Raw genomic sequence first — 132,901 nt, forward strand, 5'->3', positions numbered from 1 at the left:
CCCGCGGGCTTGGTTTTCAGCCCAGAGCAGAGAGGCTCAGGCTTTGGCGTCAGCCAACAAGTTTAACATCGGTTCTGGGTCATCTAAGGCATATGATTCCCTGGCTCTGGGAAGGCCCAACTGCTTTAGACTCCCTCTGCAGAGTCTCTCTGTGTCAGCCAGTCTCCTTAGACAGCCTCTGACAAGTGAGCCCCCCCCCATGCACCTCCTTTCCCCCGGAGCAGCAGTAGTGGACTTTTGATCTCCAGGCTCCTCACGTTGGCAGAACAAAGCTGGAAACAGGATTCTCAAAGCCGGCAGCCTGCCCCTCTGGCCTTTCAAGGAGGTGCTGGCTGGGTGGAGCGGGCTGGGGAGACACACTCAAAGCGCAGGGCCAAGATGTAGGCTGGGATGGAGATGGGCAGAGCCTTGCAGAGGAGGACAAGAGATGTAAACTGGATTGGGTGGGGAAGGGGAGCCCACAGAAGGATGTGGGGGATGGGGAGAGGCACAGTCAGAGCTTTGGCTGAGTACAATAATATTAGCAGCTACATTTTGGACAAATGGGAGGGGCAATGGGGGCTCAAGAGGACTGGAGAGGAGGCCACTGCAGTAACAGACAGAAGATGATCAGGGTCCAGAAGAACTTAGTCAAGGTGTTACTAGCAACAGCCCTTGTTATCTGGGACTCCCACAAAGCTCTGCTAAAGCATTTCCGTCCTAATCTGCAGCCCAGCCCTGCCCCAGCAGTCCCAGTCCTGGGCTCCCACACAGCTCTGATAGTGCCCCTCAGCCCTGATTTGCAGCACCCCCTGCTTTTCCAGTCCTGGGCCCTTACTCAGCTCTGCACCCTCAAGCTTTCTGCCACATCCCATGCCCACCAACGAAGGGGTGAATTACCAAATGTCGGTGCTGTTGCTGCTGTAGTCTCTTTGGGTGCTGTTAACTGTACCAAGGGTTGACCAGAAACACTGCTGAACAAGCTCTTCCCATTAAAATAGAAAACCCACTTGTGTGTGGCTTTCGGCTCGAAGCAGACCTTGGCCAGACAAGCCTTCCTGTTGGCTATCCGGAGCGTAGGTGTGTGGCAGCAGGCACGTAGGGTTGATGGCCAGTAAGAAGTGACGCATTTTCCTCTAAAACTGTTCAATCACTTCACATTCCAGGTATTTCATGTCGTAATAAAAGTCCCTGTGTCCTGGATGCCAGTAAGGCCTGGGGGGCGGGGGAAGGTGAATTAAATGAGCCTTTTACAAGCATAGAGAAGCACTTACTCCTCTTCAAGCCATTTAAGGCAAATGTTGCTAGTCTTCTACCCATCCTGGTGTCCTGCTCAGCCCTGTATGCATTGTCCTTTGCAAACACCGTGGAGTCCCAGAAGCGGGGCTGGTGCACATCGTTGGCAGAAAAGTTGAAACAGAGAAGGAAAATGGCTATTTGTTTTAGAAATTGAGCAGAGGTGATTAGCGTGTTTGTGTGAAATGAATAAGGGCTTGTGTCTCTCCTCCCCTCCCACATTCTGCCAGCACTATCAGAGTCAGGTGGGAGTGGACAGCACTCAGGAGCTGCATGCACCTGGTTTCTGGGATGCAAATGCTGACAAAGGGCTTTTTTTTTTTAGGTTTGATCTCAAAGGAGAAAAAAATCAAAGAGCTTGGAAGCTCCTGGACCATGTTCACTCTGCTGCCTAATAAAATCAGCTGTAAGGCAGCTGCAGCGCTTCTAGGGTGACCAGATGACAAGCACAAAATATCGGGACATGTGGGGGGGCAGCCACAGGCTCACCCCCTACCAGGGCCGGCTCTAGGTTTTTTGCCACCCCAAGCGAAAAAAAACCCAAAAAATACTAGAGTGCCGCCGAAGCAAAATATAGGGACAAATGACGTCCCGACTGTACGTCTGTCGGGACATGGGACAAATAACTAAATATCAGGACAGTCCAGATTTTATCGGGACGTCTGGTCACCCTAAGCATTTCTCACATAGGAAGAGTGAGGGGTGTGTGTGATTTGCACACAAATAGCTCCGCAAATCAGAATCCAAGAGGCCTCGTTTGCATGAAGATATAGCAGAACTGTGGCAAGGTCCAGATCTGCAAGGAATGGTCAGGACTCGGAGTGTAAATTAACAGAGGATTTATACACAGGGATGTGCTTCTATGAAGAAATGGTTGGAGTTTTGCCACTGAATTCAATGGGAGTATGTTCAAGCTCAGTATGTGTTATCCTCCCAAACGAGCAAACTTATGGCTAATCAACTCCTTCTTTCTAATTTGGAACAACCAACGAGGCATTCCCTGATTTGTCTTTTGAAAGGATTGGGTAAATGTTGAAACAAGAGTCTGGGATCGATGCAAGTTTTCCTGCTCCCCAGCTCTGTCAATGATGGTCACTCACTCCAGGTCTGCAGAACCAGAGCCTCCCCTGCTATTCCAGTCCTGGGTTCCCATACATCCTAATGAGTATTACTCCTGTTATTCTAGTCCTTGATCTTTCTGCTTGTGATCTACACTGGATTTGAACTCAGGCCTCTGAGATCTCAAGGTGTAGCATTAACCTGCCACATCACCTAAACCAGGGTGGCCAACCTGAGCCTGAGAAGGAGCCAGAATTTACCAATGTACATTGCCAAAGAGCCACAGTAATACGTCAACAGCCCCCCATTAGCTGCCCCCCCCTGCCGCTCCCAGCGCCTCCCACCCACCGGCAGCCCTGCCGATCAGCACCTCCTCCTCCTTCCCCGCACCTCCCGATCAGCTGTTTCACGGCATGCAGGAGGCTGCGGAGCAGGGGGAAAGGGGGAGGACTGAGGGCACAGCAGGCTCAGGGGAGGGCACGGGAAGGGGTGGAGTGGGGGCAGGGCTCGTGGCAGAGCCAGGGGTTGAGCCGTGAGCACCCCCCGGCACATTGGAAAGTTGGCACCTGTAGTTCCAGCCCCGGAGTCGGTGCCTAGACAAGGAGCCGCAGATTAACTTGTGAAGAGCCACAGGTGGCTCTGGAACAACAGGTTGGCCACCCCTGACCTAAACCCTATCAAGCTTTTCAGGGGAAAAATAGCAATCAAAAGTGTGTGTATGAGAGTTAAAACATTTCCAGTACGGCAGTCTTTGTTTCCTTTGATTTCTTTCAAGTAATAGATGTTATGCTGCTGACAGTACTTTGATCACCTAATGCACAGAGCCCACAGTGAAGCTGCTGATCTTGTTGGACCTATCTCCTACATATAATCTGCTCCCAGTCAGCCTCAGGTATCAGTCACACCTGTTGGGCAAGAGAATGCCCCATCTCACGGGAACTTCAGGGCAGGTGCACCTGCATGGTATAGTCTGAGCACATCTGCCAAACAGCCACAGCCACTTAGGAGCTCTTCCTTTCATTATAAATATTTATGAAGCTTTGGCACCCGTGAAAGTGGAGAAAGAATAGCACCAGCTAGGTCTAAGTTAGTACAGGCCTCTCACACCGTCTGCCAGAAAGTCTCTACCCTGACCTGCAACACCCCCTGCACTGCCAGCCTTAAACCCAACACAGCTCTACTACGGCACCACAGTCCTGATGTGCATGCCCCTCCCCCCCGCATCTTTTTGAGCAGATGGGTCCCATATCTAGCACGGAGTGCTTATAATCCTCTCTCCCCCTTGGCACTGCCAGGACAGCACCACTTTAGCTCATCTCCTGCTCCTGCTGCAGCACCAGCACCTGCCTCTCCTAATGCCAATCACAGAGGGAGTGCTCAGCTCAAGAAGGTCTCTCTGCCTTTGACCTCCAGCCAACCTACCATCCTGCCTAAAATTTCATTTTTGATAAATAAAATGCGCCTACAGCTAGCTGTCCCTCCCCCCAGCTCACATGATTGGCAGCAGAGAAAAGAGAAAGCCAAAAGGAGCCCTGCTTCAGGAAGAGGATCCAGCAAACATTACTGCTGCAGCAGGGAAGGGGTTAAAGAGACAGCACCAAGAAAATGAAAAGACCTGAAGTGTGACCTTGCAGGACTACTACTGAAAAGCCATTCACAGCAGGAAGGTAAAAGGACCAGAGAGCCTGTGGTAAGGCTTAGGTATTGTGGGCTCTAGGGCAGTAGGGTCTGACTCTGGCTTTCCTAGGCCAATCCCAGTTATAATTAGATGAGTTTAGTGCATACAGACACACCACTCTCTGCAGGGAAAGAAAAAGCCCTTCCAGCTGCTTTTAATGTGGTACCATGCTGAGGTCAAATCCTCTGTAGATAAAGAGTTTGGCTGCTGATTCACTGACAATGGCCTCTAAATTTAGCTCAGACAAGAGAGGAACCCCCAAAACCTCAAACAAGGCTGCTAATCTGAGAAGAGTGGATACATCTCCCTTTAGGGGCAGGGGTAGTGCAGCTATTGATTTATATAGGAACCAATAGGGTGGTTCTAGAGAATCACCCACCCAGAACAAAGCTGAGCCCATCTGTTCCTGGGGCAGAGGTATAAAGGCCAGTTCAGTAAAACTAGGCTTTTCCTTTTGCTATGGGGGCTGGAGTATAGGGGGGTGGCTGTTGTCAATACAGATGAGGCTGCTGTAGGGAAATGAGTGAGTGATACTTATGAAGCCTAGAACAAATGATGCTTAGGTACTATGGAGATGAGTATATTAGAAACATTGAGAGAAACCTAAGCCACCATAATGGCTTAAAGGAAGGCCGGCCCTTAAAGGTATGTCTATGGAGGGGTAAAAAACTCAAGTCTGCTGAGTTTGGCTCTGGGGCTTCAGAATTACTGTGGAGATATATGGGCTCCACCCTTAGCTAGCTTCACTTCACTAGCCCCACAGCCTGAGTCCTGTGAGCCTATGTCAGCTGACCCTGGCTAGCTGTAGCTGTGCTGTGGGTCTTTTATCTTTGTGTAGATGTACCTTAACTGTCTTGGGTTCGTAACCAGGGTTCAGTAATGCTTCCCTTTTGAGGCTATTCAAGTGCTTTATACACATTAATTGAGCCTCCTGTGGTCATCCCTATCTCCAGCACTCCTGTCCCATTGAAAAAATCAGGGCATCAAACATATTTTTAAATGCACAATAATAGGATGGATGCTTACTGCCACTATTAATCCCTTTGCTCTATCCCTTCTCCCTCTCTTTATGTATGATGTCTCTCAAAGCTTAGTAGCCCAGGGGAGGAAGAGACCATGTCTTTGTATCTGTGTGTAAAATGCCTAGTACGCTGATGCTGTACAAATAAGTAATAGCAGGGCTCACACTAACCCTTGCTTGGGGGTAGGTAACTATTATCTCCACTTACAGACAAGTGAAGTGAATTGTTTACAGTTAGAGTGAATTGGTGAGAGCTGTGACTAGAACTGCCATAGCTTAACTTTGCTGTGTTTGTTGATCACGCTCCCTTTCTGTGATCTCTGGTTTATAAATGTTAATGGTGGAGTTAGAACTCTCTTGTATCTACCAAAACACGTGCAATGGATGGGCCCCAGGCATGGTCCTACACAAACACAATGCAGTGCTCCGTCTACTAGCTCTGCAAGAGCCACTGTTAAACACTATTCCCTGAAAGTGCAATGTTGACACTTCTTAACACAGCTAGCACGTGAACAAGAAAAGGACCATGCTACCTTCCAGCTCTGCTATAAACAGACTGGAGGAAACAAAGGCTACAATGAGAGGGAAATGCATTTAATTCTCAAGGGCCACGGAATTAATGGAGGAAACGGACATGAAAAATATATCTAAAGTGTACAGATAAAAGTACAGCGCTGGTATCGTCTCAGGAGTTTGGAGGAGACTGAGGGCTGAGAAAGAGTTCTGTCTTCTTTCCTCTTGACAACATATTCATTAATCCCACCTTCCAACCCTCCCAACATGCAGGAGCAGAGTCTGAGGGCACAATCAGCTGTGCATGCTGTCAAAGTGAGAAGGTGAGAATAACCAGGACGTAGATGATCCCACAGAGGCAACCTGGTCACTTCCACTCAGTGGGCACCTCTTGTTTCCTGGACCTAAACTGTATTCACACTTATTCTTCCTTGGGATGCCCCACATGATACAAGTATAATTTCATCCATCTGCTATGTGGCTTTTTCAATGTCTCCTAGAATTGCGTTTCCTTTTTAAATTCCACTTCCCAATTGTGCAGATCATTTTTAAATAAAGACACCCACTGGTCCCTTTGGAAAGACAGTTTTTCCTGCCTCTGTTTGCTATTAAAAATTTGCTCTTCCAGTCACTTACCAGCTATAAAAACAATATGTGCTTTCTTCTTGGCATTTTTGTTTCTGTAAGAGGTTGATTTTCATATGCTAATATTTTAGGCATATATGCATTAGGGCAGAAACCCGTAATGACCTCAGAACACACCTGGGATCATTCCCCCTTTCATGAGCCAATCCCAGAAACTGATTTGGATCCAGTATAGTTACTAGATGAGAAAGTCCCTGGCTCAGAAGATTTACAGTCTAAGTGGGCTCAAAGCGCTAGATCCTCAGCCTTTATGAATCAGTGGCCCAAACAGAGCAAACACGTTGTTTTTCTTCTTACATTAGTAAAAGGTTTATTAATGTGTTGAGCCATTGCTCACTGTATTTATTTCAGTGTTCTTTTCCTAGTGGTGTGGCAGCTAGAAGGGGAAATGCCCATCTAATCCATCCCTTTGTCAGTGCAGCGGTAAATTGTTCCAATGGTTAATTATCCTCACTGTTAAAAATGTAGGTCTAATTTCTAGTCTGAATTTGGATCTAGCCATTGGATCATGTTATACCTTTGTCTTCTAGATTGAAGAGCCTATTATCACATATTTATTCCCCTGTAGGTACTTATAAACTGTGATCCAGTTCCTCCCCTTAGCCTTCTCTTTGTTTACTTGTTAATAAGTAGATTGAGCTCTGTGATGGGGCGCCTGCCCTGCACTAACCCTGAGAGGGTTAAAACCAGCATAGGGAGGCTGAGCAGCAGGCAGCCAAAGGAGTGGCTGTAGGGGAAACAGCCAATTAGGGCGGTGCCTGCAGACAATTAGGGTGGCAGCTGGACCAGCCAATTGGGGCCCAGATGGCCCATATGAAAGGAAGCTGCAGACCAGAGCAAAGGAGTCTGCTATAGGGAGTCCTAAGGAGAAGACTGGCTTCCTAGGGGACTATAGCAAGCCCAGCACCTGGGAAAGGGCAGGTGCTAGCAAGGATTGAGCTAATTCCCAAAATGCCCACCAGAAGGTGTTAGTGTGGTGAGTGACCCCATGACAAGCTCCTTGACTCTATCATTATAAGGCATAGTCTCTACTCCTTTAATCATTCTTGTAGCTCTTCTTTGAACCTTCTCCAATTTATCAGCACTCTTCTTGAATTGTAGACTCCAGAACTGGACCCAGTATTCTGGTGGCAGTCGCACCAGTGCCAAATACAAATAACTTCTCTGCTCTTATTTGAGGTTCCCTGTCTATGCATTCAAGGATCACATTAGCCCTGTTAGCCACAATGTCACACTGGGAGCTCATGTTCAGTTATCATTCACTATGATCCCCAAATCTTTTGGAGTCACTGCTTCCCAGGATAGTCCCCTATCAATGGAAAGAGTGTTCTCATCATCATATGATATGACTATATCATATTTCTCTCCCCCGCCCCCAGATATAGAACAGAAATATGTATTGCATACTTGTTTTTTCTGCATTGTTATTGATAATTCTACCATATCCCTCTAGTAATGGACCAATACCTTTGTTAGGGTTCTTTTTGTTCCTAATATACATAAGGACAATAAGGAGGATTGATTTTTTTTTTTTTAAACTCTGCTGGCCATAGATTTCTCCTTGTGTCCCTCTCCTTGGCTTATCACTTTTCTACAGTTCCTAGCTTCTGATTTATATTCATTACTACCAACTTCCCTATAAGGTCCCTGACTCCTTGATTCCATTCCTAGCCATGTATTTGGTTGTAAATTTCTTCTTCATGGGAAACTCTGATCCCTCACCCCAGCCTTTTGTCCTCAGCTATGTCTGCCCTACCAGATGTTTACATGGTGTCCATCACCATAGTATCTAATGATTAAATTATCACCTTTCTATTTCGCCTAACATCTCTGCTTTCTGATAGCTGCCTCTTTATTTGTCTTTCCCTCCATTAGCTGCCTTTTTCCTTACGGAAAAACCTTTGGATTTCAGAGCATTACAAACCGCTCCTATGACATAACTATTAATCTCCCTATTTTAAAGATGGGGAAACCGAGGCCCAGAGGTGAAGGTATCTTGTAAGGTGACACAACAAGCCAATGGTGGAGTGGGGAATAGAATCCAAGATTCCAGAGTCCCTGTTCTGACCACAAGACCCTCCTTCTTCTCATCTGCTTCATTTTTGGTGCTGTCCAACAGATCTCCCAATGCAGAAGAGCTGTCCCTGGCGAAACTGATATCACATTCAGGCAGAGTGGTGCCAACCTACCAGACACAGGCATCATTCAGGGTAGAGAGGGGGCTTAAAGGGAGTTGGCCAGAGGGAGTTGGCAACTCATAACGAAAAGCAGGAGAGAAAAGGCTCTTTTCCAAAAAAGAAACAAAATAAAAATTAATAACTAAAGCTAAAAAAGCAGACTCAGAGTGAAGCGGCTTGACTTTTCCGAGAAGGCTCCCCAGATGCACAATGGGAACATCTGTGCCGCGGCTCACTCCTTGGAAGGGCCTCAGGCCACAGAGCGATGCTGGCGTCAGCTGGTTACAGTGATGGCCTTGATGAGGTCCTCTCCCTGCTTCCCACAGGGCCGGGGCCGCTCAGAAAAATCTGCTTGAGTGCAGCTACGCCTGCTGCTGGGCTTGAATCGCAGCCCAGGGCTGGATCTCAGCAGCCATAAATTCCTCTTTTCACTTTGTCTTGTTCTCTCCGGGCTCCATATATTTCAAACAGACAAGTGTCCTACATGGGGAGGTAGGAGGCTGGGGGGGGGGGAGATGGTTGGGCCCAGAAACAACCGTCCTTCTGTGAGGCCCATGAAAAGCATTTTCATAAGGCCTATGCTCAAAACGTTCTGTTATCAGGCACCCAGAAGCAGCAGGTCGATGCATGCCCTGCTCCCGGGAACGAAATGAAACTCTAAACACACACATACCCGCAGTGGCCATTTGCACAGACAGGCATGGCCCATGCTCAGCACGGCTGTCGCATATAAACAAACAGTCTTTTCTGTATTGTTGCCAGCAGCGCCTATGTTCTTCCCACCCAAGGTGAAGACACACATGCCATAAGGATGGAAATTCACAGATCAGGATTAAATCTTCTCACATGTACTTGCAAAAGGTGAATACAGAAGTGGTGCTCTGAATTTGTATAAATAACAAAACCCTGCCTTTGTGTAGCATCTTTCATCTGACCCCTCTGCCTGGTAGGTATTCCGATGAGCTGGCTAGCATGCATGTGTCCTTTGCTAGATAGAGTTGGAACTGTTCAATCATGTGTCGCAGTCCCTGCACTGCTATCAGCTAACGAAGATTCCCTTCTAGTTCAGGTCCTAGCAGCCTTTGATATGGAAGCAGGAGGCTCTGAGTTCTAGTCCTGCTGTCACTTTCATGGTCCAGGTAACCCCTGTGTGCAGCACTGTGAAAGCCAGGACCTCCGAGAGAACTGCTGACTTGTTACACCCTAATTACCTCATTTCGGAGGTGGTGAAATGGAAGCACATGGAGGTGAAGTGACTTGCCCAAATCAATGGGAGTGGAACCCCATTTGGGAAGGAAGGGGTTTGTGGGGGGCAGTGGGAGCTTTTGGCTGCTGGGGGTGGGCAGGGTTGGTTGGGGAGCAGTGGAAGCCTAAAGCAGCCTGAGGGGATTGTGGCAGGGGGGATGGGTGGATAGTAGCAACCTGAGGAGGATTCCACCATTCTAACTCTCTCTCCATTAGCCTGCCCACTTCTGTCCCCTTCCAGCCCTGGCCCCTCTCAGCAGTTGCTGCCACCACTGACCACCTCCTCCTCCCTGGGCCCCAGGGCTCTGTGCTTGCCCAGCATCAACAGAGGGAGCTTTAAGAGGGGAGACAGAGACCACCTATGTGCAGTAGTTCCCGGGAGGCGGCTGGGGAGAGGGTTGGACAAGCAACCGCAGTGGCCTACCTGACTGTGTGAGCTCTCAGCTGGGATGCAGGCCAAAGTGACACTAGCCAGCCCTGTTTTATAAAGGTGAATCTGACTGCATTGTCTGGGGTGAGGGGTCTTCCCCTCCAGTTCCTGACCAGGAGTTTGGAATAACTAAAGGAGAGATTAGCCCCCGAAGAATCCATCCCAGTTTACACACTGAGACCAGCCTATGCTGAATCAGGACTTTGGGAATTCAGTGAGTGCTGGGCAGATGCCTGTGTAGTTCAGGCCTGGTTCATACAGTTCAGACACATACTCCCTAGGAGGGAGTCTTTGTGCCTTGATTTAAGGCGCATTTAATTCCCAGTAACTGGGGACGTACCAGTTGTGTTTGCTAATCTATCTTCTCAGGAACAATCCTCCAGTCTTTCATGTTGTGGGGGAATCCAGCCCTTCCACTCAATGTGTGTTGAATGGCTGGAGGATGGAATAATTTGGGATAAGCGGGAAGCTTTCTTTGAGCTTACAAATCCCTTCAAATTTTAAATATTTCCATGAGGGAGTATATATTTTCCAAGGAGTATATGGTGCTTTGTGGAACATTTTTCATATTTACAAAACCCATCCAAATACACAACACTGGTCAGTTTTCCGGACATTCAAAATATGAGGCCATCTTTAAAATGGCTTCACCTGTTTGAATAAAATTCCCCATAGGTTTTATACCCTGATATATATTTAAAATAAATATTAGGAAGCAGCCAGCTTTGGAATAATTTAAACAATGTTCCATGTATATTACTAAACGCATGGCCAATATCCTTTTATAAAATGCATCCCCAGCATACAGAAGACACCCTGATACTATATGCAGTACATACTGGAAAAGGGTTGATTGCATTTTGTATTAAGGTAAAAGAAATTAAGTTGGATGCTTCCAAATAGCCAATCGACACAAAAATATATAATTGGGTATTTGAGGTACAATAGCATATGACCTGGCTGCAAGATTATCTATTAACCTGCACTTGTGGGATAAAAATGAGGTTCTCTGAGCCATTTTAATGTAGAAAGTTATTTGTAGGCCTCCTTGCACTATGGAACAGTTCTGCCTTATACTCTTGAGATGAATATGCTTTCAAGTGGGAGCGTCCGGGGGACGGAATGTACCCACTCAGAGACACAGGATTGGTGTGTATCTTTCCAAAGCTGGAGAATAATTTTAATAGGTGTCTGAAATTTTATTTTGTGGTTTGGCTAATCGTTTCTCTACTAGTGGTTGATTTAAAGGTTAACAAAGAGCCCCAGTGGCAATTGTCGCTTTTTGTTTTTTCACATGTAATCTACTACCTTGTCCTCAAAATGACAAAATACATGGGCAGGGGGGAAGGGTATAGACAAGAGTCCCAGAGTCACTAAATTGAGCAGCAGGAGCCTAGGCTGGCTGGTCCTTTCAGTGTGAGGAAAATCTGTCTTGTCCATGACCCTACATAAACGTTATATTCCCATTTGGGGGCTGTGACTGACACCTGACCTTTTTTGCATCTCTTTATTAGGGACAGTGGTTTGACATACCAAAGGTCATGGGGTTAGTAACATTTTATTTCCTTCAGGCTGTGAGGACTTCAGAAAGTGCCCAGTATGGTCTGGCTGCTACCAGAAACAAACGATTAATAAGTCAACCTCTGTGATTTCCAGCTTGACTTTGCCCACTGTACAAGTCAAAACAAGAACTCGAGCAGCCAGCATGATCTAAATTAAACTCATGCCACGTTCTTTCTAATGCATACATCACTCATCAAGAGGAATTGAGATTTTAGGATGGGGTGTAAGTCAGGACAACGTATGGCTTTTGTGGCTGACACTTCCACATCTATATTGGGTCTACAGGGCCCAAACTAGCTAAACCTTGTTTCTGTCCGCAGTTATGACTCAGAAATTGCTTTTGAGGGACAGATATATTCAGCATCGTGGGTACCGTTTTTAGAGTGACTTTTCTGACCGTAACCACATATTAATGTCATCCTAAAAAGGTAACAAATGTTGCTCTATGTGGTGCTTGCTTTGATCTTTTCCACCTTTCTGTTATTTTAAGACACACAAGGATCAAGTGGCACACTACCATGCCCTGATTATGTCACAACAGAGCGACCTTGTATGACTCTCTCAGAGGAATTTGCCACTCAGTTTATTGTGGCTTTCCCTTTAAAAATGTGGAGAAGTTGGCTCTAGTAAAAATGAAAAATTCTCAGTACTGGTTAGCTGGAGAGTGAGTGGAAACAGTAACCATCCAAACTTCTCCATGAAGGGATTGCAAACATACTCTACCTCTGACCTGCAACACTCCTTGCTATTCTAGCCCTGGATCCCAACACTACTCAGCTGATGTCCCACAACCTTGACTTACATCATCCCTTGCTATTCCTATCCACGGCCCCTCCCTCACAGAGACTGGCAATCTTGCCCTATTGTTCATTAGATTTTTGAAGTGAACAATTATCTTCTCGGGCCAAAGCTAAAATTGCCACTTAGCTAGGGGTTTTTAACCTCCTGAGCCAGTCCTCCCAAATGTCAGCAATGTGGTGACTGGGTTTTAAAAGTGATGGCGGTGGATGGTGTTTGCTTTTTAAGGTTGAGAGTCCCACTCCTTGTGTTCAGGAAATCTTGTCTGCACCTCCACCCGTGGGGCAATCCTGCTTCATCTGCTCTGAGCAACTCAATGTCTGTCTACATGAGCCAAATGGAGGCAAAGGTGCAAAATTCAAATGCTGATGGGCAACATCAGGTAATGGTGCTGAGAGCACCTGCTGCCCTGCCTGACTACTGAATGCAAGAAGATTGGACCCCACATATAGAGAGCGGGGGAAATGCAGGAAGAGTCATAGATTTTACAAGATGGAAACCTCTACTGGGCCCTATTTGCTCTATTAAGTCCTTGCCAGTCCAGTCTTTCACCAGTCAATGCAAGATTGTTCTCTCTCATCCATTTATCCAACCTAGCTTCACAAGTCCCAAGTGATGCATCCCCAAGCTTTTCCCTTGGGAAACTGTCTGAGGGAGGGGTCAGGAGCTACTGAGCCAGGAAGCAAGCAGGGAAGTGAAGACTCTGGGATTCCAAAACCAAAGTCACGTGCAGAGGAAAGAGCCATGGATGCTCTGCAGCACGAGGAATGGGTCTGGGATAATGTCAGAAATCCATGCAGGAGCTGTAGAGGGGAGAGAGAGAGGAAGGCAGCTGGGAGGTCAGCATGGAAAGACACTGGAGAAGAACCAGTGCAGCAGGAAGGGGGAGAATCAGCCCCCATGTGAAGCCCATCAACACTAGGAACTGGCAAAGGAGATCCCAGCTCAGAAAGATGGGGAAACACTTCCAACTTACACCTTCACAGTGCGATTCCCTTCCGGGCTTTCCTTGCTGCCTTAGGCTCCTTCGGTTCCCCAGTAAACTCTGATTTACTTTAACCTTGAATAAATGCAAAGAACTGGAAGAGACCAGGTTTGTGGTTTTAATTGGGTAGCAATCAAGTTTTGCGCTCTGTGTTGGGACACCCCTTTTGCTCTGGCTTCTAGGAAAGCCCATGTAAAAACTAAACTATGTCCCTCAGGAATAAGCCAGAACATGCTGCTAGTTTGCAAAGGAGGGGTGGACAAGTGTGTACCTCAAAGCCAACACCCACCCCCCATTGACCTTGTGTTTGTGCTTTGTGCCTCCCTTTGCAAATTATCCCCTGGGAATGAACAGTCCCTTGCTAGATGAATATTTGTCCCCCTCCTGGTTGTATCTCAAGCTAAGCTAGGCACAATATTGCTGTTTCAGCATCTTCCAACTACGATCACAGCACTGTTATTTCAGTTTTAGTGTTATCATTGTTTTTAATCAAAGTGCTTGTGGCCAACACGTATGGAGTAGTTTGATTAGCCCAGTTGTAGATACAAAAAGCATGGTTTTTAGCTGCGCTGGGGTGTGGCTTGGTGTATGGGTCATAGATCCAAATTGCACTGGGCCCAACTGAATGGTGCCAGCCTTGGACTAGGCTAAGAATGACCAAGTTTTATTTTGTTTGTGACCCATGTCACGTGCAAATCTGGGTCTTCAGAAAAGTGAAAGGCTGGTACTTTGCTTAGGTTCTCTCTCTGCTCAGATACATTTGTACCATCCTAAAACATTCCCCGGCAAACTCAGTCTCTCCTCTAAATGGCTGCCTGCCAGAGGTGTGTAAAATATACCCATCTGTTAGCTGGTAGGTATGATATAGACAAAAATAAGCAGCCTAAGGGCACCACCTAGTGAACAACTGTACAAACATGACCCTAAATCCCTAAGCTGGTAGAAATAAAACAGAAGACTGTGTAACTAAGGGCTGGGTATTCAGCAATGCCGGTGGTGGAATAGTCACCTATTGCTCCTGCCCTTATCTATCAATCTATCCTTATTAGTTATTTGTATTGCAGTGTTGTTTAGAGGACCCACCAGAAATCAAAGGTGCCTGGTGGAAGGCACTGTACAAACGGATGCTAAGAGACAGTCCCTGTCCCCATGAGCTTACAATCTAAATATATAAAAGACAGACAAAAGGTGGGAGAAAGAAAGTAGTAATTTATGGGTCAGATCCTCCCCTGGTGCAAACTGTCATAGTTCTATTGACTACAATGGAATTACGATCATTTACACCTTTGGAGGATCTGCCCCTATCCATATGGACGATATACCAGATAGATACCATCAGTCTGGGTTCTTATCCTGGGCTTATCGGCATTGTGTCTGCATGCCCCTGCCCCACTAAGGTCAAGAGGGCACCAGTCAAAGGAGCAGAGAGATTAATATTTTGATTTTCACAGCATCTTTTATTTTTATTCAAGACATTGTGTTGCAATGCAAGGACCATGAGCTTCATTTATAACAATAATCAGACTTCTATAGCACTTCATGTCCAGAGACCTGAAAGCACTTCACGAAGCTGGGCAAGCAGCATCATCGCTCCCTACCTCCCCGTTTACAGACGGAGAAGCTGACACAGGAATTATTCGGGCCAACATGGGACAGTGTTTCAGTGGCAGAGCTGGGGACTAGAACTCAGTCACCTGACTCCCAGCCTCAATCCACAGCTGCCCGGTTCTCACGAGACAGGTTTATACTTCTTTCAAAACACTCACAAGACCCTTTAGCACTACATATTAGTCCCTATACCAGCCATTAAGGATCTCTAGCTTTTATTCCATATGGAGCCTAAGTTATGCAGCTAGACATACCAGAAGCTCTGGGCACCCACGGGATGGTTGGCTCAAGACTAATGCGATGGGTTCATTATCCATACTGAGCTTGTATTTCTACACATATATCCAAGATGAGTGACCACAGCACATCACCAGGGGGTGATCAAAACCCCTCTGATTCTTGAGCATTATTATGGTGGTTTTATATTGCAGAAAAAGGGTCATATCCCTGCAAAAGGGCAGCCCTCCCAATGTCAACCCTAGGGGGCAGGCAGGGCTCAAGTGAGCAGCGGCAGCCTCGAGCGGCAGGCAGGGCTCAGATGAGTGGCAGGCAGACAGAGCTCAAATGAGCAGCAACCCCAGCCTTGAATAGGGACAGGAGCTCAGGTGAGCAGCTAGGGCCAGCCCCATGGGGAGATGGGGGAGGGTGCTTGGGCCAGCCCCGTGTGGTGTCCTGTTTTCCCTTTGGGAAATATGGTCACCCTACCCACATGGGACATTCACTCAGCCCATAACAAGATCATCACTGGACATGTTACTAGGAGCCCGTCCCGTAACCTTTAGCGCAGCTGCACATGTGACCTGATGAGACACAGAAAAGCAAGAAGTCCCTTAAATGGAGCCATCCCCTTTTGATCTGGCAAACTTGAAGAGCTCCATGGCCGCCCTGGCGTCTTCCACAGAGGAGTGGCCCTCTCTGTCAGTCTGTAAAACAAAAGAAGGGCCCCAAGAGTGACGTAGTGCAAGCAAAACCAGCCTGGAAAGATCAAGGTCTCCAGATGGACATTCCAGGCTTTACTGAGACAACCCTGCTGACAATAAGGCACCCCTCAGCTGTGTATTATGTCTCTGGCTGAGGGATCATTGTGGCATCCAGGCACATACACAACCCAAGGGCAGTATTATACTGCATTGGGAGGGGTCCTATCCTCTCTTCCCTTTGCACCAGGTACCTGCCCCCGAATGGGAATTACACACATGTATCAAGGGGAGAGTAGAACTCATGGTGTCCAGCCGTTCCCCAAAGAGTGGAAAAATCCTGATACTCAGGACTGGGAGGGTGCTCGTTCTGATCATGAGGTGGGATAAAGGAGAGGAGCCTTAGATGCTGCAACATTCCCTGCAGGAACCCTGCACCCTCCTGAAACAGCAACAGACCAGAGTGATTTTACTAAAGGAAAATACAGGGAGGGTGGAGGGAATAGTCAGACAGTCTCTCAGTAGGAGTCTGTGTGCCCTTTAGTATGCAGCATGTGGCCTTCTCGCCCGCTGGTCCTAGGCCCTCCCATCTGCTCGCCTTGGAGCCATCAGCTCCACACTTCTATTTTCCATGCTGGTTTCCAGGGAGGTTAATGCTGACTGCACTGTATCATTTCTATAATGATACAATTCCAGGCAGAACCATTTCCAGGCAGAGATGCCTGAAGAGAAGGTGCCAGGCTGGGATTGCAAAATGGGACTGGCTCTCAGCAAGCTCAAGCCAGAGCTCAGCGCTCCAGAGTCTCCGCCACAATCTGTAGCGAGCATAGAAATGAGCTCTGTGATTAGCGCGTCAGCCCCATAACAACTTCTCTGCAGTCCCTAGAATGCATCACTCATTCGACAGCCAGGCCGAGTGACACTGTGATTATTTTATTACTGTGTTTATAAAGGTGCCAGTTGGTGCAGAGCTGGCTCTTGTTTCTGCCAAGAGCAGAAATCCCGATGAGGCAGGGCAGGATTCCCTCCAGCTCTCCCCACACTAGCTTGATGCCACCCACTGCACAGTAGATACTTGCCCAAAGGTTGTGACTCCTCGGCCTAATTCCAGGGCCCAGCCTGACAATTCTCCCAGACGTTCACAAACTCCATAGAGCTCCTCCCCAATATTTAATGGTCTTCAGAGCAGTGGCGCCAAAACATGAATGAGGGGTTCTTTCCACAAGGTTTCTCCACCCTCAGTGAGATGTGGGGCAAAACATTCTTCTCTTTCCCAGCACCATCAGTCCCTGCACTATACTCTCCAGCCCTGCACCTCTTCCCCTCCCTGCTACATCTAGGTGGCTTCCATACCCAACATCCATTTTCACAGTGACAGCAGGGGCAGGTGCGTTTTCCTGCAGTCTCTGGCAGTGGGGCGGCTGTTGGGGAGTCAGGGGACTGAGTCTCCCCACTCTGTACAGCAGCAGCTTGGCCCCTCCCCTGCTCCTGAGTTGCATCCATGGTGCAGGGACTACATGGGTCCCTCAGGACACAGGAGGGTAGTTCCCCTTGCAGCAAGCACTCAGGGGGCTGAACACTAATGAGCAGAGCTGGCCAAGGCATTCTGGGGCTGGTCAGAAACAATTTGTGGTTGGCTACCTCCAAACAGAAACAGTTTCTGCCTGTGACAGTCACAGGCCAGTGCCCAGAGCCGGGTTGAGGATCGGGGGGGTGTTTTGCAGGCAAAGGATTGTTAGATCCTCCTTCTCCAGTTTAATGCTGCAGCATGGAACCTGCTTGTCTATTCATTTCATTTGTAGTCATTGGTTTGCATCAGTTTAATATCAGTTGCATTTTCAAACCTTTGCACAAGGAAAAGGACTAGAAATTGTCTGTTTTAAGTTAAAACTGAGATTCTCCCGGACAGGGCCCAAAGGCAGCTCTGTTTGCGTGGGTCCCCTGCTTTAGCTCATCAGTGCTATTACTTCCTCTGAAGAGAGTTCCAGATGATCACTTCCAGGGCCTGGGGACAGGAATGCCAAGCAATAATTTGCTTATACAAAAGGTGGCCACGACCTGCAGTGCAACCCCCAGACTGTTGCTGGGTGTTCTCATATTTGGTCCAATTCCCACTTAACCCAGCTTGATTCCAAAACCATCAAGGGCTGTGTCTTGGACATGCCCTGAGCTCCTACAGGTCTGTGAACTCTCTTTTGCTCTGGGCATTTTTCTGCCATCCTGGTGGCATCTGGGCCTGGGTCTCATCCATCGGGCTGCACGTGTTCTGATCAAGAGGAGAGTGCGCTTTTGGCTCAGAGAGGTGCGTTTCTCCCACAGTGCTGCACAAGCTTCAGTGTTGTAGCAAGACAGCTCCCAACCAGCTTTCGCTTCTTTTCTACACGGCCTGGAGAATTCTTCCTGTGCTGCTAACATTCAGCTCTGGGCGCACAGAGGCTGATAGGAGGAACTGGAGTGACCTTGCCGGATGCATTAGTGGTTCTGCCTCCGTTATCCCGCACCTGTGAAGTCCCAAGTCCTCCCAGCTCCCATCGACTTCAGTTCCTGACGTCCATGGGAGCTGAGGGCACTCACTGCATCCCAGGTTTGGGCACTTTCTGAGAGGATCTTGCCATTTTCTCTTATCTACAGACATTCACATTGTTTAAGTGGCTTGTTTTCATTAGGGAAAGGCTGTTGCTAGGCCACATCAATCCCTCTCATTGGTGAAAATGGTTCCTTGCAACCAATCAGTGGGTCTTTGCTAGAGTTCACACACACCAGCAGCTGAAGTGCTAAGTGACCGGCAGATGTGCCTATTCATTTTTAGCTCACACCTATTGCTTCTGCTGGCCAAGCAGGTTATTAAGGCTCCTGTGATTTTAATTTTTAACTGACTGTAGGTTTTCTGCCTTCAAATTTGCAATCCCAACAGAAACAAGGCGGCCGTTCATGTGGCGAAGGCACAGGGCCAGGACGCCTGGGTTCTACCTCTTACTCTGCCACAGACTCCCTGTGTGGCCTTGGCCAACCCACTTAATCTGTGCTTCTGTTCCCATCTAGAAAGTGGGATTACAAGCCTTTCTTCCTCTGTCTTGTCTATTTAGACAGTAAACTCTTCAGGGAAGGAACTGTCCTTCATTATGTGACAGGTAGTGAATGTACCTAGAACAATGGAACCTCTAGGGCAGGGGTGGGCAACCTACGGCCCACGGGCTGGATCCAGCCCGCCAGCCATTTTAAGCTGGCCCTCGAGCTCCCACTGGGGAGCAGGGTCTGGGGCTTGCCCCGCTCTGGCTGGGGAGAAGGGTCGGGGGTCGCTCCATGCGGTTCCCAAAAGCAGTGGCATGGCCCCGCACTGGCTCCTATGTGTAGGGTTCTGCTCTGCATGCTGCCCCCGCCCCAAGCGCTGCCCCCGCAGCTCCCATTGGCCAGGAACTGTGGCCAAAGGGAACCGTAGGGGCAGTGCCTGCGGACGGGGCAGCACGCAGAGCCGCCTGGCTGCGGCTCCACATAGGAGCTGGAGTGGGGACATGGCCACTGCTTCTGGGAGCCGCTTGAGGTAAGCGCCACCTGGAGCCTGCACCCTTGAGCCTCTCCCCATGCCCCGCCCCAGCCCTGATCCCCCTCCCATCCTCCAAACCCCTTGATCCCAGCCCAGAGCGCCCTCCTGCACCCCAAACCCCTCATTCCCAGCCCCACCCTACTCCCCCACCCCCAGCTGGACCCCGCATCCTACTCCCCACAGCCCACCCCGGAGCCCCTTCCCGCACCCTGAATGCCTCATTTCTGGCACCACCCTGGAGCCTGCACCCGCAACCAGAGCCCTCACCCCAACCCCAATTTTGTGAGCATTCATGGCCCGACATACAATTTCTATTCCCAGATGTGGCCCTCTGGCCAAAAAGTTTGCCCACCCCTGCTCTAAGGGCTACTGTAATAGAAATAGACAGCTCCCATTTCTAGTCTCAGGAATCTGGGGTTGCTGCACTGCAAGGTTTTCTTTGTCCAGCCTTTTAAAGCTAGAACTGTGATAAAAGAAAATCGTATTGAGCATTGTAAAATACTCCAGATCCTCTCCTCACCATCCCCTACTGGAGGCCCCATACAAATAAAACTTTAACAGCTCCACAAGAGCTAGAGTTTACTTGGGTGCATCAGAAAATCCATAGCCCAGCACTTCCCTCAGAGGACCAGGAGAGCCAGGGAATCGGAGGCAACAGGTCACTAGTGACAAATCTCGGGAGATGAGTTTCCCAGCTCAGAGTCAGCACTTGTCTCCCTTTGCTGCTGCTGCTGCTGTTTCAAGCCCCCACCCCCAAGAATGATCTAGAGTCGACACCTCGCAAAACAAGCAAGCAGAGACCTTGCCCCTGCCCCAGAGAGGGTACAATTAGACATACACAGTGAGCGAAGGATGCAAACAGACAGAGGAGGTAAAAGGGAAAGGAAGCACAAGTGGAACAATAAAATCATGCAGTTACTCAGCAAGGCTGTGATCCTGTAGCGAGCTCTGCACAGACAGACCCCTGCACCAACATGCAGCCTCACTGACTCTAATAATGGGCAAGTCCATAGACATACGAGTGTACAGCTGTAATAGTGGGGCACCGGGGAGGAGCGGAGCTCATTGCAGGACTGGGGACGGAGGCACATGCATATCTTGATGGTTCCATTAACTTCCCCCACATCCAAGCACCTGTGGGAGAGGAAAAGCTGCCAGGAATGTACATAAGGTTAGGGGGATGATCCATTATAGGATTCAAATTGCAAGGTGCCCCTCTACGAAAAATGTTTTTTAACAGAATTAAAGGGAAAAAAGCTTAATAAGAAAGATGTGAAAGCAGAGCTCAGCTGGAATCGTCACATGTTGCTCCAGGAATGGCTGTTGCTAGACAGAAGTAAATGTCTGCGTGTCACCTCACCTTCCCTCATTGGTTAAAATTCACTTCAGTGACAGGCTCGTCAGTTACCTGCTATTGCAGCTGATTGAAAAGCTAATTTGACCAAAAAAAAATAATTTTTTTATAAGAGCCTTGAGTTCGCATTGCTAGGATTCCTGGGCTTCTATTAGTCATTATTCGGGAGTATTTGGATGAAAGCCACTTATTTGCAAATCTTAAAAGTGACATGAAATTTAGCATAATGGATATTCGTCCACACATTCACTACCTGTCATTCTCTTGCTTAAAAAAGTGTTCAGTCATCCAATCAGGGAGCAGAAACACCACCATGTGACTCAGGCGATAGAACAATGCAGATAATAGCTATCTGACGCAAACAGCGATTCATTGACACTTAGGTGAATATTCACGAACATTCTGAGAAACTCCACACTTGCTCTTGAATGAGTCGCTAAGCAGCAAAGGGACTACATTTGTAAAGCTGTTCATAGCAAATACTCCAGCCTGCCATTCTCTTCCACTAGCCAGACTGGGTCATCAGGAAACCACACCCCTTTCACCAGCTACAGCCCTTTCGACCCGCTAGCCCCGGCGTGATTTTCCTCCTTACCTGGATGCTTTTCTTGAGCAGCTTTTCACAAAGGACCTTGAGGGAGACGCGCCTGGAGTTTCCCAGCCCGCTTTCCCTTCTCAACAGCCGGTCATTGCACGTGTCATAGACCCGGTAGTGCCACATGTTTTCTTTCAGTGCTTCAAAGTCATGGCGTAAATCGTGGCCAACCACCAGCTTGCGTCTCAGGATCTGTAAAATCTGTAAAAGGCGGCAGCGAAGCAATGCTCACACCACGAAAAAGCCCCAAAGGCCAAGAGAAGCAACTGACGGTTGGGCCTTACCTGTGTCATCACAGTCAAACTTTCCCAAAGGCCGGGGGACTGTTCAGAACCGGGGCTTTGGGCTTTTTAGAGACGAGGATAGGTGCAGCATGCACCCATCTCTGAAAGACTTATGCTTGCCGAAGGCTTCTGACATTTTCTCTTTGCCTCACACAGAAACACATGCATTTAAGTGATATTTTCAGAAGCACTCACCACCCACAATTGGGCCCAGATTACCAAAAAGGGTTCAGCACTCAACAGCACTGAATGAGTGAAAACCTCGGCCCAATTATGGGTGCTGTGCCCTTTTGAAAACCTGCCCCTTCTCGTATATCTGATACTCAAGACAAATCACAATTGTAAATCTGAACATCACCTACGCTGAGGCATTTTAATGTGCAGCACTTTAGAAATGTTCTTTCAATTCCATTTCTTTAGCGTGTGGTATTTTATCGTTATTTCTGCATTACTTATTTTGCTTAATGTTTCCCCTTTCTTGTCGGTATCTTATTTAAATGCAGTATCAGTCAGAGGGCCTGTAAGTGCTCATATCCATAAGACTTAGTCTGTAGCTTCCTGTATTTCAACTTTGGCCACCACACTACACGGTGAAAACAATTTCCATGACCAGTGTGGGTCTAGAGTAGTGGTTTTCAACGTGGGGTCCACAGACTATGTCTAAGATTTCCAAAGGGGTTTGCAACTCCATTCAAATTTTTTTTACAGATCTGCAATGAAAAAAGGTTGAAAATCATTGGTCTAGAGTCCTACTTCAAGGTCAACCAGCATTAGGAACTTTTTGTTGTATGTTTGTACAGAGCCTAGCACACTGGGGTCTTCATCTAGTACTAGGGCTCCTAGGTGCTACTAGAATACCAATTTATAATCGTCATAGGATAAGGATCACCAATTGGATCACAGGTTTGCTCTGTGAGGGAGGATCTCTAATTTTGATAAAAATACCTTGTATGCATTTAACATTGAAAACCAAAATCTTTCCAAGCAAAGTATCAATGCCTTAGTGACGGAAAGTCATTACCATCTGATGGCAGTTTGGTAACCCACATGCAATGAGTCTAGTGGTGTATGTGATTTGCGGAGTCTGTTCCAGGCTGAGCCAAGCCTGGAATGTAGGGAGAGGATTGGCAATTGAGGAAGGCTGCTTGCCTAGCCTGGGGTTCTACAGAGCGTCATCAGTCCCTCATCTGCAAAGACAGCACATTCACCTACCTTTGTTTACTGTGAGCATTTTCTTTCACGTGCTCCCTGTTCTTTTGTGCCATTTATCTATTTTTTAATCTCTTTTGGATCAGGATCCCATTTTAACTGAACTAATGGAAACACAAGCCACCTTGCTGGCAGCTTCAGCAGTGACTCTAAACAGCTAAATAACCCACAAGTCACTGCAACCAGGATTATTCTCATTAGCTTTTCTACAGCAGCGACAAGAAAGTGTGTGGCAGCCAGCATCAACTCCTGTTGACGTAGTTACTGTACAAACTAGATAAACATGTCCCCAAACTGGTCGGTCAGCCTCACACCTCACCAGCTGGGCCCGACCTTTTATAGATTTCAGCTAGAAAACTATATCGGGGTGGTAGGGGGTGGGGAGTGTTCAGTGACACATTGACACATGCGCTGGACGATGAATCTAGAGCCATGCCATGGTGCCAGTTCCAGGACAGAACTCAGAGAGGAATGCCACTCTCTGCCCAACAAAAGGCCAAGTGTTTCATTTGGACAAGGCTGGATTGTGATTCCTCTTACCTGTTCCCGGGCAACCCTGAATGGTGTGGCCCCTTCCATGTCCACTGGGCGAACTCCGCTCACAGGGGTCCTGAAAGCTGTTACAACACCTTCTGGTCGGATAAATTGGTCATAGACCACGTTGCCGTAGTAATCTACGATGCTGCAACGGGCCAATCCATTTTCAGTTCCGAATGGTCCCATGCCCACCATTTCGCAGTCCAGGGCCACGGTGTCAGAAGGCTCCACCATCTTCAGCCTGGTTTAAAGATTACACAAAACAGCATGTGCAATAAATCTAAGCAGACTGGGTGTGGATGTGTGTGTGTTACAGTGAGCGTGGGACAGCAAGCATGAATGTGCTTCAATCCCTTAGAAAACACACAAGGCATTGCAGGAGCATTTTGTAAAAACACAGTGATTGTTCCACATCCCTCTAGAATCATGTGCAGCAAAAATCACCATTTCACTCTGCCAGAAAGACCTCCCTCTCTCCCCCACGTCGGAAACACCAGCACTTTTCAGACAAGACGCTCCTCACTGTATAACCCTTTTTCAGTAGCAAGGTAACTGTCTGAGGGAGACTCTTTTTCTATGGGGTCACCCCAATGAACACTGTCCCCACCACCCACACAGTTGCAGCACATTCCCTGACCCCCATGCAGGAGATCCTCTACCGATCATTTATATCAGTGGTCCCCAAACCTGAGGGGTGCAGAGGAATGTTTGGGGAGGGCACATGCCAGGACCCAGGCCAGCACCCACAAGGGGCAGGGAGGGAGCGCCACCCAGCCCCACTCTGCCCACAGCCCCCCTCTGCCCAAAGCCCACCCCACCTCCGACCCCAGCTCTGCCTTCATTCCCTCTCCGTGCCCAGAGCAGCTCTGCCTCTAGTCCCAGCTCCTCCCCCATTCCCAGTTCAGCCCCCTCTCTCACCACCAGAGGTTGGCCCAATAACAGACATTGCCTCACCCACCTTGTCTCTAACATCCTGGGACCGACACGGCTACGCCGCCCAGGCCAATACACTAGTCCTGGTTTGTAACCCTGCATCGGCCCATCCCAGCCTGTGGAGGACGCCTGACCTTTGCAGGGGAGAGGAGACTCCTTTGCTAGAGGGCCCTTGGCAGGGGAGGGTAGAGGTCGAGTAAGGGTAAGAACGGCATGCCAAAGGCAGCTCGCTGCCATCAGGAGCGAGGACCTTTGGCACGGTGGGAATGCTGCGGGGTTTCAGCAAGAGGCTGCATAGTGCCATTGCCCAACTGGCAGGCCTCACTCCCCGCACCGGGTTGCTCACATTGCCCACTCCTCCACTATAACACACTGCGACGCATCCCTCCACCGGTTTCTTTTATGGACAGACTTTTAACCACCTCCTTCCCTCCTAAATTAGTTGTACTATAGTAGCACCGAGGAGCCCTAGTCATGAGGGCCCCATTACGCTGGGCTCTGTACACAGAACAAAAAGACAGTCCCTAATACTGGCTGACCTTGAAATCCTGTCCACCTGAAAAATGGCCCAGCTGTCCTGGGGACAAGCAAAGCATCCCATGGCCTCTCAGAGGAGCTGGGGGTCTGGGGCACAGCTTAGCTCTGACCAATGCATGTTTAGCATTTTTAGGGTAAGCAAAGTTTCTCCTTAAGGAGTTAAATATATGCAATCCCGACAGGAACAAATGCAAAAAGTCCCCACCTGTGAGAGTCAGTGCAGCCAGTCTCCCAGGAAACAAAAGTTTCAATCAGCTAAAGTAGACACTTGTTTCTAGTTGAGTCCTTCCCACTCCACTACTCTGCTGCACTGCAGACACTGGTTGCTTGGGGATTTTTACAAGAGCAAAGATCATACAGGTTAGAAATGGGAACAGCCTGTTAGCTGATCTTATCTAGACCCAAGCAGGGGCCAGGGCAGAATTGTTTGCCACAGGCGGTTCCCCAGGGTGGTGTTCAGTTCAGACGACAACCTTGAGAGCCAAGCATTCAAGGGACCAGCAGATTGTTTATTGAATCTTGTACAAACAGAGGGAGACACATTGCCTGCCCCAAGGAGTTTATAACCTAGCGTAGGGCCAGCCTTGGATATGCTGCTTTAAGCATTGTTGCCAGCTCTCTCAATTTATTGGTACTTAAAGCTCCAGCTCCCGGAAGCGAGTATATGAAGATCTCAGCTTTCACTAGAAAAAGTTACTAGCCTTCATGGTTGTGGAGAAGGGTCTCATTTTTGAGCCTAAGCACTCCCTGAAGTCTCAAAAACCACACGGCAAACAGAAATAACCCAAATTAAAAAAAATTGTAACCATTTTTAAGCCAATCCCACGATCTGTGGGGCCTGACCCCTGGTTTTTGAATTTTGGGGGGTTGGCAGTACTACCAATGAGTTAATATACTCTAGCTCGGGCCAACACAAAGGCTAGTTATCTCAAGGTGAAGCAGGTCATGCTGGCACCTTTTGTCTGTGTGCTGTGCCTCTTTATTGAAAGAGGGAAGCACAGCTGCAAGCCTCACTGTAGAGCTCCGTAGGGTGCTGGAGATGACTCTTAAATATCCCCCAGTTGAAATTCTGCTATCTGTTGCCAGGTGAATTAGAGACCCTGTAGTTTCCCAGAGAATCTCTCTCTTCCAGCTCTGGTCTAATTATGCCCAGGTGGAGCCAAGAGCAAGTTGCTAGGGAGACCATGTGCTCTCCAAGTTGTTACCTGGCTACCTGCCTGCGCTCTCTCCTGCAGCAGCTACTCTCTGCCTGCAATCTCTCTCACGCACACAGTGACCCTGGGATCTGCATAAACAAACACTTTGGGTGAGATCCTGGCCCTAGTGAAGTTCATGGCAAGACTCCCATTTCATGGGTAGTCACTTTCTTCAGAAGATTGGACTCTTTTCTGTTTTACTCACAAGGTAATGCAATTTCCAATCAGCCTACTCTGCACTCCGCATCTGTTGTACCCCCCACCCCAACCTCATTCATTGTGTGTTTGCACTTTCCCTCCTTACAGCAAACAGGTTGCAATTAACATTGGGGAGGTGACATCATAACAGGTTTCAAGATAAATCCTCTCCACTGTCCCTTTTTGAAAAGAACGCAAATATAAGTGATGAGCAAATCACTGAGTTTCAAACTAGCTGCATATCTCCTGCATGCACCTGGGAGATAACGTGGCACCTTTTAGTGCATTACCAAGACAGCCTGTTGGTTGAGGCTCTTAACACCCTTGGAGTCCTGTGATTAATGGTCATTGGTTTAACTGACACACTAAACTTCCACGTCAAACCAAAGCCAGACACCTACTCAGTATATTAACTTTGGCAACAGTGGTTACCTTAGCATGCCAAAAACATTGAAACTGAAGTTTGAGTTAACAGATTTTAAAGAAAAACTGCAATGGAGCATTAACTATTTTCTAACCCCATGATACAATGTAAAATATGGTTAAATCACTAGGATGTCTTATAGACATCCTACTGTTTTTTAAAAATCAAAATAATGGAGGAAGCAGCACCAGCTCAAGGCTGGTGATCTGAACTGAGAAAGGAACACAAGAACCAGAGCCAGAGCTAAAAAGGACTGCAGATCTTCACAGCTCTTTTTAGACAAATTCTGTAACATTTTCAAGGGTTTTCTGACTCTTCAGGCTCCCTCTGAATCTTCTGTAGCCAGAGAAGTAAAGGTGGAGGTCAGTGCAGGGTACATGGTTCTGCAGCTCAGATCTTTCTGTCTTGAGAGATCTGTGTTGTAGGGATTTTTAAGGCATCTAAAACCATGTACCAGGCAAACTACTCTTAAAAAAAAAGTCTGAACGTAGCTCTCTTTTTCCTGATGCTGAGTTGTCTGCAAACAGTTTGGTAAAATTATTCATTCTAGTCTGTCACGTTACAGAAGATTTCAGTTTGTGAATAACCTGCTGTAGGCTACTTCTTTCAACTATCTCTGATTATTCACAATTAGTGATGGGTAACTGGTCACCTCAATCATATGGCTGTGTTTGCACATCCTGATTGGACCAAACACTTCTGGCTTGAACAGTGAATTCTTGTATTGACACACAAATCCCTTTGTTGATGTGCAAACACAGGCATTTGCACAAAGAGGAGCCATTTCCCTCCCGATTATGTGAACAAAAATCTATTTGCACAAGTATTTGTGGCAAAGAGAACAAAACCCCTATACCCTGTCACTCCACACCACTGTTCAGATAGTCACAAATCCTGTTTTGCAACATTACTCCCCTCTTCTCATTACTGTGTTTTTCATAGTAGAATTATTTTGATAGCATCCTCCAGGACTCATAAAGGTTCCCAATTCATATAAATGGAGATCCTGAAATATTTGCAGGTATTTATAGCTGCAGTACTGAGCCGGCCTGGTTCACCTTCCATATTCTGATTTAAGTTCATTTTTCTGCACTCATCTAATTCCGTCATCAAAATAACTGCAGTTTTCCTTTAAGCAAAGCATTTTTCTGGTAGATGGGAAGGGCAGGCAAAGATGCAGCTTCAGAACACCAACCATAGTGTATTTTAAATAAAATTATCCTACCAAATATGCATGACTCACATAATGATTAGCTTTTGGAAAATAAGGCTGAGCAAGCCTCCTGCCCCTTGCAAAACTCACTTCATTCTTATGACATTTGATCAAGGCAGTTTGTTTTGTTTTATGAGCATCAGTGGGTGTAATTCTGGCAAGATGCTCCTTCTCTTTCGAGCGCAGGCATGATTTGTGAGAACCAGCTTCATTCTGCAAGGTGAAGAAGGCTAGGGTGTGGGAAGCACTTCCTCCCAGAATAGGTATGGAGTCTCTATAAACACCTTTTATTGGTTTGTTCTGTCCTTGAGGTAGAACAGCTGAAAATACTTAGCACTTCTTAGGCCCTTCTCATCTTCAGAACACGCAGTAGCCCTGAAACAGGAGGCCACCAAACATTGCAAAGGCTGGGATATTTCTACTATACACTCGCACTCCTGAAGCTCGGGGGGAAGGGGTGTCACACCAATCTAGGGAGTGGAAAGCCATAGTAAACAGAGGAAAGGGCGACTGTAAAACCAGGTACTGGCAGGTGTAGAATTTGAACCTAAATTGATTCATGTGTTCTGACCTGACTTGATTTCAAGGCACCCGTGTTCCTTTAACATGCAGAAGCACCAGGCTTTAGATGTCACCATCTTTAACTAACAGGAGTCACCACTGCTGCTTCTCAATAATGGAGAAGTACTAGATATAGGGCAACCTTCCCTAGTGCAGCCCAATCAGAAAATCCCTCAACAGCTGATACTACTGCTCAGTATCTCTCTCTCCCCATTATAATGTCTGAATCAGAGGAACATACAAGGAACAATTGTGTTGCATCTTTTATGGCTGTGGCCAAGAAACTTGTGGGCAATGGGATCCTCTCCCAAGAAAGTTTCAGAAAATAAATTTATTTGGTGCATTCTTACCTTCTAAAGGTGGGGAATCCATTGTAAAGTTGTCTTGAGGATAGGATCAGGTCCTAGGTGTTTGGGACAGGGCATACACTAAGGAGCATTCAGAACAGCTGAGGTCAGAGGCAGGGAATTCCCTCCCCAGAGGCCCACCTTTGAACAGCATTTTAAATGAAGGTTGTTATTGATTTGATCCCTACATAGAAAGTGACTTGTCTTAGGAGACCTGTTTGCAGTCAGTTTTTACAGTCTGTGCACATCAGGCAGTGCCTGGATTGGTGACTGTCAAATGCTAGCATCACACTACACACTTTACACTCTTTCTAGAGAGATATAGAGTTGAGACTCTGGGTTTTGTTTGTTCACCACAACCCTGGTACCTGGGACTGGAAGCTCCTCACTCAAGAGGCTATGAAGTTGGGTTCTGAATTTTCTCCAGTTTTATTGTTTCAGTCGGGCCACATTAAACCACCAAGGGGTGAACTGAATGAGGGAAACCTCACACTTTCTCTCAGCCTGTGAGACTGCACATTCAGGAAGACTGTAGTGCAGCACTTTCATTGGGCGCATCCTCAAAGCCAAGGCTAGAATCTTTTTTCCTACTGGTCTGCGTAGACTGTGGGGACAAGTATTAAACTGACAGGAAGACCCCACGACAGGACCATCTGCCTTCTCCTTGGCCTGTTACTACAAAAAGTATGTACAGGCATGCTTCTCTTCAAACACAGCATCGCTAAGCAGAAAGGAGTGTGATCCAAGGCAAGGTGGCTGGTTCCCACCCTCTATATTCAAACTGCCCCAGAAGGAGACAAAACCAGTGACAGAAGAATAAAGGAAGCCATCAGCCACAGAGCACTATACCACAGCTGAATGGTTAGAAGTACGTAAGACCTATGGTCATCCTGGTACCCCTTCCTCCTCCCACAAAACAATTAAACATTTTGGGGGAGGAGAACAAAAGTCAACTTCTCTTAGCATTGAACAGCCTCAACACCATGGCTGTCACTGGCCCACACAGGCTATGGGATGAACTGGCCTTAGGATATTGCATATAGACAGAGCTTTCTGACTAACAATGGCTGAATAAAACCCAGTTAACTGCACAACTCTGGCTTATTTCTATGGGTGGGTTTCATCTGTAACAATGATAGGGCACCAGGCAGAGCAGTTCCACAATCAGTGCACTTGGAGATAGTTGAAGTTACTCAGCCTTACGCATAACACAATCACCTGAGGCAGGTTAGAATGGAGGTAAATGCACTGTCTGGGATTTCCTGGTGGTTAATTCAGAATCCCCACCACGAAGACTCTAGTTCTTGCTCTGCCAGAGAAACATTTAGCCTTTTAAGCCATACAGCTGATTGCTATCACAGAAATCAGATTTGAAGCATTTCCCACTCCTCTGATCCTTTCACTTAACCCATGAAGAGTCAGTGATGCAGGCTCAAAGCTCAGCGGTATGCATACAAAGGTCATATAAAACTTAGAAACATAGGCACATGAAGGAAGGTTGGGGCAGAGGAGAGTGCATGTCATGTTTCTATACGGCAGCATGGCATTAACCTTCGTTAGAACCTGCTGAGTGGATATCCCACTGCATCATTTCAAAGTGCAGTTGCCCATTAACTCAGAACCAAAATTGATTAGGAGGCAGAGTCAGCCCTGCCCGCCATGGGCCCAGCTCTGCGTGATGTATATACTCTGCAAGGAGTGGAACATTTCCCCCCGGGAAGGGGAGTGTGTAGCTTTCCCCATCTCTGGAAGGACATAAGGAGAGATCCCAAATACAGACCCCAGGGGCAACACACAGAGACTGTGGTGGAGCCCCAGGATCGCTCTGAATTTAAAGTCCCAGAGTTCCAAACAGAGTGGAAGGATGGTCTGAGCAGACAGGCGGGGCAAGAGGACATTGCCATCATACATCCATCCTGTTAAAGGGTGGTGGGACATAAAGGGCAGCCTAGAGAAATAATCTTTATATCTGCCCAGGTGGTTTACATCTGATAGAATCAGCACAGGAGCATGGGTGGGGAGTACTGAAAGGAGCCAGGCATGTCATAGATTTTAATCCAGGAGCCACAAGCTGTGCAAAGAGGGGCCAAGTCTGCTTTCTGTCAAGTGAAACCCACTGCGAAGCTGCCTGAAAAGCAGGACATTGCATTTGATCCAGACTTGGATCTCAGGGCTCCATTATTTGTTGCTTTACAGCCACACAAAGCCCAGTGTAAGTTACAGTGGCCCTGTGCTCTACTGGAGAGTCAGGAGGGCTATGCCACTGCTGTCCCAGGAGTCTGGGGAGCACAAAAATGGTTTAGAGCCACCTTGGTCTCCCTCCAGTATTGCACTTGGGACTGAAATGGAACAACTGAGAATTAGGGCTTAAGGGTCTCATGGGGTCCCAGAGCCTAGGCTCCAGCCTGAGCCCATATATCTACCCTGCCATTTTCTAGGCCCCCTCCCCGGCCTGAGTAGGTTGACATGGGCTAGCCATATGGGTTTTATTGCAGTGTAGAAACACACCTTGTATCATCTCTGGTCACAGAACTGGGAATGTCAGCTGCATTTTGACCCTGACATTGAGAAACAAGCATAATCACATTTCCTTTGCCATCGGTCAAAGGGCCTTTTGGCAGGGCTCTAACAAGATTAGCTTGCCTGGAAGGTTGCAGGCAGCTGTTTATCTGTGGTGGGAATTAGGAAGCAAGGTCCCAGAACTTCTCTTTAGTCAACAGCACTCCATGCCATTGAGGGTCTGCACCTGCTGCCCTCCTACCCCTGCCTCTTTCTGCATCTACTACACAACCAAGACTCCCCACATCATGCTTTGCAGTGTAACTGATGGCCACCAGGGGACCAATGCAGGCTCCATAGCAGCCAAAGAAGGGCAGAGATGTGCCTCACATTTCATCTTAGTTCTCCCTAGTGTTCAAACATGGGAGGGGCATTGGCAGGTGAGAAGTGGGGGGGAGTGGGGGTTGGGTTAATTTCCCTCTCTTACTAACACTTCAAGTTAATGAAGCTGAAAGTATTTAAAATCTTATTTTCTCATCCTACATTTGCTTTTTGTCCAGCTTGGGCCACGCAGTTGGACTGATCAGTGTCGTTTTCAGGCTCTCATACACCACCACCAAGCTGCAATGTTGGGGGAGCAAAGATTAAGTTGGAGCCTACAGCTATTCTCGGTTTAAAATCCAAAGGTGTGACAATGTCGCTACTGGGAGGAAAAACCATCAAGGAGAAGATGGAGACTGAGCATTTCATTTGCAGACTATATTCAGGTCCTTGGGCCAGTACTGGTCCTCCATGTAGTGGTCTGTGCAGCTGTCCGTAGGAGTGTGAGGGGGACTGCAGGGGTGGCAGCTGGCAAGCTCCTGCTCCCACTGGACCTCCACCAGTCTGTAAAGCTCCATGGAAGTCCGAGCATCCTCCACCGACGAGTGTCCCTTCTGGCCAACCTGAGGGCAAAGAGAAAAGGCCATGCTAGAGGAGAGGGCTCGTGAAGGCCCCAGAGCCAAGCTCCCAGCAAAACTTGCTGTTGCTCCGGTGGATAAGTGGTGTTTGGATCAGATTCTGTTGGGCTTTGAACACACCAAGGCCTCCATCTTGCAATCAGATCTGCACATCAGTCTGTTTGAAGTACTTTCTTCCCTGCCCCCCCCACCACAGTATCTGTGGCCCAGAGGTATTGAAGTCAATGGGAGCAAGATGCCTAAATACCTTTGAGCATTTGGGCCTGAACACCTCAAAAATCTTTGATGGATTTACTCTCCCACCTTGGTGGTGCAGGGCAGTGCTATCATCCCCTTTTTACAGATGGGGAACAGAGGGTCACAGAGACTAAATGACTTGCCCAAGGTCACATAGGAAGTCTCTGTTGAAGCAGGGAATTGAACCCAGGTCTCTCACATTCCAACTTGTACCCTAACCAATAGGCCATCCTGCCTCTCACATGCAGACTCTTATGCCCACATGGTTTCCCATTGGGTCTGCCCACACAGATCCAATTGCAGCCTTAGCCATCTCAGCAGTGAAGGGGTTAAGAACTCCCCACATCCTGCTTTCCATTCCCAGAAGGCCCCTTACCTGAATCCTTTTGTGAAGCAGCTGCCTTGCCAGGCTCTTGAGAGAGGCACTGGCTTTCACAGGGAGTCCTGCCTTCCGGTTCAGCAAAGGGATTCGACTGGTGTCTCGAGTCCGGCTTCTGGGGTGAAAATATTTCAGGGCTCGGAAGTCATTGTGGATGGCATGTCCCACCACAATCTTGTCTTTCAAGATCTTCAAGATCTGGAAGTGTCAGAGGTGGTTAGTTGGGCATCACAGTGGGAGTAAAAGAGGGACTTAGAAGTCCTTCCTTGCACTGATTTTGATTTCTCCCTCTCTATCTAACCCCACAACTAGTCTCTGATGTCACAGACCCCAACTGCCCAGTAATAGCTATTCAATCACAAATCAATGAAGAAGCAGGGCTACATCTCCCAGAGAAGACCAGTTCCAAAGCATCCTCTGGTTTCAGAGCAGGCTGGAAATTTGGGGAAAGGGGGGAGAAAAGTGGGGGGGGGGAAGATGCACAGAGATACAGAATCTCTCACCTCAAGGCTGACACACAGCAAGCCAGCTTCAGAGCAAGGATTAGAAACTAGGAGTTCCTGGCTCCTAGTCCTACGTTCATGTCTCTAGACCATGCTGCTTTTCTAATATCTCCTGGGAAAGCCTGGAAGGAGAGGGGGGCAGGTGACAGACTCTGGTTGTTTGCATGCCACCTGCCAGTGGGTCTTAGAACAGTGACAGCCTTGGACTTGGCAGAGCAGTGCACTGACAGCTGCCCAAAGATGGGATAAAATCTAGCCCTTGTTCAGACTGTACAGATATGCACACCACGCCTCTTGTTTACCTCTCTCTGTGCAGCACTGAATGGGGTAGCGTTCTGCATGTGTTGCTTGGTGATCCCACTCCAGCGAGTCCTGTAGTCCACGATGGGAAGCTCTGGCCGGATGTATTTGTCATAGATTACATCTCCGTTGTAGTTCACCACCGTGCATCGCGCCAGCTCACTCAGCTTCCCGCCGGGGCCTGTGCCCACCATCTCACAATCAATGGCCACACATTTCCCAGGTCTCTGCAGCGAGCGGGACAAGGAATTGGAGCTGCCAGGCAAAGGTAACCTGCTCTCTGAGTCTTGAGAAAGTGAAAGGGAGCATTGCCCACCTGCACCCTCCGAAGGGAGTGGCAGAGACTGCATCAGAGCCCGCTTGAGCTTTGTGAGCTTTACATGGACTTCCCCCCCAGACTGATTTTTCACAAGAGATACAGCCTCGCTGGCTGGCTGGCCACATCTGCTGGCTTCCCTGTTTAGCAGGCCCTCTTTGGGCACCGTGAACGCCACTGGCTCAGTCCTGTGTCCCAGTGTGGGTCTCAACAGTCCCCTCTGCTCCAGCAGAGCCCTGTGTGCCATAAACCGCTGGTGCTTCCGACTCTTCTTTTTATTCTGGCTCTGCAGCAAGCCACGATCTTCCACATCTGCTCTGCGAGCCAGGTGGCCTTTGGTGCGAGGGCAGCACAGATCCCTTCTGGAGTTGGAGTACCCGAGAAACCGGCCATCAGCACCCTTGTGCCCCACCTCACAGACCTTCACTGTGCTCATAACACCTGGCGTTAGACCCTGGCCAGAAGGCATCCTGCCAAAGATACCCACAACACAGGGTTAGTCAGTGCCTGGTAAGTAGAGATGCTCCTCACCTGGATTTGAAAGGGATTATCCCATTCCCACAGCTGAGCTGAGATAGCACATGATGTGCCCACTTTGGGTTTATCGCATGCAGTCTTGTTGTAGCCATGTCAGTCCCAGGATATTAGAGAGACAAGGTGGGTAAGGTCATATCTTTTACTGGACCAATCTCTGTGGGTGACAGAGACACGCTTACAAACTACGCAGAGCTCTGCTTCAGGTCACAGGGTTTACCATAGCTGGTCACCCAGTCAGGCCTTGTTAGGGCAGGGCGGGGCCCACGGTCCAGAGCGCAGGAAGAGCCTGCGGCAGTCATAACGCGGGCCTGGGGGGCCCCAGCATCACCCCAGGCATAGTGGAGTAATACGGCCACGAGAGGGTAAGGGGGTGGGGGGTTATGAGCTAGCACGACCATAGCTGGCGCTTATCCCAATCCCACGGCTTGGCTCCGCGGTGCCAGCTCTGGCCTGGGACGGAAGGACTCAAACTGGAATAGCAGGAGAGAGATCATGTGCTTACGAGCCCTCTGCCCCCTACCTGGGTCCCCCTCCTTCTGCCCAGCCCTCCCGACTGGGTCGCTCCCTGTCCCCGGCCGGCCCCCCGCATCTCTTACCCAGCGAGCCGGCTGCCCACACGTGGCTTTCCCGGAAGCAGCTGCTGCAATGGCTCCCACATGCCCGGGCAAGTCCTGCCGCCACGCTCCGCCCCCCCGCCGCCTATTGGCTCAGCGGGCACGGGGCAGGATGCGATTTGCATGAAGGGGCGGGGCCGGCCTATTTGCTCCTGCCTGAGTTGTTTCCTCGCGCGCTGGGCCGGTTCCCTGAGCGCCCTTCCCCGGGGCGTCTGGGCGTCTGTCTCGGGCAAGGGCTCCAGTTGGATCGGAGCGTTGGGAACCAGGTAGGCGCGGCAGCCCCTTGGGCCTGGGGTCCCTGCCCACCTGCGGGCAAGGCCCTGGCCGCGAGAGGGCTGGGTGGCCGGGTTATATTGCCCCACACACTCTGCTGCACCTCTGCAGGGAATATTCCCCGGGGCTCTGCTGCAGATTCCCCTGCACGCAGCAGTCTGGTCCCGTTGCCCTTTGGGGAGCACTGATGGTAGGGCTCTCATTTATCCTTGTGGCATAGTGAAGCTGTGGGGAGAGCAGAAAGCAGCAGATATCTTATGCCAGCAGAGGCATGATGCTCAGGGTTAATTGTATTACAGTAAAAAGAAAAGGAGGACTTGTGGCACCTTAGAGACTAACACATTTATTGGAGCATAAGCTTTCGTGAGCTACAGGCATCCGATGAAGTGAGCTGTAGCTCATGAAAGCTTATGCTCCAATAAATGTGTTAGTCTCTAAGGTGCCACAAGTACTCCTTTTCTTTTTGCGGATACAGACTAACACGGCTGCTACTCTGAAACCTGTATTACAGTACTATTCCCGAGAGTTGCAGCAACACCCACAACCATGGCTGCTATATTCTAGGTAGGGCTGCACCACCTCTGAGGTACAAAAAACTGGGCCCCCCCCGGGGTTAATCATGAGCCCATAAAACTGGACAGCTGGCAGCATATACCAAGCCCCCTCACAGAATTCCCAGGACAGCCACCTCATGGTAATCCTCGTGCTGCATACACATAGAATAAAATGGGGGACCCTGACCCAATGAGCTTGCACTTTTGTCTACATGAGGTATAAGATTAATGTGGATTTAAACTGATGTCGTTCTACTGGTGTGACACACACACATGTGAACTCTTAGTCCAATAGTCCAGCGCATTTTCCAATCTGGTTTATGTCACTTGGGCAGAAGTTTAAGTTGAACTAAAAAAGCCACTCGTACTGGAAGAAGAGTACAACATATGAGGATATAATCATAAGAATAACAGAGAGGTTATACTGGTATAACTATATCATTTTAACTACATCAGTATAACTGGTCAAACTTCCTTGTGTAGACAAGCCCATTCTGCTCTATTTTGTATTTATACCGTGCCCATCACCATGGGATTTGGGTTCCTGGTGGCATCTCCTTCAGAAAGAGACCTAGAGATCACCTAAAATGAATGCAGAGTTTAGTCTCCCCTGTGTGAACTGGGCCAAACCTTGTTCTAGCAGCTGCCCCAAGGTAGTCACGATCCAAGAGTATGTGGGGCCTTAGCGCTGCTCAGGACTGTCAGATTAGTCCAAAATAGACCTGGGCGAAGTTGAGCCGGGCTCGTAGTCTGATGCCCAGGTTGTTTGGAGCGCAGAGCTTTCTGAGCAGGCCAGCATTCTCCTGCAACACAAAATCTGCTTGCTCCAAAGGAACGGGTCCCAGTGTACCGTGTGGACAGTGAACGTCACTCTCTGATATTTGACCATAAGGGCTGGTATCTCTTCTAACACATAGGCCCGTGGGAGTTACAGGCAGGTCCAAGCCAGTAGCTTGCATCATTTATTTTGTAATACAATTCAAGACAATGGTCTTTTACTGGTATGACAAGCTATAACGAGTGTCACCAAGTGTTACAGGGACAGAAACATCTATGGGTCACTGAGACTGTGAGTGCTTTCTTGTCTCCTTGTCACCATGTGGGTGGATTTCACGGATACCCCAGGGTCATTAGAGCAGCAGTGGTTCCATTTCACATCCAGCTTTTCTGATTTCCTTTTATGTACTTATGCAGTGATCTCTCATGCCCAGGAGAGGGCCCTTCATAGAACTCCTCTCCTTCATCTGTTCCTTTTTCTGCTGGCTCGTTTTTGTCCCCAGGAAAGGTCGGCTCAAGAGTCACAAGCAAGTTCTTGTCTTTGCAGGGATTCTGCTTTTTACTCCCACTTTATGGTGGCTGAAATGGATTTACCCCAGTGGTAACAAAGAACTGAACTTTCACCACAGGGAAGGACTTTAGGCATCAAAGGACTATAATGAAACCGCCCACCAAGCACAGAGAATGGGTCACACTAATCATATTAGCCTTTGGCTGCTAGCCACTAGGGTGGGGGTGCCAGATGCTCATCAGTTTGCACCTCAGGAGGCCACCCAGATCTCACTGTTGCATTAGACACGGTACACAGGTAATTTAGAACTCCTTCAACTAGGCACAGATGTTTTCTCCTGTACTCACCTGACTGTCTTATGCCACTAAATGTAGATTAATGAGCGCACATGAGGGGATTTGACAGGCTGTTGAACTGAGCCCACAATATTGCTGAACTGGTTTGTCAGGATTGAAATAGTAGGGAAACTGTGGGCTAGGGTTGAGGGGCAGTGGTGGAGGAGAGGGAGCGTGTATGTGTGGTGGAGATGGGAGTAGCAAGGGGTGCTGCAGGTCAGGACTGGGCTGCATCAGAAGAGCTATGTTCCATCTTCCCCTGTGGACAGGCAGTGGTTCAGGTAAGAAATAATAAAATACCCCACAGCCCCAAAGGCCTTTAGCTAACACACCTTTGGACATACGCAGACCTTTGCTAACTGATGGCCTGAAAGCAGAGCCAGCTTAGTGAGTTAACAGACTCCCCAGTGCTGAAGGCAGGCTCGCTTCATGTGCATCTGAGGCCAGCCCTGGGATACTTCTGTTCTGAAGATAGCAGGTCTGACAGCTGAAAAGGAACCCTGGGTGGGAGCTGTCACAGCCACAAGCCCTCTTTGCATGCTTTGCAGCACCCCAAAATCTTAGCCATGCCCAAAAGGGCAGGAGTGACCCTTTAACAGGAAGTGTGTGGATTTAGAAAAGGACTCGGTGCTTCACTCAGACCCCAAATACCAGGGTCTGGCCAGCTCTCAACATGCTGTCAGGCCACCAGGAGGACTTTCATTAACAGCTCTGCCTGTTTCTGATTAATTGGAAATTCGCTCGCATTGTGTGTTATTCCCCCTCCTCACTCCCTGTCTTCCATTCACAAGGCAAAGGGCCCTGGCCATGTATGGTGAGTTTGCATTAGTGTCGACGCAATTCTCGTGTAGCCGGTATGAGGGAGACGAAGAGAGACAGCACAGGTGCTTGCAAAGGTCAGATAGGAAATCCTGAGTGGGAATTGCTGGTAACCCTTCAACTGAAGAACCCTGAACGGCTCCTCCACACACTTTCAGCTAACCACCCTGAACCCGCTGAGGCTGCGTCTTCCTCTGCTGCAGTATCTGTTTCTTCTAGCCGCACTGCAGTATCTGTCCATCTACAGTATCTGTCAAACAGCAGCATCTCCCACTCGATCGCTGCCTTATGAATCAAGACAAAAGGGAGAGAGCCCAGCATCATGCGACAGCCTGTTGCATTGCTTATGTTGTTCCTGCACCGTTGGGGCTCTCAGACGCTGCTTCGGAGTGCTCTAAAGGCCACAACTCCTGCCTTAGCTACATCAGACAGTTACTGTATTCCTTTATTTGCCACTCAGGGCTCCCTACCTCCCCACCCGCTCACCCCTTATTAACAATGGCAGCTTCTGCTCTCAGCCTCTCCCTGCATTACAATCCATGTCAGAGAGAGACCGTAATTTGCACTCTCCTCCGGTGCAAATAAGATTTCTAATAGGGACAGATGCCTGCTGGGGGCTCTCAGAAAGGAACAGCTATTGAAATGGAATTGTTTGCTGTGGGATGCCAGGTCTTGGTGTGAGGCAGACAGGCCCAGGGGAGGGGGGTGGGCAGGGCTGTGTACACACACTGGTGAATTTGGGGCTATTTTTGGTGGGGGCTGGGGTTGCCAGTTATTTAACTATAGAATCCAGAGGAGCTGGCAGGGCTGGTAGAACAAGGACTCCAAATAGCCACCTCTTCCCACAAGTGTAAAGAACAAGGGTGATGGCCAGGACAGTCCCAGGAAAGGGACCTGCATTCAGTGCAGCTGGCTGGAAATTGCTCCGTTCTTTCCATGAAACATTCTGAACGAAACGAGAAAAAAGGGTGTTGTGTGCCAAAATACTTTGTGGAGTTTTTCTGACTAAATGAAAAAAATCAACCGGGTCCCCTCCCTCTCCACCCACACGCCTGTTTCTTTCCTTTTTTCCCAGCTGGAAAGGTGGGGGGAAGGGTACCAAAAATAATTGGGGGTTTTCATTGAAAAACCAAAAAAATTTGACCACAAAAAAGCTTTCAGTGAAAATGTCCATTGCAGGCAAACAAACACCACAACCATTTTTTGGTTGGGAAAAAGGTTTAGATAAAAGATGCCAATCAGTTCCGCCACGGACCCCAGAGTGTTTGTGTGTTTCCTTGATCCCGCCTGGCATCCTCCCACTTCTTTATCCCCTTCTCTACTCCTTCCATCCCCTGCTTGGTCTCTCCTTCCCAGCTAACGCTCCTTTTCTGTCTCCTCTCCATTCTTCTCTGGAAAGCAACATCTCTTTTCCTTTCCTTCCTCCATGCCCTCTTGTCTGCCCCCAGCCCCCCCGGGCTAGCTTCGGTTTCCTTGCACCCCTCGGTTTTCACTGCTCTCTGTTAACTCTTCCCCCACTCCTCCCATATTCTCCCTCTCACCTTGGTCTTTCCCTCCATTCCTCCCAAAGAAACAAAGGGGCAGACCCATCCTATTACAGTAAAGGGCAGCATTTTGCCTGTGACTCAGACTGTGAGCTCCTTGGGGCAAGGATCATGCACTGTTGGGAAAGTGTAGGGTACATTAGGGGTGCTACCAGTAATAAACAGAGTAGTAATACCCCCCCCCCACCACACACACACACACACTGTGATCAGCATTGAGCTGTGGCTCGGGAAGTATCTGTGACATGTTTAGCCTAACAAAACAAAAGCTGCAGGGAGATACAGCTTGTTCTCTATAAATATACCAGAGGGATAAACACCAGGGAGTGAGCAGAATTAAGGCCAATGTTGGCACAAGAACAAATGGCTATAAACTGGCGATAATAAATTTAGACTTGAAATTAGGTGAACCATTAGAGGAGTGCAGTTCTGGAACAGCCTTCCCGGGGCAGTAGTGGGAGCAAAAACCCTAACCTGTTCATAGGTGCTAGAGGCTTCATGTGGTTTCCATTATATCCAGGGTTTACAGTTTGATTCAGTGACTCTCAGCACCCCTGCTATAAAAAGTAATCCAGCAGCCCTGTACCTGTTTTAAGACTGATCTTGATAAGTTTATGGAAGGGGTGGTACAGTGAGATTGCCGACAATGGCATATGGCCCATCCATGACTGCTATTAGCAAATCTCTCCAACTGCTGGAGACGGGACACTAGATGAGGAGGGCTCTGAGTTACTACAGAAAATTCTTTCCCAGGTATCTGCCTGGTGACTCTTGCCCACATGCTCAGGGTCTAACTGATCACCAGATTTGGGGTCAGGAAGGAATTTTTACCCCGTCAGATTGGTAGAGACCTTGGGTGATTTTTCACCTTCCTGTGCGGCATGGAGTACAGGTGTGTTGCTGATTTGAACTAGAGTAAATGGTGGAACCCTGTAACTTGATCAAGATTTGAGGACTTCAGTAACACAGCCAGAGATTATGGGCCTATTACAGGAGTGGGTGGGTGAGGTTCTGTGGCCTGCAATGTGCAGGAAGTCAGACTAGATGCTCACGATGGTCCCTTCTGGTCTTAGAGTCTATGAGTCTGTACATACACAGAAGTGCTGCAATTCAGTGAGCTGGGTCAGAAGCCACCTGGCCCCAGATCTTTCAGCAAGGCCAATTTGCTATTGCTTAGCATGTTGGCAGACGAACCTGTCTGCCTCTCTTGTTCTGGGAGCAGCGTGGTGGAGGGAGTGGGGCGCCTTTCTTTTCCCTATTTCTTAGTCATAAAGACTTTGTCTCACCTAGAGGATGGTAGATTCTCTATTGCTTAAAGCCTTTAAAGACTGGATGTCTTTCAAAAAGCTCAACCAGAAGTGATGGGCTTGATGCAGGGGTCACTGGTGAGGATTTATGGCCTAACTGGTGCAGGAGATCAGACTAGATGATCTAAAGGTCCATTGTGGCTTTAAAATATACTAATACAATCCTCTCTGAGGGGACGTGGATCACTGTAGCCAATTCCAAGGTGGTGGTGCTTATTCAGGAGGCGGTGGCGTGCCTATGTCCTGCTCCACAGCTTGGCTGCCCAGGCAATGCCTGGCCCCGTGGCCCTGACACGTGCTTTTGAAAATGGAAAAAAAGACAAAAAATGGACGTTTAAGATGAAAACAATGTACAAGGGTGTGGAACCAGGCACCTGGAAAGCCAAGAGATGCTGAGTCCTCCAATAGTTAGTGAGCAGAGGGCACCAACTTACCAGCATACTGGCTGTGCTGACCGGTGACAGAGCACTGACGAACTCGGGTTGCTTTTCTGCCTCCCTCTGCATGTCATTGCAGCTGTGGATATTCATGCCATTACTGCAATGTTTGTGATTTCAACTACCCTGCCTAGCTATAGCAAATGTACATGATCCATTTATGTCACCGTACAGTACGTTCTTGTTAAACCCTGGATTTGTGCTGGAAATGGCCCAACTTGATTATCATACACATTGTAAGGAGAGTGATCACTTTAGATAAGCTATTACCAGCAGGAGAGTGGGGTGGGAGGAGGTATTTTTTCATGCTTTGTGTGTATATAAAAAGATCTTCTATACTTTCCACAGTATGCATCCGATGAAGTGAGCTGTAGCTCACGAAAGCTTATGCTCAAATAAATTGGTTAGTCTCTAAGGTGCCACAAGTACTCCTTTTCTTTTTGCGAATACAGACTAACACGGCTGTCACTCTGAAACCGTACAGTACCTTGTATCTCTGACACACATGGAAGTCCTGAAGCGTGTGTGTGTGTGTGTGAGAGAGAGAGAGAGAGAGCTGCCCTTAAAATTACTGCCAAGGAGTATTTTGTTGCTGTGGTTCCAAAAACTACAGTAACTGCAAAACCGCAGGTTCTGCCTTTGATAAAAGTAGGAGCTAAGTGAATAGCATGTGTGGATCATTAGAGGCTCTGTGTGGGGTTGGAGAAGTGGATATGGTTACGTTCATTTGCTTCTCGTTGGAGACACTTGAAGTGCATCACAGGGGATTCTGAAGCCACTTGAACATTGTGAGTCTGAGCGTTGATAGTAGAACTCAAGTGAACTTTTTTGTGGTTTGAGTTCTGGAGAAGAACAGCTTCTTTAAGGCTTGCTGCAGGGCGAAAGTGTGAATGGCATTTCCTTCAGCCCCCTGCACTTAACCAATCAAATCACATGGGGAAATAGAGCAGGAGGTGAATGAAAAGCAGAGCATCAGTGAAAGGCAGGAATGGAGTGAGAGCAGGATGGGGAGCAGCAGACAGGAGAGAGGATGAGTGAGCAAGTGCACAAAGATCCACACGCAAGCCTGGGGAGATGCAGAGTGTGCAGATATACAGAGCTGGAGATGTGCACAATCCTGGGAAGCTGCCTGATCTCTCACACACAATGCTGGGAAGCTCTCTCTCACACGTACACACACAAACCCTCAAGGACGCACATACACAGACCCCACTGTGAGACACTGTCTGAAGGTCTGCTCAGAATCACTGATGCCCAGAGCTCCAGGTTCTCTCCCTCTGGCCTGTGCTGATGACCAGGTACTAACTAGCCTTGATCGGACTCCTGGAAGGAGTGCAGGTTCCCTGGGGTGACAGTGGTGGGTTGCTGGATGCTGCTTGCTCTGGCAGATGTAAATATGGGTTTCAGACCCACCCTCTCATTGCTTTCCCTTGAGATGCTCACAAAAGCAACAACTGAGGTGATCAGAAACAGAGAGGAGGCATCTGGCTGCCTCAGGGTATCCATGAATCACACCCCTAATGCACTCCATTCACCTTGCCGTACCCCAAAAAGAGCACAACAGTGGGGAGCTGGAGGGGCGCAGGCAGTGTTCAACAGTTCAGCAAGTGCGGGGCACAGTGTTGACGAGGAGGCCATGCACCATAAGGCAGACTGTGACTTGTTGTCATGAGATGAGCTATAGAACAACAAAATCACTAGTCTTCCATAAGGGACGGGGCCAGTGAGCACAGCAGCCAATCCACACCTCACCCACTCAATGTCCACCCCCCCAGGGGCTGGGCGAGTGAGCCCAGCCAGGCCCAGAGCACCCATTCCACATCTCGCCGAGCCATGTCAGTCCCTGAGGGGCTACGGGAGTGCCCCCTTTACATACTGCGACAGAGCTGGCAATTTCCTACAATGTCCTGGACAAACCTTATTGAATTAAATGTATGTAGCATTGTGAGCCAGGGATTGTATGTTGTTCCATGTGAGAGGATAACCATGGCTCCTCCAGGTACTAAAACCAGGGGGGCGTGATTAGGCAAATTCACTCAGGGTGTAACACTTCCCAAGAGGAACCCTCCCTCCCCCACCCCGGCTTGAGAGACTTGCATATAGTTGGTCAGACTGGCTTCTCTAGAGACTAGCAGACAAAGGAAGGACTTTTAGATAAATAAGCTGAGTTTAAACTGATTTAGGGCCTCCTTTCTGACCCAGCAAATGGACAGGACCTGTGATCCAGGGGTGGTGGTAAACCTTAGGAAGGGGCTGAAAGGATTTTGGCCTATTGAAGCCCTGTAAGACTGGGTGCCTGTTCTGAGTGAGAGCTGTTAGGAACTTGTGACCACAGAAGAACCCCTGTGTGGGACTTGCAGAACTGTTCACCAGCCAGAGCCTGGCTGGAGTTGGGGTGATCTCTGGTAAGCTTATTAGCACTTGTGGTGGGTTCTTTCATTGTTTTAATCTGTTTTCTCTGCACTGCTTTCACCTTAAGAATAAACGTGCTTGCTTAGAAAGAGCTGTGCAGCAGCTTAACCATGGCAATCACACTTGGTGCCATCTTTGAGGTGTTGTGGGGATATCACAGTATAGTTGGGGAACAATGCAACCTGGAAATACCCCCGTGAGGAGGGAGAGAGCAGCATGCCTCCACCCAAGAGAGGTGATGGCTGAGGAGCCTGGAGTGGGTGCCCTTGCTGGACCATGAGAAGGAAATACAGGTGCAATTGCCCTGACCTCTGACAGGTCATGTACAGTGAGTCTGTCCCTCATGCCCACCTCCAATGAATGAAGTGCATATCTGATATGCCTATTGCACATGCTGGAAGCCTGGCAATCAGCAGGCAGGCTCTCATGCCCAGGTTGTCAAGAAGGCCAGAGAGATCACTGGAGTTAGGACTCCTTTGATCCATTTCTGTCTCCAGGCAGGAGCAAGCTGGTCAGAGCAGGGAACGTGGAGTCACACTCCTGGGTTCTCTGGCCAGCTGCACCGTCGATTGACCGCATGATCTTGGGTAAGTCACTCCCCCCTCTGTGCCTGAGTTTTCCCATCTGTCCTCTGGGACTGGTACCCTTTCTCTGCCCAGCCAGGAATGCAGTGAAGCTCTCTGAAGATGGGAGCGGATGTGAGTGTCTAATGTTGTTATTGAATGTGACATTCCAATGGTCTTAAATTGATAACAGCCCAGACATATACCGGGAAAGTTATTGCCCGTGGCAGTGCTCAGAGCAGTTAGTGTCCATGGAGATCCCAGCTGTGACCTTTGTCGTAGCAGTAAAATTATCCATAGATCACGGTACTTACGAGTGCATGTCACCTGATCATCTCTAGTGCTGGCTGGGCATGGTCAGACATCCCACTCATTTCAGCTTTAGTTCTCTGTAGAGAGTGGACCTGGAAAGCTGACCCAGGCCCAAGGAGAACCAGCTCTGTTGTGAGACAATTCACCTCCTCTGACTGGCCATCATGGCCCTGCACGCACTCACGTACCACGGGAAACTCAAAAGCCTTTTTCCTAGCCCATCCCCCCTCCTGGCAGAGAGGGAGCGGAAATCAGCAAAGCATACAAGCTGGAATTCCACTCCCCTCGCTCCTTCATAATTCAGTGTCCTGCCCACCCACGGTGTGGAAGCTGGGAGCAGAAATCCAGACCCTTCTTATTTCTTTGTTTAAAGAAGGTGGCTTGCATTGTCTGGGCCTGATTCTCCTCTCTCTTACCCCAGCGTGATGCCAGGGGCACTCCATTGACGTCAGTAGTGGGAGTACCCCGGGGTGGGGGGGAATAAGAACCAATATCTTTTGGGAGATGATGCACACCTCCCTTTGCAGTCTCATTGCTGCAGCCATTCATTCCTCCTTCTTTGCCCTAAGCTTGTCGGCTGAGCAAGTCTAAGTCTCGCTGCTTTCCCCTCTTCACCACCTGAGGGCTTGTTCTGTCTTTTCAGAAATTAAAAGGTTTAAACTGGCTTCAAACTGTAATTTAATTTTTATGTTCCTCTCCTTTTATGAATTTCTCCTAGTTATTAAACCTCTTCCCTAAATCTGCAGCCGTCTATTACAAACATTTCCCCCCAGTCCCTGCCGCTAAGCTAATTAATTCCCCCCTAATGACAGTCCCACAATAACTTCCTAGGAGGGCCCTGGAAGGTCATTTGGTTTTGTAGCCATTTCTAATCTTGTTTATTATATTCTGTGAGCCCATGGGATACTGCTGTAGGTAATTCTTAATTTTTTATTCTTTTGGAATCGCTGGCCTTGCTTTATCCTGCCAAGTAATTGTTAGCGGGGAGTGATCGGACCATAATACGATGCCCATGTCCATTGAAACAAAAGTGAACTTGCACACAGAGAAACAAAAACCATAATCAGTGCAGGTATACACATGCCAAGAGCTTGAGTAGGAGTTGTTAGCACAGGCTTATGGAGACAGCCTTCTCTGTGCGTCACAGCGGATTAGTTCTGTTACAGTTTTTTTTTTATTACCTGAACTGCAGTTGCTATTTTGCTTAGCTTCACTAGCTTTTTCCATAGTCAATTATGCATTTAAAATCCCCTCTTGTTTTTTTCCTTTCCTACTGCAGAAGTCCTCAGAACCTAAAACATGCCGGGGAGCTGGCTGCACAGGGACCCCAATATGGGGTATACAGATAATCTGGGATAAGTGAGAGTCTCTAATTGTTTTTTGGTGGAGTTACTCATGGTTTGCACCGTTGTAAATCAGAGCAGAATTTGGTCCTTGAGTTTCCATTCAAGCCCCCTTTGTGGTCACTTTCCATGACCATGACCATGAATGCAGCTGAGTTTTCCTGGCGCAGGCGTTCGTGGAAGGCATGCACAGACCTCTACAGAAACTGATTTCTTAATTTACTAGTCGCGGAATTGCAAAGGAAGTGCTTTCAGGCTCACCCTATCAGAGGAGAGAAACAAGCCCGGGATCATGTGACTTACCTGGCCAATCACAGCTAGCCCTCACTGCCTGAATAGTGCATACTGGACACTCACAGGGGACTGTTGCAGACCAGTCTGTATGGGGAAATAAATTTGAAAAAGTGGATTTATTTAGGATAATGACTACATTTGGGAACCATCATCAGGGCACGGATATTATGTGAGCAGAAGAACAGATCACATTTATTCCATAAATAATATTTTGGGAAATACAGGCCCAGCTCTAGTTTTTCCATGGCAGAGCTATTTACGGGGCTGAGATCATGTGAGAACTATTGCTCTGTGTCTCTTTCTCTCTCCACCACCTCCTTTTGTTTCAGCTCAAAAGCAGCCAGCAGGTTGGTAGCATTTTGTGACCTTTATATAATGCTGCCATGTCTTCCTCAGTGGCCTGGAAAGTGCAGTTAATGTACCTGAGAGGATTCTTTCCGCAGGAGACAGCAGTCTCGTCCTTCAACACTCTGTCTGCAGAAATACCAGGTGCACCAAGACAGTTGAGAAAAATTGCACGGAGTTACCAGCAGCTGCCATTGGAAATGAGATTGGTAGAAAGTACATCAGGAAGAAATTACATGTACACTGCAGCTAGCAGAAATGGGCTATTGTTCCTTGGTTCCCGCACACAGCTGGGAGGTACAGAGCGATATACATATCCTGGCTTCTCCAGCCAGCAAAGCTGTGCAAACTCTTGGAAATGTTCAAGGCTAGACAGCCAGCTTACCTGCACTGTAATAGCACCTTAATTTCTGGTGTAGACGTACCCTAATTTAATGATCCCCTGAATCCGTCCATGATCGGTAACTGCTGGTAACTTGGTGCAAACTCTTGTTAAGATCATGTTGATGTTAACGAGTGCATTGACATCCCCTGCCTTGTATGCCGCGCTTCAGGTTTATGCACACACACATAGTGGTGCCTGACTAAGAAATTAGGCACAATCCCTTGGTAAATCAGTAGTTCACATAGGGTGAAAATCCTGGCTCTATTGAAGTCAATGACAAACCCATAGACTCTGAGACTCCCTCTTTCTATGGCTCTAGTGAGTGCCTCTCTCCTCTGTAAGAGGTCGTCTCTTCACTCAAAGGAACTTGTTGGGAAAGTGGAATAGCCACAGACATTATTTCAAATAGAAAGGCTCAGAATCCTTTGGGTTGGCAGAGACAGGTAGCAGGGTCTCCAAGCCAGGACTAAGTTAATTCTCACCTGATTCAGTCCACCATAGGTGGGCATCTAACCTTGAGCATTTCCAGTGCTGGTGATTTCACTGCATCTCTCATCAGCTTCTTCCCAGAACCAAACTGGTCTTAGAGTTGGAGGACCAGATCCTGCAGCCTCTTTGCATTGCCAGCCTGAAAAAGGTTGGCTCTCCTCAGAGGGAGGGAATTGCCAGAATTGTAGATTGTAGAACTAACCCCAGGATCAGGCAGCCATAACCGACTTCCTCAACTGCACCCAGTCATAGAGGTTTTCCTAAAATGTAACCCAAAATTTCCCTACTGCAGTTTAAGCCCATCACTGTTGTTCTGTTCTGATGGACTAACAAGACTAATGGATTCTTTTCCTCTAACACATCCCTTTCTGAATTTATAAGACCTTATCAGTCAGCGTTTGCGAGACCAAACACATCCATTTCTCTTAATCTTTGCTCAGAGGTCTTGTTTTGCAAACCCTATATATTAAAAGAGCATGCAATTTGCACAAGTTCATGCAAAGTTATAACCCTTCCTTTTAATTGCAAAGAAACCCTTGCACAAGCAGTTGTGAAAACAGCCTTTTGCAGTTTTACAAGCCTGTTATTTATTGCTTAGATTGCGAGGGGACACTTAGGTCATATGCCCCCAAACAATCTGCATTCCAGCTGTCCACTTGCTCACAGGCATGGAAACAGAAAAGTCAGAATTGCTTTACATTTGAATACAGTGGATTCAGCTTATTTGACTAACCACAATTTTTATTCTGCATTTCCTGTATTATGTCGTTATTAACAAGAGCTCAGAGCTAATTTTAAGCTGCAATTGCCCCCTGAGCACATCTTACCTGGTTTTATGTTTCAGAAAGGATACAGGAAAGCAGTCACACAGCTGTCGCTTTGCATCCACCAGCCAGACTAGAGCTGGGTGAACTATGCAAAAACCATTTGTTCAGATTACGGCCCTGATCCTGCAATTCGACCAATGCATGTGGCCCCCAATGCCTACAGACTTCATTGTCGTCTGTGTGAGTGCAGCAGCCTACCTGCACTTATCTGACTGCACATTAACTTTGAGGACATTTGTGTCCCCCTTTTTTCAGCACGCATTCAGAGAAGTGAGCTTCCTTTGTTCCCAAGCATGTTTGTGGAAAGTGAAAGTTCATGATTCCTCATGTCCGTGTGAAAGTTGGTGCAGGATAGATATGTTCACCTCACCCTCTTGAAATCTGTCATTTCCCTTCCTCTGGTCCGGGAAAGTTTCAGTGATCCAATCAGAAATAAAAGACTAAGCCATGTGAATTAAGTGATCAGTCAGCACAAAGAAGCAAAGGTGAATCATTTACATAGAACCCAGAGGCTGAGATATATTTCCGTAAAGCATTTGAACAATCTTGAATAATGAACAAAACTGTAAAACTGAGTAGATCGTGGATAGAATAAAGAGCTAAATTTGTAGAATGAATAATTCACTACAAATAATTGGCCTGGCTCAGAGTGAGAAAGAAGCAAGTGTGATCTTAGAAGGCTAGATGAGTTTGGATGGCTTGGTTGTTGATCGCTAGCCATTTCCTGTACTGCAATATTTTAATTGTTACACCATAATCCTTGCTATTTAGACAGAAGCTATTCACATTGTGTACATGACTCATCACACCTGGATTCTGCAGAATATTGGTCTGTAATGCTCTTGGGCTTGAAGGCAAAGGAAAGTTTGTCAGTGGTTATTAGACCAATATTCCAGACATGCTCTGTCACTGGGCCAAATTCAGGCCTAGTGGAAGCAGGTGCAACTCAGCTGAAGTCAATGGAGATGCACTGGCTTATACCAGGTCACAGTTTAGTCCATTGTCCTTGTCTGTTGCTGCTGTCCCTGCATTTCTCTCTTTCTGTCTCTAGCCTCCTCCTGTCCTCTTTAATCAAAGTAGGCTGTGGAATAAAGACATCTTGACATTTGGATTGAGAATGGAAATGAATACATGCGATGTCCCAGCACAGGGAGGAGGCAGCGACGGTCGAGCGCGGCTGCTGTAGCAGACAATTAGCATGATCATGTTTATGAATGTGGATCAGTAATTCCAGGTAAAGTCCCTGAGAGTGCTAATGCCAGATAACAATGCCTCCTCCCTGCCCAGGGAGCCAGGCAATGGGCAGAGGGCTCCAACAACAGCAGCACGTTCCTGCTGTGACTCCAAAATGCTTCATTTCTCAATCCCAGCCTGGACGAGTCTCATTTTGTCTCCTAAAGAAGTTATTAGCGAGAACCTGGAGCACTGCCTATGGAGTCCAAGCAGAGCTGCTGTAGATCGTCCCATTACATATCGTCTCTCACTGGCCTTCGCTGTGTTAGGCAGTCACAGACTTGTGTACATGCAGGACCTAGCTTTGCCATTTCCAGAGCCCACCATCCCAGGGGTCATTCTGGAGGGGTCTGCAGTGCCAGGAGTGAAGGGGGAAGTGCACTTCATGGGGACAGACAGGCATTCTTAAAGTGAAATGCCAATAACAATGTTTTGTCCTTTTGGACCAACATTCATGGAAGGATCTCAGCTATTTTACAAACATTAACTAATCAAGCTTTATGCAGTCGCCCGTAGGGGGGTGCCTTCACTGGGAAAAGAGGTGATTTTTAACCAAATGCTAGCTAACAGGTGGTAACATCCCAGTGTGTAGTTTTAACACATATAGCAGGTTGACCAGAACCATGGTGTACCTCTGCTTGTTTCCCAGCCTGCAAAAGCAATGCCTGGCAATTGGGACTAGCCAGCAGGGAGGGAAGGTGGTTAGGACGAGGGTGAGCCAGCTCAGCAAAGATGCCCTGGTCCCTGCTTCCTGTTAGCTTAGTGTCTGAGAATGAAGAGGGGCCCAGTTCACATCTTGGAGGGGAAGGCGGCACAGAGGAGGTGGAAGTCCTGGGGTTTGGGGAAGGCCCTGTGCTCCAGACCTACCCAAATTTCTTGGACCTACTGGACTAGGGCTTCTGTAGGGACCCTGAATGTCCCTGGGGTCTGTAGGGCACCACGGCATCTTCCAGTCAACTGTGGCTCAGCAGAGTTACAGAACCCAGGAGCGGGGCTTTCTTCCAGCAGCCCCCGCAGTCACCCATCACATCGGCAGGCAGGTATAGTTAAGAAGGCCATTCTGTGTCCCACAGGGGCTACAAATGAAAACAGAGGGAGAGAGAGGATGTGGAGGGGTTTCAGTGATTGGAAGGGGGCAGTACGGAGCAGGGGGGCAGCAGCAGAGGAACAGAGGGGAAAGTTGAGATGAAGCTAAGTAACGAGCCTGGAGGCAAGTGTGAGCAGCAGGAGGACTCCATCAGAGTGAGTTTTCTTCAGAAAGACCAGTCCAGACAAATAAAAGCCCCAAGAAGTGATACAAGGATTCCTAGTTTGGAGGTAACAGACTGTTCAGCATGAAGTGGCAACTACAATGGGTGGTAAGTTTTGCCCTCCTGCTACCCCCAGTGTCTCTGCCACTCGCTGACTACATGACTCTTCAGACGCCACATCTCCTGTCCTCTCCAGCCCAGGCCTACACGATTAGCTCTCTCCCTAATTAAATGCTCCAGTCTCATTCCCTGAGCCTCCATCTTTCCCTATGCTCGCTTTCCTTCAACGCAGCCACCACATGCTCTCCCCGTGCCCCTGCCGTACCTGCTGGGTGCACTGAGCACACACTGATTGCCCTGAGATGTAGAGCTAAACAGCCGGGACACGCAGCTGTGGGAGGGAGGCAAGATTATTGAGCAAGAAGTGATCCAAAGAACAGGGCTGGGCAATTAAAAGAGAAGCATTCCCTTTTCAAACTCCCGCTGTGATAAATGGACTGGTTGCCGCTCAGGGAGCTGCCTTGGAAGCTGGGTCATCAGTCAGTTGCTTATGGGTGAACAGGAGGGTTTCCCCATTGTTGTTATTACCATCAATGTCAGCGCTGGATTGACAGCAATGTCAATCACAGATGGACAAAGACGGGACGTCTTTCTAGAAGATCTGCTCTAGCTCAACCATACGTTATGGGCTTGATGCAGCTATTACTGGGGGAGGCTCCATTGCCTGTGTTATGCAGGAGGACAGACTAGATGAACTAAGAGTCCCTTCTGGTCTTAAAAACCTATGAATCTATAATGAGTGCTGGAGACTGAATTCTCCTGTTACTCCATAGGAGAGGTACAGCACAGGAGGTGATATTGAGAACTCTCCTTCTCCCCACATTGCCCTTGGGCCATCTGCCTCCATCCCTGACCTGGAGGGGCCACTTCTGCAGATGGCAGGAGAGTTCAGTCTCCATGGCCCCTCTGCTAAGATGGGCAGCAAAGGTGTCAGTGGTATGTGGTGAGGTGGACACATGCCCGCGAGGACCTGGACTCAGGCTGACAGCTTGTCTCATGGTGTCAGTCAACCACAAGCTCAAGAGCAGGAAGGCAAGAAGTCCAGCCGAGAGGTCACTGCTGTATACAGACAGCTAATGGCAGGTGTGGGAAGAAGCCGTAAATATTAACTGAACAGAGACATCAACCATGGAAGCCAACAGTTTATGTCTAGGTAAGCATCTCTAGCTGATGATGACCTCAGCAAGGAGTAGGGGTATGCTGATGGGTCAGTAGTTGCCAGGGCCTAGCACTCTTCCCACCTCTTTTTCCCATCTCCGTCCAACTGCCTCACATCCTTGATAATCCCGCTGCGGCTGCAGCCTGAAGCTTTTTATTGAGTTGCCATGTGCAGAGGAAGAGCCAAGTGCAAGGGAGATTGTGTTCCTCCTGATGGAGGCAGAGGAAACTCTATTGGGCAGCACATAGAGCAGCCATAAAGATGGCTAATGCTGGTCAGCTGCGGACTCTCTGCACAGGGCTATGCCCTGCAGAGAGAGATCCTACTGCATCCTTTCACTCACCCACAGCAATAACTACCTCTCTCTCTCTGTGGCACCATCCCTCCTTGCCCTTAGATATACAGACACCGAGTGCAGCCTTCCTGGTGTGCTGAACACGGTGGAGGAAGCCACAAAGCCAGGAGCAAGCACAGGCCATCTCATCTGATCAGGTCTGAGGGAGAAGATGACACCTTGCAGAGTATCACGGCATTGCAATGCTGGGGGAGAGGTTGCCAAGAGACATTTGATTTCAGACGGAGCAGAGTGCTGGTACTGGGTACATGGGGGAGAGGAAGACAATACCACGAGCACCACAGAGGAGGAGGAAGAATTCTGCATTTGCCCTCGAGGGACAGGGTGGCTGGATTAACATAGTTTTAGGAATTAGGGGTGGAAGTGCCCTATTGCTGCTGGGGCATCCCATGTGGGGTGGAAAGCAGGTGACCCTCCCAACTGCCCCACTTTGCTGGCTCAGCCCTTGGAGAACAGTGTGCAATTATGGGCCTTGCGGAAGCTTCATTATCACACTGTCTCAGCCTCGTTTGACAAGACGCTTTATTGCCAAAGTTATTAAAAGTGAAACGTGCAGCTCTGCGCTGTAATTTCCTGTCTGCAGCGATAAGCCAGGCTGCGCCGGCTGTGTAAAAACAGTTATTTTTATGTATGGCTCTGTCTGGGGTGGGTAGGGGGATGGGGCTCAGCTCCCATTAATTGCATTTGTTAATGAGATTTATTCTGGGACTTCTGAATGAGGCCATGTACGCTGTCCCCCCTCCCCCACTGTTGTTGCTTTGCACCAGAGGTGGCCAATGGATAACTGTGTTGCTGAGCCGTAGACGAGAGGAAGCAAGTAGGCGTGTGTGTGTGTGTGTGTGTGCGCGCGCGCGCGCACATGCAGCAGCCACAGCCAAGCTCTGCTTTGGTTAAATTAAAAACAAAAAACAAACTAACCCCCTATTCCAAACCCATGTTGACTTCACAGGATTGCTAGGGAGTCTAAGGGAATTCTGGGAGCCAGCCTGAAGCATCACACTATCCAAAACTTGCAGCAATTTCCCGTGTCTATTTTGCAAAGTGTAAATTGTTTGTTTCCTAGTCTCTCCTGCTCACCCCTGCCCCTGAAATCTGATCCCCATTCAAACAGTGCCCCCGCTTCCAGCTCACAAAACTCACTGGGTCCAGAAAATCCGTGGATGCAAGCTAATTATTTCTTGCTGACTGGGTGGATCCCTCCATTATCCCATCATATGCAATTTCCCACAATGATTATTCTAGGGCTGCCTTCCCCAGACACACCCCTGCTATCCCCCACAGTGGCAGCTCAAGAGAGAACTCTGGTAGCTTGAGGTCCCATGAAAGACCAATTGAGTCCCTTACTCCACACAAGGGGAAGGGCACTAAAGTCCCCTCTTCGACCTCACCCTATGCAGCCTTTGCCTGCCAGCCATGTCACTCCCCAGGTCCCAAGAGGCCAGCAGCTCACTATCTTCCTGTACTACATCCCTTGTGGAAGGGAGAGCAGCAATGGAGCTCAGCAGGGCATGACTGAGCCCGGTCTCCTCTGGAATGCTGAAAGGGGCAATGCAGGAGAGAGGGTTCAGCATGCAGAGGGAGGGAAGTACATTGGGATAATTGTCCTATTGGAGCAAAGGCCCCGGTTCAGCTGCGCATTCATTCAAGGAATGATTCATGCATCCTAGCGGGGATGAAAATGCCCGGCTCTGCTTGCGATGGGTTTTTTTCCCCATCCCCCTGTGGAGGTTTGTGCCAAATTGTTCTAGACACATGCTTCACAACAGGCACCAAAGGAAGTCATTTGACCACAGACCCCATGTATCCCCACCCCTTTAGCTCTCAGATGGACAGACTATAGAACCAGATCACTCTAATGGCTAGGGAGGGTGTCAGGTGGAGTTAGCAATAGGTGGGGAGGTTGCTGGGGTCTGGTCTCATGTTGGAAAGGGAGGCAAGCTCAGGCCAAAAGTCTAGGCAGGGATGGAGAGAGAGAACAAGGGAACAGACAGCTGGGTAAGGGAATCCGGTGGGGCTCTTTGTCTTGCAAGGATGAGAGAGCAGAGGGGCAGTAACCAGCAGCTGCAGACAGAGGGCGCGTTTGGGGCGCTCTGAGAGATTGTGGGACACATGCTTGTCAGAGTGGAAGAAGCTCAGCAATCGGGAAATGTGCACTCTCGGTTAAATCCTTTTACCGCGTGGCACTCACCGGACCTTCCATTCCAACCCATCACAACAGAATGCATAGTCCTGCCCCACTCTCTTCCAGGCCCCTGTACGTGGCTCAAGCAGAACATCCGGAGCCACAACAGAACGGAGCAGTGATTGCTGTGGGACAAATACCTTCCGAGGCCCTTCCAGCCTCCTCCTCTCCTCCACCCTCTTCCTGCTGCCTTGATGGGGTTTCTCTGCAGAGCTGAACAGCAGCTGAGTAACATGTCCTCGGAGGTAGCAACTTCTTTTATTCAGGGGACAGAGCAGAGAATCCTTTTCCTTTGTCGGATGCCAGCTGCTTGCAGGCCTGATGGATGCTCTGCTAGCTGTTTGCAAATCTCATTTGCTGGAGCTCAGCTGGAGTGGAGGGTTACATATATTTTGTGTTATTGTTGAATTAAATGAAATATGTCCTGAGCCTCTTAGCGAGAGGCTCAGTGAAGCAACAGCAGAAAGAGCCTGTCTGCTTAATCTGCCTTTGAAACCCTCAAAGTTTAGGTCAGTCTGGGTGCAATTCTGATTGTGGATAGGGCCTGCAATCCCCTCTCCCAAATGGGTCTCCAGCACTATGATACCAAAACCATGACTCAAACCAGCTTTCCAGCATGGCTATTGCTGGCAGGGCTGGATCATGAGTTTTCTGCCCATAGTGGACAGACAGATTGGCACTGTACACAGATAAATACTAAATAACAATATAAAGAGTCAGGCTGTTGGCTTCCTCCAAGTAACTAGTCACATGGTTTCCGAACACTGTAGTCATATTGGGTATAGACCCAAAACCTGCCATACTTTAATGGTGTGAAATCATTTTTCCAATATGGGTAAAAGCAGTATGGACAGGGGCTGTGTGTGATGCTCATTCCAGTGTTATGTCCCAGGTACTGAGACCAGGTAATGAAGTACATAGCGCTGAGCTGTATTGGACTGTCTGCACTGTTCAAGCATCACATGGCAAAACTCCCAGGCTGGATTCTCCTCTCCCTTATGCTGGTATAACCACAATGCCTTCAATGGAATTACTCCACAGCCACACTTAAGGGAGAGAGGAATCAAAGCCCCACATGCCTGTCCCAGCCTGAAATGCTGTCACAGGAAAACTTGGGGGCTGGTCTTCTGCTGGTAAGGGCCATTAAATATTGTCCTTCCTCTCTCAGCTGAAGAACTTCATGTTCACATCAACCCTCACCAGATTTTCACCAGAATCAAAATCTCCACCTAACCTCCCAGACTCCCTGACCCAAGGAGATCTGACTCCTTTTCTGGAAGTACTGCCTCCAGCAGGTGGCCACAATAAAATAACTATAAAAAGGTCACTGAGGGTGAAAGTCTATCAGCATTTCTTCCGCTGGTAGCAGCACCCAGGCAAGAGCACCAGCACTATGGATGCACCAACTTTACAAGGTACAACTTCAGAGTGTCCAGCAGGCACACCCCTCCCTGAACATTGCAGGTGGGATTTAAAAATATAAAACTTGCTCTACAAATACCTTGTAAGAAAAATAACCCCATCCTGCAGCCAAGGCCAGCTATATGTTTCAGTCGCTAGAGTGGTTTGGTCCATGGTTTCACTCCACCATACGTGAGTTGCTAAAGGCCCTTCCAGACATGAGGAATCATTCTCATATCCCACTGGCCGTCAGCATGTATTCTACACAAGTGCTGTATATATACAGCGAATGGGAGAGACACAGCATTTAGCCCCATCTTATTTATTGCTCTGATTAGCAATTTTGGCTTTGAAAATCCAGACCCACAAATACGGTGGGTGGGAAATCACAACAATGAGGATGAAAATGCTCCAACGAAATCCTGCTCTGAGCTCAGCCTCCAACAGAGCCCAGGTATTCTCCCTGCCTCAGCTCGGGGTCAGAGTCTGCGTCAGCTTCATGCCCCTTCCCAGACTCCCATTGCTTGTTGGCTGGCAGTAATCACTTGCTAGGTAAGCTCCCTTTAATGCCAGCCAGGGCCCCTTGTTAATTTGTATTGCAGCGTGTGTCGCAGACTGATGTGTAATTAGAACTCCTGAATCCTGTCTCGTGCTGTAATTGCCCTGACAGGGGCCACAGCGTATCCGCTTGTTAATTAGTAAACCACAATATCCCGGGGGCTCACGGAGAGCTGCCTTAATTGTATTTTAGTTGGAACAGAGGGATAATTACCCTTCACTAGCACTGCCACTTTTTAATTCCTTTTAAAAAAAAGAAAAGAAATCAGCTCTTTCTCTTCCTTTTCCCCACTTCCCACCAGCAATGCAACAAGCCAACTTTCCTGAATTAAAAAAAAACTACCAAAAATAAACAAAAAACCAGGCTCAGAAGCCACAGAGTACATAGCTCGGGGGTGTAGTGGGGAACTTGGAGGAGTCTAATGAAACCACAACTTTACAGGTAGAGACCCAGGGTTTGCCAAAGGAGGCAGCACAGGTCCCTCTGTGAACTAACGGGTGTCTTGATTTCTCTTTATATGAGCGAGCGAGAGAGAGATTAAGGAGTTTGCTCTACAGCCTTAGTTAACAGCCAGTTGGCTTTTAGTTCATGCGGTAGAGGCTCATGCACTGAGCTCCAGAGGTCCCAGATTGATCCTGCCCGCCAACGACTGGGGTCTGTCGGCGTTACAAGTGCTCCAGTTTGCCGTTGAAATGCAGCTGAAGTAAGAGGTACAAGTTGTATCTACAAAAGAGAAGATACCCTTTTGAAAATAAATGTCCCCCTGTATCTAGCTGTGTATATGACTATGGCTGTTTGTATACTGCTCCTTTAAATTTCTAATATGTACATTCCTTGTGTGCAGTGCCCTGCAGCCATTTTGTTCCAAAACTCAATACAGACTGTTATAACAAAGTCTCACACACACACTGTGCTCTCACACTCTCTCATGAAGACTTCTTTCTTGTTTTGTTGTTCTCTTGATCTGAAAGAAAGGTCATTCTAGCTGAAAGTATCTGTCTGAGATACAACAGGTTCTTTTACAGCCTTTGATGACACAAGTTCAATTTCCAAAAATCCCAAAGACATTTGATAAATACACTATTATTATTTATTATTTGTATCACCATAGCCCCAGCCATTGAGCTAGGCACTGTATAAATACAGCATGAAAAGACAGTCCCTGCCCCAAAGAGCTGACTACAATAGCAAGAAACTGTTGGGGTTGCTCCAAGATCTCTTCCACTCAGTTCTCCAAGAACTTAGTTTGACTCCAATCTTGTCACTCAGATTTTTTTACTTGGCATACAGCAAAACTATGTGGAGTTGATCAGACTCAAGCATGGGAGGCGGGGATATATAACACATCCAAAGTTATTCAGCAAAAAACCTTTCCTTATATACATTTTTACCAACATTAATAACACATGCATCCTACCTATATATTGCATGACATGCTTCGGGATTGGCTTGGTTACTTTGCAGGAACCAATTCCTGTGCAGCATACTCTGACTATGCATGTCATACTCTTTACCTCATCTTACATTCCAGGATTATTTTGTCTATTGTAAATGGCACCAGGGTGTTCCCACTTATATCAGCTAGTACAGACACTCTGTCTCTAGCCTACCGCTCCATACCTTCCCAGTCATGCCCAACAAGAAATGAGGCAAGTCACCTATGGCAAATTACTTATGCCCAGGCTTACAGAAATGTAGGAAGCAGGACTCCTGGTTTCTGTCTCAGTTCTGCCACTGGCTTGCTATGCACCTTTGAGGCGAGTCACTTCATTTCAGGTTTCCCTTTCTGCAAATCTACCTGTTGTGGGGAGGGGGCAATAGTGGTTTTTTGAGACTTCTTAATCTTAACAAAGTGCTTTGAGATCCTTGGATGCAAAAGGCCATGGAAATGCAAAGCAGGATTATGGCAGGTGTAAGTGTGATGGCTGCCATCTTGGCATCCACCAGGGACTGAACTAAGGAGTTGCAAAGCTAAAATCATGAGCCTGAGCTCAAGGACCATTTCCTCTGTAGAAGACTCTCATCCTCAGAGGATCAGGACAATATGCACAGAACAGTGGGTTACAAATGCAGCAGCCAACACCATGTGAGTCAAGGCTATTGCTCCATCAAGAACTAGGAAGGATGAACCCACTACCTTGAAGTGACTGTCATGCGGAACAAAGCTGCCACACCTATGGCACAATGCATCATCCAAAATCACAGTCTGAGAATGTCATGGCCATGACATTTGTTATGTCCTATACCTACCCTAGTTTGCAGAAGGGTGGAAACATCCTATTGAAACAGGAGCCTGTATTAACCCTGGATTTCCCTTTAGACTCAGTGCAGTGCAGTTCACCTTGGCAACTCCTCCCCTGTGGCATTACTTGTAAAGAAGGGTCTGGATGATGTACAACACAGCAATGGTAGGACTACTGCAGCCAGAGAAGAAGTCCAGCTTTGCAGCTGTCACTCTGAAGTAGAAGTTGGTTGGAAAATTTTGTTGAAAACGTTTCAATTAAAAACAAAATGTTTCAATGGTTGTTAGTTTCTTTATAGCATTTTCCAACCAGCTCTTCTCCAGAATATCCACCAAACTTGGCTGGGATGGGAAAAGGAGGCTGTTGAGGTTGGGGGTTCAAGACCAACTGATTAGCCCAAAGACATCATTCCCTCTCCAGAGAGAGGAACTCAGCACTCCAGAACACAACCGACAGGGGAAGGGCCTTGTGTTACACTATTGCAGTGTTGCCAATTGGTCCAGGACCTGGAAAGAAGGTTTTAGCTGGAAACACTGTACAGTTCACTCTTTCACATTCAATAGTAGCTCATTCTGCATCACTCCAATAAGACCATACAACTATCTTCCCATCCATCAACACTGCTTACTCCTGAAGTTCAGAAGCCACTATATACAACATCTGATAAACATAAGAATGGCCATACTAGGTCAGACAAATGTTCCATCTCGCCCAGTATCCTGTCTTCCAACAGTGACTGGTGCCAAATGCTTCAGAGGAAATGAACACAACAGGGCAATTTTGAGAAATCCATCCCGTCATCCAGTCCCAGCTTCTGGCAGTCAACAGTTCAGGGACACCCAGAGCATGGGGTTGTGTCCCTGACCATCTTGGCTAATAACCATTGATGGATCTATTCCCCAGGAACTTAGGCAATTCTTTTTGAACCCAGTTATACTTTTGGCCCTCTCAACATCCCCTAGCAATGAGTTCTAAAGGTAGTCTGTGCATTGTGTAAACAAGTACTTCCTTTTGTTTGTTTTAAACCTGCCATCTATTAATTTCATTGAGTGACCCCTGGTTCTAGTGTTATGTGAAGGGGTAAATAACACTTTCTTATTCACTTTCTCCACAATTCATGATTTTATAGACAAATATCATATCCCCCCTTAATCTTCTCTTTTCCAAGATAAACAGTTCCAGTCTTTTTAATCTGTCCTCATATGGAAGCTGCTCCATAGCCCTAATCATTTTTGTTTCCCTTCTCTGTACTTTTTCCAGTTCTAATATATCTTTTTTGAGACGGGATGACCAGAACTGCATGCAGTATTCAAGGTGTGGGAGTACTCTGGATTTATAGATTGACATTATGATACTTTCTGTTTTATTATCTAGCCCTTTCCTAATGGTTCCTAACATTCGGTTAGCTTTTTTGACTGCTAATTTACAGCTAATTTAGACACCATCCTTTTTATGTATAGTTGGGATTATGTTTTCCAATGTGTATTATTTTGCATTTATTGGATTTCATCTGCCATTTTGTTGCCCAGTCACCCAGTTTTGTGAGATCTCTTTGTAACTCTTCACAGTCAGCTTTGTACTTAACTATCTTGAGTAATTTTGCATCTTCTGCAAACTTTGCCACTGTAAATATTTGTGAATATGTTGCACAGCACTGGTCCCACTACAGATCCTTGGGAGACCCTGCTATTTAGCTCTCTCCACTGTGAAAATGGACCATTTATTCCCATCCTTTGCTTCCTATCTTTTAAACACTTACTGAGCCATGAGACAATCCTCTCTCTTATCCTATGACTGCTTATTTTGCTGAAGAGTCTTTGGTGAGGACGTTGTCAAAGGCTTTCTGAAAGTCAAAGTACACTATATCCACTGGATCACCCTTGTCTACTTGTTTGTTGACCCTCTCAAAGAATTCTAATAGATTGGTGAGGCATGATTTCCTTTTACAAAATACGTGTTGACTCTCCACCAACATATCGTGTTCATCTATGTGTCAAAAAATTCTGTTCTTTACTATAGTTTCAATCAATTTGCCTCGTACTGAAGTTAGGCTTATCAACCTGCAATTGCAAAAATCACTTCTGGAGCCATTTTTTTAAAAAAATGGTTTTACATTAGCTATCCTCCAGTCATCTGATAGAGAAGCTGATTTAAACAATAGGTTACATGCTACAGTTAGTAATTCTATTTCATATTTGAGTTCCTTCAGAACTCTAGGGTGACTTATTGCTGTTTAAATTATCAATTTGTTCCAAAACCTCCTCTACTGACACTTCTCTCTTGGACAGTTCCTCAAATTTGCCACCTAAAAAGAATCAGTCAGGTGTGGGAATCTTCTCACATCCTTGGCAGTGAAGATCCATGCAGAAAATGTATTTAGCTTCTCCACAACTGCCTTGTCTTGACTGACTGCTGCTTCAGCACCTTGATCATCCAGTGGCCCTACTGATTGTTTGGCAGGCTTTCTGCTTCTGATGCATTTTAAAAAAAATTGCTGTTAGTTTTTGTCTTTTGCTAGTTGCTCTTCAAATTCTTTTGTGGCCTGCCTAATTCTACTTTTACACTTGACTCAGCAGAGTTGTGTTCCTTTCCAGTTTGCTCATTCAGATTTGACTTGCAATTTTTAAAGGCTCTTGGGGGAACAATGTGTCTCATGAGGATAGTTTTTGAAATTATTTAAATAATGAGCCTTGCTCTCAACTGGGCTGAGCTATGGGATGTCACAGGGAGGCCACTCCTGGGAACAGTCTGAATGAAAAGCTTCCAAGTGTTGGCAAGAGCAAAGAAGTTAAACAAAAAGCTTTAAGAAATAGTTCCAACACCTCTGATGGAAATTCAAAAACCTCAGAGGCTCCTCCCACCAGGTATTGCATGAATGGGCTGAAACAACAAACTGACATTGCGGGTCCTGGAGCACATGAGAACTGGCTTTAATGGCAGAGTAGCCATGGAATCAGAGGATGTGACTACTGTATGTTTCAAAGGTTGGAGCAATCATAGCATCTCAACAGCCATGATAGCACCAGCTGCAGGTAGTCACTGAAGCCCTCTGTGTGAAATTGAGGGCACCTGGGGAGTGAGGAAAAGGTGGCTGGACACAACCAGGATGCTAACAATGAATGTCACAGTGCCACTCACTGTAATTAGAATCCAGGATGGAGTTTATAGCTGAATAACCACAACGACTTTGCACAAATTAGACATTATACTGCAGGTTAATTAGATTTGTTACTGCTGACTTGATTAGCCCAGCTCTGTGATCTGCTGTGAGAAGTGGACGGGGGCCCCTTGAAGCTAACAGGCTCTTTCACTTGTAGATTTGGATAGTTAAACATCTGACTGGGAAAATGCTGCAGTGCGTCTGCACGTGAGGGAAAATGGCCACGTGTATACCCTCGGAAGTGCCCACTCTCCATTGCTCGGAGGGAGGTGGGCAATCCAAGCTTCCCTCTTACAGCCCAGAGTGTCAGCCTGGATTCACACTGTGGATATTTCATGTGATGGTCTCTTAACGATGTTTTTTAAAGGGAAATGTAACATTTAATTGACCTGCATGGAGCTGGGTGAACACAGAAGGAAAAACAAAATCTGAAAATGTCCGTTCAGATTTTTAAACCAATTTACTTTGACTGTGTCAGGGCCTGTTTTGTGTTTGCTAGACAATTATGTGGCTAATGAGAACATTCTCAGTTACATTAGACAGGATTAGAAAAGTAGAGATACAGACCCTCATGCTTCGATGCATAAGCCAGGCACTATCTAATGGGGTTAGGAAGCCATGTTATTCCATATTTGTCCACTGTGGGGTTTCTTGCATCTTCCTCTGAAGCAGATGGGCTGGCAACTGTTAGACCAGCTGCTAGGCTAGATGGACCCTTGGTATGGCAATTCCTGTGCTCATGATAAATGAATGAGGTTATCAGCAAGAAGAGGCAATTTTAAGCATATATTGGAGAATGGTTGTGGGAAGTGAGTTTTGAATTTGTGATCACAAATGTTCTCACAGGAAACCTGGCTCCATGAATCTCATTAATCCAATCAAGGAACAGAAACAAACCATATGACCAAGCATGTCCTGTTGGAACCACGCAACACAGCTCAGATTCTGAACACTCACTATGAACAGCTGGCACAGAATCTACAGACTTAGAACTACACATTTCAGTTGTTCAGCAGATCATCTGAAATAATGAATACATCTGAGAAAACTAGGTTGCTCACAGACCATTTGCAAACAAAAGGAGAGGTGGTGAAATCTGAATCAGCTTCTCAATGAGAATTATAAACTAAGCTCTTGTCTCATTCTACACTAGTTTATATGAAAGAGATTAAACTCAGGATGGTCCATTCCTATGCAATAGCTGTGAAAAGGGAAGTTCCTAACCTGACAAGTGTAATCAAATAAAGAGGATGTACAATTAGTAAGAACCCTAATCTACATCTGCTTCTGTATTTCATAGCTTACTTTCTTTGTACCCTACCTCACAGCCCCACACCCTAACCTACCACAACGGCCAATATAACCCTATCCCTTCCCATCCTTTCCAACCCAACCTCACTAGCTGGTTAGTAGCTGGAAGGTTAGCCTTCATTAACGTTGTACTTGTGTGTAATCTAAGCTCTCTAGTCAAAGGGTATGTCTACACTGCAGCTTGAGGTGTAATTTCCAAATCGGGTAGCCATACCTGCTCTAGCTTTGATGGAGCTAGTGCACTAAAAATAGCAGTGTAGCTGTGGCAGTGCAGGCAGCGGGATGGGCGAGCCATCCAATAACTTAGATGGGATTGTACTTGAGCAGCTAACCCCTCCCACTGCTTGTGCTGGCCTGCCTATACTACTAGCACATGTACATCTACCCAAGCTGGAAATTTCGCCTCCAGCTGCAATGAAGATGTACCCAAAGACAGAGGGGTTCAGTGCAATATGAACAAACAGGTGCGGGCCACAGCCAAAATAGATGCATTGTGCTACAGGGAGAGCTTGTTTTCCAGGTCATCCAGGCAGAGACAGACACCAGCAGTTAAAATTGCCTTATGATATCTTCTCCCAGCCGTCTTTCCATCTCTCCATCCGGTCTCCAGTCAGCTGTTCAGCCATGCATCAGCTCTCAAATCAGTCAGCCATCCAGCCTCTTCCTTTAGCAATGGGAGTCTGTTTCCAGTGCTCTCTGCAGGTGTCATAAGTCATGTTCAATGAATTCGTACAACCTGCTTGCAAGATCCCTCTCTCTCTCTCTGTCTTGAGAGCAGCTAGCATTCTCAGTTAGTAACTGGAGAGATTTCACATGCCCTCCTCAAACCCACTTCTTCCTGCATTCTCCCCAGCAATGATTCCCCTGCCAAACATCTGCATTCTAAGCTAAGAACAACATAAGAGAGTTGGATCCAGCAACCAGTATAAAAACAGGCAACTTCATAACAGCGCTGGGCACATAATGGATTTTCTGGTTTGCTGGCAGTTCAGACAATTGTGATGGGGGGCAGAACTATTTTGGGTCAAACTGAAAACAAAATTGTTTTGAAATTTTCAGTGAATCCAAAAGTAAAAAAAACAAAAAAATTAAAACATACACATTTGGGGTTGAAAGAAACATTTTGTTTTGAGTTTGGCCATTCTAAAACATTTTTGATTTTTTAAAAATAAGAAGGCATTTCAAACCAAACACCTTGAATGTTAAATTTCTGAAAAAAGTCAAACAGGTTCAGTTTTGACATTTTTGAAAAGAGGGGTTTTTTTGAGGGGTGGAAAGGGTTCAGCCAAAACAATTTAGCAAAATTGACATGAAATTTACAAAACATTTGGTGTCACCGAATTTGCATTTTTTGCCCCCCAAAAAACAACCCCCAAAAATGTGCCCAGCTCTACTGCAGAGGCTGGCTTTTCTGATTCTCCTCCTTTTCCTGTTGTCATCTCTCCCTGCACCATGTCATCTCAAACCTAGGCTGTCAGCTCCCCAGGGGAGATGCTATGTCTTTGTTCTTTCCCTACAGCATCATGCACGCTTATAGGAAGTGGAGGGCAGGAACAGTCCTGTATCCTGACTTCAGGAGAAACACACAGGGCTTCTGCTAATTGTATTGTAAATTGTGACTACATCATGCAAGGGAGAGTGAGCAGAAAGTGGCAGGCATGACAAAACCATTTTCAAAAGGGTCCTCTGACTTTAAGGATCTCACTTTTTGAGTGCTCAATTTGAGACAATTTGGGCCTAATTTTCAGAGTTGCTCAGCACCCACTGCACCTCTTGATATCAGTAGCTCTGAGAGTCAGGCCCCAGCACCTCAAATTGGGCACCCAAAGTCAGTGGCCACATGGGAAATTTGGTTGTAAGTGACTATACGCTATACACGGGAAGTCTACACACAAAGCAAGAGTGGGTTTTTGACCTGCCTAAAGAAAAGCAACTCTAGGGCCTTTTCTGTGCAAGGCTTTTCTCCCTAAAACTTCCTTCCCTTCTTACCCCAGTATAACTTCACTAGTAGTAGCAGTGGTGGGAGTCTTATAAATATAGACAAGATGCCACCAACCACTGCCATTTTAACCACTATGTCATCTGGAGCTGCTCTGAGCAGGCTTAGGTGACTCAGTGATTAAAACATTCATGGATGGATGGCCAAGCACTCCCTCTACAGTTACTGGCAGTGGAGCTGTATTGCTGGTAGCAACCGGAAAGCGTGGAGTAAAAGTGGCTGTTCAGTGGGTTACACATTCTCTTCCCTCTGCAACAGATCCACACAGGACAAGTCTATTCCAGCCCCCAACTACAAAGCCCAGCTCTTTAACACACTTTAGCTTTAGAGACTCATGCTTTTCGCCCTGGAGAGGACAATTCCCAGTATCAGCTACGATACAGTCATAGCACAGACACGGCTCCAGTTCACACTTATCAGCTCCAAAACTCTCTATATAGGTTCACGGCCCCCCCACTAACTAGCACATCTGCATCTAGCAGAACTGCTCCCCGGGCAGGGTTTCTGAAGCTGGATTCTCTTCTGGCCAAGCCAGCCTGGTTCAAAGCACAGTCTGAAGTGGGCAAGTTTGAAACAAAAAAGAGAAAGGGAAGCAGAAAAAGGAGGCTGCAGCTGCTAGGGCAGAGTGTGCCCCTCCATCACGCCTGCCCTCGGTTTATGAAAGGGAGGAAAATCAAACCTTTGCCCACCATAGCTGAGGACAGGAGGCATTTCAGGCTTGCCCCCATTAAGAGACAGAGGGTTTTCAGATGGGGTTTCAGGCTGAGGGTTAAGGCTAATGATACTTTTGATGAGACGTGGCCTTGTCCTTTTCCCTGAGCCACACTGCTTTATGTATGTTTTAAGGTGGGGTGAATTGAAGGAATTTGTACCCCATTGGTCTCAGCTGCTAACACTAATGTGAGTGCAATCTAAATCAGTTCCAGTGCATCAGCTTTGGAAGCTACTTGTGTGTTCTCAGACATTGCTATGCTCCTGAGTGACAAACGCAGGCTTCTTGAGAACCAAGTTAGCCTCAGTGACAAAAACAGAGGGCTGATGTTAAAAAATGAAATGTGCTGCAGGCTGGAGTGGGTTACTCCTGGCAGCAAAAAGTCCTAAGTCATATTTCTCACTTCCCTCTCCTGAAATTCACTAGGGAGCAGGTGTGGAATTACAGCTCAGCATTATTGGGGTGAGGTGGGGTGGGGAGATGCTACGTGCTATATGACAAAAATACAATTACCAAAGAGAGGCTGTAGTCTTGTGAATTAAAATCACAAATGGGTGTGGCTTCCTCCAACAGGGGAGGCCTATCACATGGACAAAGTCTTAGAGCCCTGGACTGAGAGACAGGAGGTTTCTGCATTCTAGTCTAACTCCGCGTGTGAGATCCTCAGGCAAGTAGTTTCACCTTGGTCACCAGATCAGTGGAGAAACTGAGTAATAACCAGAAACTCCACATAAGATGCAGCAACACCTGAGCTGAAGATTTCCCATGGAGAGAAATAACACAGGTGGAGCATGGTACAAGAACAGGGATCAGCAGTACCTGAAGATTTAACTGACAGCTATATGGAACGGGGAGGATGTGCCTCTCTTGGGATTAGAACCCGCAACCCTTGGATTTTAAAATAGCATCAACATTAGCTATCAACAACTGGTTACTACTAGGCATATACACAGCTTCTAGTATTGTTTCTCACAGCCTTTAATGTATAAGGGAGCCATTAATGGAACTGAAATAACATACATGAGCTGGGGAAAACACCATACCTCATGTTACTTTGGTCCCATAAGTGGATCCCTGTGGCAAAAATAAACCAGTAGAAAACAGAAGTAAAGAACAATTCAAGAAGTTTGTGTTTGCTCAGGATCTTGCTACTAACAGCAAGGAGGGCGACAGCAGGTTACCACCCCATCTCAGGCAGAGCTGATGTTCTGCGAGAAGTCAGAGGTCGATTTCCTGACATCCCTTCTAGAAACACAACCCCAAGCATGGCTCTGCCCAGCTCCAGCCACTCCGGGAGTGGTATTTGTATTCGGTTGTCATTGTGACTTCACCCCTCTGATCCTGACCCCAGCTCCTGTGTGGAAGAGCTGCTCACCACCAATAGGCCCTTCTCCCTAAGTCCCTGCAACAATTGGTGATCTGCCTGAAGTCCGGAGGGGGGACTGAGCACAGAGGAAACCATATGTACTAAATAGAGAGCTCCCCTCATCAGCCTGTGGCTCTGTGCTCTAGCCTTGGGCTTCAAGGTACAGAGTGAGGAGCACTGACTATTAGAATTATCAAAGGTTATCCTGGGTGGGGTTTGTGTGGCCTAATTTGAGTGGATTCCAAATACAGCCCTAGTTTCTGTGAGAAGATGACACTTGTGCAGAGGGGTCTCTCTTGAGAGCAAGCAGCCTAAGCCCATCTCCAGATGACTAATTCAGGCAGTAACTGAAGGGGAAATGAACAGCAGAATGCTCTGGAACACCGAGAAGTCAGGCTCTCCATCTTGGCTTCCTTCAGGGAAATGTCTTAATTAAGAGTCTGTCTTGCAAGGAGAGATCATTTTAATCTTAGAGATTAAACATTTCTTCTTGAAATAGCAGCAAGGGAGAAGTTTTCCCCATGCCATCTTCTCCTCTCTGGATCAATTTAGCCAGTTGCAGAAATGAAGGACAGAGAGAGACTGGACAAGATTCCACCCCTCTTACCTCCACACGAGTTCTGCTAGCACACCTGAGTCCTGGGCCCTAAAGAACTCTGTGGTCCTGACCTGCAGCCCCCCATCATTCCAGTCCTGGGCTCCCAGGCAGCTCTGCTGATGGTCCTCAATCTTGACCCACAATGCACCCTACTGTTCCGGTCCTCCTCTTGCTCCCTGCACTTCAGTCCTGACATGTGGTACCCCCTGCAAGGACTCGGTGCATTAGTCACAGCAAATAATTTATTCAGCACATATTGCCCCTTTCTCTGTTTGTTCAGGCTTTGATTTGGATGACTGTGTTCGCTGCATGTATTTGCATAATGGTTTGAGATAACTCAGGTCAGCCTGTTGTTTGCTCTTAACTGTATCTTCCATGATTGGTGCCTGGGGTATTTGCAGTGTGTCACTTCCCTGCTCTCTGAGTGGGGGCCGGCCCACCCACAATCTTCACAAAGGCTTCTGGTGCAAATACAGTCGAACTAGTGTTCACTTCCCTTTCTGCACACAGCTTTGTTGACTAGCATTTGCTCATAAGAACTTTCCTGGAGAATGAACATATGGGGTTGGGAATCCCAAAGCCAACTCAGTCTTTTCTGTGACTGATTGTTTGACTGTCACTTGCTATAGCCTTCACCCAGCCGTGTCCCCTGCAGTTGCAGGCCTAGCCTTTCCCAAGCTGACACTCACCACTGTAGATGAAAGGCCAATGCCCTTCCATCTGCTATATGCCACAGCCTCCATTAGCACTGTTCCTGTGGGGGCTAGAGTTGGCAGTGTGGGCTCCCTTTTTAAGGGGCTGAATGCCGAGCTTCCATACTGCTTCCAGCCAATCTCAGCCCTAGGAATTAGGAGTTTAAAATCATCTCTCTTCCCTGCCCCCATGACTAGATTTGCTGCGCCAGCCCCTTGCACTGTCTTGCACTGGGCTGGTTTTCTGTTACTGGAGGTCAGTTGTTGCTGCAGGGTCAGGGTTGGCCTCTGCCTCCCACAGCTTCACTAGGCCCATGCTGTGCTGCAGCCCACAGTGACAGTCTATCCCATAACAGCCTCACTGCACTAAGTGCCACAACTGTTTCTCTTGCAAGTTCTCACATCAGGAAGAAGAGGCTGGCATGGAGCAGTGTGCGCTGGAGGGGAGGGGTACAGCGAAGGACCATTGTACCTGTTGCTTTTGCTTTGAAAGCATCTAGAGCATTGAAAAACCCAGCCCCTTCCCCACGGCCTTGACACGCACAGCTGTTCCCTTAGAAATAGCTGTTGCCATGGTTTTTCCAAAGAAAACACTTCCCCCCCCCACCCCACCGCCTTAACCTTGTGACAGCAGCGATGACGTGGCTTCTTTGGAAAGGCCACTTCATGTAACTATGGTAACAATTAGCTCTCTATTTTACCTCAGGGGTTGTGTTAACTAGACAGACACAGATTTGTTCTCCCAGGGGCCAGGTGCTTCCCTTCCTGACCATGTGTCCAGAGCACTGCTGCTGCCCTGCAGGGAGGAGGTCACCTCTAGCACCCTCGAGGGCCTTGCCTGGGGGAGGGGAGGGGACTCCTCTCCAGTCCAATAAGAAAATTTACTTACAGGACAGAGGTTGGAGGAGGGGGAGCAAAGCCAACCCACAAGGCTTCCCCCAAAACAATAACTGTCCCGTCCCCCCCATCTCCGTCATGCCTCCCTTCACATTAAGTTGCAAGGAGAAGCAAGTCCAAAAGGGGATTGGGAAAATGGTAGGCAATGGGTCCACCCACACCCAAACGGCTCCTGAGCCAATTCCCTAGCCCTGGCAGTTGTCCCAAGGATGGTCAGATTTCTTGGGTCCTCTGGGCTGCAGGAATTAAGCCCTGCTGTCCTGACATGGTTTTGCTGGGAGTTATGGCACAGTCTAGTCCAGCAAATGGCTGTTCTCCTCTCACTCTACTGAAGCCTCAAAAATGGGACAATAGGCCAGAGGACGGACCTGAGGGTAAAACCCAGTAATGCAAGGAATGTTGCTTGTACCCATTAATAGTCCAGCAGTGAAGGAGAAAAGCAGCTGGCTTAAAATGTGGCTCTAGTCTGAAAAGAGACTGTAAAAATGGCACCTTCTTACTCAACAAATCTGCTGCTTGGGTGTAACGGAGTCATAGCTGCTCACTGCAGTGACTAAAATAAGCACTGAATGGCTTTTTATTCCTCTCAGCCTTGCAAAGCCCACTCATTTCTGGGAGAGGGAGCTGGATTTGGTCCGACCTCGAGCATCATTAATACAACTGTTCACTTAGTTCCAGTTCTGCTCTCAGTTACACTCTCTGCAATCCACCAGACTCTTTATTACTGGGGAGGATGATGCGAGATCCAGAAGGAGCCCAGCTTGTCTATCAGCACCCAGGCTGGGCGTGTGCACCAGCAGTTAGAAAAATCTTTCTTTTACTTTTCATGAGAGCCAATGTGATATGGGATCAATGAGAAACCAGACATGAGAGAAGCCCACAATGCCATTCTTACAGAGTTGCTTTAATATTCAGTGGGGATCTTTCTTTTTTATTGCATGAGCAAGTCAGCCATGTTCTTTCGAGACTCCATTCGCAACTGTCAAGGACCATCTCCAGATTTCTCTCCTCTGAGCATTAATGTTGTAAAGGATCATCAATAAACTCTAGAATGCAACATATCACTGCATAACTAGGAGCAGGCCGCAATGCAGGCCACTTTGAAATGGATCAGATCCCTAGGGGAGGGTAGCACTAATTCCTGCCAAGAGAATGTGGGGAGCACCCTGCCTGGTTAAACCTCAGAAAGTCCTGCTTTGTGGAGGTGGGGGTCATGTCACAATGTCCAGGACACCCGATCATTGTATCATTTTGGGTGGGGGATGGGGAGGAGAAAGAAGCCTAATCCTATGTATGAAGTTTCTCATCCTTTCAGTTTGGTGAATCTACTTCTCAGATGTCAGTTTACACCAATGTGAGAGTCCCAGTAGCAGATCTGGCTCTGGAACAGCAGAATCATTGAGATGACGGGACAGCATCAGTTTACTTAAAGGACCAAACTAGCGATCAGTTGTAGGGCTGAGGGAAAACCTCCTTCCCAGAAGAATGGGGCATGTAGATTTTTGGAGGGGAACACGGGAGATATTCAGGTGTGGATGTGCAATGTGTATAGAGTTAATGCAAGGTGTGCACTAAACTCTGTCACAGTTCAGGCTTCAGGAGGCAGATTCTGGCCTCTGATCCCTGCCCACAGTTTCCTTGACTTCAGTGGGACTCCCATGGACTGGCCCATGAAGACTTAATATGGGAGGGCAGGCCACCCACTCCCCAATCAAAGGTTCAGTCCCTGCTCTAATTTCCTCTCCTCCCTCCTATGGAAGAGTGGATCTTCCCAATAGCAGCTGTCAAGGCACTGCAGCAAGCAAGCCTCACAGCGGGTGGGTGGAGAAGAGTGACAGAGTCTGAGAGGGCAGGCGGGGGCGTGTGCAGTGGTGTGTGTGCACAAGCGACAGAACATGCTACAACTGACAACATGAGTCAGCTACAGAGCCAAGGAGCAGAAAGGCCCAAGGAAGGCAAAGGCTGGAGCTAGACTTGTGTTCTCAAGTCTGAGGGAAGTAGCCTTCACACACCCTTGTGAAGGGGAGGAGAACCCAGGACACCAAAGGCATTCTGAGCAGCTGGAGGGTCCAGCTCTGACAGCCTCTCAAATATTCCACATTGAGGGGGTGGGGAACAAGTCCAATCTCATTCACAGGCCCCATTGGCTCGTGGGATGGATAAGGAGCATGCAGATTATTTCCCCATCACGCACAATCCCACTGAAGTTCTGAATGGAGTTAGAATGGGTAATTGTTTATATTTATGGGTGGCCTAGAAGCTGCACACAGCCCAAGCTGGGCTACTTTCATTGTTTAGCTAAGGCCTGGTCTACCCTAGAAAGTTAGGTCAGCAAAACTACATTGGTCAGGGGTGTGAAAAGCCCACACCCCTGTGCAGCATAGTTACACTGACCTAAATCCCCACGCAGATAGCACTAGGTCGACAGAAGAATTCAACTGTTGACCTACCTACCACCTCTCAGGGAGTTGGATTACCTAGCCTGATGGGAAAACCCCTCCTGTCCATATAGGTAGTGTCTACATGGAAGCACACAGTGGTGCAGCTCTGTAACTGTAGCATTTTAAGCGTAGACAAGCCCTAAGGCAAGGAATGCAGCCTTGGTGGAAGGAGGGGAGGGAAGCAGGAGGGAGGGAAGAAATGGGGTGTATGCTCAACACAGCTAGATCTTAACAGCACCCTCAGCAGGCAACAGGAAAAAAGCCCCAAGTCCTTATTGTGAGTGCAGGGACTGAGTCTGAGCTCCCATCCACCCTGGGGGAAGCAGGGTTTATGCAGAGCACTGCCCACTCTCAGAGACATAGCCCCAGTCACTTAGGAGGGGTTCATCATGTGGCCTAGGAGGAAGGTGATGCTGCATTAGAGTAGGTGACTGTCTGGTTTGAATCCTGCACTCTGTTTCATTCTTTGCAGAACTGCCTGGACCCTTTCTTGCAGCTCCTCTCAGAGGGGCACTTGGGCAGTCTAGCCAGAGAAGGACGGTGATTGTGTGGTTTAGGCAACAGACAGAGACTTGGGAGAGCTGGATTTAAGTTCTGGCTCAGCCACAAAGTCCCTATGTGACCTTGGGAAATTCACAGTCTCTCTGCATCCCAGGTCCCCCTCTGGACAATGGAGATCACAACAGTTCCCTGCCTCCCAGAGGTGTTTGAAAAGTACATCTATTGATGTGTGTGTGAGGTGCTCAGATGCTGCAGTGCTGGGGGCTATAGAAATACCTAGACAGAGAGAACCGCTCTAGCCTTCCCAGTTCTTCACCCTGCTCCCCTACTGGCTAGCCAAAACACAGCTACTGTAAGGATCAGCCACACTCGGAATGAAAAAAGTGAGAGTAAGACAGCCAGAGAGCAGAGGGTGAGCACCCCCCAGCAATAATCAGAAATCCAGCCTGGTGTGAAGAGGTAATTATGCCTGGAGCCAGTGAGGGGAAGGGGGAGAGGGAGCCAAGTTCTCCATAGCAACAGGTGTTTGCCACGTAATGGAGCCCTTTCCGTTTGGCCTCAGCAGCAGTCACCCTTATTCACATGGTCATAAATAATTCAATTTTATCATTCACACACATGAATGCTGCAGGCTTGGGCTCCGTGCACCTCCAGCCTCCATCTGTCTGGAGGGGGAAAGGCAAAGCACACACTGATAACAGAGGCAAACATTTGTTTAACATGTATGAGTGTGGCCAGATGGTACATTTGGAACGGGGGAGATGGAAAGGAGCAGCAGAGAAGGGGAAAGGAGAGGAATGAAGTGAACTAGAGGACATCCCCTCTTTAGCTCCAATTTCCATATGGACCCTTAAAAAAATTCCGTGCCATTTCATGTTTTAGCCCGTATTTGCGGTCTTTGTAGTTGGTATTTGGAGACATCTTTAGATTGCCAGGTTAGCAGTTCAGCTGTGCTTCTTCCTGGGTAGTGAGCACAGTCAGAGGAAGCTCTAGCACCTATGGTCATCTCCATCAGTTAATGCAAGAGGTCCTTGCTAATCAGAGGGAGGCTGCTACAGCTCCTAAAATATGTGGGACAATCCTGATTCCAGTAAACTAAGCTTACCCCCAGGACAAGGAAAGAACCCAAATAGATCGGGGGCTAAGACATCACACATGTATGATCATGGAATCGGGCTATTGCACAAAGATGCCAGCAACATGGATAGGCGTGGACTGGGTTTGGGGCACTCTTTGTCTGAAATTGAGTGGTACCACTCCCCTCTCCTTCCTGTCCCGTGAATGGGGGTGGTAAGCTGATGGTCAGGATTTCTAGTGTGTACACAATGCCAGAGTGGATTTGGGGAGCATTAGTTTGCAGAAGGACCAAACTGGTCATCTGTTGTAGGCTTGGGAAAAGCCTCCTAACCAGATGACTAGGGACATGTAGATTTTTAGGGTCAAACCAGGAAATCTTCAGTTCAGATCTGAGCTAAATATCCCTGCGCCAATATTAGTGAGGGGGAGTAAGCAGAAAGCTTTCCTCTCCAGCTGCTTCCTAGAGCCAGAGGATTCCTGGTGTTTACCGCTGTATCCCATGCTGCCTGAGAAGGGAGAACAGCCCCCCTGAAACTGTTGGCTTTGTCAGAAAATAATGAAACTGACAAACAGAAAGACACATTGCAGAACGCCCATTGTTAGTGTAATTAGTGGGCTCTGTGCTGCTCTCTCTTGTGGGTGAAGGGGGGCTGATGAGAGAAAACAATAGAATTAACAGAGTTAATAGGGTGGATTTTAAAGAGACTGCATATTATTCCAGAAGAGACTGTGCATGCTGCACACACACAAGCTGATCTGCCTACTGAAGACACAAAGATGGGTCATTAGCTCCCGGTGGCATCAGTTTCAAAAATCCCCTTGCAAATGCCATGAAATCCAGACCATATCATGCAGGGGCACAAAAGTTGAGATCTCTTGTCCCTCTCCATTAGATCCACATTCAGACAGAATGAGGGTTTTCATTCTTACACATGAATCATACAGACCATGTAGGGGCAGATATCATATACTGTATGCAAGAATTATATCCAGTGTTATGATCAAATAGTGAAGCAATCAGAAGTCTAGAGTTACTCACATAACCTTAACTCTGTCCCCTTGTGCATTAGCTTTTCAATACATTACTATAATTCCATGACTGCATACTATTGTTTCCACAAGATCCCTACCTCATTCACTAGGTGCAAAATTAAGTCCTGATTACTCTTTAGGACAGCACCTAAGTATATATTTATCTTTGAGGTTAAGTATTATCCTGAACTGAGGCCCCATGAATGATAATGATAATGAATATTAAATTATTTTAGATCACGTCGGTTCTATTGTTATGAGGAAGGATGCAAAATGTGCAATTGCTATCTGTCAACCAACTTTTACAATTTTTCCTCTCTAGAAATGAAAATACTTATTTTAAATAAAATAAATGTGTGGGGACAGAGCTACAGGATGCACAAGCAGCCATAGCTCTGACATTTCTGAACTGCATATACTAACTGCAGCTGTAATGCTCTTAATGTAGGGTTTTGTATGGAATTTCCTAGGATTTTTTTTAAAGTGATAAAAATATAAATATTTAGGTATCTAATATTTAAGAAATACAAACAAAACCCCTTTGGATTATCAAGACATGGACAATCACTACTTCAGCTATCTTCCTTGTATGTTGTATCCCTCCCTCTTTGTCTCTTCAGAATGTAAGCTCAAAGCCAATAACTGTGCCTTTCCATGTCAGTACAGACCTGGCACATTATGGGCATGACTGTAATAATTGTATGCCCACAACTGTAGATAACTAGTACTAACCACAGGCAGTTAATTACATTTCCCAAACCACTTCTACTACACTGTTAGTGACAAAGAAAGAGTTAGGTCAGGTTCTAGCAATCCTCCAGCCAAGTGGTTATTACATTCATGGATCTCCACAATCCAATCTAGCACCCGCTATAATTGTCAATGAGAATCTGATGGGGCATTATCTTGCCATGGTATCAGAGCTGTATTCTCTGCTGTTTTGTGCAGCAGAGATTGCAAACACAGTTAAGACCTTCCACAGGTCACCTTGCTAATCTTCCATAGGGTGAGTTACCCAAAAAGGAGCCATCTCAAGAACAACAACAGCTTCCTCAACAAGCTGGACCAACAAACCCTCTGGCAACTGTGGATACACTCATGTTTTATTAGTTCAGTCTTAGATCATATAACGGCGTTAGAATGCACTAACAACATGTACATGAATAAGATGAATCAACATGTTAGCTAGTAAATTATGGCTAGTCTCACTCTCATCATTCCTTGAAGAGGAAAGTCAGCAAGAACTGCCTGCTCTGAACTAGCCCAGGAAGGAAGATCTCATAGGTGATTAGTCCAGTCCTCATCAGGACTCCACAGAGGGCTTACCATTTGACAAGCAACTGATTCAAGCTGGATGACAGTAGCACCAGCACATTATCTAGTATTCCTGATTCTTGGCATACAGGCATTTTGTTACAATTGTAGCTAACAGCAACATACAATCACTCTCCTAGAATTTTTACCTCCTCCAAAGGATTTAACCCTCAAATTTCCCCAGGGAGGGTGTTCTTGGTCTTTCAGTGGGTTCCTAAACACTCACACCCTACTGTCTACTGCCCAACACTCCTGCACACCTTTCTGCTGCACCAGCAGGTAATGCTCAGGTGGCCTCTTGGATTTCCTTTTTGCTCATCGGTCACTACTATCTCAGTTCTCTCTGAGTAGCATAATGGTTAGGCTATTGCACAGGTGATAAGTGTCTTCCAAAGTGTCAGTTGGGAAGGATGGCTCAGTTAATTTCACCATTGGATTCAAAGGCTTCATCCATCACTGTATAGGCTTCCAATAGCAAGCTCCCTTGATATCATTGGGGAAGAGCAAGCAGGCTTTCTGGGGCTTCCTTATTATTGCTTTCAGTGGGGATTATTTTTAGCTCCTTTGTGAGCAATGTGGATGCTCAAATATCTAATCTTTATATAGAAGAGTGTGCAGTTGTTGGTGCTTCTTAGATTGACCTCATTGCCCTTCTCAGCTCTAAATTCAAGCTGGAGTAATGCAGCCACAGAGGCCATTTGAACCTTGTAATCAGTAAGGTGCTGCTGCATCACTGGCTGGAGTCACCCCATCACGTCTCCCCTTACCCTAACCCCCAAACAAACAAACAAAAAATCCACCCAGGGATAAGCCCCCTGGCGTTGATTGTTGGGAGATTTTAACCCAATGTGTGCCAAAACACTTCAGCTCCCCGTGCTGCTGCTGCAAGTGGGAGAAGCAGATGTGCAAACCCAGGAAAGCAGCAGCCTCAGATTCCCACCCAGTGGGAGATTTCCATTTTATGACTTTATTTGCTTTTCTGCTACGTCAAAAAAAAGGAGGGACCAGCCCAAACCCTCAGCACCCTGGACAATTTCAGACATCATTACTTGTCACCTAGGTGACAACACCCCAACATCAGTGTAAGTAAATTCCACCAACAGATTTGTCTGCAGATGAATACTGAAGTGGGGCAGGAGACGAAGTAGAGATGTTTACTTTCTCTGACAAGGGACACACTCCAGGGAGCTGAGATATTTGCTCTGTTGCTTTAGGGGAAAAAATCTGTATATTGGGGATGGGATGTTTGACAGAGTATCTAGTAGCTCATCTATGAATAGCATCCACCCTTTGTGATCTGGGTAGGAAAGGAATTCCGTCCACAAGCAGACTGAGCTAGTCCCAGGGGGCTGACCCAGTGCCCTCCACCAATCCAGACAGACACTGAGGGCCAGATCCTCAGCTCGTGTATACCAGTGCAGCTTCTTTGAGTTGGAGGGACCTACACTCATTTACACCCGTGGAAGATCTGGTTCACTGATGTTCAAACCTGAGCACAAGGTAGCCTGGGGGAAGTGAATTGAAGAGTTTTTAAAACAGTCACATTTATACAGTCAGGAAGGCAGTTCCATATGGCGGGGAAACACACAATCCACAGCTCCTTCCTCGTCTTCTCTTAGCCTCTCCCAAGCCTCAGATCCCATCCCCCCTCATCCAGTCCAAGAGTGACATTTCAATCCTTGGCAAGAATTAACGCAAGGCACTTACCTGCACTGGAGCCTGGCTTCTTCCTTCCCCCCAGAGATGGAAGAATCATGGATGGTAGGGCAGGAGGACTGCAAACCCGGAGAAAGCTGCATCTGCCACCTCACCCCCTTGGCTTTGTGCAGCCTTCTGCCCTTCCTGAGGTGATCATCATGTTTCCTGCCACATGTACCCTGGGCGTCTCATGAGTAGAGGATACCTGGACAGGGCACACCCCCCTCACCCCCCCCCACACACACCATTTCTGCTCCGCACTTAGCACTGGCGCCTGGTAGCTTTGCTTCCAGCAGGCAGCAGCAGCGTCTTCCCCATTTGCACTGAAGCTGCCAGAGACTTTCCAAGCCATCTGGCAACATGCCGGGGCCATGCCCCAAGCCCAGCTCGCTGCCAAGTACAGGTGAGAAAACACCAAGCTCTCTGGCTTTGGCCAGGCATACGGCTGCATTTTGGGCCCCTCTGAATTTGGGAACCCTAGTTTGACTCAATTTAAAAACAGTCCCTGCTACACACCCGTTTATACCCACCACTGGAGCGTCTGCTGCCTCTTGACACCCACATGAGCTTCGACCTGCCCCTAGCTCGTGTTGGGGCTGGAGAGGCAGCAGAATGAAGGGTATTTTCAAAGATCTAAATATGAACGCAAGAGAGAGCTAGGCAGACGTGGCTGGAGCCCCCCTCCAGAGTCCTGCAGACTGCAAGGACAAGGACACTGTCTGTGAAGGCGTCAACCAGAGAGATCAGCAGGGAGCTGTCCGCGGTTGTGGTGCTGCTAGGACGCTGAATAGGTATGGTCTGGGGAAATGCTGTCCACTTTGCTGGTGCTGAAATCGTACTGCAGCCTCCCTCTGGGGCCACGTTTCAGGTGTTACCGGACCCCTCACACATCTGCCCGCCGGAGTTATGGAAACCGGGGGCATTTACTTCTCAGGGTTCTGATGACATCGCCCACCTGACAAATCTCTGGTTACCATTCACCACGCAGCACAAAGGCAGCCAAATCCAGCCTTTCAATTATTAAACCCCAGGATATTACAGGACACATGACCCAGCACATGAAAAGTTCATCAGCTAGGACATCCCATCCTCCCCCCATCAAGAGAGGCTGGGAGAGATTGGAGAAAAACGGTGGCTAGACTGGGTCACTGAAGACAGAAGAATTGGGAAGAGCCAGAACCTCAGCCAGGGAAGTGCTTCTAACCTCCTACCCACCATCCAAACTGCAGCCAACCCTCCATCCTGAACTGTCTCTCGCCTGTTCCCCCACCGTCCCCAATCTACCTCTTTGCTGGGAAATAGCTCCCTTGTGATGGGGGACCCTTGGGAAAAAGACATGCTTTTTGCTGGGCGATGCTCAACAGAGGAGGATTGGACGCATTGATGATGGAGAAGAGCAAACATCAAGCCATTGGGCATGAGTTCCGCTGGCTGCTACCATTTAATAAACAGCAGCGGAGTAATTGAGGGTGGCAGTGACACACAATGAAGCCCCTTTGTTAAATCACAGCCCGCAGTTGTTCTCCAATTCGATTTGCACTAAAGAGAAGTCAAAGCAAAGCGTTTTCTCCTCTTGTAAGGGGGAGGGGGAAGCTAAGGGAGAGAGAGAGATCCTCGGAGATATTAGATTAAAGCCCAATAATACAATCAAGAGTTTGCTGAATTAAATTATTAGCATTCAACAAGTCCCGCAAAAGGGTAATTGCCATTTTCCAGGAGAGGATGCTAGGATGTCATTAATTGCACCGATCCCCGGGACGGGAAGGGAAGCCGGGACTGGAAAGCGAAATGAAAGGCGGGCGGAACCGCTTGTCGCAGGGAAAGGGGAGCTATTTAGGTTCTTGGTTAACAAGGGGGAAGCTAGCAGCTGCAGAGTCCCGGGGCAGTTTCACGGGGTGGGGTCTTTACAAGACCAGACTGGTTGTATGCGTGGACGCTCAGCCCGATGGAGGGAGTGGGGGACATGGAAGTGCGAGAGAGGGAGGAACACAGTAGCTAGAAGGGAAGGAGAGGCAGGCGTGGAGGGAGAAGGAGAGCAGGTGAAGAAGCGGATGCAGCTAGCAGCGTCCCCCGCTGCCAAGATTTGCTCTGGGACAGGGAAGTCCTGGCTCGGGGAAGGGCTGCTAGGAACCCGCCAGAGCTGCCTCGCCCCGATTGCTCCCGAGGCGGGTTTGCAGGGTCCGTGGCAGCCGGCGGGGTCGGGCACTGCTCTCGGGAGGACTAGCGCCAGAGTCTCTCTCCGTTCCCCTCCTACTTCCCCGAGCGCCTTCGCTCAGGCTGCAGCCACCCGCACACGCGTGTTGGCCGCTCCCCTAAAGCCGGGGGCCGAGGCCCAGCGGGATGGGACCGGGGCAGGCTGAGAAAAGAACCGCGACCGTGGAGCTGGGAGGGCAGCCGCCCCCTTCGCCGGTTGCAAATCTAGACACACGCACTCACGCCAGCGCCACAAGACCCTGCGAGCCTCCCGGGGCTGGGGGCACAGGGGCTCCCGGGCAAACTTTCCCCAGCCCTGGGAGGAGGGGGCGGGGGGGGCAGTCTGAAATGAAGCCTTACCTCTGGCCATCTCCCTGGGGCGGACGGACAGCCGGTCTGGAGGCTTCTTTCCGCGCCTCGGTCTCCACCGGAAGGAGGGAGGCTTTCACCCAACGCTGCTTCTTGTTGTAGTTGTGCTCGCTGGGGGGGGGGGGGGGGGGGCTGGGGCTGGCCAGGCTGCGCCGTGTCCTGCCACCTGGACCACCTGCCTCCTCCGTCCTGACAGCAGCAGGCTTGGACGGAGGGTGGGGCCGGGGCTGCTGGGCCCCATCTTTTTATCAGGTGCAGAGACAATAGCCGGGGCTCCTGTTACAGGACTGTCTCTTTAAACCCTTGATCAACCCACAGGTGGCCTGTCACCACCGTGGACATCCATGACGTCACCTGAAAGGAGGTAGGGAGAAAAATCCGACTTCAAAACAAGAGTCCCTGAGCGACCATGGCAACAGACTGCAAATGTCAGTGCACACATCATCCATCCTGGTGCTACTAAACTGCCTTCCTAGTGCCTCCCACATGGGGGTGGGGGGTGGAATCAGTGTAAATCTACAGCAGTTAGCACCGGTGCCAGCCTTGCTAAGGAAGAAGCATTGCAGGGCTGCCCAAAGGTGCTACCGGATTTGCAAAATCCTCTGTGCCTCAGCAAATCTCTTTCATCATAGCACCTTCATTTATTCTCACTCTCTCCACTGAGAACTAGCAGCAGCTCCTAGGATGGAAAAAGCTTAGCTGCTCCCTTGCTTAGAGCAAATCCCAAACAAGTGATGTTTTGCATCTGACTGTCAATAGGAAGAAGCTCTCTGAAGGAGAGAAGAGGCTGGGTTCCATTCAGAGTTAAGGAATACACCAATTAGCCTTAGTTCCGAAAACAGGGATTAAAATGCAGCTGCTTATCCTTTTTATAACCTCTTTACACACACCTGGTCCTATTTTTTTTCCTTGTTGCAGGAGAATAACTTGCCTCAGCTATAGACATATTCAAATCTGCTTGCTGCCCTCCTTCCCTGCTCTACCCTTTCAAAGTCAGCAAATGGGCACAGTATGTGGAAAGGTTTATTGTTTACTTGAAGAGGTTAGAACAGATTGGGTATGTAGAGGGGTGTGATAGGAGGAGGGGGTGAAGGCGCTATCTCTGAAACACTTGCAGATTCCCCCTGGCAACTCAGTGCAGAGATGCAACCCCACAGGGCTCAGCATACTAGATGTTCAGACACTACCTGGGTCTGGTAAAAATACGTAACTAGATATTGATTGTGACGATTTAAGTGCCCATCTCAAGCTCTGGGCCCTTTAAAACAATTCCATGCAAAAGTTAAAACATTGTCACCCTCTCGGCATCGTTAATAGGTGGCCTGGAAATCATCTTAACAAACTAACCCCTTTAACAACAATGTCCATCAACCCACTTCCCCAAATGAAAGCGAAGGTGGGATGTTTGGATGATTAACCATCTGTGCTCTGGCAGAACAGGCAGGGGAACCAATTCCAAAGTCAAGGACACCTCCCAGAAAATGCCTTACCGAGAGCCCTGTTGTATACACAGAATATATTATTCTCTCATATACAGAAAGTGTTCCAGTTGTGGGAGCATGGTATGAGAGAGTGCGATGGCCTCTCAGTTAGGCAGCTCCCATTCCATACCATGTTTTATAGGTCAATAGCTCTGCTATTAAGTAGCCAGTGTAGTTACCTGAGAATGGGTGTAAATTACTCTCAAAGTGATGCACTGATTAACAAGTGGGTAGCTACGTGCTGCATTAGCCTCAGTTTCCAAATGGTCTCAATGCGCAGCCATATGTTGAGCTCACTAATGTTATCTTGATGGATGGAACATATGCTGATGGCAAGTCCCATTGCCTTGCTCCTTTGGCTCTGTGAAGTGTTATGCCCTGCAACATGGATTGCTGCAAGAGTCAGGATCATTTAGAAAGATCTCATGCAACCTTTTAAATTGTCTACAGCTCTCAGTAAGGGCTTGTACAGCATCTAGCACAATAGGGCCCTGATCCCTTTGTGGGGTCCTTAGCCACAAGCGAAGTACAGGTAACAATACAATTTTGCCATTTTCAGCTGTGAAAAGAGCTTTGGGCACCAGTTAAAATGGGATTTTGTGATGTTTCACTATGAGGAAAAGGAAAGCGTATTGCCAAGTTAAATAGTGCTATAAAGCTACATAGTGTTTTACAAATCACAAATCAAAACAAGGTCCTGGCCCCAAAAGGACGTAATCTGACTCAGACACATAAAGGAATACATAAAAAAAAAGTGAAAAATTTAAAGCAAATGGACAACGGGCCAATATCTGCTTCAATTACACCATTACCATCCTGCTGAAGTCAATGAGGTTGCAGAAGTGTCAATGTGAGCAAAATGTGGCCCCTAACTTTTTGTGAATTTGGGGACAACATAAGTCATCCTAGTGTTTGCCTGCACTGAGAACATTTTCACTCAGAGCTGAAGTGAAGTTCATATTTCTGAATAATACTTTATTAAAGATCATACATGGCACCTTCCACCCAAAGACCTCAAAATACTTTCCAAACATCAATTAAATCTCCCCACAGACTTGGGAGGTAAGTAACTACTGAATTAAGGTTGTTTTGGGATTTTTTGGCATGGTAAAAAATCTTAGACATTAGAGATAGTTGAGACCTTTGAAACCAGCTAGTGTCTGCCCACCCCAAAACCTAGGGCTGGATTGTTCCTTACATTCCTTGTCCAGTTACTCAAGCAATGGAGCTTCCACTCCCTCTCCAGGCTGAAGTTCAAGGTACTTGAATGTAAGGCAGGATGCTTTGCGTTAGAAACACTGTGCTGATAGATCCTTTCTAAAGAAAAAAAAATGCAGGACTTAGATTTCTCATTGCAGAACTGACTGGTTACATCCTACATAGGAATCTTTAAAGGATAGCTTTTAGAGTGTTTAACCTAACTGAATTAATACTGCCTTTTATATTTAAGTGGCATAAAATACCATTCTGAAGGAAGCTTTCATAAGGCAAGTTGTAGATTGTATGGACAACAAATGGTTTGACAGCTGAGAATGGCAGAATGCATTGAAGCTGCTGGATAACCTAATGGTCTAGCAGCCTAAGCATGCATGAGGCTGTTGTATGCACACTGAGTTAACATTTAATTAACAAGCCAAGTGTGTTCTGAGAATTCAGTCCTTGAGAGGGAATAGGTCTGACGATTGGTAAGAAATAGTTTTTAAGGCTGAAGTGATCTTAACTGCTCAACAGTATCTGTACTAACCATTTTCTGAGCAAATCCCCAGAAAGCCGTATTTTCTCTGAAACAACATGTAAGTCATGTTTAATGTTCAGCAACACTCTGTAGACCTTGTGGCTTTTGCTATTTCTGAAGCCTAGTGCTAGCCTTGGAGGGGGAAGTTAGTTTAAGGTTCAGAAATGGAAGCATTTTCTTCTCTACAAGTGTGGCCCTTACAAAGAGAGAGGCTGACATTTTTCTGTAGCAGCATGGCACTCAAGGGTATGCCTAGTGGCTTGAAATCCACAATGCAGTAGGTAATCCATTGCCCCTTGCTCATAGCATCTCCATAATCTGCCACATTAGGCCACTCATTGCACACAAGAAGGCACAGAGATCTAGATCCAGCAGGCTGTTAGTAAAAGGCATCAGGAAGAGTACAAAAAAAGTATTAGTCATCAGAAGAAAAGTTGTTCCGATACCAAATAAATGAAAAGTTATACATGGGGCACAGTGCCTGCTCTCTGCACACGAGGGAGCTGGTGAAGCAGACCTGAAACAGAAGCTTTCCAATGCAAAGCAGGAGTGGGATCAGTGTTACTAGTCTGGAATTGGAAAGCACTTGTTCTTCCTGTTCCATTCAGGCCTCACAAACAGCATGGCTGAGAAGTCAGGCAGAGCCTTTCTTCTGCTGGATTGGACTCTTGAGGATAGGGGTCATATCTACCTGCTTGCACAGTGGAGCCCAAATCCTGCATCTGGCCTTTAGGTGGAGCCACAATACAAATAATAGTAAAGGGACACCACACTGGGAGGACAAACCTGTGTCCCAGAGGAGAGGAATGGGACCAGGTTAAATGGAGAGAGAACTTTACAAAGAAGGAAACAAGGTGAAAGGTGTCACACAACAACAGATTGGTCTGTCTCAAACTAAGAGGGTTGAGGCTCTCTTTGGGTTTTGGAGATTTCTGAAAAGGACTGAAGTAAAGATTCTTAGATGAGAAATCCTAGTCCTAACAAAGGCCCTATCTGTCCCCCACATCATGACGTCCTTCACCAGAATCTTAATTCATTCCAATCCCTGATCAGATCCCAAACTCAGACCTTGAGGATGCCAACAATACCTGACCTTTAATCAAAACTGGAAACCAATATGTATAGCACCCCAGATCTCTCTTCTTTTCAAATACGTGCCTCTGTTTTCACATATAAATAACAATACCTTCAGAAGGGAGTTAACCATTCAGCCTCATTTGAGACTGAACAGGATGATTTCTGTGGCGGGACCAACTGACGTTTCATAGCGTGATGATTTGCTACTAATAAAACAATATCTGTGAATATTGCATCACAAATACACACTGGCTATGGTTCAAATCCATCCCTTCCTGAATTTTGACTTTATTCTTAACATACACACTAAAGCCCCAAGATAGGATTGCACTTACAAAGATAGGCTTTGGTCTGCACTAACAGCTTCTAGGTTTCCCTCCCTTTCTAGATCTCCTGACCCTCCTCCAAGCAGAGAGACTTTCAGCTGTTTATACTCCTTTCTTGGTGTTAATGAGCCTCATCTGATCTAACTGCCAGCATGAGTTGGCAGCATAGCTCTGCACCACCCCACAAAGCCCTGAAGTCTAACACCTGGTCAGAACCTGTTAATAGCAGCTATTTTACTGTCACTATGGCATCTGAAATGGCAACATGAGAGAATATGTATTAGTCCCATGCAGTGGTGCAAGTAGAAATCATTTCTTCCTGGTACTGCACTCATGGGACAGACATAAGGGGTGGGCATGTAACCACCCCACATGACCTTCCGTGTGACTCCACCCCACCCCCATCCCAGGGCCCCCACACTCTCCCAATCTCCTCTGACACCCCCCTTTGTATATACAAACATCAACATGCTTAACTAATCACTTCCCCCCCAAATATGTAGTATTCAGTCTGTTTATATGGAATGGTTTCAGAGTAACAGCCATGTTAGTCTGTATTCGCAAAAAGAAAAGGAGGACTTGTGGCACCTTAGAGACTAACCAATTTATTTGAGCATGAGCTTTCGTGAGCTACAGCTCACTTCATGCTCAAATAAATTGGTTAGTCTCTAAGGTGCCACAAGTACTCCTTTTCTTTTTATATGGAATGTGGGAGTTGGGTGAGGAGCCATTTCAGCATATGTATGACTTATTAAAAGACAAATTTTAAGTAGAACTGTATCCCAAACTGCTTTATAGTATTGTACCCAAACATTGCATTTCAATGGGGGATTCAATTTCCTTTATAGGAACAGACTCCTGAAACTCTTACTAGTCCATAAAAGTGGTCAATAGTCATGCAAACAGTCCCATTATCTTCAATGAGATTGATCAAATGATTAAGGATTTACAGGATTAGGTTCCAAGTTTGTAAATTGTTCTGGATGAAACTGACAATGCCTGAGCTGTCAGATCAGAAGGAGCTTCATTCCAATAAAGGTGGGCAAATGTGTGATAAATCTTAGTTCCATTGCTAAGATGAAGAACATATTTTCAGCAAAATTCTTGGCAGATTCCTAAGGCAGTTGGTTTAAGGCCGTCAGTGTCCAGCATCGTAATCTTCACTTATAGTTCTCTCACCCCAAAAGCTGGAAAATGAGGCATTTTTTTTAGTTTGTTTTGCTGCTCCAGTTCCAGTCAACAAAATGCATGTTAGACTAGTTTGGCTGCAAAGAATAATTCTGTGTTTACACAGAACTGGGCTCACATCAGAATCCAAACATTCTCTGGTCAGTGCAAGCAGAGGCATTCCTCTAATGACCTGGACTTGATGTGATGCAGCATGAATGCCATGGATAATTCAGACCAATGGGGAGAAACAGAATAAAAACCATTGTTTTATTAAAACACCTTCTGTCCCCCTCACCCCTCCCCTCTTGAGGACTCCTGACCAACGTAAAACAACACAATACATATGCTAACAAACTTAAACAAAGCCTTTTTTAAAGTTTGTTAGCATATGTAGTGTGCTGGTAAAGCCATAAAGAATGAATGCCCTCCCTAGCCACTTTCTGCTCCTTTAAGGAACAGAGCGCAGACCCGCCCCCCAGCCGTGTGCTCCTGTGGGGGTGCTGGCCCCTGTCTTTCCAGTATCCTGTACCGGCTAGAAATTTCTTGCAGGTATTGCATACTGGAGGGTACTGCCCTACTTGCACTGCTGGTCCCATGACTTGCAGGCAGGTCTGTATTGTAGATCTCTGCACCAACTCAAAGACCCACAATGAAAAAATGCATATTGGGGCTATGAATTTAAAGAGATTTCGCTGCAAACTGGAAAAGGAGCTGCTTCTTTTGCTCTGTGCACTTCACCAGCCACTGCTGAGAACTAGGTTGTGCCGTTCCATTATCATCCCATTGCTACCAGCCTTTCTTTCCCAGTGAGTGCTACTGAGCAGCCACAGCAGAGACTCCAAAAAGAGTAGCCAGAGCAAAAGATTGGAGTCTATGAACAGCTGATTTTTGTGCCGGACGATATAGGGTTCATTGAACTGGACCTCAGGGAATGCATCAGCATCCCCAAAAAGAATTTGGGGTGGACCTGGAATGAACTTCTCTTACAGTTGCTGGTCACAAGTGGCAATGGGACATTGTTTGAACAGTTCTTAGATCTCCTGGGGCCTCTGGTGGAATAGTCACAGAAAGTGCTCGTCAGCTTGGATGGATGTTTGTGTCTGGTGTAGCCTTCAGCAGAAGGGTGGATGGTTATTTCCTTAGTAACATTAAGAAAAAGGAAACCGAGAGACACCAAGATAAATGGCCTTGCAAACTGTTCATTAATTCCATGATTACAATCAGGAACTGTTATCTCTCCATTAGACTCAAAGGAAATAAGGTGGGCAATGAGGAGGCCTTGGTGTTGAACTGACCCTGGCAGCCAACCTGGTTATTTCCTCTGTCAGAGACAACAAAACAAGAACCCAGATCCTAACAGCAGCATGTCCTGAAGGATATAAACAGCTCTGCAAACGCCACCTGACAAACATGCCAGGAAATGGACTGTGGCATCTCACTCCCCACCTGACACTTTTATGGCACTCAATTTAAATTTATGACTGACTTGACGAAATGGCTTGTCAGCCAGCACAGACAGACTGTGCAGCCCCAGCCCCTATGGTCAGCTAGCACAGAAAGACAGTAAATCCCCATTTCCCAGTAGATGCAGAATCCCGCATCTAATGCAGAGCTGCCCAAGCCCAGCTACATCTTTCCAGGTACTGCCTGCCCGTCCCCTAGAAAAGTTTGTGTAGAGCAGGCATGGGGAATTTCCTACTGAAGAGATGACAAAGTACTTAGTGTAACGACCCAAGAAATGGCTACGTTGCCACTGATGCTATTCAAATTTGTGTTTTTAGGGAGCCTAGGTGTTTCAAACCTTAACAGAGATGCCATCCCCTCCAGGACACCAAAATGTCCTAGAAAGGAAGTTATTTCAAACTGCCTTCGTACAGCTGTGACAATATATCCCTTCTTCTTGCACTCTGCTATGTATTTAGGTATTGTATATTCTTCTGGGCACATTCTATACAAAACCTCAGTTAACAAACACCAAAAGCATCCTCCTTCAGAGGCTGAAATAAAGTCTGGCAGCATGCCCTGAAGGTCAAGAAAACTGATCTAAGCTCTCTCTCTCCTCCACCCACACTTCTCTATGTGCCCCAACCTCTCCCTGCCCCCTCCTATTGGCTGCCTTTCTCAGGCATATCTGCATGTTTGCTTGTCTCATGTAATACTACAGTTCAGAGGCTCATTCCTGTCCATATTTTCCATTAAATCCTTTTGTCTGAAGGTTTTTATATTCCAAGTCCAATGGAGACAGAGCTTTGCTGCCTGGTTTGGCTCAGGCTCGCTGTGAATGCTAAAGATTCCCAAAGGCACATTTCATTTAGAATCAATAAGATTTATTGTGTATCATGTAAATCCCAGCTGATTAGTCAAAATACATAAGAGGATCGCCCCTCCTGGCACACACCAAGCTCATCACAGCCATGTTGACATTGTAATAATGATGTTATTAGCTTAGGAACCTCTAATAAACACTCTTAAATGGGTCTTTTGTCCATTTAGCTGCCTTTCTCCCTTTCTATGTCTGGCTGTTGTTTTCCTGCCAGCCACTGTGCATTTGGATGCTATTCAGTATTTAGTTTTATCCTATTAAGGTGGATCTCAATTAATTACACAGGAGGAAGAGAGACAAAGAGGGAATTTGGGATCCACTCGTTTAAGTCCTGGCATCATGCTTTTGCAACATAGATGTAGCTATAAGACTGAGGATAACCAAGATGCCCGTCTAGCTCAGGGGGTTAATACACTAGCCTTTCACCTCTGACTTGAATTCAGTTTCTGATTAAATCACAAATGGAATGTGTTTGATGGGCTCAGTTTGATCCCCATGCGAACTGAGTACATGACAACACCATGAAACCAGCAACTCATTCTGACATGACTTCACTCTGGAGTGGCTGATGGACCGGAACAGTTAGACACACCAGAGGTTGGGATTCAGATGCAGCCGCAGAATTGGGTAGGAAAGCCCAGTACTGAAAGAGCAAAGGTGCTGCAGATCAAGTTGAGGAGCACTGTCAGAGCTGCAGAAGGAGTGGGAAGTTGCTCAGAGCCTGCTGGCACTTCACTTGCTTCTGGCCAACGTTCTGAACCTATCAGATTCATAGACCCCACCATTCACCCAAAAAGAAAAAGGAAAGAAAAGCGAGTGTTGCACCCCTTCTCACTGCCAGGGGAGCAGGGAATATTGCAGCTGTGTCGTTCCACTTCCATTCAGTCCCTGTAAATATCCGCATAGCTGGCGAGTCCACGTTCACTGCCTTTGGCAACAGCATGTCCAGGCATGAGGATGCCGAGAACACATTGACATGAGTCCCAGCACATGCCCCAGAACACCCATCATCCCCTCAGTTCTCTCCTGAATCTCCCCCGCGTCACAACTTTGGAGCAGAGCGGAGATGTGACGCCTGTCACATCCCAGTGCCCTTTCACCTCTCTGCCCATCAGACAGGTAGTGGCTGTTGGGTTTATTTAAAGCACCATGCCTCATTAAACCAGAGCCAAAGTGAAAGAAGCCTGTCCTCTCACTCTGAAGTTCAAAGGTGGTAGTAACAGATGTCTCTGTCAGCTTTACAGCACCTGAGGCAGGCCTGGCGCTGTTTGTTTAACTGCACCATCAGTAACTGATTATTGGCACCAGCAGGGAACATCTGTTCAATTTACAGAAATGGCCGTGCAGCCCCTCTCTCACCTGACATCCTCCCTGGGTTTTATTGAATCTTTGGTCCTCACAATTGCCTCTAATTTCATTGCCAGCCTTGTGAATAAAAGCACTTCCCCTGCAGCTACTTCAAGACACTTTTATGTCCCCTTCCCTCTGTCTCCATATTTTCCCTTTATCGTACACGTGAGCAGCACTTAAAAACTGCATTGAAGGAATCAGAAAAGCCTGGCTGGCGTTTATCACCAGTATGGCGAGGCTCAGGTGCCTTGGGCAACCTTCATTCGAATAGGAAATCTCCGATCCTGCCCAGCCTCCAGACCAATTGTGCCTGGGCTACACACGCCTAAGGCGCAAAGAACATGTAATAAAATCAAGGTTAAAATAAATACATGGAAACCAAGGTAAGATGTGCAGCGCGAGATGCAGATTATTGATGGCTGCTTGAAGCAAGGTCTGTTGTGCATAAGGCAGGGCACAGGGCTTACACTCCTTGGGGTCATTTTACTGTTCTCAGCATTGGAATCAAGATCTGTGAAACTCAGGGTCCCCATCTCAGCAGTGTTTTCATGCAGCTTTCTTTGGTGTTTATCACGGGTGGCCAAACTTACTGACCCTCTGATATGGCAATTGTCAGAAGTTCAAGAGCTGGGGTGTGCCTGCTGGGGCTTGGGGCTTCAGCCCCGCAGAAGGTGCCTGTCAGGGCTTCAGCCTTGTGGGGAGGGAGGTCTCAGAGCTTCAGCCCCGTGGGAAGCCCCTGCCTGGGCTCGGGGCTTCAGCCGCACTCCTGCTGAAGTCCTGAGCCCTGGCACATGCGCCCTATGGGGCTGAAGCCCTGAGCCACAGCAGGTGCACCCCACAGGGCTGAAACCCTGAGACTCCCCTTCCCGCTGGGCAGAAGCCAGAAGCAATGCATGAGGGAGGCATATGGGGGTCACATGCTCCCCTAGATTTTTGCCGTGGTTTTCTGGCCCCACTTGGTCACATGGTGCACCAGGCCCCCCCTCTTGCACTGCAGCTGCTGGAGTCAGAAAGATGGGAGCTGCGCCTTGGGTAGAGACAGCGGCAAACAGCTGCGAGTTGCAGGAAAAGCCGCTGCTTTTGCTACTGTCTCTCCCTGCAGAGCTAAAGCTGTTTGCCGCTGTCTCTCCATGCGTAGCTAACACTTGGGAGCTGCAGGGAGGGGCAGCCTAAGGTAAGAGGGTGGTGTATGCATGGAGGGGGTGTGACTCAAGCTGTTGAAGGGTGGGGGGACGAACCTTTCAATTGTGCCCCCTTCCCCCCCCAGCAGGCACCAGTCGTCTCTGCTCCTAGCTCCAGCACCCGCCGCAGGGCAGAAGCCCCAAGCTCCCTCTCAGTAGGCCGAGAATGGGGGGTGGGGTTGGGAGCTCCGGGAGCCACACTTCAACTGTAAAAGAGCCACATGCAGCTCATGAGCCATGGTTTGGCCACCCCTGGTGTATACGTTGAATGTTCTTCCAGTCTCGATTTGGCCTAGGTGCAGTAACTGGCATGTATTTCCCAAGATCCTGGCCCACAGTGTCCTGTTCTCCTCAGTCCACCCAGCTCGGCTATCATTCCTCAATCCTGACCCACCTTGCCTCACACTGATTCATTCCAGGTCTCCCCACACAACTCTGCCAATGAGCCTCTGTCCTGAACTGCAGTAGTTCCCAGAGCCGGAGCCCGGTTTTCCAGAGGTGGAAGGCCTACTGCACTGACCCCTCTAGTATCATCTGGTTCTTAAACCATTTTTAGTAGCCTCCAAACTCAGGTGTGGGCTTTTGGATTCTTTTCTTGGGGAGGGTCAAATACTTAGGCTAGATGAAGCTCACCCCCTTGCAATGATAATAAATAATAATAATAATAACAACTATGATTATAGGTGGAGCCAGCAGCACCCTATAGTTCCAGGTTTCCAGACACTTTCCATTATAACACCCTGTTTTCAGTTGCTTATAACTTTGCCAGATGTTAACTATTTGCACTGAAATTTCCCATGCAGGGTGTCTGTCTCTGGCTGAATTTTTTTTGGAAAATTTCAGCGTAAATGGTTCAGAAAATTCCGAGAACGAGAATCTGAAAAAATACATTGTTTTGCCCATGACAAAAAAAATTCTTCCAACCGTTTCTCTAGCACTTCCATTCATTGGAACAAGGACTTGCAGTTTGGCAGGGTGTGGGCAGGGGGCAGCAGGTCCTGATGTCAGGGGTTTGCCTTTTCTGTTCCCATGAAAAAACACTCCAATTTGGCCATGTTATAAGCCTTTGAAAAATCTCTGTTTTCACATGCTCAGCAGGGACTTGTTAGAGTTTGGCAGGTAAATTCTCCAAAGATTCCATCCACATGGGACAAGCTCCAATACCTCACAGGTCTGACATGCTGACTGGACTGTGCATAGGCACCCACTCCGTGGGTGATTTGGGGCTGCAGCACCCATGGAAAAAAAATAGTGGGTGCTCAGTACCCACCAGTCACCCACCAAACAGACTGTTCGGTGGGCCCCGTTGATCAGCTCCTCCCCCCCTCCCAGCATCTCCCGCCCACCACCGATCAGCTGTTTGGCGGTGGGCGGGAGGCATTGGGAGACAGGGGGAAGAGCAGGGGTGGGAAGAGGTGGCGTGAGGGTGGGGCACACTTGGGGGATGGGGAGGAGCGGGGCAGGAAGAAGCAGTACAGGGGCACTGGGGGAAGGGGTGGAGTGCGGTTGAGGCTTCAGGGTGGAGCAGGGGTGGAGCACCCCCAAAGAAAGCCAAAAGTCGGTGCCTGTGGGACTGTACATGCACCATCCCCACACAATGACTGGGCATGCTCCATCCCAGGGCTTCATAGCTGAACAGGACTTCCCTGCAAGTACTGCTCTGGGCTGTTGCCAATCGCTGTGGCCCTGGACATTGAAAGCAGGGAGACTGTCTCTCCGGTGCTCTCAATGCTCCCTCTGCTGGTGCGCAAGCAGCTTGGAGGAAACTGAGGCAGGGCAATGCTTACAGGTGTTTAGATTTTTGTCTAGCTCTGTGTATTCCTTGAGCTATCTAAAGTAAAGAGTAATTGTGTTAGAAACCTTAGCAAACAAGCGGTTATGTGCTTCCACTATCTCATGTCCCTAGGGGGAGATACGGTAAACCAGAGTGCCATGAGGTTGGTGCTTTGGGAAAAGGTGTCCTTAAGGAACTGGGGAGCCTATGATGGATCAGGACAGGTCCTGGGGACCTAGGGCAGCTAGATTGTGAGGTCTCAGTTCTAAGCAAAGGTAACAGGCAAAGAGCCTGTGTCCAGGAAGTGTTCCAGAGAGCCCAAGGTAAAAGACAGTGCTGGAGCCCACTCAGACTCAGGAAACTTAAAGCACAGGGGTCCAGTGTGTGAGGATGAAACACAACAGCAGCGTGAGGGTCTCATGATTAAAGCAGCTGAATGCTGCCCTGGAGAATTGGATTCTACCCCTGCCTCAGCCACGGAATTCCTACATGATGCTGGGCAAGTCAGTTAACCCAAGTTTTTTGCAGACACTCACTAATTAAGTGTTCCTCATTTACTGGGTGCCTGACTTGAGACCCTGGGATCTGGTTTGCAGAAGTGCTGAGCGCTCACAGCTACGACTGAAGTCAATGAGACCTGTGCTTTGAACAAATAAAGTGCTACATAATGCTAAGTACTGTGAAAAACCAGACCCTAGGGATCTCAAATTGGGCTCTCAAAATTAGTGGATACTTTTGACCTTAACCTCTCTGTACTTCAGTTTCCTATCTGTAAAACAGGTATACCCCTGGATCTTACAAAGGGGTTGTGAAGATAAATCAATTCATGTTTGTGAAGCGCTCAGACGCTACAGCAATGAGTGCCAAAGAAAAGCCAATGAGGAAATTAATGCTTCTGTATTCAGAGCAGGGTTTGAATAGTGTGCAGTAAGGAAGGCCTGGGGTCACACACTGAATGTGGAGAATAAAAGAAACATTGAAGAGCTACCTATTCACTGAATGTGGCTGGGATGCTGTGAGAAAATAGTATGTGATGGTGTAATTAAAGACTGTATCATAGTGCATATGCACAAGGGGAGGCAAATTAAGGCTGCACAGACAAATTAGAGTCTGGCATTGCCTAGCTTTTGAGTGCTTGACTCTGCAATCTTAACATTCTTTTAACATAGTTTTTTAAATGTAATCTAAAATTTCTATTGTGTCAAATCCTTTGTCGGCATCAGGGTCCCTCTGTCATAGGTGCCAACTCTATGGGTGCTCCGCAGCTGGAGCACCCATGAGGAAAAAATGGTTGGTCCTGAGCAATCCCCCTGTCAGCTCCCCCTCACCCCCTAGTATCTTCTGCCTGCCTGCCAGCAGGCACCATAAATCAGCACCTCCCTGTCCCTCCCCATGCCTCCCGCTTGGCACAATCAGCTGTTTTGCATCATGCAGGAGGCTCAGGGGGGCGGAGGGAAGGAGGAGGAGCAAGGATGCAGCACGCTTGGGGGATGGAGTGGAACAGGGCAGGAAGAGGCGGGGCACGGGTGGAGCGGGGGCAGGAAGAGGCAGGGTAGGGGTGGGGGCTTGGGGGAAGGGGTGGAGTAGGGGTGAGGCCTGGGGTAGAGCCTGGAGTCCAGCACCCCCTGGCACATTGGAAAGTTGGTGCCTGCATCCGCTGTCCTGGGCAATGTACAGATACGTGGATGATATGGTCCCTAGCCCAAGGATCAACCTTGTTTTGTATTTATAGAGTAAATTCTAATATAGGATATTGCCCAGAGGAACCAGATGTAAGATCGGTGGTGAATACCCTCCCCACGCTGCATTTTGAAAACAAAATATATAATAATAGCATTTCTAGATCATCCATTGGATGGGAAATAATAATCCCCTCTCACCTAGGTACCTGGGAGATGGGGTCTGTGCCAGCCAGTACAGATCGTTTGGGACCCTCATGCACCCTGGTCCCAGTTTTACTAATAAGGGAGGAGGCATCAGCCTACCTATTGGGACAGGAGGGCTCCATGAGACACTAGAGCCAAGGACAGCTATTGACAAAGCTCAGGGAGTTGGGAGAGAGTATGAGCCCTCTAAGCCTGATTCACTCACACAGCTGTGCCGCCATCCTCACAAAAGGGCGTACAGAGAGACTGCCAGAGGGAACTTCTCTCCATTTCCTCAAGATGCTCAGGCAACGATCTTGAGAAGAGCTGGGAATTGAGCCTGGCGTTGTTATTAGTTTGCACCACTTTGGTTCCTTTGTGTAGCCTGCCCAGGACTGCTGGGCTGGGCACTGCACTCAGGTCTCGTTAGATGGGATGGTCTCTGCAGCAAATAAATGAGGCCTCCGAGCAGGAAGTTATTTTGTTTACTGCAGTGAAGCCTTTTGTGGTGGGTGGATCTGTATATGGGGCCCGGTTACAGGCTCTTTACAGACCATAGATAGGTTAGCTCCAATATCCCCTCTCAACCCTACAGCAAGCAGGGGCCCACTCAGACTGCTGGCCATGCGATAAAGAATGCTAGCATTTTCAACATCATCCTCTTTCAGCCTCCTCCCCGAGTCCCATCTCTCTTTTATATCTACTGCACTTATATCCCTGCTTTATGAAGTAGCTCAAAGTGCCTGCACCAGGAATGCTTAATAAACCACTCAGCCTCAGAGTGAAAGAGGACAGACCAGCAGCCAGCAAATGGAACTCGAGGGACCCCTGACATTGTTCCTTTCAAAGAAAAAAGGAAAGGGGGAAAAAAAAGGCAAGTGCCCCTCTAGTGCATCTTCCCCGCTCCTGCTTCCTTGCCGCCGCTGCGTGTCACTAATGCAAAGGGCGTGAGAGGAAGAGCTGCTAAAAGCCTTGCAGACTCAAGCCTCAGTTTGCTGCACAAACCTGAGGAGAAACAAAAAGCTTTCAAGGCCTTTAAAAGCAACCGAGTGCTGCCCCTCCTGAGCAACCCATTGCCCACTGGTCATTCCTCAGGTAAAGAAGACACCTACCGACCAGGCTAATCGGCCAGTTATAGTCCCCATGTCATGCACAGATAGGAAGAAATGAGTTGAGAAGGGGAAAAATAAGGAATCAATTTGATTTAAAGCCTATATTAATATAGAGCTTGTGAAAGTGAAGGATTAAAAAGCTACTGGCTAAAGGTAGGTGTGGTACAGAGAGGGGATGGGCAGCCTTCCCACATCAGGTCTGCCGATGCTCCTCACTCTTGACCAGCAGCATCCCCTGCTGTTGCAGTCCTGAGCTTCTCCAGCCTCCACAGAGCAACACCACAGCAACTCAATCCTGACCTCCTAGTCCAGAACAGGTTCCCCACACAACACTACCAATACATCCAACTAGTGACCTACAACATTCCCTGCTGTTCTGGATCTGGGCTCCCCATACACAGCTCTGCCACTGCCCCTTAATCCTGCCCCACAATATCCCCCGAGTGTAGCCCAGGAACACCCTCGTGCACACACAGCTCAGCCAATGCACCTAAATGCTGGTCTGTAACGACCCATCCTATTCCTGACCCAGGACTCTCTTGGGAAGACACCATTATGAAAAATTGTGTGTGAGCTTATGAGCCCTGGGTGAGTTGGATGTGGTTTGAAAGAAACATGAGGAGGGCAAGATGGAGTGGTACTGAGTTAAATGAAAAGATGGTTTGTATAGGAACTGTTTTAGACAAGGGCCTGTGCCACTAGAGAGGTCAGTGTTCAAGGATACAGACTGGCAGAGGAGGAGTTTGGGCAGAATACATGTTGTAGCTTGTTTGTTTGGATGGAAGGTTTTGCAGAAAGTCAGTACTCTGAGAAATTACTTCCGTGAATCAGCTATGACTGAATCTCACAGCATGTGCAACCCTGAGATCTGGGGGAAGACTGACCAGACCTCCAAAGAGTAAGGCAGTGAGTAAAGCTTTTTGGAGGGACTGTGGGACCAGCCCTGAAATCCTCAGGCAAAGCTCCTCCTGTCTTCAGGGTGAGTGTGTTACACGCATGAAAGTATGCAGTGTAGTTGTAGCCATGTTGGTCCCAGGATATTAGAGAGACAAGGTGGGTGAGGTCATATCTTTTATTGGATCAGCTTCTGTTGGTGACAGAGACAAGCTTTTGAGTCACACAGAACTCCTCTTTCTGTATGGCTTAAAAGCTTGCCTCTTTCACCAACAAAAGTTGGTCCAATAAAAGACATTGCCTCACATGTACCAAAGGACAGAATTCAGCCCTTAGAATCCAGTGTGTCCTTAGAATTGTGTGCATGCAAGGGCAAAAGGGGATGGAGAGAAAGCAGCGATTCCTATTTAACAAACACAAGGCAATGGAAGCCAGACGGCTGCAGTTTCTCACCATGCTGCAGATCGCTTTCCAGCACCCTGCAACATCAGCAGCATCTCTTGGAATTAGAACAATCTCTCTGAAAAGATGAGGTGTTTACTGTGCACGGAAGACCAGCCTTTGCTGTATATTAAAGTGTGTTTCACAAATTTTCATGTGCCTTAGTCTGGGTCGAAAAATACCACCCACCATCAAATACCAGCAGATTTTAACTCAACACTAGCCGTGAAGCCTAGGCTTGACCCGCACTGACTGGAGATCTTGAGGCCCTCAGTGTAGCAGAGGCAGCCAGGGGACAGCTATTTACTTGTGCAAGAAGGGAGGCCACACACAGCTGTCCAGACTGTGGAGCAAGGTATACAGCGTGAAGTAATAAAGTTTGCATATGACAATGCAAACCACAGAAACACAGAGAAGGAGAGCAGACAAACTCATTCCCTGGCTTGGAAATTGCTAAGCATACAGAGGTAGAGGGAGATTCTTGGCTTTTCCCCTATAAATAATCTTTGCTGGTACAGCACAGGTGAGAGGTAGAAGGGGTGGAAGAGGCATAGGGGTCAACCGAGAAACATTACTGAAATATGGGAACAGCTGACGTTCAATCAGAAACCATCTGAGAGAGAAATTATTCCGCGCAATCAGAATGGATAGAAATGCATTGTAACCTGGGTACAGTACAACCAGGGATTTAAATACACTAGTGCTGAATTTGACTTAACATAACTCCACGCTCATTGTTTCTTGAACCTGTTCTACCAACAAACATGATCTGCTCGGATGCTGAGCTCCCACTGAAGTCACTGACTCAGAGGAGCAGGGCCGACAGAAGCAACTCTGAAACTGCAGATAAACTGGAATGGCCTCATTTGGGTGTAACAGTCCCAAGCCACACTGGTCAGATTGTATTGTTCCAGCATGGCTCTGCCAGTGCCTCCGAATGGACAGTCACATTCAATCCTGTATGTTTAAATTACAGACCCAGCTGCTGAAAGTTGGCTGAGGGGGCAGCGTTCGCTCTAGTTAGTTCCCATCTCGCCTGGCAGATATAAGCGCTGAGCATCCCTCTCACTCAAGTTGATTGGTGCTGCTGGTGCCGAGCACTTTTGAATATGAGGCCCCCAATGACTACAAGAAAGGGCAGATGATTCTTTGTTGAAAGAATCCAACTCCAAATTCCTGCTTTGTTTGTTTCCCTCTCTCTGCCTCTCAGGCTATTTTGGGAGGAAGGTGTTTGCATAAGAGGCACTTTACAATAATTGTTTCATTCCTGCAGCTCCACGCAGCACCGAGATATGTTTTGCCGCTCACAATGTCTTTAATGCAGAGACGTACTGAGACAGAGGTTACAGCTCAGCTCAGGGCCAACCTTGCAATTTGTGGGCGAGCGAACAAAAGAGGCTGCTGGGAGTGGGACATAAATGGGCCTGAGAGTTGTCTCTCCCTTTGGCCCCACTGTGGGGGTCAGTAGAGATCAGAGTGGGCCATAACCTTTTCTGTTTGTTTGTCCCCCCGCCACACACCATACTCTGAGAGGTGAATGGTATCACTTCTTTGCTATTTTACTGCCCTGGGGAATCATTTATTTGGAAGCTGAATCCCATAAAAAATATACCATGAAATAGAATGATCACAAAATCATGTCCTCCTGCAAACAAACTGCTCTGAAAACGTGGAGGCCATGCACACCTCATGGACTATACACTACACTAATGGAGGCCATGGGTCAGTTTTCAGCTCAATGCTTTCCCTATTTCTCTCTCATTTTCGGGTGACTCTCCCTAGTGGCCATCTGGTCACTAAGGCCAAAGTTACAACAGTTACAAGCCTGCAGTCTGCAGAATGGTGAGGACACCACATTTCCTGTGCTGATGTAAATGTAACTGCAATTAGTCCTTGGAGGAGCTCTAGAATGAGATGTCCCTATTTAACAAACTCAGGGCTCTGTATGTGTGAGGCATGCAGATCTCTGGTGGATGGGAGAGGATGGGGAAACAGGAAGGGGAAATTCTGCCCTCCAAGCCATTTTGCTGAATCTGACCTCAGGAAAGACCCCATCTCAATCTGCAGCCTCCTCTAATTGCTCCTTCCCTCCCACAAAATAATGTTCATTAAGAACAAGGGGATGGGACTGACAGAAGTGAAAGATAGCAGGAAGTATATCCTGTCCCTACACCACTCAATGCCCATTGGTATCCAATCAATGACTGTTGTCATTGGCCATTAACTAGAATGGAAGACTGAGATACACAAAGCATAACTCTTCCCATCAAGAAGCAAGGGTGACACCAAGTGACAGAAGAAACATCCTCTCTATTCCAGTACTCCCACTATGAGGGTGCATGCATGAGTGAGTCCCTCTGATTACCAGAAATGATAAGATATCTCATCAAAAAGTGTTCAGGAAAACTAGTGCCCGGTCCTTGGGGAAGGAAAGAGATGGCAGGGATACTATTATGCATTAGTGCAGTCTAATCTCAGTGATAAGAGGGCAAGAGGGAATCTCAGTTCAGATCCTTGGGAACATGATCACATGAAAAAACAAAAAAATTGGCTTCCTTGTTGGGATCCCACCATAGAGGCCAAGGACTCATTGGGCCCTGGAGCTGAACTCATCTGTCACACCTTTGAAATGGCCCATTGGTGGAGAGGCTGGTGCATGGGGACATGGTTGCCTGCTGTTGCCTGCCCTGATGATCTATAGAGGTTTCAATCTTTAGCACTGCTGAACCTGTATTTTTCACTGGCACAATATTCATAGTTTTATACGAATGGTCGAAATGCCAAACCCTTGGATTGCATTGTGTTCTGATAACAATAGGTCAGCTGCATCCATTGGGGACTGGCGTGGGGCACAACTCAGGCTGCATCACTTCTGTCATATTTAATGATCAATAGAGCCTACAACCACAGGGGCTGTTGTTGAATTAAATGCACAATACATAACAGGAACGTTGCAGAACCTCTCACTGAGAGGAGAGAGATATTCCAACCACCGAAGGAAGGGGTCAAAACAGGAAAAAGGTTTTCAAACCTGTGACGATTTTCACTGCCTCACTGAAGGACCAGGTGGCAACGTGACAGCACGCACTTGACTCTCTTCTCTGGAGGTGACCAGGCTTCCCAGTTTCCTTGGATCACAAATGTGATGAATTTGCTGGTCACAAGGGGCCAGGTCATATCCTTTAGAAAGGAACATTTTGAGTTAGCAAAACTGTTGCTCTCATTGACTCCTAATCTATTCCCAAATGGCAATTAGGAATGTGATAATCTTACTGGGAGTGGGCAAAGCCAGGCGATCCTCAGGAAGGAGGGTGGGGTGGACTCTCCTCTGAGAACTGATGTGAAGGGAGCATTAGAGTTTTCGAGCAGCATGGTTCTCTCTGACTAGAAGGGCAGTGAAATGGGGCACAGTGTGCCCTCCCCACATTGAGTATCAGCTTTTTCTGCATTCAGGCTGTACAAAACTCTTCTGGGGCGATGGTGCTTTACCAGGAGGGGAGGTAATGCTGGAAAGTGAAGGGTCAGGAAGGCTCCATGGCAGATGGCCAATGAGAGCTGGACTGAAGAAAGCAGGCAGTGGGGCAGTACAGGAGGGGGATTGTGCATCAGTCCCAGTCCTGAGGGGGGAACACCCACAACACATTTTGGAAAGACATGTTTGTGACAAGGTGTAATGGAATGCACTCGTGTATTCACCTTATGAGGTATCATTTGAAAACTAATATCTCACTGGTCAATAATATCATGGTGGAATGTATGTAGCAACATTCTGTGTAAAGTTATGAAATTCCCCCCTGTATAATGTTAAAGGCCCATGTTTAAAGTCACGTAACCATTAAGTAAAGCTGATCAAGCAAGTCTTAAACAAAGGGATGTGTGTTTACCTCAATTTGCATATAAGCTGTAAACAGAGCCCTCAGACAGAGGGGAGAGAAGGAACAGTATGAAATCTCCCCCCCACACACTTGATGTCTCCTTGCTCTCCACATGTGCCAGCAATGCCCCTCTGCCATGTACACTGGTCAAACTGGACAGTCTCTACATAAAAGAATAAATGGACACAAATCAGATGTCAAGAATTATAACATTCATAAACCAGTCGGAGAACACTTCAATCTCTCTGGTCACTTGATTACAGACCTAAACAAAAAGACTAAAAACAGACTCAAACGAGAGACTGCTTAATTGGAATTAATTTGCAAACTGGATACAATTAACTTAGGCTTGAATAGAGACTGGGAGTGGATGTGTCATTACACAAAGTAAAACTATTTCCCCATGTTTATTCCCCCCCCCCCCACTGTTCCTCAGACGTTCCTGTTAACTGCTGGAAATGGTCCACCTTGATTATCACTACGAAAGGTTTTCTCCCCCCGCCCCGCTCTCCTGCTAGTAATAGCTCATCTTAAGTGATCACTCTCCTTACAGTGTGTATGATAACACCCATTTTTTCATGTTCTGTGTGTATATAAATCTCCTCACTGTATTTTCCATTGAATGCATCCGATGAAGTGAGCTGTAGCTCACAAAAGCTTAGGCTCAAATAAATTGGTTAGTCTCTAAGGCGTCACTAGTCCTCCTTTTCTTCTGACTGCAAAGAACGTTATCTAAGGATATGTCTTCATTTGCAATGTTAAAGCGCTGCCATGGTGGCGCTTTAACGTGCCTGTGTTGTCGTGGCACCAGCTGTGTAGTTGCGGCACTCCACCTCCACAAGGGGAATAGCTACCACCGCTGGGAGCTGCTGGTGCACTGTCTACACTGCCACTTTACAGCGCTGAAACTTGCAGCATTAGAATCATAGAATCATAGAATATCAGGGTTGGAAGGGACCCCAGAAGGTCATCTAGTCCAACCCCCTGCTCAAAGCAGGACCAATTCCCAGTTAAATCATCCCAGCCAGGGCTTTGTCAAGCCTGACCTTAAAAACCTCTAAGGAAGGAGATTCTACCACCTCCCTAGGTAACGCATTCCAGTGTTTCACCACCCTCTTAGTGAAAAAGTTTTTCCTAATATCCAATCTAAACCTCCCCCACTGCAACTTGAGACCATTACTCCTCGTTCTGTCATCTGCTACCACTGAGAACAGTCTAGAGCCATCCTCTTTGGAACCCCCTTTCAGGTAGTTGAAAGCAGCTATCAAATCCCCCCTCATTCTTCTCTTCTGCAGGCTAAACAATCCCAGCTCCCTCAGCCTCTCCTCATAACTCATGTGTTCCAGTCCCCTAATCATTTTGTTTTTTCACACCCCTGAGCAAGAAAGTTGCAGCGCTGTAAAGTGGCAGTGTAGGCAAGGCCCAAGGGTCACTCTCAAGGAAATGCATTTCAAAGGGTGATTGAAGTATACACATAAGAGGCAAAACCACTCCAAGTTATCTCTCCCTATCGATCTCTCTTGAACTTAAGAAGACAAAAGAATCCAGCTGTTTGACTTTGGGAAGGATCCTGACCTGAAGACTGGTCAGTAATGTTGTTGGAAGCATATGGTAAGAATTTTACCTTGAACCAAGCCTAGTTTGTAAAAGTTTAGTACAGTATCTTTTTTTCTTATAACCATTTTTGACTTTAATGCTTTAATACTTGTGCTCACTTAAAACCTCTTTCTTTGTAGCTAAATAAACTTTTTTGTTCTTTAATCAAAATTAATCTAGTGTTGTGAACTGTGTGGGTAACTCCAACTAAGGTGGCAAATTGTATATTGTTCCTTTACAGGGACAACAGACCTTTATGATCTGATCTGTCCAGCAGAGGGCAGTACATTTTGGGGGGGGGAATCCAGGACTGGGAGTGTGTTGGGGTTACCCTGCATGTGGTAATCAAGGCTGCTGGTAGTCAGAGCGTGGCTGGTATTTGCTGACAGGCTGCTGGGGTCAGAATTGTTGGCCCAGGACACACAGACACTCAGGGTGTGACCTGCAGGCTGTTTGGCAGGAGCCCAGCTTAGAAGCCACAACAGCAAAGCACTGTGTGACACCCACAGCTGAAGGGCAGGGGTGACACAGCCCCTCGCTGCTCTGGACTGCACCCCAAAATGTCATACAAGGGAAGTGGGGTCGTGCCCCAGCAGCACTGCAGAAACCCAGGCCCCAGTAGGCCGTGGGAGCGTGCACCTGGGAGAGAGTTCCAAGTTCCCATGGCGTTTACCCCACACCCGCCATGCCCCTCAGAGCCAGGCTCCCCCCAGAGTCTGCCAGCCATGGCTGTAAAGCGAGGGCTCAGGCTAGGAGCAGGGGAGGGGCTAGGGTGGGCACTGCACGCTGGGCAGGGAGGTGCCTGGCACGCCTGAGGGGGCACAGCTCCCTCCTGGGCTATGCCTGGCCGGTGCCCTGGGTGGGGGGAGGTGGGGGGTGCCCTGCTCTGCTGGGGATGGGGCCCACCTGCCATAATGCCCGGCTGCCGTGGTTGCCATGGTCCCTGGCGGGGCCGGCCCGGCCCCTGAAGGCAGCTCCGAAGGGCCCTGGGCTCCCGCAGCCCCGCGGTGACTCCTCCGGCCGCCAGGGGCCACTGTCTGCCGGTTGCGGCGGACACTCGGCGCCTACCTGACGCCGTGGCCTCCGGAAGCCCTTCCGGGCTGGCGCGGTACCCTCTTGCTCTCGTCACCAAGGCTGCGGAGGAGTCGTTAGCAGCGCCGCCTGGGCGGAAAGATGGCGGCGGCCATAGAGTGACCGGACGGCGGAGGCGCCAGGGACCCGCTGCGGCCCGGAGAGGTGAGGAGACGCGCGACGCCCGCCAGCGCCCCCGGCTTCCGCCGCCGCACGCCCATCCTGGGGGCCCGCGGCCCCGCAGCGCCCCGGCGTCTGGAAACCGCTACCTCCGTTTGCCGGGGCGCCCAGGGCCCCCTAACCTTGTGAGCCTCCCACCCCCGGGCCCTGACGCTGGGGCCGCCTCCGGGGGAGCCTCCCGCGCCCCCTCTCCTCAGCAGGCATCTCCAGAGCACCTCGCCTCTGGGTTACCCTTGCGGCGCCCTGCACCCCTAGGAGACCCCCTGACAGTACCCCCCCGCGACACGGTCCGGTGTAGGATCGTGCTGCTCCCTGTCCAGTACAGTGGCCTCTGTGTTTCCTTCCCTCCCAGGGAACGATGAAGTGATGGATCATGACACTCCAACCATCAGGCCCCGCAGAATCCAGAACCAGAACGTCATCCACCGTCTGGAGCGCCGAAGGATCAGCTCTGGTAAGGCCGGCACCCACTGGCACCAGGTCCGGGTCTTCCACCAGAATGTCTTCCCCAACTTTACTGTGGTCAACGTTGAGAAGCCACCCTGCTTCCTGCGCAAGTTCTCCCCCGATGGGCGCTACTTCATTGCTTTCTCCTCGGACCAGACCTCCCTGGAGATCTACGAGTATCAGGGCTGCCAGGCAGCAGAGGATCTCCTACAGGGTTATGAGGGCGAGATCTTGGCCAATGGCAATGACCAAAGATCTGTTAACATCCGTGGGCGGCTCTTTGAACGTTTCTTCGTCTTGCTTCATATCACTAATGTGGCCTCCAATGGCGAGCACTTGAACCGCGAGTGCAGTTTGTTCACAGATGACTGTCGCTATGTAATCGTTGGCTCTGCTGCCTACCTGCCTGAGGAACCTCATCCCCCATTTTTTGAGGTTTATCGCAACAGTGAGTCGGTGACCCCTAATCCCAGGTCCCCTTTGGAGGACTATTCTCTGCATATCATAGATCTTCACACAGGTAGACTGTGTGACACAAGGACATTCAAATGTGACAAAGTCATCTTGTCTCACAACCAGGGCCTATACCTGTATAAGAATATCTTGGCTATTCTCTCTGTGCAGCAGCAGACTATTCATGTCTTTCAGGTGACGCCTGAGGGCACATTCATTGATGTACGGACTATAGGTCGCTTCTGCTATGAGGATGATCTCCTGACCCTGTCCGCTGTCTATCCAGAAGTGCAGCGAGACACTCAGACAGGGATGGCAAACCCGTACAAAGAACCCTTCATAAATTCTCTGAAACACAGACTGTTGGTGTACCTGTGGAGGAGGGCAGAGCAGGATGGGAGTGCAATGGCAAAAAGGAGGTTCTTCCAGTACTTTGATCAGCTGAGGCAGCTGCGCATGTGGAAAATGCAGCTGTTGGATGAAAGCCATCTGTTTATTAAATACACCAGTGAAGATGTGGTCACATTGCGGGTGACAGACCCTTCACAGGTAGGGCCTGTCCTCTTTGGGCAGCTTATTGCTTTGTTGAGGTTATTCTCATGCAGATAAATACTGTAAACTACATTTCTGGTCTAAGTGCTGATTTGGGTCTTTGAGTGTTGGGTAGAAATGTTCTGTTAGGACCTACACAGTATATAATTTTGGATCCTGTTGTGAGGGGCCTTGGTGGTATCTTTGATGGGATTCAGTAAGATTCCCCCTCTCTCAATGTCTAAACTTCATAGAAATTAGAAAGAGAGAAGACCAACGTGGTTATCCAATTCCGTCTTCCCGCAAATGCAGGATCGTTTCCTGTACTACACTTATTGGTGCTTTGTCCAGTCTGTTGTTTTTTAGTAGTCAGGATCAGGGACCTATTATGTCTGGCATTGTACAAATGCAGGCTGAAAAATAGTCTCTGTCCTGATGAGCATACAATCTGATTATAAATGTCCCGAGTGACAGTATTTCTACTTCCCTTGGGTGACTATTTCACAGTTCAATGGAAATTTTTCTTAATTTCTTCCAATTATTCCTAATTATATTCAAGTGCTACCCTACGTATTGTGACCTTTTTTCCGTCTTTGGTAAATATACCCTTCAGTTACCTGTTGAGAGTCATCCAGTCATTTCCCCGTCAGATGTCTTACACAAACTATACAAAAAGAAAAGGAGTACTTGTGGCACCTTAGAGACTAACCAATTTATACAAACTATACAATTAGTCCTTTAATTTAGCTTATTATTTCAACCCCTCCATTTTGTTGTTGATCATTTTGTTCCTTTTCCCCACTCTCACCAGTTTCTTTCTGTTGAAGGGTGCCCAGAACTAAATAGTGCTTCAGAGGCAATCATGCCAGAGTAATATAAAGAAAGAACTGTTAATTTCCCTACTCTGTGGTCTGCAGACTCTGCATGTGCCACCCCAAACTGACCTTTTTTTCTTGCCATATTGTACTGCATAGTTGGATCTCTAAGCCATTACTGCTTTCCAGATGCTTCTTTCCTATTAGGTATGTGTGTTTGAGTATTTTTCAGATGTGATGACATTTTTCCAAGCTGAATCTCACTTTCTCTGCTTAAATTCTAATCTCTCAAAGCCTCTTACTATCTTTCTATCCTGGATGGTATTTGCAATTCCCAATTATTCCTGGGAGAATTCTGCACCAAAAAATTAAGAATTCTGCACACAATATTTTAAAATTCTGGAAATGTTATTTGTCAGAATCATGCCAGTTTCAATTATTTTGGTAGTTTATTTCAAAATACCTGTCAGCAAGTATGTCTGTAACAATACAGACAACAAAAAAGATTCAGGAAATGGTTTTTGACAAATAGATTCCCTACTAGGCATAAAGAAAAGGAGTACTTGTGGCATCTTAGAGACTAACCAATTTATTTGAGCATAAGCTTTCGTGATATTAATACAGAACTTTAAGTAATAATTCATTTAAAGTACAATTCAGAAATGTATTTCCTGCACCCCTCCAAAGCAGTGCAAAGGCTTTGGGAAGTTGGGGGTATTGGAGGAGCTGAGGGAGAGGGAAGGAGTCTGGGAGAGAATCTGGAGTGTTGTTGGGTATGGGTGGGGGAAGTATAGAACAAGGTGTTTTTCTGGAGGGGGGGGGCAATTGTTAGGGAGTTTGGGAGCCTCCCCCAGGCAGACCCTGGCTGTCTACTAGCCTTTCCCATTCAATCAGGTACATCTGCCCCTGTCCTTGTGTGTCCCTGCACTCCCACTCCTCGTTCAGCCAGGCATATCTGCAAATGTGCCTGTGTGGTCCTGCACCCCCACTCCCCTCTTTCCCCATGTGTCCCTGCATCCTAACTCAGCTATGCATAGCTGCCCTGTCTCCATGTGTCCCTGCACCCCCCTCTTCCCATTCAGCCAGGTATAGCTGCCCATATCCCCCTGTGGTCCTGCATCACCATTCCCATTCAGCCCCTGGGTCAATGTTGTCCCCCACTAGCTCCTGTACCCAATCTGTCTCCCCTCACTAGCTATTATGAACTCCAGTCTGCGTGACCCCTCACAGCAGCCCCATATGCCCCACTCTCTGTCTCCCCCCCACCCCATTCCATGCCTCCTTACCTGACTCTGCAGGCAGGGTTCTGTGAGGAAGACAGCATTAGCCCCCTCCCTCTCTATGGTTGGCTGCTCCTGCTCATGAGCCAGTTGTCCTCTCTTCTGACAGCACATCAGCCCCTGGTGGGCAAAAGATGTAATTGTAGCGTGACTCCTCACATGACTTCCCTTTGCCTTCCTGTCAGAATCAATTATTTTGCGGGGGGAAAAAAATCTGCGGAGGACATTAATTCTGCACTTGTGTAGAGGTGCAGAATTCCCCCAATTTAGTATCATCTGCTATCTCTAATTAAAATGTTGTTTACTCCCGTTTCCAGGTCGGTAATGAAGTTAAATCAGACCAGCTCTAATGCCTATCTCTGTGGTAGACATCCTTTACCGCTCTGTCCCCACCATAACACATGTTTGTCATTGCCTTTTTTCCTAGAGATCTTCAGTTTTCAATCCATGTGAGATGGTCTGAGACTACTTTAAGTTTTTTAATCTATTTAATTCCTTTCATCTGCTTTTTTTATAATTCTATTAAAAATGTCTGGCAAGAACTCTTTCTAAACTTGCAGTGCTGCTCATTGCTCGCTGTTCTGTTTCCTCCCTGCCCCCCCTTCAATATTTGTCCCATTGTTTTTCAAGGGCTAGAAGTTGGAATGAATGGATGTTAACTGTCCACTTTGAAGATTTCTTTGTGTGTTACTTCTTCCATTGTGCACATACATTAGTCTGCTGTAGATTGTGTGCACTGTTTATTATTGTAAAGTAGTTGAGGATTGAGAGTCTTTTGTAAAAGCAGCATTGAAATATTTGTCTAACAAATACACATAAACAACATGGATATTGCAAAGATATTAAACCTTTGTCCAAGTGGGTTGCAATTTGGGAGGTTTTGGGGCCCACTTTACTGCTCCTGGAGTCTTGAGCTCTGTCAGTGGCCAAAAATATCATAAGCCTTCCTGATTCGGTGAATGCAACCAGTGCTCTTGGATCTGGACTTTGACAGGCATCTGTGACTGGTCACTGCAATGCTCTCTAGAATGCTTCCATTTGAAGACCACTTAGACTTCACAGCTAATGCAGATTGTGGCTGGCTTGAAGCTGCAGAGGCAGGCAGAAGACTACACTAATTCCTCAGGAGGTGAACTTAGCTTCCCCTTTGTTTCTGGGTCCACTTCCAGATATTGACTTTGATCTGTGAAGCTCTGTGTAGGTTCTGGCAGTCTGATCAGCTGAGGCATTCAAGATAACTGGTTAACAGGTTCTAGATTTAAGCACCTGTTGCAAGCTGTTCTGTGTGTAGGGCTCTCAGTTGTGGAAAGTCTTTCCCCTTACTTCTGATTTGAGGGAGCTAGAGCTTATTGACAGTTAGGCCCATCTCATCTCCTAGGGGTTCCATGAGGAGGGGTTGGGTGGATTGGTATTTAGGGTACTGTTTTTTTTGGTGCATTGAGAGGGAAAAATTAAGGTTTTAATTTTTATTAAAACTCACTAAAAGGTTGTTTTTCAAATGTTGTACATGAAGCTTGAGTTTTGATAAACACATTTATGCATCTTAATAAACAAGAAGTGGTACAAAGTAAAGCAAAAATGGTCACGTTTTAGATGTGCCAACCTGGCCACAAGGTCCCTTCTTCATGCTCTGCCACTTCCACTGCTCTTGGATGGTTTCTATGACAGTTGTAGCAGGGTTCTATATTTAGTGAAAATTCTGTTCTTTCCTCTGCACTTGAGCCTAACCTTTCCTTTGTTTGTTTGATTATGCAGTGAGGCCTAAAATTATGATCCAGTTGAATATCTATGGCTGGTTTATTCCCACACACACACACACACTTAGGATCTGAGCTTTAAATTGGCAGTGACATGGACCAGATGATTTAGTAGGTTTTTCCTATCTCAATCATCTGATTAACACCAGCACGAGTAGTGGGAACCTATACTGAAAGTATGGAAGATGAATTCTCAGTTATTCAGATGGGTCGAGATATGCGTTCTATGGAAATACTATGTTTTGCTCAATAGCTATGTGGTTACCTAACTTATGCCAAGTATAGCATAACATCCTACCCAGGAACTACAAGTGGCTTTAAAACATAATTTGAGAAAAGTTTCTCTGGTTTAGCACATTCTATAGACACATAATTACAGTAAATATAGAGATCCCTGTAAAAGAAATATCTTAAGTGTAATTTTGCAATCTTTAAAGTGGTAAATATTTGTACAGGAATGAATCGAGGGTAGTCAAGCCCTTCTCCTTCCCTCTGCACTCCAATCCTATAGCCCAGAAGGACTTTTTTTTTTCCGGAGGTGGTGATTTAGCTAATAGTTCAGGTGATTGGGAGTAATGTGTGGGTATTTGGCAACCACCCGTTTCCCCCATTTTCTGAATAGTCTAAGTACAATGTGTCAGTAACAGCTCCCTTGAGAGAGAAAACTGGATAGCATGGACCAACTTCTCCAAAACCAACACAATTCTTTAACAAGCCATGGGCTTGGTATAGTGATAGTCTAAACTCTGTCCCATTTTGAGAGACCCATCTGAGTTCTTTCCTCATTCTTCTTCTCCCCAGCCCACAAATTATCCTAGAGGGTGAAGTCTTGAGGTGTGTCTGCAGCTGGGCTTTTTTGTAAAATGAGGCCAGTCTTGCATTGTGAGTATAGCAAGGTGGAGTCTATAGGTTGGGAATATGTTCAGAGCTTCCCCAAGCATCTAATATATATGGAAATCCTAAGGTCTGAGTTCATCTGGATTTACAAAGGTGCTACTCTGTTGTTAGAGGTCAAGCATGTGACTGGTATCTGGGTTTGGGACGGGATGGCAAAACTGTGGCTCACAAGCCACATGCAGCTCTTTTACCATTAAAGTGCAGCTCGCACAGCCCACTATGCCCCCTCATTCTTCACCTACCAGACTGGGGGAGGAGAGGAAGCTCAGGACCTCTGCCTTTTTAGTGGGACGGTGCGGTAGGGGCTTCTGTCCAGCGGGGAGGTGGGTCTTGGGGCATCAGCCCTGCAGAGCACACCTGGCAGGGCTCGGGGTTTCAGCAGGAGCTGGGCCGAAGCCCCAACCCTGGCTCCCAGCAGATGTGCTCCGACATTTGAACTTCTGAAGATTGTTGTATGTGGCTCTGAAGGCCAGTAAATTTGGACACCCATGGTTTGAGAGTTAGTGTCTTTAGCGATTGAGTAACCTTATCTAGGGAAAGATTTATTGCAGAAGTACCTGACTCATGTTTTGGATTTACAATGGCACCTGGAAATTCTTGGATAAGAGTGTCAGTATTAAAAAGGAATAGTTATTGTCCTTCAGACTTTCATTTCTATAATGGGTAAAACTTTTGCAGGCAATGTTGGAACACAATGCACTAAAAAATCTCATCTCTGCATGCTGGAAATATTAAGAGGGGGAAAACAGTAAATGCCCCCCAAAAAGCTCTCAGCTCTTCACATACAAGAAAAATAATTTGTTGCCAGCCAGCACCTGGTTTAAAATCACTTCCCCAGCAGGAAAGAAAATTAAATCTGCCACTTTAAAAAGCATTTTATATTTGGTGGAGAGTGAGGAAGAGAAAACAGAAATATTGACGTCCAGTTTGAAATGAAAAATTGAAAGTGCATTTAGTTCCCTTCATAAATACACTGTCGTGAATAGGCTGGATAATCTGGTACCCTCTGAGGTATTTGAATAGCATAATGAATTTGTATAGTGAATGTGAGATTCTCCTACATTGCAGAGTAATCATGGGTAGTCTTTTGTGTGTGTGTTGTGTGTATGCGGGGGGAGGGATTCCCAACTAATATGGACACTGTATTGTCTGTCTGCACTCGGTTGGAAAACCACTAACTCTGCTACTCTCTGCAGCCTTCATTCTTTGTTGTGTACAACATGGTGACCACAGAAGTTATTGCTGTGTTCGAGAACACTTCGGATGAGCTACTGGAACTCTTTGAGAACTTCTGTGATCTCTTCAGGAATGCCACCCTGCACAGCGAGGCTGTCCAATTTCCCTGCTCAGCTTCCAGTAACAACTTTGCCAGACAGATCCAGCGCCGGTGAGCCATTCGGAGCATGCCTTATACCATATGGGTACATGCTCAACACTGCCAGCCAAAGGCCAGTATCAAATAGCGGTGGCAACCTTGAGAAACATAGCTCATTAGTGACTGACCTGGTGTATGAGTCCATTCTGAACATGGCACATCTCACCACAGCCTTATGGTTCTGAAATGTGCTGAAAACTCAAGGCTGAGGCAGGGTACGTCTGGTTCTGTATTCCACATTCACTGTCTTGTTTGGTCTGCCATGTAAATGGTAGACCAAGGCTAGAAAATATACAGTGGACAAGCTAAGCACTCAACCCTAGGGAGAAAGATTTCTGAGGGAAGCATGCTGCCAGCACACCTTGTGCTGTGACTTCCTTTGGGGCTGTTTAAGTGATGCTCTCTGAGTAGTTAGGGCCCAAAACTAGGATTTGTTAAACCAAAAATGTCACCACATTTGGGATTTATTTTGCCAGACAGGTTTCCCCAAATGTAATATGAATAAAACTGTGTGTTTATGGCATTTTCTACAATTTCAGCAAAAAGTATGCTGTTCCTTTTTTTCAGTGGGACCTTCCTTTCCAGTGTGAGAGTAAAACTGACCAGTCTAGTGTCACAGTGAAGGTGGAGGGAGAGATAAAAGTAAATCAGGCTTCTAAAATTCTTGTAAATAGACTAAAGTCATGTGAGTAATGCAGGTGGTGATGTTTCTAAAATGTGGTCCTAGGAATATGTGGTGATGTACCCAAGTGTGCCAGAGCCTTTTGTACTTCCCACAACTTATTAAACTTCAGCAGAACTATATAGTGACCATTGCTGCCATTGCTTATAGGGGAGACTTCTGTTGATTCAAGTTGTTGAATCCCTGCAAGTGAAGGGACTTAGTCGTCTTGTATATTTCCATAACTCCCACTGGAGATTCCGTACTGCTTGTGAGAGACAGAACTTAATGCCAACATATGAAGTGCGGCTCTTGTTTTGTAGCTGAAACCAGAGGCAAAAACCTCTTCAGTCTTCTGCTTGGTGGTAAGAGCATATAACGGAGGTGGTTATAGGGTTGGTATGGTGCTTGTTAGATAAGTAAACACAATAGGCCCTTGCCCTGAGAGTTTACAGTCCAATATAAACTGTTCCTGATAAGTTGCTCTTATACCACTGGTCTCATAAAAAAAGTTGGATCTCACCAGCAGAAATCTCAGATTCTGCTTACTAACTTGTAAAGAAGAAAAACTCCAATCCAGATCAATCTTCTCACAGGAAAGAACTTTTCAGACTGTGCTGAGCTAAACAGCTGCAGGCTTCTTTCTTCAAGGTGGTTCTTCTTCTACAGTTTCTTCCCTTTATGCAATCAAAACATAATGGCTGGGGAGAGATGGATTCCCAAGTCCTCCTTTAACCTCAGGAATTCAACTGTTATAGCACACCCTTCAGGCTTCACTTACAATGTTTACAATCTTTGCAATAAAACCTGGATTGATTGATAAGCTGCTAATCCATCTTTCCCCGTTTCTGATCTGTACATTTCCAGTACTGCTGGGCAGCTGTAGCCAGACCTTGTGGAATGACAAGTTCCTATCCACTTGTCAGTCCGTAGTTCCAAAACAGAATAGAATACTGGTAAAAGGTTACCAGAATTGAGACTGATGGTGTACTGGATGAAATACAACTTCTGAATTTAGTAGTACTAGTTTTTAAACTGCTGCAGTTTTGATTTTTATCTCTGTCCTTTTCAAACACTAATGTATCTACATTGTGCCATTTACCTGTGTGCTTTGCAAATAAAATCTGTCCCTTTGTGTGCTCCAGGTTTAAGGACACTATTGTGAATGCAAAGTATGGAGGGCACACAGAGGCTGTGCGGAGGCTGCTGGGTCAGCTCCCAATCAGCGCTCAGTCCTACAGTGGCAGTCCTTACCTTGACCTCTCCCTCTTCAGTTATGATGACAAGTGGGTGTCAGTCATGGAACGGCCAAAGACATGTGGAGATCACCCCATCAGGTATGAAGAAGAGTCAGAAAATTGCATATGGCTAGGACTGAATGTGTGTTTCTCAGAAATGTACATGTGTCTCAGACTGAAGTGTATATATAGGGCTGTTTGCCTTTTCCCCTCCTCTGTCCCATTCCAGCAAAGTCCTTGTGTAAATTATTCCAGAGAGACCAGTAAATTAGGAAGCTCTGTCTTTTCTCTCCTATGGACTGTGCCTATTTTACATACACACATTTACATTCGGCTCTTTCAAAATTGGAGTTGAGGCGCATTGGCCATGTTGAAAGGCAGAAATGGGTAGCGAAACTTGAACAGCCTTTTATATGAACATTAAATTCCTCCTCTTCCCAGACTCCAGCCTTCTGCTATATGACAGCCAACATGCTATGGTTGCAATGTATGAGTTTGCTTTGCCACGTCAAGAAAATGCTCATTTTGGGAGGTGGGGCTGGCAAGCACTTATACAGGTCTGATTTGTTTAAATATCTTTATATGTTATCCATAACATTCACAGCAGGGTTTGACTGTCTTCATACTCCATTGTCTGTAATGCACACTGAGAAACTTAGAAACCAATGTCATCTTTCACTATGAACTTTATTCCTCTTCATTTAACAAACACTGGAGTCCGTGGTCCCCTTTTCCCTATCGTCCCTTGTGTTTCTCATTAATTGGAAACCTATAATGCACAAGAAACTTGCTTGCACAGCAGAAGCTTTGGTCAGACCTAAGGGCGATTCTTCTTATTTCTGTCTGTGCCTTATTAACAGGACTGTGCCTAACCTTGAAAGTAGGGAGGTTTGCAATGCTCCTTGCAGACTAACAGGTGGAGCTTGCACATTTCTATCTTGGGCATGCACAAATTGTTTCTGTCTATTGGCCACAGCAATGGATTTCAAGAATAGCTGTTTGGATTCTGGCACTTCCCCCACCAGATTCAAAACGTCTTAAGGAAGATCATACTTTGGGCCTAAATGTGCTGAGTGTCCCAAGGCAGAAAACTGCACAGCTCTTAGTGCTTGAAGAGCAAAATAAATCCTACATTTTGTGAACAAAGAGAGAGATTGAAGAGTTGATCCTGTGCTCTGTGACTGCCCTGAGGTTGGTGTCTTGTTCTGCCCAGAGAGATGGGAAACAGGTCGCAACCACCAACTTTATTGCTGTCCACAGTATTCCCTCCTGCACCATGCACATGACACCTGCCTAAGATTTGGGAACTTTTGACCATTCATACACACAATCCCCAAATCATAGCTATTTAATTGATTTCTCGTGTATGGTTTGGTTTGATCTCAAACTCTGTGCAGTCTGCAGAGAAATATCTGCTTCTTTTCCTGTCACTGTACTTGATGTTCAGAGATCTCACTGGGTGGTGTTTGTCCGCATCTGCCAACATTTGTGCCACTTCTACAGACAAAAGGGAGTAGGACTGCAGACATTTGCTATGGTCACGTCTTCTGTAATAAACAAAGCAAACAACCACCTTCCCTCTCTCCCCTGAGTAGACGTGTAGCTTTGCGCTTTAGAAGATCAGGTTATAAAATGCCAGAGTCAATCAGGACTTGAATTGGGGTTTGGAGCTGTGGGGGGGCTCCTGCTTCCCAGCTGCCTGCTTATAGTATGTAGGGCAATTCAATAGCAGAAGTAACCCTTAACCCTTGAACAGCTGGAAAAGTGCTGCCGTGTTTCTCTCACACAAGACAGTGATTAATAAAATACAACAGCGGCCCATCATGCAGAAATCGGTTTTGAAATAAAGACGCATTAGCTTATTTTCCTTTACTGGTAATGTAGGATTTATAGTGACAGTTCCATGCACCTGGCTTTGGCACAGAGCCCATCAGCAGCCCAAGATACACTCAATCTATATTTTATTTTCTTCTACGCCATACATGGTTTGAGGTCCCATAGTTGTGTCCTGCACCGACTCGGCACCCACTCATGCTGCCTTTAGCTTACCTCCTCCTCACTCTTGTTTTTACTGTCTCTCTTCCCCTGGAAGGCTGCAGCAGCCCTCTCTCAGCTGCTGGAGTGGTTAACATCCTGCTTCCTGGCCTCTTTGCTGATGGAATGCCTTCAGGGCCTTTTCCCCAATATCTGTTTACAAGAGGCTTGGCAGCAAACTCACAGCAGGGAACTACAAAGCTTGTGGGGGAGATGCATGGGCTGCCAAATCCTTAACACAGCAACTTCTGTGTTAGGGGGTTAAATCTTGTAAATCTAAAGGGTTAATAAGGAGCCTACAGAAATGGTCTGCAGGTAAATTTACCATTTTTGTACAATTTGAAAAGCCTGGTCTTGTTGTTTTTATTGACGCAAGGTCTTATATTTCAGTGCCTAGTTTATCCACAGAGTGAGAGTCCATGGAAATGGCCTCTGATTGCAGAGCACTATACCAAACTGAGCACATCTTTGAGATTACCTGAGATTACAGGGAGCTCATCTTGAGTGTGTTTAAATTACATTGAATTGTGAAAAGAGGAGCAGCGCATAGGCCCTGTTTTAGTTAGAAACCAACCCCCCACATGCCTAGTTCTGTGTAGGAGGGAGCTTTTTAGAAAGTCAACTACTTCTAGATGATCATAATGGTCCCTTCTGACCTTAGTATCTATGAATCTAAGATTGTAACTCTTTTGCTTCGTTCTTGTGTGTAATCGGCATGCCAGCTGGTTGGCATTCTTATTCAGGTGAGGAGGGAGAATGGCGCACTAGAAAAATGCAAGGAATTTAGCAATTCCTTAAGTGCATTATCAAAACCTGGAGGGTGTCTGATATTGAAAGAATCTGTCTGGAGCCATTGCTGCCAGCCTAAGAGCTGTGAGTGCATCAGGCTAGCAGGTGGTGTTGGGAAGAATGTGCTCTGATACAAAAGCAATTTTGAGCTGAAACCAGAGGCAAATGCAAACAACCAAAAGCTACAAGGCAGGAAGGAAATGGAAACCGATAGGGACAGAATGACCAGCACGAGTCTGTGCTCAGAAAAAGGTCCTAGTAGTTGAGCCAACTTCAGGGCCAGTGCTGATGGATTTGCGTAATAACAGGAGGCCATTTGGTTTCCAAATTATCAGAAGAACCCACTGAAGTATTGGGTGGAAGGTGAAGTTGCTGAGATCATTGTGTTCTGCTAGAGATGTAGGGGGGTGCAGCTTGAAACAGCATAACTCTTGGACATGGAGAGGAGTTCCTCCACAACACAGGAAAGATCAAACAAACAAAGGAGGGCTAGGCAGAACTCCCTTTAGAGGCAGCCAACACTGCTCTGCTTATGGGCCAGAAAGTCAGTGGAGAGCAATGTCCACTTCTTACCTGAGCCACATTGCAGAGCACTTCAGGTTTGTGGAGCAAGGGTCCTATCTGAGTCTCAGAGCTGGATCTCTGCATGGTAGTACATTGGGTGATTTCTTTCCCTTTCCAGATCACCCAGACTTGCTGTGATCACTGCATTTGGCCATTAAGTGACTTCCTCCTAGGCTCTTACATTGACAGTTTTCACTGAAAATCTGCAAGTGACTGTGAAGTCTGGCTGTAAAGTAGTTTAAGGAACCCTAGAGCAAGTCAAGTCCAGTAGCTCTCATACATCTTCTGAATGGGGATACAGTGAGGGGACATGATGTGCGAGTAGCCAAGTCACGTAGCAGCAATGTGGTGTTGTGAAGTCTTTTTGGTAGAACAGGAGAGAACATTCTCACAGTTCTCACAGTTGGAGAGCGAAGGCTGTTTAAAATTTATGGGTCTGTTTTCTCATTTGCTCATGTGTAACTCCTATTATGACTATGGGAGATGTTTGGCTTAATGGCCAAATGCAGTGATCACAACAAGTCTGGGTGATCTGGAAAGGGAAAGAAATCATCCAATATACTACCATGCAGAGATCCACCTCTGAGACTCAGATAGGACCCTTGCTCCACAAACCTGAAGTGCTCTGCAATGTGGCTCAGGTAAGAAGTGGACATTGCTCATTTGCTCATGTGTAACTCCCATTATGACTATGGGAGATGTTACAGTGGGATGGTAGGGAGCCAGTATGTATTTTATTAGGGATAAACCCTTTTATTCTAACTGTGGATCCCGAAATCGGAGGCCGCAAGAGTGAAATACAGCTTTTTGCAAGAGGCTTCTCTCATTTATGGCAATAAAATGAGTTAAAAAGTTAGAGATTAAAAACTTCTACCCAGGAAGGGACTTTCCCTACATGACCTTCCATCATTTGTATTGCTTAGTCAATGCTACGTATTGGCCAGGGTAGGCTGAGTCTGTCGCACCATCTTGCCAGCATGCCTTTGGGTAAATACCAGGGATGGAATAATGAGCAGTCATCAGTGGCACCTGTCCCTTTTCATGCAGAGTTCAAGATGGCAAAACCAGTGAGCAGGAATAGACATAATAAGCATTCTCTGTTTCTCTTCCTTACAGATTTTATGCCAGGGATTCTGGCCTCCTGAAGTTTGAAATCCAAGCAGGACTCTTGGGCCGACCCATCAATCACACAGTACGACGCTTGGTTGCATTCACCTTTCACCCCTTTGAGCCCTTTGCTATCTCGGTGCAGCGGACTAATGCAGAGTATGTTGTTAATTTCCACATGAGGCACAGCTGCACATAGTACAATACTGGGCTGGGACAGCTGTTGCCATCATGGACACACCAAAACGGGACACTCATGCCTTCTAGGAAACCAAACCATTGCTCACCTAAGGAACCTGACGTGGAAGCCCTAACCAACCAGCATTGTTCCCCAGCATCTGCAGCTGGCACTCGCAAGCCATTGAAAGAGAATCCCATTATGCTTCTGAAGAAGCCATCTTGATCGGAGATTAGTCTTGTGACCATTTCTTTCTATAGATACCATCCAGTTCATATTGCCAAAGCCCCTTGTTGCATTAAATCCTGTCTTTTCCCATAACTATTGGTGAACAAAATGTAGCTGAGAAACCTTGCCTGTTTCCCCAAGAAGTGTTGTTTTTTCTCTCGCTTTGTCTGCTTTGTGATAGCAAAGGCAGAGTTCTCCAAGACTCCTTCTGTACCAGTGCCCTTCCATCTAGTCAAGACAAGTAGTCCATCTTACAGAGCGAGAATAGAAGCCATGGTGGTGGGTTTTTTTTTAAAAATTTGTACCTTCACTGTTATGAGGAAATGAAACTAGCTCTTGTGATTCACACAGTGCACTCAAGCCATATCAATATGCAGGGTATTAGGGGAGAAAGGTCTCTGTTAGTGGGGAGGTCTAGTAGTTAGAGCAGGTCACTGGAAGCAGGGGAGATGATTTCTGTTCCTGACTCTTATGCAAGTCACTTAATCTTTGTGCCTTAGTTTCCAACCGTAAAATGAGGATGTGACTGAGCCACCTTCTGTAAAGAACTTTGAGCCCCTCAGATGAAAGGTGGCAAAGGGAGGGAAACCAGAACAGCTGACTGTATGCCTAATGTGTGAGCTGGTGGGTAGCTAGCAGCAGGAATGCACGAGAGAGGCTTGGAACTTGAGAGCAGCTTTCTCTTTGGTGCCTCAGTTAGGGAAAAGCACTGCATGGACCAGGAATGTATCCCCAGGGATGTGTCGTCCTCTTCCCTCACCCTGTTTCTGCTGACAGGATGGGAAAGAGCCAGCCCCAGTCTTTGGTGCATGCCAGGTACGTAAATGTGGAGAATGTCTGACTTGTGGCATCCTTGTCTTTCCCATGACTACTATGTGATGCCTCAAACTGTAAGGTTATAGTCACCAGGGATAACGGAGTTAGACCTGAGAGAGCTGATTCCATAGTGTCTGCATCTGTTTGGCACTAGAATGTTGCTGTACTTGCCTTTCCCCTGCAGTTAGAAGACAGCTAGGCTGGATTTTGCACTGGGAGAAGGGGAGACTTGGATTCATGTGTATTGCTGGGAGCTTGTAGCCGAAGGTTTGACTTTGCTGACTTAATGCTGCCTGTCCTCTCCTGCTTTACACCCTATTCTCTGTGAGAACTGGGGGTTAGGTGGTAAGGGGTGCCAATGGGTGACTCCCTGGGATTGAAGCACATCTTGCTGGTGTGTTGCTGTATACTTGAAGCAAGATTGACTTCTACGTTGTCTGAGATGTCTGCAAAATGAGCTGCTGGACTTGAATCCAGAAGAAGTGCACCTAAATGCCTCTGGGTCTAAGCTAGTGCAGGCTTATAAAAATGCTGGCCCTGCCACATGGGCTTTCTCAAAACGTGTGCATACCAAAAATGTGCATGTTGCTAGGGAATGTTGTCATCTTAGGCAAACACGGGGCTGGTGAAAGGTGCTGGATTGACACTGGAGACTGCTGTTCTCTGATGCACATGATGGGCTGTGACAGGGCACTGTCCTTGAGGGCGCCCCCCTCGAAGGAAAGCCCTTCAGACTAAAAGCCCATTCATATCTGCTGAAGGTACCAAAAAGGGGGCTAGTTTTGGTTAACGTTGTGGCCACTTGTCTGCTCAGAAAGTCCCGAGGTCACAAGCTCATCTCACATATCACTGAATAGCCATCAGATAATCTTATTTTTGTCACTATTGACCTGGGCAAGGTTTGGATACCTCACCTAGATGTGACAGGCTCCACATCCCACACCAGATTCTTTGAGCCATCCTGTCCTTTGGATGTTTACAGCCCTCAGTGTAGTTCTTTTGCTCTATCTTCCTTTCTTCTCTCCTCCCAAACATAACCCCATCTCAACACTATAACGCAGTTTTTGTATAAGGATCTCAAAGCACTCTTACAAAAGTATTGCTGCCATTTTGCAGATGGTGAAATTGAGACTCAGATGAAATAATTCATATGACCTTGTGTAAACTGAGTATCGAATTGACTTCCAGTTGTAACCAGTAGTCCATCCGCATCTGTGCAGGATTGCTAAGGGCTTTCAAAGCCGGGCTATGGAAAATGTAGTCCTAGGGCAAGAATACATATTTCTTTGTCTTCTTTCCCAGGGTATTTGAGTTGATGGGAAGTTTCTCGGGGCTGCAACAAATGACTCCAGGTTGGGAGGCCGCTTGCTGGGGGAGGTGTCAGGACATGCATGCAGTAGTGCCTCATTCCTCTCCAGCCCAGAACACTATTTCATGGTTTTAGAATCTTTCACCTACAATCTGTTTCTCAAATTCTTTCTATTAAAGCTCTGAGCAGGGAGTCTTCGCATATTGTCTCCTGCTTGATAAAACGCACTGTATCTGATAGATAACTGAGTTATCTGCTTCCTCTCTCACCAAAACTTCACTCTTCATTACCCTTTTCCATTGTTAATGTATCTTTCTGTCTTTCCCAAAAGTTCTCAGCAGTTCCCATTAACTCCTTAATGCCACAAGCTAGCATTCCTTCACCCTGGAGCTCCAGATGGGGTAGAGCCGTGCTTCAAAATATCTCCGCTTTCTGTTGATACCGTTTCCTTTAAGTGATATAAGTAACAACCATATTCACAGCTCTGCCACTAAATTGTGTGATCTCAGGCGAGTCACTTCCCCTCCCTCTGCCTCAGTTTCCTTATCTGTAAAAGGAGATGATGTGGACTCACTTTTGTAAAGCACTTTCAGTTCTGTGGATGAAAAGTATCAGGTAAGTGCTAAATATTGCTTTAATGTGTTTCTGAAGGCACAGATTGATGGTTGTGAGGAGTATGAATGCCTTGGTGCAGCACTGTAGATTCTATGGCTGGGGCTGCTACATTTTGTATCTAGTGAAGGATTTAGGTTACCACAGGAGTGTGTTGAAAGAAAAGCCTGTCTCATTCTCATGCTTGAAATTTTGATTCTTTTATTTAAGAAACAAGAAGTGCGGGTGTAGGGGTGGGACATATATTTTCTATCTAATATTTTTACTAGGTTAGGATGAAAACTTGTTAGCAACACAAGATAAATACCAGAATAAAGAAGAACTTGTTTCATGAGTCTGACTTGTATCCTCTTTCCAAGATCTCCTACCAGATATCAGTGGTAACTTAAATCCTTTCATTAAGAAAAAACAGGGTGCATTTGTCTTGAGGAGTCATGACCTATATGTGTAGGAGGGTCTGCATAAGTCTAGGATATTAATTCATTGTGCTGAAGTTTCCCCTTAGAGCTGTTAAGATGTCCATACAAATGAGTCTGTAGGAGCAATGGTGTGAGCTAATGACAAAGGTGGGACGCACTTCTCTCTTCCACTTTGGTGTTCAAGTTGCCAGCCCAACTTGTGAACATAGACTTTTTCCTTCTGCCTGTTCCTAAGGCCTCATCCTATGGCTATTTTATCTCCTTTCCCCGAGACATTAACACAGGGGCGGTCAAACTTTTTGGTCTGAGGGCTGCGTTGGGTTTCGGAAATTATATGGACGGCCAATTAGAGGAGGCTGTGCCTCCCCAAACAGCCAGGCATGGCCTGGCCCCCGCCCCGTGCTTCTTGCCCCCTGACACCCCCCGCCCTGGGACTCCTGCCCCATCCAACCCCTCTGTTCCCTGATGAACCCCCCAGGACCCCTGCCTCATCCACCCCACCTGCTCCCTGTCCCCTGGCCGCCCCAGAACCCCCCGCCCCTGACTGCCCCCCGCCGCCCCATCCAACCCCTCCTCTCATTCCTGACTGCCCCCCCAGGACCCCTGCCCCATCCAACCATCCCTTCTCCCAGTCCCCTGACTGCCCCCTGCCGCCCTTGAACCCCACCCCCATTCCCCACCCTCTGACCTCCCTGACTACCCTTCCCCTCCGAACTCCCCTGCCCTCTATCCAACCCCCCCACACACTCCCTGCCCCCTTACTATGCTGTCTGGAGCACCAATGGCTGGCAGTGCTACAGCCACGTAGCTCTGCAGCTACGCTGCCCCACCAACCAGAGCATTGTGCCGGCGATGCAGTGAGCTGAGGCTGTGGGGAACAGCACGGGAGGGGCCAGGAGCTCAGGGGCCAGGCAGGACGGTCACGTGGGCCAGAGTTTGCCCACCTCTGCATTAACATGAAAGTTAAGCCAATGTGAGTGGCTTTGCAGGGCTGTCACCAACTCTTTTTACTGTGGGCCTGTCATAAATATAAAGGGAAGGGTAAACACCTTTAAATCCCTCCTGGCCAGAGGAAAAACCCTTTTACCTGTAAAGGGTTAAGAAGCTAGGATAAATTCGCTGGCACCTGACCAAAATGACCAATGAGGAGACAAGATGCTTTCAAAGCTGGAGGGGGGGAGAAACAAAGGTTCTCTCTGTCTGTATTGCCTTTGCCGGGACCAGAGCAGGAATGCAGGTCAAAACTCCTGTAAAGGGCTAATAAGCAATCTAGTTAGATATGCATTAGATTCTGTTTTGTTTAAATGGCTGATAAAATAAGTTGTGCTGAATGGAATGTATATTCCTGTTTTTGTGTCTTTTTGTAACTTAAGGTTTTGCCTAGAGGGATTCTCTCTGTTTTGAATCTGATTACCCTGTAAGGTATTTACCATCCTGATTTTACAGAGGTGATTCTTTTACTTTTTCTTCAATTAAAATTCTTCTTTTAAGAACCTGATTGCTTTTTCATTGTTCTTAAGATCCAAGGGTTTGGGTCTGTGTTCACATATGCAAATTGGTGAGGATTTTTATCAAGCCTGCCCCAGGAAAGGGGTGTAGGGTTTGGGAGGAAAGACGTTTCCAAGCAGGCTCTTTCCCTGTTATGTATTTGTTAGACGCTTGGTGGTGGCAGCAATAAAGTCCAAGGGCAAAAGGTAAAATAGTTTGTACCTTGGGGAAGTTTTACCCTAAGCTGGTAAAAATAAGCTTAGGGGGTTTTTCATGCAGGTCCCTACATCCGTACCCTAGAGTTCCTTGACAGGGTCAAAAATACTGGTGGGTTTTGTTTTGATTTATGCATTTTTTTCACTGCATGGTCTTCCCAGGTAGAAAGTGCCTCTGCTGAGCTTGAACAGTGGCTGCCAGTGCACAAATGGGCCCGGCCTGAGGCTCCACAGCTTTGGATTTCTCGCTGCTCTGCTGCACCGAGTACTCAATAGCAACACTGTGTGTGCGTACCTCCATACTCAGTCTCAAGCAGGAGAGCACCGGAGAGGCCAATAACTGCACTTCCTGAGCCCTTTCCCTCTATTGTGTGTAGGTGTTCTTTATTCTACGGCTTCTCTTGAGCTTTGTGTCAGAATGACCCCACAGAAGCCCTTTAGCACTGAGCACTCCTCAATTCAGTTCAGTTCTGAACTAACCGGCAGGGAAACTCATGCCTTGAAAAGACCGTGTGTTGGTTAACAACGGCTCTACTTTATGCTTTCAGTGACTCCAGCCATCTTTGATCTGGCAGACAATCAAAATAAGATTGGGTCAGTTGTGTGAGGATTATATATAGCTGTATTAAGTGACAAGCTACAGAAGTCATTGTGGGCTCAAAAATGCAGCCTTCTGTACATCTGTGTATTCATCTAAAGGTAGATCCCTTCTTAAGACTCCTTTCAATTAACCTTCCAGCACAGACTTCCTTTCCACCATTTCTGCCCTCTTTCTTGGCTTTGCTCCCTTGCAGTCCCAGTGTAATTATGGTAGCTTCCCTTTGTTCACATGCTCTCCAGTGTATCTGCTAGGTTTGTTTAGGACTTTTCTGACACGGCGGGAAAAAACAGGTTTGTGGCTTTCTACAACTTTTTTTCAGGTCCTTCCTGTCTCTTCACTTCCACCACCCCCTTCTATGGGAACCATTTCACCCCAGGGGGAAAGGGGAAGAAGTCACTGAGGTCTAGTAAGACCAGGATTGCTTCTGCTAAATGTTTTTTTGATTTAAAAGAGTGAATGTAGAAAATGTTCTGTAATCAATAAATCATGTGCCAGGTGTGATGGTTGTGTGTTCATGTTACTCATGCTGTGTTAGGGTCCAGGTTGTTAGTGTGTCCTTGTCCCTTTCTGCGTCCCTGGCATCATGTTAAAAGTTGTTCTCTTGTCAGAGTAATTGTGAGAAATGATCGGCGAAAGGAAGGGAATGGAGCGAGGGAGACAGCTACAAACTCCTGTTGCTGCTGGGCTGCAGAAACATGCTCTGCTGAGTTGTACAAAGTAAACTCTTACGCAGATTGCTTAACTCTAGGACCCTACCAGCTGCTATGAGATGTGGCTGACTTCAAAACCAAAGCTGCTTTTTGGCTGGCAGTCTGTCTGTTCCAGTGCAGAATTTTAGTTGGCATGCTGGAAAATGAGTTCTGGTTTTATTCAGAGAAACATTGATATGAAAATGCTGAATTGTATGGGGTTTTTCTTATGTAACAGGATAAAAATACAGGCTTTAAGACGGTAACAACCAGAAAACTATTGTGACGTGGGTGACCAGCAGCATAGCGGAGGTTTGTGGGGGGATATACTAACGAGAAGGGCTAGTGAGTTCTGACAGAGCTGTATTGCATCTAGTTATGCTCCATTGGCAGCTAGTAATGGTAATCCATATTTCCAGACGTCAGTTGGTCCTACAGTGTCATGTTTTGGAGCTCTGCTATAATGCTAAGTTAGTGTGTTGACTCTGTTGCTTTGATCCTAGGAGATGGCAAGCTTGGAAACTTTACTGTCTTGTGGGTGGGTAGAGACATGCCCTAAAGACCTGGCTTCCAGACAGACAGCTGCAGCTGGTAGACTTCTCTTGCATCTCTGCCTGGTTTGGCTATTCTTCCACGGTCTTCCCTTTTGTTTTCTCACTCTGGCAGCTGGCGAGATCCTCTCTTAAAACATCTTCTGCTTCCTGCAGTTCATCCACCTGACAGAATTGCCATCTGCTTTGCAATGACTGGAATGCCAAGTGCACTGAGGAATTCAGGGAAAAGTTGATTCTTGCACTGGGGGTGGGGAGACAGACTATCGCCAGCTGCTCAGTGAGCTTAGCAGAACCTACTTGAGCTTAGAGAGGAGACCAGGGAAAGAATCCACTGGTGGTTGAGAAGATCCAGAGGGCTTGGAGGCCAGTCACTGGGGCTGGGAAACGTCTTGTGAAAACTGAAATGAGGCAGCATGAAGCTAGAGCAGGGGTGGGCAAACCTTTTGGCCCAAGGGCCACATCTGGGTCCAGAAATTTCATGGTGGGCCGTGAATCGGGGGTTGGGCTGTGGGAGGGGGTGAGGGCTCCAATTGGGGGTGGGCTCTGGGGTGGGGCCAGAAATGAGGAGTTCAGGGTGCGGGAGGGGACTCCAGGCTGGGACCGAGGGGGGTGAGGGCTCCGGCTGGGGATGTGGGCTCTGAGGTGGGGCTGAGGGGTTGGGGGTGCAGGAGAGTGCTCCGGGCTGGGACTGAGGGATTCAGAGGGCAGGAGGGGGATCAGGGATGGGGCAGAGGGTTGGGGCACGGGAGGGGTGTAGGTTCTGGGGGGCGCTTACCTCAAGCAACTCCTAGAAGCAGTAGCAAGTCCTCCCTCTGGCCTCTAAACAGAGGTGCAGCCCGGCGACTCTGCGAGCTGCCCTGTCCACAGGTGCCACCCCTGCAGCTCCCATTGGCCATGGTTCCCAGCCAATGGGAGCTGCAGGGGCGGCGCTTGGAGTGGGGACAGCATGCAGAGCCCCCTCGCTGCCCCTATGTGTAGGAGCTGGAGAGGGGACATGCCACTGCTTCCAGGAGCCGCACGGAGCGGGGCAAGTCTCAGACCCCGCTCCCCCGTGGGAACTCGAGGGCTGGATTAAAATGTCTAGAGGGCCAGATGCGGCCCCCAGGGCATAGTTTGCCCACCCCTGAGCTAAAGGAAACCTTAAATATCCCCAGCCTCTACCCTAGTGGGGCAGTCTGACTTGTCAGGTTGGAGGCTGATGCTTGGTGTCACTGGCCTTAGAAGTGAATACTTTGTTGGATTGCTAATTTACAAGGATCAACTGAATTTAACAGAAGCTGTTAATTTTTAACCAGTCACATACTTAGTAGCAACTATCCCTGTTCCTCAGTCGGGAGCTCTCCAAATGCCTTCATTATGTGTCAGCTGCTGGTTATGAGAGAGAAATCTCAAAGAAGTGGAGCCCTTCACAGGCACACGCTGTTTGGCTTTCGCCTGAAGGACACATCAGGCTTTTGCTCCTGGACACACACCTTCAGACTTCCCAAGTTGGACTACCCTGCAGAGCAAGCTCCTCTTTGGGACTCCTGCCCCTCTCACCTGCCATATCTCTCTTCTCCCAGCCTCGCTGGGGCAGCTATAGGCCTTGAGTACAAGGCGAAGTAGAAATAGGAGACAGTAAACCCTAACTCACTCTGAGCCCCATTCTCCATGCCTTATGACATAAAACTTCCTGGCTTCAGTGTGGATGTGTGAGGAAGGAATGATCAGGTCCTTCAAAGCAATGGGTATGGCTGCTTGCATTTTCCTAGCCTGTGTCTGGGAGGAGTGGTATGGAGGTGAGCCTGCAGCCAGATGGCATGTGGAGTTTGGTGGTATGCTTGAGGCATGTGAACAGCTGCACTCAGGCCAGAAGGTGTCCAAGAGATGTGCGGACATACTGCTATACCCAGGCTGCCCTGCAGGTAGTGGGTTTCTCACCAGTAAGAAAGCAGGAATGATGGGCAAGGGGAAAGGGAGAACCCGGTCTGGAATTGAACAAATATAACAAGGTGGGAGGAGGTGACCCAGCCATCTCCAGAGACACCTGTCTGCCAGTTCTGGTCAGATTTGATTTAGAGTGTTAATAGGAGTAGCTGGCTGAGTACTGCATCCTCTCCGAGCAACTATCGCAGTCTTGGAGCTGGTCATTTGATAGCTCCTTGATGCTTGTCAAAGGCGTAAGCCGGAGCAATGCTGGGATTAGATGTACCTGCTGCCCTTGGAGAGCACATGGGGAGATGCAGCTTTTCCCCCTCCCCCATCTCAGGATTGAGCTCTTACTAATCACTGTAACCATGACAACCAGAAGAGACAGGCGGCAAAAGCAGCTATCAACATGGCAACGTCCTCGGCTCAGGGCAACAAAACCCAGTTAAAACAGCCGCTTGGAGAAGAAAGAGCAGCCAGCAAACAGCCTGGGCTCTCCTGCTCAGGGGGGGAGGATGCAGCAGCGCACATAGCTACTCTGCACGTGGCCGAGGTCATTTCCCACCCTTTGGCCCAGTGTCTGGGCAAGGCCCCCGTCCTCATTAAGCCTCCCCAGGGTGGGATGCAGCAGCCTGAGCTAGATGACAGCAGGGTCAAATGAACCTGCTACTCAGAGCAACCGGCGCAAGGACATCTCCTGAGAATGGTGCTTGCCAGCCCTGGAGACAACCCCGGAGCAGGCTCTTACAACAACTCTGTTCACAATGGCCAAAAAACTGCTACTGGGACTATGCTCATGCCAATACTTTCTACGAGGGGGTTAGTAGCTAGTGTCACCTGCAGGGTAGGCCCCATGCTCACACTCTTGGTCCCTCTTTCTCATTTTCTTTCCTACCCCGAGGGAAGGTTTTCAGTGCTGCTTATTCCATTTTCTAGCTAGAGGCTGAGTCCAGCGTCCAACCAAGTTAGACATGCTGTTATTGGTAGAGATAGCTGGGCACTGTCTCTCTCCCAGCCAGTGCGTGCAGAGCACTGATAAAAGCAAGGGACAGGCATGGGCATTAATTCCATTTTTTGGCTAAAATGTGTGCCTGTTGGGAGGGAGAAGGAAAGTAGCGCTTGGCAGCCAAACAGCTCTGCTTTCCAACCCCTCATCTAGTTCGTTGTCTCTCTCGGCTCATCGTGTGCTGATTAAGGGAAAGGTGAAACTGACCTGAAGGACTGAAAGTACTTTTTAAAGCTAGCTATAGCCTAGGGCCAAGAGACTATTTTCTTTTAAAGCTGCAATTCTGTATACCCACACTGACTGCTGTGAATCTCTTGTCTAGCCCTCCCCGCTCTTCCCACCCAACATTTTGGAGAATAAAATCCCTATTCTGCCTGCACCTGCTCCTTCCAAAATAGGTTTGAAGTTAAAGAGGCATCTATATGAGGGCCTGGCTGGCCCAGAAGCAGGGTGCTGGAAGCATTTCTCTTCTACAGGGCCTGTTTAAACCCAGCTGTGCTTATCGCTACCCTCCAGTGGTCCTTCATTGACATCTGAGGAATGAGTTGAGCGTGACAATATTCACTTCCTGCTGCAGAGGTGCCTGTATCACACCAAACACCAGCACACAGGGTGGCAATCTCAGCAGAGGGAAAAGATGGACTGGCTGCTGCTGGTCAGGCCCATTGGAAAGGGAGCTTTGTTTGCAGCTGTCCAGCTGGCTACGGTTCAGTGGGTAAATGGACAATATCAGCGTGGCTCTCATTGTTGGCATTAAACAGACTCTTTACCAACATCCACAATGATGAAGCATTTTGATGCATGTTGGGTGCAACAAAGACTGTTGGAGGGAGGAGTAGGGAGAGAAGCTGCACCTGATATTCCCCCTTCCTCCCTGGAATAAGGAGAAATGCATTGGGGGCTGACACTGGAGGTTAGTCTGACTCTTGTTTTCTAGACTTTTTTGGGCAGAGTGTGGTCCTGACTGCTCAGTTAATCCGTCATCTGCTTCTGTGATGGACCCTGCAGGAGCAAATGAAGGCCAGAGTCCAGGTCTGTGCAATGGGTGGCATGAGGGCTATTCCTGACAATTACTGGAGAAAGTTGCTTGCCTCAAGGCAGGAATGGGAAGAGATTAGAATAATCTTTCAACACTTCAGCCTGTGACCTGCCAGAGGGACCGATTAGGAGGGCTGTGAGCGTGGCTCTTGCTCAGCTCTGTTTTTCTTATGCGACACTGAGTCCAGTCTGCTGTAGGAAATGCAACCTGTTCTTGGACATGGTAGTTAGTGGAGGAAACAAGGACGCATGATTAAAATGGACCAGTAGTGAAACTGTTATCCAAATGGTTTTGGACAAATATAGAACATGAACCCAGGCCATTCCTGTTTTTCACTTTGGCTTTGCCAATCAGAATCCTAACTGGTGAGATATTACAGGTCCTAAACTTGCTCTGATTTTACCTAGCTCTAAAGAAGGGATCTGTGCATAGCAGAGAGAGCCTCATGGACATACCCTTGGAACTTCCCTATGGCCAGACCCATGGAGCATTTCAGAACCAGAGCGGGAGGGAAAGGAAAGTTTTTTGAGGGGTGTCATTTCCACATAGAGAAATTAAAATTTACTAAAGAGGAGCAAGTTGGGAGTCAATGCCCAAGGGGATTGTCAGGCCAGTATTAAAGGCAGCTAAGTGAATACTCCCCATGTCACTTCATGCAAATGTCAGGGATACATGGAAACTCAGCTGCTTTTTTGGGTATTGGGAGAGGATGAGATTTGGGAAAGCAGGGTTCTTCCCTGCTAGGGAAGGGGAATGAGTCATGTGAATAGCTGTCAGAGTAGCAGCTGTGTTAGTCTGTATCCGCAAAAAGAAAAGGAGGACTTGTGGCACCTTAGAGACTAACTAATTTATTTGAGCATAAGCTTTCATGAGCTACAGCTCACTTCATCGGATGCATTCAGTCAGACTGAATGACTCAAATGAATTTATATGCACAAATAAATTAATTAGTCTCTAAGGTGCCACAAGTCCTCCTTGAATAGCTGTAAGTCCTTAGAATACAGTTACTGCTGCAGTGGTCCCTGTTCATACTGCCAGACGCTTTTGGTAACACGGACGTCTCTAGACTGAGCTGGAGGCTCAGCACGGGAGAAGATTTGGATAATTATGGCAGAATATAACCAACCAGTTTCTGTACTTTGATCCAAGACTTCTCTCTTCTTGAGCTGCTCCTGTTTCATTCCCTTCATCTTTGCTTAGCATTCAGTCCCCTGCCCCATGTGTTTGCTCTGCCTACTTCCTCTAGAACAAAAAGAAAAGGAGGACTTGTGGCACCTTAGAGACTAACCAATTTATTAGAGCATAAGCTTTCGTGAGCTACAGCTCACTTCTTCACAGTAGCTCTAAACTGACTACATTAGCTACTCCCAGGAACAGCCTCACTTGGCTTGGGCATAGGGGAAGAGTTACTGGGGCTTTCCAGCTGGTGCAAGATTTCAGTTCAGATAGGAGCCCATGTAGACTCTCCAGCACTCAGCAGATGTGGGGCCCAGTGAGGGAAGGATCATGAGCATCTGAGAAACAAAAGGGAGGGGGGTGGGTCAGTGGGACAGGAGAGCTTTGCCACTGCTTTTACAGGAAGGCTGAGAACACAATGCTTCCTCCTACACTGGTGCTCAGTTTTCTCACCAGCTGTTGTTTAGCTGCCCAGCAGGAGCTTGATCAGCAAAAGGAAAAGAGCCACTGTCTGCCTACTTCTCCTGGTACCCCCTCCCCAAGTGAAATGTGCTGCCTACCCCCACCATTATCTCAGGAACTTGGATGCCATTAGCTAGCTGAAAAGCAAAACCTCCAAGCACTCACTGCTGTTGAGTGCCAATTAATGCCTGAGCCTCTTCCTGGGGAGTAGAGAGCATTATGAAAGCAAGAAAACAATCTGAAGACCCTTGACCTAATTTGGCCTGAGAGGTTGCATGCTAAGAACCTGGAGAGGTAACTAGGAAAGGAAGAGAGATGGCCAAGGTAAAGAGGCTTGAGCTGGGTTGGTATCAATGATTTGTTTTGCAGACTGGAGAATACCTCTATTTATGCCAAAGTCTCAGTGCACAGGAAGAGCAGAATCATGACCTCAGTTGGATCCCCTCCACCCTTTAGGGGAGTTCATAAGGCTTCGTAGTTAGGAATGTCCAATCATGGAGTTAATTTGATTTACCCTCTATAACTGAGCATGATTTTGGCCCACTACCACTTTGCCAATGTAAGGGAGTGTAATTCCACTGCAGTGCTCCTGAGGATGATTTCTGGTTACAAACATTTCCCCCTAGGGGCAGTGAGGGAAAACTAAGGCAAAGCCCTACCACAGGCACACATTGGGCTGAAGTAAACCACCCCAGCTACTGCAGTTTATTGGCAGTGGAAGCTCTGCCCTCTTCTCTTCCTCACTTGCACTTGGTTAATGGATTAATGGTTCAACTGAAACATGCAAAGGAATTGGGCACCGGACTTGTCACCAACAACCATTTACAGCTCAGCTACAAAGGAAATAGTGAATCACTGGTTGAGCAAACAATGATGACCATTGCTCCAGCTCCAGGGTGGAAACTGCTTGGTGCAGGAACTAGGAAGGGGGTTCCCCCACATACAGCAGTGCACTGTGAGGGATGAGTTTTTGTGGCTTTTGTTCAAAGCACCAAACACAGATGCACAAGGAAGACTTTGGCACTTGGGTCCAACCTAAATTCCCGCTAGCGAGCACGCAGAAAGCGGTCTCATACTTGACATTACCGAGCTGCTTCATGCCAGGCTCACGCTGAGCCCAAGTGGGATTGACAAACTAGTCATTTCCCTGTTCCTGTCTTGCCTGATCCACTAAGTGTGCTTTTACATCAAAAAAGGTGATGGTGCCCCTTTTTGTTCTATAGCCCAGGGATTAGGGCACTCACCGCTTATGTCGGAGCCCTGGGTTCAAATCCCCATTCTACCTGATTCAGAAGCATGAACTCATGTCTCCCACCTTCAAGCTGAATGCCCTTGGCACTGGGCTATAGCAAGGGGGCCCGAAGCAGGAGTGCCACAATCATCACTTTTTTTTTTTTGCAAGAAAGGACTGCAGCCTTGAGTCATGAAGTGAAAGCTACAATGGTAGGCAGAGAGTTATCAAAGCAAGGAAGCGAGAAGCCTCCCTATGCCAAGTGAGTGCCAGGGCAAACAGAGAACTCCTGAGAGGAGAGAAGTCAAACAGGGGCTGAAGAGTCTGACCAGAACAAAATTACTAGGACCAAATGGTGCTGCGCAGGGAGGAACAGCAGCTAAGCAAGCCAGCATGGAACTGTACATCACCCAAGCACCAGGGAAAGCAATTAAAACTTGTAAATCCTGGTGGCTGACTCAAATCGGGTTTTAATTAACGGTTGAAATGGAATTGTAAAGAAATCCTGTAATTAAGTGCTCTTGAGGTCCATTCGTACCCAAAAAGCACAACTGAGCACACGGCCCTAAAAGATCTGCAGCAGATTTTCATCTGCAGCACAGTGTGTGAAGGTAACTGTCCCACACAAGGGGTGTAAGAGTCCAGTTTGGAGGCAATTCTGCTCTTCCCCAAGGCTAAAAGTTGCAGCACGGGCCTAAGCTTTGCAGAACAAAGAGGGTTAAAGCTGCAGCAGAGTCAAGGCTCCCGTGCTCTTCCACTCACACTTTATGAGCGATTGGCCTGGCCTCAGATTGTCCATTTTTCAGCAGTGAAGTCAAAGAGAGAAAGGAGGTGGATGTGGTGGATTTGAATTCACAAACAAGCTCTGTAGTTGACACATTGTGTTTGCAAGCCCATGAAGATTATGCTGAGCTGGGGGACTGGAAGAGAAACAAACATGTCAAGATGTTCTATATGGCCAGCTAATGAACAGATGGAAAGGTAATGCCAGGTACTTCTGGCCAGGTACACAGGGATTCTAAGAGAGAGCTAGGCAAACATCAATATAGGAT

General features: G+C 47.5%; 2 protein-coding genes across 14 annotated transcripts; one reads left to right on the forward strand and one right to left on the reverse strand.

The window, feature by feature from the left end:
• Positions 1-14,825: 14,825 nt before the first annotated feature.
• Positions 14,826-103,780, reverse strand: LOC140895043 (interferon-stimulated gene 20 kDa protein). Of its 13 annotated transcripts, XM_073304173.1 has the most exons (6): positions 103,626-103,780; positions 101,133-101,286; positions 100,280-100,428; positions 23,441-23,678; positions 21,408-21,608; positions 14,826-15,920 (listed from the first exon to the last, which is right to left on the reverse strand). In XM_073304173.1, the coding sequence occupies exons 4-6, from the start codon at positions 23,669-23,671 to the stop codon at positions 15,828-15,830; spliced, it is 525 nt and encodes a 174-aa protein (XP_073160274.1). In that variant the 5' UTR covers positions 23,672-23,678; positions 100,280-100,428; positions 101,133-101,286; positions 103,626-103,780; the 3' UTR covers positions 14,826-15,827. The 13 variants fall into 13 exon arrangements, 9 of the variants coding, with proteins under 9 accessions (XP_073160274.1, XP_078710795.1, XP_078710796.1 ...); XM_078854669.1 differs by lacking the exons at positions 100,280-100,428; positions 101,133-101,286; positions 103,626-103,780 and adding an exon at positions 80,511-80,912; XM_078854670.1 differs by lacking the exons at positions 100,280-100,428; positions 101,133-101,286; positions 103,626-103,780 and adding an exon at positions 46,681-46,749.
• Positions 103,778-118,450, forward strand: DET1 (DET1 partner of COP1 E3 ubiquitin ligase). The gene is made up of 5 exons (XM_073304166.2): positions 103,778-103,955; positions 104,323-105,419; positions 111,347-111,537; positions 113,332-113,523; positions 117,928-118,450. The coding sequence occupies exons 2-5, from the start codon at positions 104,337-104,339 to the stop codon at positions 118,115-118,117; spliced, it is 1,656 nt and encodes a 551-aa protein (XP_073160267.1). The 5' UTR covers positions 103,778-103,955; positions 104,323-104,336; the 3' UTR covers positions 118,118-118,450.
• Positions 118,451-132,901: the final 14,451 nt, after the last annotated feature.

The sequence above is a fragment of the Lepidochelys kempii genome, chromosome 10 (genome assembly GCF_965140285.1).
Source record: "Lepidochelys kempii isolate rLepKem1 chromosome 10, rLepKem1.hap1, whole genome shotgun sequence".
Taxonomy (NCBI): Eukaryota; Metazoa; Chordata; order Testudines; family Cheloniidae; genus Lepidochelys; species Lepidochelys kempii.

Coding starts and splice junctions, on each gene's coding strand:
- LOC140895043 (XM_073304168.1), bottom strand. CDS start 35,234: ATGTGGGAGCCATTGCAGCAGCTGCTTCCGGGAAAGCCACGTGTGGGC. Junction 34,510..35,172: donor GTGGGCAGCCGGCTCGCTGG/GTAAGAGATGCG, acceptor TATCTTTGGCAG/GATGCCTTCTGGCCAGGGTC. Junction 32,290..32,917: donor TGCTTCACAAAAGGATTCAG/GTAAGGGGCCTT, acceptor CTTTGCCCTCAG/GTTGGCCAGAAGGGACACTC.
- DET1 (XM_073304166.2), top strand. CDS start 104,337: ATGGATCATGACACTCCAACCATCAGGCCCCGCAGAATCCAGAACCAG. Junction 105,420..111,346: donor GGGTGACAGACCCTTCACAG/GTAGGGCCTGTC, acceptor TACTCTCTGCAG/CCTTCATTCTTTGTTGTGTA. Junction 111,538..113,331: donor GCCAGACAGATCCAGCGCCG/GTGAGCCATTCG, acceptor TGTGTGCTCCAG/GTTTAAGGACACTATTGTGA.